This window comes from Giraffa tippelskirchi, chromosome 6 (assembly GCF_054371585.1).
Source record: "Giraffa tippelskirchi isolate mGirTip1 chromosome 6, T2T-mGirTip1v1.2.pri, whole genome shotgun sequence".
NCBI classification, from domain to species: domain Eukaryota; kingdom Metazoa; phylum Chordata; class Mammalia; order Artiodactyla; family Giraffidae; genus Giraffa; species Giraffa tippelskirchi.
The window spans coordinates 83392735-83502623 of record NC_137280.1 but is presented as its reverse complement, the minus strand read 5'-3'; the positions used below and the strand labels follow the sequence as shown (position 1 = coordinate 83502623).

Below are 109889 nucleotides of genomic sequence, written 5' to 3'. Positions count from 1 at the left end.
CAAAAGCCACTCCAAAGGGGCGCTAAGGCGGGGCCTGCCAGGTCCCCCAGAATCGAACTTGCTAGTCTCTGCTGCCCCCGTGTGGCTATGCTCGGGATTGCAACCTGGGTGGCCTTGACAGAGGCAAAACATTGATCCCGCCCACTTTTTTTTTCTTTTTTAAATTCATTAATTTTTGGCTTTGCTGGGTCTTCCTTGCTGCACCAGGTCTTTCTCTAGTTGCTGGGCGCAGGAGTTACTCTTCCTTGTGGTGCACGGGCTTGTCCTGTTGCAGAGCACAGGCTCTAGGCACACGGGCTTCAGTAGTAGCCGCATGTGGACCCTGGGAGAGGGGGGCCTTCAGTAATTACAGCACAGAGGCTTATTAAGTTGTAGCTCCTGGGCTATAGAGTGGTTATGGCCCACGGGCTTTAGTTGTTTGAGACATGCAGAATTTTCCCTCATCAGGGATCCCCAGTATCCCCTGCATTGGCTGGGGGGTTCTTATCCACTGTACCACCAGGGAAGTCCTGGTCCCTCCCACTCTGATCCCCAGACTCTACCTCGTCCAAAACCAGAAGAGTGGAGAGAGGTCAAGATGGTCTGGGTCGCCCTCAGGTGATGACCTGTGTTGCCCCCCACTCCCAGCAGAGGGGACACTGGAAATTTTTAACTCATTGGTTCAGCAACAGGTATTTATCAAACACCTCCTGTATGCCAAGACTTGTTCTAAATGCTAGGGACACAGCACTGAACAAAATCATTGAATTCTCTGCCCTCCTAGAACTCATGCGTTACTGGGGACATGGGCAATCTACGTGCAAAACCGTGATTTGCGGGAAATCCAACACGGCAATGTGCCCCAGATGGTTGGAGGGCCTCTCTGAGGCCAGAAAGACAAGGAGAGGCTGGCTAGGGGAAGGGCTGGGCAGGGTGGGAGGCCTGGAGGACAAACCCTGCTGAGGCTTTGGGGTGGGAAAAGGAGCTGCGTGCATGCAACAGTAGTATGACAGAAGTGACCAGTTTCTAGGGCTTAGCATCAACATCAACTTCTCAGTGCTGTTACTCGGCAGAGAAAAGTGAAGTGAAAATTAAAATCGCTCAGTCGTGTCCAACTCTTTGCAACCCCATGGACTGTACAGTCCGTGGAATTCTCCATTCCAGAGTACTGGAGTTCCCTTCTCCAGGGCATCTTCCCAATCCAGGGATCGAACTCAGGTCTCTGCATTGCAGGCAGATTCTCTACCAGCTAAGCCACCAGGGAAGCCCCTCAAAAGGGAAGAAAAGCCTTTCTAGTGTATCAGCCCCACGCTTGGAAGAGCTCTCTCCTGTGCACCAAACCTGAGTCTTCCGCAGGGTCCTTCCTGTCTAGAGCCCAGCATCCCCAGCATTCCCCCTGTACTGCCTGGGAATCTTGTGGCTTTAGGTTGCTATGGAAACGCCTCCACCACAGGAAAAGAGGGGGAGCTCCAAAGAGAGGAGGTGACGGAGGGGGTGTTGCCAGGGGACCCCAAAGTGGGACCCAGTGCCTCCACTCGCTACTGTGTGTCCCGGGCAAGTTGCTTCCTGGCTCTGAGCTTCAGTTTTACCTGCAGAACTTTCTCTGCAGCTGCTATAGGTTTCTCCCTCCCCCATTCCTCCCTTCCTTGCTCTTGAGATTTCCACAAAACTCCTCCAATTTCCCAGAGTATTCTAGATCCCCAGACCGGGAGCTGAGGGCACTCCAGTGAGTCAGGTGCTGCCTCTGGTCGTCCCATGTATCTCCCTCCATGCTTTTCTGAGCCTCAGCTTTCCCATTCTGTAACATGGGGAGGCAAAAAAAAAAAAGGCTGCTTCTCTCATGAGGCTGCTGGGAGTACTTATAGGATTATCAGAACTGGGTGCACCAATTCCTACTGATTAGCTTGAGTCTGGAAAGTGCAGGGCGGAGAGGCGGGGTCTTGATTTGTGGGTTGCGGAGCCAAGGAAAGTGCTGGAAGCAGGGCAGTATGTGTACTGGCTCAGATTAAGCTTTGTGGAAGATGAACAGCGTGTGGTGGGGGAGGGGCGGTCTGTAGGTTAGACTGAGGCGCCTCCACTCAGTCCTCTCGTGTCCCTCCTCTCGCCTGGAGTTTCTCAAGACATCGAGAGCCTGGGGGCTGAGCGTCAATCGGCTCCAGCTGGCCCGACACCGCCAGGTTTCCAACCCCGGGTGGAGACCCTCCATCCGGGGAGTTCCGCCTCCAGGTGATCGATTTTGGGTATAACCCGAGACTACAAGGGCTTACTGGCTCTCCAAAGAGTTCAGCCTGTCTCAGTGACCCTCCACCCTGTGTCCCTTCACACCTCCCTCCCCCCCCTCCCCCGTGCTCGCTCCTCCCCCCAGGCCCCAGGTCTAGGCTAGAACCAGCAGCGCAGCCTGCCCCGGTGCTCACCAGCTGCTATGGCTTCTTCCCTCCCGATGTTGTTTGGGTTTTAGTTTTTGTGTTGCAGTTAGAAAATCACCCATAATTACAGCTTCTGAGAGGAAACGTCTCATGGCGCAGACCCTGCTCCCAGCTGTGGCCGCCTCCTATGCTCGGCTGGGGAGGGGCTGGAGGGGTCTTGGGTTCTGATCCTGGACCGTCCCTGAATCCCTATCCCATCCCGTTAACGGGCTGCACCCACCTCCTGTGGAAAGGAAAAACCACCAACGGGAAAACCCAAACTAGCCTTCCCAACGACGCAAGCAACATATTCATGAAACCCTGCCGCTGTGTCTGCAGGGAGGGCAGATTCAGAGGGAGGCGAGGGCTGCCAACAGATGACTTAGGCATTATTTTATCATAAGTGACAAGTCCAACCAAGGCTAGTGCAGAACCAGTAATCTGGAAGAGATGGCCAGAGAAGGCGAGGAGGAAAGGGGAGGGAGAGATGGAGGGAAGAGAGAGAGAGGAGAAAGAGAAGTGGGGGTGGGGAGAAGAAGGAATACTGCGGCCAAAGGCCGAAGGCGGAGACCAGAACTGGTCAGGCTAGTAGCCAGAGAAAGCGCGCTGCAGGCGGCAGGAAGGGCTAGTGCAAAGGCCAGGAGGTGGGCCTGTGAAGGAAGGCTCTGCAGAATGCAAGGGCCGGAGGGGACGGATGGTTCCTCCTCCAGGCAAGCCCGCTGCCCTACAAGCGGAGCCGACTCCGAGCTCCTGCGGACAATGACCCCGACCTCGCGGGGCTGGGGCTTGGGGGAGTCGGTGGTTACCATGAGTCAGAGACCCGGCTAAGGGCTGCAGTCCCCGCGAAGCCACACGGGGGCGACTGGGAGCCGGCAAAGGGGCCGCAGGTCTGGGACCCAGCCTTGACCCTTAGCTCTCCTCGCTTACCGTCCTTCCGGCCCCCACTCCTGCTCCTAAATCAATTCCCCGGTGGGCTCTGTCTACCTGGGCCTCTTCCCGAAACAACCTCCCTGCCTCCTCAACGCCATCCCTACCAACCCGGCAGCCCCTTGGAACTTCTTAAAACCCTGACGTAGACCCCACCCCTTGCGACCACACACCTTCCTGTGGCTCTCGAGTCCCTTCAAAACAAAGCCCAACCCGTCCCCGCCGGGAATGGCCCGGCTCCTCTGCTCCTTTCCTGCCTACTCCAGTCACGCCGCCCTCCTCGCTCTGCCTCCAGCACTTTAACCGTGTGCCCACGTCAGGGCCTTTGCACTTGCCGCGACTGCAATCCGAATATTCTTCCTCCAGATCTCTCGGATCCACCCTCCCCCTTGTTTAAAAAAACCAAAAATCCTTTTCGCCTCATGCCCCTCCCTTGCAAGGGTGCGGGAGGTGGGTGGGGGGTTTCTACGGGTTCTGCTTTTGCAAGGCGTGCGACCCGGTTCGTGGTGCGCTCGGCTCAGCTCCCCGGATGCCGCTTGGGACCCAGATCTTGCTCTTCTCGGACTTTTCCGCCAGCGCCGAGGCTGTGTTTTGCAGATCCGTCCCCGTTGCCATGAGAACCGTGCTAGTCTCTCCTGCCCGCCGCGCCTCCCCCCTCCGCAGCTAGCCCGGCCGCGGGCGCCTCCGCCTCCCAGCCAGCCTCCCTCCCTCCCGCCACCTTCTGCCCCAGCCTTCGCCCCGTCCTCTTCACCGGGGTCCCCTCCCTCTGCTCAGCACGTGGCACTCTCTGAAATTATCCTCCTGTTCGCCAGAAGCCTCTGCTCCACAAGCTGTAGCAGTGTGTCCCGATTGGGTCCACACAGTCAGCAAACAGCAGGCGCTCAATAAATGTTTGTGAGGAGGAGGAAGACTCACATCGACTCAAGGAACCGCAGATCAGAGCAGGCCAGAAACCTGCCCAGGGCACACAGAATTCTGGAGAGCCATAGAGCCTTAAGAGATAAATGGGGCCTCCGGGGTGGCGACTGGAGAGTCTGGGGGATCTGGGAGTCACAGATGTCACCAATACACTGTGTGACTTGGGTGAGTCACACCCTCTGTGTGCCTGGCTGCGAGTAGGTGCTGGAGAGCAGTGATGAGAACCGGTATTACAAGGGTGTCCTTGATGCCAACGTCCATCGGTGGCCCCCGGGACATTAGACAGTCGCCAGTTCACCGTCTGACGGAAGCGGGCGGGCCGCGCCCCCATTAGCGCGCAGTACGGGCCCCTCCTCCGCGCCTGCCGGGGGCCCGGAGGCCCGCGGGAGAGGAAGTTGGGGGAGGGGACGACCTGCTGGACAGGAAGTGGGAAGGGCTGGCGTCCCCCACCCCCAACCCCAGCCCGGGGCCCCTCGGGATGGAGGCGGGGCTGGGGCCGGCCTAGCCTTTCCCTTCCTCTTTGCCTGTTTGGAACCCCAGCGGCCCCAGACCTCCCGCCCACCTGAAGGCCTGGGTCGGAGGAAGGCCGTCGGAGGGGAAGGGTACTAAGAGGGAAGCATATTAGGGGGGTCGGCCGGCAGCGGCTGGGGCGCTCCGATCAAGACGCACACGACACAGGAAATCTGAGCGGACAACCACACACAACATAGGTCCCAGGGGGCCAGCAATCCATCCACTCGCGGAGGCACACACACTAGTGTACAAAACCTAACGCGGCATCACTCGGCCCAGCACACGGCCGCCGCGGACACGCAGCCACCGTCGCAGAGCAAGGAACAACTGCCCGGACAGCGACTGGGGCGCCTGCCACCTCCCCATGCCCAAAGACGAACACGTGCACTCAGAGGAACCGCGTGTTTACACACACACTCGCGGCTGTACAAAGCAAAGAAAAAATATCCACGGCAAACATTCACAGAAGCATCTAGACCTACAGTCACAGCTGGACCGCCTCCCCCCACCCAGCCCAAGCAGGTCCGGCTCACACTGCGCACGGGTAACCTGGCACACAGGTCTTCACCCCCCCCACCCCAGGCCCTGCCCTGCGGATGTCGGCCTCCACCTCCTCTGCACACCCCCAGCGGGGAGAAGAGGGGTCCCAGGAGGGAGAATAGGGCGCCTACTGCCTGCACCCTGATTCCTGCAGAGGTGTTATTAAGGTGTAATATTCACAGCTGGCACAGGCTGAGAGGCGGAGCCAGCGAAAGTGACCCAGTCAGTCAAGTCACCCAGCACCTGCAATTGACAACAGGTGTGACTGTGAGGCAGTGCGGGTAGCTTCCAGGAGGTAGCCTGGATACCCCAGGAGCGTCTTGTCCGTGTGGTCTGTGTTGCGTGTATCTGTGTTGTGTGACTGTGTGTTGCACGTGACTGAGTCATCTCTGGCTCGGTGAGACCCCAGGTCCCTGTGTGAAGCCCTCAGGAGGCTGCGACGGTGTGCCCCAGGGTAGCTGCGTGTATTCTTTCCACAGCTGTTGGAAGCTGTGGCATAGCGGTGCCTATGCGTGTCTCCGTGTGGCTCAGTGCCTATGTGAGTGTGGAGTGTGTGTTTCAGTGTTTTGTGACAGCCACTCGGAGCTGTGTATATCTACGTGAATGACAGTGGGTCCCGAAGGTGGGCTATGTGTGTGGCAGTTCCCACCCGTGCTAGGTGTGGGTAGCTCTGCGGGGGTGATACACCCAGTGTGACTGCCTGTAGCTTTATGGGGCTATCAGTAGTTGTTCCAGCAGCCATGCGGACTCACGAGTCCTGTGTCGGCGAGTGTAGCCGCAAATAAGTGTGTGGCTGTGTTCCTGTGTACAGTTTGTGTTTATCTGGACACTGCGTGTGTAGCAGCTATCAGCTGTGTCCTGTTGTTCGTCCCCGAGTGACAGTCCCCACTCGCGCCCTGAGAGTGTGGAGCCCCGCGCCCCTTCCCCCCGCGGCGGCCACTGCGCGTGCGCGCCCGGCCCACGGTCCCGGCGGCGGGACCCACCCGCGCTCCCGCCATCGCCCTTTTAAGAGCGGCGCCCGCGGGCGACGGGGTGGTGGCGGGCGGGGGCGCGCGCGGCAGCAGGAGGGGGCGCGCGCTTCCCGGAACAGCCCGCGCTGAGGGAAGAGAGGAAGAAAATAAAACCCACGGCCGGAGCCAAAGCTGGAGCTGCCGCCGCCGCCGTCTGGAGCTCCCCCGCGCGGACAATGCCCGCGATGCCCGCACGGGGCTCAGGGCGGTGAGGCCCGGGGCGCGGGGTAGCTATGGCGACAGGGAGCGCGGCCCGCGGCGCCGCCTGACAGGTGTGGGGCCCCGGCGGCGGCGGCGGCGGCGGCAGTGCGGAGCAGCATGTACGCCAAGGGGGGCAAGGGCTCGGCCGTGCCCTCCGACAGCCAGGCACGAGAGAAGTGAGTCCGTGGGTCGGGACCGCGGGAGCCGGGGGCGGGGCTCAGCGGCCGCGCCGCTTCCGTGGGCCCCAGTGCCGGCGGGCATCGCGTGGGGCACGTGGGTGCGGGTCCGAGCGAGATTTGTGGGGGCGCGCCAGACCGGAGGGGTTCGAGGAGTTGCGAGCTGGGTGAGAGCGCGGTAGAACCGAGAGGCATGAGAGGTTTAAGGGGTCGCGAGATTTGAGGGGACACGCGAGATCCGAGAGGTCGTGAGAGTAGAAGGGGCGCGGGAGACCCGAGGGGTGCGAGATTTGCGGGGGCGCGCGAGATCCTTCGGGTACTAAAGGGTAGCGAGACCTGCCCGACATCGAGACTTGGGTGTTCGAGGTTGCCACCGGTGTGCGCGCTCGCGATTCGTGCCACTTCCCCCATCCTCTGGGGGGAAGTTTCCCGGGCGGGCGAGACTGGCCACTCTGCTGCCCGCCCCCTACTCCGCTCCTTGGTGAAAGCTTGAGGGACTAGAGAAGGGCCTGAGGGTCGGCGGCCCCACCCCCGCAAGACCACCTGTCCAGCGGGGCCTGGGGCAGCTGGGTGGGGCCGTTGGGGAAGCCGCATGGCTCACAGTCTTGGGGCGCCCACTTGTTTTGGGCATGGCGCTGGGCTTTGGGTAGCAGATGGTTTCAGGCTGGTAGAGGGATAGGTACCTAACTCCCAGGCTCTGCGATGAGGGGCTGGGGGCGCTCAGAGCTTCTTGGAGTGGGGTAGCAGCTGAGCTGCTGCACCTGCCTCCTGGCACTGCCACTTACCTGTGGTGTGACTTTGAGTGAGGGAGTACCGCCTCCTAAGCTCACTGTTTATCCTGAGAAATGCAGGCATAGTAACAGTTCGTTTCTTAGGTTTAGGGAGCATTTGAAAAGTGCTAGGACCTGTGACTATCACAGCAAGGGCACCCAGTGGTGGTTTGTGATATTGTTATAGTGCCAGGGAAAAGGGAAGGCTTGTGATGGCTGATTTGCAGGATCGTAGAAGTCTAGCCACCTAGTGTGGGAAACCAGTTGCTGGAGACGTCAGGAGACGGGGTTCTCAGGGAGAGGTCCCATGATGACTCTTCAAGGAATAGAGCAGGAGTGAGGATTTATTTGAAAGTCTGGGCAGTGAAAAGAAGACTTAAACATGGGCTCTCTCCTGTCCTGCGTTTTCTGCCTGGGCTGACACTGGGACCCTTTCCCTCCCCCACCGGGACCTTCAGCTGTCCCTGTCACCTTCATCCCCTTATTTAAAGATTTATTTACTAATTTTATTTTTTGGCCATGGTGTGTCTTCGTTGCTGCACACCAGCTTTCTCTAGTTGTGGAAAGCAGGGGCTACTCTTCATTGCAGTGTGCGGGCTTTTCATCTCTTACAGCTCGGCAACCGTTTCTCTCTTGGCTGAGGACAAGCGAAGCTCGAGGGCTCAGTAGTTGGGCCTCTTGGGCTCCAGAGTGCTGGCTCAGTAGTTGCGGTGCACCGCTTAGTTGCTCCACAGCATGTGGGATCTTCCCAGGCTAGGGATCAGACCCGTGTCCCTTGCATTGCAAGTGGATTCTTAACCACTGAACCACCAGGGAAGCCCTCATCTCCTTATCTAAAAAGATCTAAAACCAATGACCAAATGCAAGCACTAGCTATTTCTTGGGGGGAGGTGCTCTTGGGGCCTCCTTGTAAGCTGGGGCATTCTTCATTTACAGGAGAGGCTGTGTCTTCCTGCAGGCAGCCTACTCAGACTCTACCTCCCCCTTGCCCACCCTGCCTTCCCTCCCCTGTATTCCCTGGACCCTGCAGTCACCACAGTGTGCTGTGAACCCCCAAGGACAGGGACCCACCATCTGTGCACCCAGCAGACACTAAGTCCATTGTTAGGACAGGCTGGCCCAGACCTCGTTGTGAGGTGGGGAGCCAGAGGGGGCTCAGGACAGGGGCCAAAGAAGGAAGGAGAAGAACGGCAGGAGGAGGCAGGAAGGTGAGATCAGGGAGAAAAGAACAGGCCTGAGCAGTGGAACCCCCTTCACCCCATTTCACAGAGGAGAGAACGAAGGCCCAGAGACGGGGAGTGGCTCAGTTGGAGGCGGCCTGTGAGAGGTGCTCTACCTGCAGCCTCTCCCCAGCCCTGGTGAGAATCCTGCAAGGCTGACTGTCTGCATTTCAGATGGGAGACCGAACCGGGCTCAGAGCTCCCAGTCTGCCTCTCTAGTATATCAGCCCCACACTTCGAAGAGCTCTCCTGTGCCCCTGAACCTGAGTTTTCGACGGGGTCCTTCCTATCTAGAGCCCAGCATCCCTGTCAGTGAAGCGGATGCTACCATCTGCTGTTTTCCTAACTTTTTTTGCAGCAGCAGCAGAACCTTGTCTCCAAGCCAGCACTTCTTCAGGACCCTCCTGTCAAGAAATGGCTGAGTGTAGGATAGCTCTGGCCAAAAATGATGGGGGAGGGGGACTGAGAACTCAGATAACCCCCTCTTCCATCCCTGGCCAAGAACTGAGGCTAGATTCAAAGACTCAGAATCTCCCCTGGGTTGTCCAGTGGGGTTGAAACTCAACTCCAAAGCCTTCCTCCCCAGCTCAAACCTGTTTCTTTATTTTTAAAATTTATTTTTAATTGAAGAATAATTACTTTACAATATTGGTTTGATTTCTGCCATACATCAATATGAAATAGCCATAGGTATACATATGTCCCCTCCTCTTGAACCTCCTTTCCACCTTCTACCTCATCCCACCCCTCTAGGTTGTTACAGAGCCCAGTTTGAGTTCCCTGAGTCATACAGCAAATTTCCATTGGCTGTCTATTCTACGTATGGTACAAACCTGTTTCTTTCCTTCTCTTATCTCCATGGCCATACCCTAAGCTGCCACAATCAGCTCTGTTCCAGATAACTGTGCCTGCCTCCCCCTGGTTTCCTGGCCCTCTCCCCCACCGGCAGACCCCCAGTAAACACCACTCCACAAAGGATCTGGAGCGTACTTTAAAACACAAACCTCTCCAGCCCACATGGCACGCCCCAACCCTGGGTACCAGCCCCAGCTCTTTGGCCTGGCCTCACCCCAGGGTCTTTGCACTTGCTGTGCCCTTAGTAAACGGCTCTTCCTCTAGATCCTCTAGATCTTCCACATAGCTGATCCGTCCCACACCTCACTACCACCCACTTTCCCACTTCACTTTCTTAATCGCACAGCACCGGATCCTCCCACCAGCTTGTGGAGTAACTCACCTACCTCTTAGCTAGGATGTGGGCTGCTTCTGGGCCACCACCTGCCTTGCCGACCACTACACCCCAAGACCCAGCCCAGCACATGTCTGAACAAGCAGACCATTCCCACCGGGAGAGTCGTAGGCCCCAGACCTCAGCCAGGGTACAAGGATGGCTGGAGATGTGCCAGGATCCCCAGGAGTGGGGTGGTCAGACACCGCCTGCTTCCAACCTGGGCAGAAAACAGGTGTCAATTTTAAAAAGTCTTCCTCCTTAAGGGTGCTTGGAAATGGAGCCCAGCTTCACAACTGTGCAGATAGATAAAAGGGGTCCAGAAAGACAGTCCTCTGCCTAGCATCTTCTGGCCAGAAGAATCTCTTCTCCAAAATGACCCCAAGGCTGGGTAGAGAATGGACGCTAATTGTGCACTTGGGGCTCTAGGCACACAGTGGTGACTACAGGGTCCAGAGAATACTGGGGAGGGAAGGCAGGGTGGGTGAGAGGGAGGTGGGGTCTGAGTGGGCTGCCTGCAGGAAGACACAGCCTCTCCTGTAAATGATGAAAACCAACCTACAGGGAGGTCCCCAGAGCACTTCCCACCCAGAACTAACTAGCACTTGCATTTGGTCATTGGTTTCAGGTCTTTTTAAATAAGGAGATGAAGGTGACAGGGACAGTTGAAGGTCCCTATGTCCACTTGGCATCCTTTCCCCCTTCCAGCCCCAGACGCTCTGCTGTCCTAAGTTGCGAGGAAACATCTAAACATTAGCTTCTGGGACACTTTAAGTGCTGCCAAGTGGGTTTAGAATAGTTCCATAAATGACAGTCATGGTCAATGTCACTGGGCATCTTGTGTGTTTTTCCGCCAGAATCAGTTTTGATACAAGCACATCACTTCAGGTAGTTCGTTCATTTTCCCAGCGGTCAAGGGAGTGACCGTGTGTCTGTCCGGTCCCTAGCTAAGCGTCCAGGTGTGGCCCTGGGCACCCTTGTTGGAAGCGAGCTCGTGGGTAAGAGGTTCTTGAGAAAGGCTGAGCGGAGCCAGCAACACAGGGGAGCCTTCTGGGAAGGCAGTATCTGGGGGCGAATGCTGGGTTGGAGTTTATGAGTGGCGGTTGTTCCTTTGGCCGCTGGGTGGGAGGAAGGCCGTAACTTGAAGGCTGGTGAGGAGGGTGGCTCTTGAGAGCTGAAGGTCTGGCCCTGTGGGTGGTAGAGAGGAGGGAGGAAATGTGTGGGTAAGTGAGTCCCTGAGGGGCGTAGGTGGGACCTGGTGATGGATTAGCCAAGGGTGGAGGGGTGACATAAGGCCTTGAGTAGAGGGCTTCTCCCAGCCCCCAGCAGCACACGCCTCCAGGGGCTCTGGGGGAAGGGGGAGCTGAGCAGGGAGCACCTTTTACCTTAATTCTTGGCTTGATAATGAAGGTGGCATTGCTGAGTTTTATTCTGGGAGGCTCCTGTACCCCATTCTATCCCTACTCCCTGTGCAGCTGCAGGGAGGCCCATGGGCCCTTCTCCCCGTAAGCATTCCAGGTCCAGGCACCCCGCATGCTCCAGGTCACTGGGCCTTCTGGAGGGAGGCCCTCCAGTGCACCCCTGCTCCCTCCCATCTCCTGCCCTCTTGCAGCAGGGATCCCCTCGGATGGGGGGCTCCTCATTCTTTAGGTCATTTGCTGACCAGGGCTGGGGAGGACCGGGATTTGGACCCAGAGCCCAGGCCCTTTCCCACAACCCCGCTCAGGGCCTGGACAGGGACCCCTAAGCCAGAAGCGCCCCAGAGGGGAGGGCTCTGGAGGTCCCCAAACCACCTGCCCAGGCTTCAGGCAAACAAAACGGCTCCCAATTCTCTGAGACTTGATCCAGATAAAAATGAAAAGTATTAGCCTGTAAGGTTTTCAGTTTCAGCAAAACTGAAAACCTCTGATTTCTCTATGCTCTTGGGATAAAACCCCAAATCCTTAACATCAGAATAGTAGGTGCTTATCTTCTTCAGCGCTTTCCTGACATCCCCAGGAGGTTCAGGGTCCATTCCTCTGGATGGCTGAGGGCCCAGTGCTAGGAAAGCTCAAGAGTGAGATGAAGTCCCCGCCCGCCCAAAGTGATATTCAGTGGGGGCTGCAGGCAGTAAGCCGAGAGCCCGGTGTCAAATGGAGATAAATAAAATGATGGGGGGCGAGGGGAGACTTGAGCAGGGCTGGGGTTAGAAGTGATAAAGACGTCTCTTACAGGTGACATTGGAGCCATGAGGGTCTCTAGCTGAAGTGCCCCAGGCAGGGAAACAGCCTGTGCAAAGGCCCTGGGGTGGAGAGGTAGTGAGTGGTCAGTGTGTGTATGTTGGGCGGGGGGTGCGTAGCGGAGGGTCTGCGTGCATGCAGAGTGCTGGTGGGGAAGGCAGGGAGCAGCCTTTGTAAGCAGTCCAGGTAAGTGATGGCGGCAGCCTGGACCCAGAGTGTGCTGAGGAAGGCAGGGAGAAGGCTCAGGAGGAGGAGAGAGTGCTTTTTCCTTCAGTTCTTTCCCCTAAATTCGGTAAAATGTAGTGATCTCCGGGGGATAGCTGGGTGGGTCTTCACACCTGCAGGGCACACTTGTGTGTTCAGACCACCCAGGCTGGGGAACAGGAGGGGAAGGGGAGGAAGAAGCTGGGGTGGGGCTGGGCCTTTAAGATACCAAGTGGGCAGTGGACACTGAGTTCTGAGCAAGCCTGTGGGCAGCTGCAGCAGTCAGTCATCCAAGCAGGAGGGGAGGCCACCCAGGGAGAGAGGAGGAGAGCAGGCAGGGGTGGGTTCCCAGACCTGTGTCCTGGGTTACATGCCACCCCTGACAGTGGAGGGTGAGAGGTGATGGAGAAGGACACAGTGGGCTGGCGGCGTAGACCCCTTGGTGGGAGCCAGCATGTTCTTCAGAGGACTCCAGAGCCCTGAGGAGAGTCTCTGCCCTTGATGGGGGTGAGGGGTAGCAGACTACAGCCCCCCTGCTGCACTTCCCTTCTGGGGCAGCCCACCCAGACCCCCTCCCCCGCTCTATCTTGTTCCCTGTCTCTGAGTGTCTCATTCTCCTGCCTTTCCTGCTCCCTGCACTGCCCCCCAAGGTGACGGGGTCTGGCTGGACTTGTCACAGCCTCTGTCTTTGCCTGCAAGGTGAGGAAGTGAGCTGGCTGGAGCTGGTCAGATCTGTTCTGGCCCCATCGGCTTTTTGTGTTCATTCTTGTACTGATGGGCTTGGACCAGCGGGTGCAACCTGGCCGATGCAGACCACTGGTGAAGGCTCAGGAGGCCTCTAGAAAGGGAGGAGGCCCTGGGAGTGAGTTGGATAGATGAGGCCAGAGGCTGAAGGGTGAGGAAAATGACTGGGCCAGAGAAGGGAGGATGCTGAAGACTGCTGGGTGCGATGTTGGAGCCTGGGGTCGCCTGGGCCTTGAGGAGCTACTGAAAGGAGTGTGATGACAAGGCAGGGACCTTGGCTAGTCTTGGGGGAAACCCACACTCAGAACTACGTGAACCCCACAAATCCTACCTCTCAGTGCCCCGCTTCTGTCCTTCCAGTGGCTGTCACAGCTCGGAGTATAATGCGAGCTGTGGACATATACTGCCCTGGGACAGCTGCCCACCCTGACTCCCTAATAGTCCGCCTTGTCCTCCTGTAGCATCCACTGCCTTCCAGCCCATCAGATCGCTTACCTTCTCCTTTGTATTGTTGCTCCTCCATCTCTCCCCACAAGCTGGTAGCCTCTGGGAGGACAGGAGTCTGTGGTGGTCACTACTCAGGGAGGCGCTGCATGAATGTGTGTTGAATGAATGAAGGGATGGATGGATGAAGAAAGGAAGAAAGTCCAGTACAAGAGCAGAAGCTGTGGGGCGGGGGCCAGGACAGAAGGACCTCGCTGAGGTCTGCGCCTGGGTGGTCTGCTGAAGGGGCTGGGATGGGAGGATTGAGCAGCTGGGCTGGGAAGAGCGAGGGAAAACAGGAGCATGAGTCAAAGCAAGGTTATTTTAAGACGGGGCTGTCAGCCAGGGGAGGGCGGCCAGCTGAAAAGGCAGGCATTTGGAAGGACCTCCATCTTTTACCAGAGCAACCTCAGGCCGGCCCTCGAGGAGCCTCCAGTCTTGGACCCAGACTCCCCTCAGCCCATCTGGGGCCTGGTTGGGCAGTAGGAGGACCCTGGGGGTGCCCCGAGGGGCTGGGACGGTAGAGGGTGACTGGGTGACCCCAGCGGGTGGGGAGTTGTCCCTCTGCTGGCTGGTGTGGAAGACAGACTGAGGGGTGGCAGAGGCCGAGGATGGCAAGGCCTGGAAGGCAATATGGATGGTCTGGCTTCCTTGTGTGGCCCATGACTGGTGTTGCTGGTTGGAGCGTGGCCCGTGCTCTTGGCCTGGGCAGTAGCCGAGCTGGTGTGTCCATGGGTGCTGGGCGCCATGGGCATTTGAACAAGGCAGTGTTGTGACAGCTGAGTGGCACTGTTGGCCCTACCTCCCGTCCCCCAGAGTCTCCTAGGGAGCTGGCACGGGTGTGTCATGGCCACCACTGGTGGGTGCAAACTGACCCTAGAGAAGGATGGGGGTCCAGGGAGACCTGGAGGAGTAAGACGTCAGGTCAGAGAGCCCCTTCCTTTTCTCAGCAGGTGAGGCTGGGCACGCACTAGGTGCTGGGCCCTGGCCACGTGGCCCAGGGTGCCTGCTGGGAGGCCCTACCCAGAGCACAGTCTGGGATGGAGCCCAGGAGCCCTTTCTCCAAGCAGAGGACCTCTCTGGGGTCAAGGCTGCTCGGAGGTCTCAGGATTGGTGGGATGGGCCCAGGACTTGGTCCATCGGGGGTGTTGAACAGAACAGAATTTGACCCGGAAGTGGGTCTGGGGACTCCTAGGAGAGCTGTCTAGACGAGGGGCCTGCAGGCTGGGTGTTGATGTGGGAGTTGGTCAGGCTGAGCAACTGGCATGGAGGCCATCTATCTCTTCTGAGGAGTGGAGGAGCTGGGACAGTGGGGGACCAGTGAAGGGGAGGGAGTGAGGCTGGCGGTAGGGGGTACAATGAGGGGCCTTCTCCACCTTCCCACCAGGAAGGCAGGTACTTCGCCTGAGAGCCTCTCCCAGGGACCCTTGGGGCAGGGCATTGAGTCTGGCCCAGGCCTCTGAACTGGCCCCTACTCAACCGCCTGCAGGTTGGCGTTGTACGTGTATGAGTACCTGCTACATGTTGGTGCCCAGAAGTCAGCCCAGACCTTCCTGTCTGAGGTAAGCTCGCCCAGCCAGGCAGGGTCCCCCCCATAGCCAGACCCTTCCTCAGTACCCTGGGATCCTCCCTACCCCATTTTTATCAGGTCTCCTGTGGTAGGATCAGGTCACACCCTGGAAGCTGAGGGCTGGGCTGGGGCTGGGCCTGCAGATGGGCATCCTGGCATCTGTCCATCCATCTGAGGATCTGCCTCCCGCTTCTCCACCGGGCCCCTCATCAAGCTGCCTCCCTCCTGGCTCCCCGGCTCTGACCCACTGGTTTCCTGCCCCAGTGTTCCCTGGGCCCCCAGGCTGGGCTGGTGCTGCCTCTTGGGAGGGGAGGGGGTCAGACAGAGCTGGGCAGTGAGCGCCTCACCTTCTTTCCTCTCCCCTGCAGATCCGATGGGAGAAGAACATTACGCTGGGGGAGCCCCCGGGCTTCCTGCATTCCTGGTGGTGGTGCGTGCGAGGCAGTGCGGGCAGGCCTTGGAGGGGGGAAGGATGGGGGCTCGTGGGGAAACCATCTCCCCCTCTGCCTCCCACAGCGTGTTCTGGGACTTGTACTGTGCAGCGCCCGACCGCAGAGAGGCATGTGAGCACTCGAGCGAAGCCAAGGCTTTCCAGGACTACGTGAGTCCCCGCCCCAGGGGCTGGGACCAGGGCTCGTGGGCGTGGGTGGGGCCTGTGCTCTGGAGGGGCTCCAGTGGGCAAGTGGGCTGGGCTGTGGGGCTTGACCTGAGATTGTGGCTTTTGTAGGGGGTCCTATGCTCCTCCACTGCACCCAGCTTCTGTGGGTCCCCATAAGCCCGAGACCTCCGGAGGCCAGCCCCTCCTTTGCTTCCCCTCATGTCAACCCCATGTGGAACCCGACAGAACCCCAGTTCCTGCCTCCCTGGCCGCCTGCCTCTTTGTGTGTAGGGTGGGGCTGGCCGTCCCCCACAGCTTGCCTCCTCCCCCCTAGCCTTCTGAGGTGGGGGCCCAGGCAGGGGTGCGCCCTGGAGCTGGAGAGGCCTAGCTTGGCAGACCTCCCAGCCTTGCTCGGCGATTGGGGCTGCTCACTTCACCTCTTCGGCCTCGGGTTTCTGTCACGTGGGAGGCCTTGGCCGCCCCCTGCCTTTACCCTCTTCCTCCTGGTCTGTGGGGCTTGCTCACCCAGCCCCGCAGAGACTCCCCCTGTCCTCCCCCCTCCTCCCTGCCCTCCTGCAGCCGGCGCGTTCACATCCTGAGCCATCCGCTAGGCTGTGCCCCTGGGGTGAGGTGCCACTCAGGGCCTGCCCTCCACCCTCCCTCTGGGCAGTAAGCGGGAGTCCCACACCAGGCACCGCCTCCCAACAGAGGGCCTCCCCCTCCAGTACAGAAGGGCCAGGGTGCAGCCCGAAAATGCCGGGGTTCACCGTGTCCCCAAGACACCCTGGGCACGCCGTATGCGCATTTACGGGAGGGGCGGTCGCTGCTGTTCACCCCCATCAGGCTCCACTGATCTTGTTGTGGTCCGGCCAGAACAGGGGTAACAGACGTGTCTGGAGCTGTGTGCGCGTGTGACTCGGCGTGGGTCCGACTGTCTCGCCCTCATGCACCCCATTCCTCCCCGTGCCTCTCCGGGGTCCCTTGGGCTCTGTTCCTCCTCCGGGCTGAGCAGCCCTCCCTGCCCTCTCCGCCGGGGCTTCGTCCCCGCCCCCACGTCTCCGTCTCCGTCTCCTGGGGAGGAGGGTAGAGTGCGCGGTCTCCCAGGAGTGAGCATGCTTCCTGGAGCACGCTGGTTGCCATGGCAGCAGGGCGCGTCAAGGGAGGGGGGTGGCGCCCCGGCCGGCTCCGGGGTGACAGGGTCCCTGTGTCAGCAGACTGAAGCCTGCTGCATGTTCTGCCCCACCTCCGCACTTACTGGAGGTGGGGTGAGGGGCGTCCTGCTGCCTCCCCCTCGCAGTCGGGGCTCCCTCCTCCTTCCCACCTCCCAGGTTCTGAGGGGGCTCAGTCAGCGCCTCTGGGCTGGGGGCCGACCTCGGCGTCTCCAGGAAACGGGAGCGCGCCCAGCCTGTCGTCATGGCAACGCGGGCCCGGTTGGTGCCTCCGGGTGGATGATTGACGTGGGGGGTCCAGCTCAGGTCACCCACTGGGAAGGGTGGGCCCGGCCCGTCCCCCTAGATTAACCCTTCAAGGCCTAGTTAGACTTGGGGAGCCTCATCTTTTCCCCACCCCCACACCTCAAGGTCTGGAAAGCCAGTCACCCGCACCGCCAGCCACCTTCTCCGACCAGGAAATGCTCTGGCGCCGCCTGCCACGGCTCAAAAGGGGGGGCTGCCCTCCCTGTGGGCTGGGGAGGGTGGACAGACCCAGGGCCCAGAACAGTTCCCCTCCGGCCAGGGAGAGACGAGCGTCAAGGGGCCTCAAGAGAAGTGCTTTCCTCAGTGACTGCAGCGTCTTCGCCCTTCCCGGTCCTTTGATGTGTCTCCTCTGCCCTGAAGACTAGGCCTCTTTCTGCCCCTTCCCCCTGCTCTCTGGGCCCCAAAGGCAGACAAGCCTGGGACTTGGAACCATCCAGAGGAAGTGGCCTGTCAGCCTGTCCCTCTGCCAACTCTGGGCCTGCCACCAGCATCTCCACCCTTGGCAGACAGGAGAACTCCCCTCTCAGGCACCGGTCTTGTCCCCTCCTCCCTCTGCAGAGAGACTGGGGGCCTGGAGAGGCACTGTGGAGTGCTGCTCTTCCTTCCTCCTCCTTCCTGGAGGAGGAGGGGAGTGGTCTGTACAGTTGCTCCAAGAAGGAACCCTCTGGGAGGGAGGTTCATCTCGAAGCTGCCTATTGATTTTTGTTGTTGTTGATTTGAGGGGTCTTGGGGGCCCAGCTAAGCTGCCTTGCCAGCCAGAAGGATTCAGGGCTGGTTGGGATGGGCCAGGAGTGGGAGACTGTGCCCCCACCCATCTGAAGATTCAGACCAAAAGAACAAGCCTGTGCTAGAAGGATGAAGCACACACTGGAGTTCTGGGCAGATGGTGTTTTCAGACCCTTGGAATCCTCAGGGTGGAGATTCACTGGGGGCTGGGGTCCCTGGCCTCCTCCCTAGTCTGGGGTCTCAGCAGGTCTGGGCCCTGATCACCTGTGGGTCATGAATGCAGCACAGAGACAGAGCCCTTGCTTAGGGCCACTCAGCATATGGGGTTGCTAAGCCTGGGTGGGAACAAGGACTCTTTCCTCAGTGTTAGCCCCCCTCCCCAATCCTTCCCTGCTTGAGTAGTTAGATGCTTGGGTTCCTTGTTCTGTGGGGCTGGATGTTTGGGGAGAAGAGAAGAAACTGGTTCAGAAAGTGACCTGACTTGGGTCTTGCCATTTCTACCACTCCTACAGAGTGCTGCAGCGGCCCCCAGCCCGGTGATGGGGAGCATGGCCCCCAATGATGCAATGGCATCAGGCCCCATGGCACCCGGTTTCTTCCAGGTACAGCCAGGACTGGGACCCCCTGTCTCCCTGGGTGGACAATGACAGGGTGGGGTATGTACTATGCGGTCCTTGGTAGGGCCAGAGAGGGGCGGAACTGCCTGGGCCCCAGGGCCAAAGAGGGCGGGGTCTCTGCAGTGGGACTGCTTGTGTGTCAGGGTGCCTGGGGCTGCAAATCTTGGCTCTCTGAGCCAAGGGTCCTGCCCATAACCCTACCTTTAGGGTCCACACCCAGCCCCTCCCCTGCCACATCCTGCCGAGGGGGCTAGCTGGCCCGTTCTCCTGCCTCCTCGGTGTCCCCGCCCCTGCCCTGCCAGGCTCAGCAGAGCCACAGGAAACTGTGGAACTTCGGGTGACCTCGCTCCTCCCAACCCGCCTGGTTCTGTCCTCCTAGGGCCCCCCCGGCTCCCAGCCTTCCCCCCACAACCCCACCGCCCCCATGATGGGGCCTCATGTTCAGGTAAGGACCTGTAACGCCCCGCCCCTTCGAGCACGCACACCCCTCCCTGGGGCCCCTGGGCGTGTACCACTGAGCTCCACACACCCAGGCACCGCTGGCTGAGGTGTGCCGGCTGGTCCTGGAGGAAGGCTGGGAGCCCGGCGGCAGCAGGAACCGGGTAGCTTTGAGGGGTGAGCAGGTGGGGGGAGGTGCTGATCCCCGGCCCACCTCTTCCAGCCCTTCATGTCACCGCGGTTCCCAGGGGGCCCCCGGCCCACCCTGCGGATGCCAAATCAGGTGAGAGACGGATGTGGGGACGGGGGGCAGGAGTTGGGCGGGGTGGGGGCACCTCCACTCAGTGCCGCCACTCCCCATCCGCAGCCTCCCGTGGGCCTCCCCGGCTCCCAGCCCCTCCTCCCTGGCACCATGGAGCCCTCCCCGCGAGCTCAGGGTGAGTAGGGAAGCTCCAGCTGCTGTCCCCCCACCAGCCAATCAGGACCCCAGAACCGGGAACCCCCCCATCACAGCGCGTGTCCACGCTGGGAAATGGTCCAGACCTGAGCTCACTCTTCTTCTGCCCCCAGGGCATTCGAGCATGGGCCCCATGCAGAGGGTGACGCCTCCCCGGGGCATGACCAGCGTTGGGCCCCAGGTAAGGGCTGGCCCAGGTGACTAGGGAGCTTCAGGGGCTGCCCTCTCTGAGCCTGCACTCACGGCCCCTTTGCCTTCGCAGAGCTACGGAGGTGGCATGCGGCCCCCACCCAACTCTCTTGCTGGCCCCGGCTTGCCCACCATGAACATGTAAGGCCCTTAGGGAACCCTAGGAGTGAGCCTAGGCGGGCAGCACCCTGCTTCACAGGCTAGGTGTACTGAGGCAGACCCCACACAGCAGTCCCTGGTGCTGTTGACTTTACCGCTGGGTGGGGAAGCTCAGGCTCAAAGACCAGTGAGCCATGGCTGGCTTGGGATTTGAAGGCTGGCCTGGAATCTATGCTTGGTTACCTCCTGGCCAACACCTGCTGCTCTTGAGGGCATGTGGGGCAGAGTGGGTGTGTCAGGGAGTGTGTGGTGGGGGATAGGGTACCACCGGCCTTAGACCCCGGGTCCACCACTGTCTCTTCTAGGGGACCCGGAGTGCGTGGCCCATGGGCCAGCCCCAGTGGCAACTCGGTGAGTATCCCGGAGGGTTGTGGGGTGATTAAAAATGGGTGGCCTGGTGGAGTGGGCCGACTGCTCACAGCTGCCTCTCTCCCCAGATCCCCTACTCCTCCTCCTCCCCCGGCAGCTACTCGGTGAGTGGGGCCTAAGCTGGGACACCTGGGACCTGAGGGCAAGGGTTGTGGGGTGACACCTGGGGGGCCTTTCTCACCGTCTGTGCCTCCCTCTGTGTGCAGGGACCCCCAGGAGGAGGTGGGCCCCCTGGAACCCCCATCATGCCTAGCCCTGGAGGTACGACAGCCTGAATGGGGCATAGGGAGGGGTGTGCTTGGTGGGGGAAGCCCCTCTGACACCCCGCCCCCTCATGTGCTGTCTCAGACTCCACCAACTCTAGCGAGAACATGTACACCATCATGAACCCCATCGGGCCGGGCGCCGGCAGGGCTAATGTAAGTAGGGCTTGGGGGGGTGGTTGGGGGCGGGGAGCCGGTGGCCCGAATCCCAGGCTGTTTCTCTGCCTGCAGTTCCCGCTTGGCCCTGGTCCAGAGGGCCCCATGGCTGCCATGAGCGCGATGGAGCCTCACCACGTAAACGGATCCCTGGGTGAGTGGGCGTCCGGGACACCGACACCCACACACCCGCCCCCGCCCCGCTGCTCCGCGAGCCTCGTGCGCCCCCTGGCGGCCTGTTTCGGCCGGTCCGCCTCTATGTGCTGGGCGGGTATTGAAGGCGCCTTTGCTTCCCTGGGCTTCTGGGTGACCGGCTGAGCTGGGGGAGGGTCCAGCAACTAAACCTTGGGGAGGCCAGACTGCCACCCCTGACGCCCGCCCAGATCTGGACCCTCCACATGGGCTGGGCCGAGGGAGGGGACGCGGCCGTGCGGAGGGGCGGGGTTTGCGGAGGGGTCGGTGGAGCAGACTTGGCGGCGCCGGCGCGTCTGAGCCGCGTGTCCGCCGTCTGTCGGTCCACAGGCTCGGGCGATCTGGACGGGTTGCCGAAGGTGAGGGGGCGGCGCTCCTGTGGGGGGCGGGGCTGCGGGGGCGGCCGGGTGGGAGAAGCAGAGTCCCGGCTGGGCCGCGCGGCCGGGTGTTCGCGCTGACCGCGGCCGCCCCCAGAGCTCCCCCGGCGCCGTGGCCGGCCTGAGCAACACCCCGGGCACCCCGCGGGACGACGGCGAGATGGCGGCCGCCGGGACCTTCCTGCACCCGTTCCCGAGCGAAAGCGTAAGCGACTGCGTCGACTCCCCCCCCGCGGCGGCGTCGGGCCGGAGGGGCCTGGCGGGCAGACCCCGGCGGGGCGGCCGGGGGGCCAGAGCAAGACCGTGACCGCGGCGGGCCAGGTGGGGGGGCGGCCGCGGCATCCTCCCCTTCCTCCTTTCCTTTTCCCCTGGCCCGCCCCATCTCACCATCCCGTCCACATCCCACCCCCAGCCCTGGGACCCGTGGCTCCCCCACGCATCGCCACCTGATCCTTTCCTCTCCCCCTGTCCACACTGCCCTGTCCCCCATTCCCCCCAGGGGGCGGGTCCCAGCCTAGGCCGGAACTGAGCCGGCCCCCGCGCGCCACCCCCTCGTCTTTCCGCAGTACTCCCCCGGGATGACCATGAGCGTGTGATGGGGCCGCAGACCCTTGCCCACTGCCGGCCTCGGCTTCTGCCCAGCTCCCCTGCCCGAGGCCAAGGTCCAGGGGCTCGGGTGGTCCGCAGGGTGAGGGTCTGAGGTCACACCGCGGGCAACTGGACTCCCAGTCAAGACTTGGATGGCTGGGAGGCCCCACACGAAGGACTCATTCATTTATATATATATATATATATATATAAAACAAAGAAGGACCTCAGAGACGTTCTTTCCTGTTTGGGCCCTTCCCGTCATTTCTATTTTGTCCCGGGGGGGCGCTCCTTGGGGGACCTTCCTTTCCCCTGGACAGCAGGGGTCGGCCCCATCAATAAATGTAACTTGATTTTGGTTTTTGGTATCTGTTCTCAAATTTCTTCTTTGGCTTGCAGCAGCCACACCCTACTCATTAGCCCAGGCTTCAAGGGTTGTGGTTAGGCAGAGCCGCCGCTGTGGGAAGGGGGCCGGGTGGGGGTGGTGGAGTGGGGGGATCGGTTCTGGAAAGCTCTGGAGGGTTCGGGCAACAGAGTTGGGAAGGGGAGGTAGGAGTGTACTGATGAAAAATGGAGACGCGGCTGGAGTTGGGCGGTTTTAGGGTTGCAGGCGCCAAGAATACAGATGTGGCTCATAGTGGCACTGGCTTTATTGTCTTCAGGGGGCCTAGAAGGGTCGGGTCCTGTGGAGCAATCGGGGCAGGAGTTATGGGGGAGCTGTATGGCCATGGCCTTAGGTGGTGGTCATCTGGGGTGCCTCAGCCTGTGAGTGCCCATTGGCATCACCAGTACAGCCGTTGGGTGCGGTGGGCACAGATCCTTTCTTGCAAAGCACCGGGGAGGCAGTGGCCAAGGGCCCAACTCTCTTGAGCCCAGGACGTTCCATCTTGTGCTCCAGAAGCATGTGGTTCTGCGGCGGGAGCCCCACGCAGGCCCTGGGGGGATGATCAGGGCTCAGCGGGGCTAGACCGGAGACTGCTGTGCAGTCCCTAGGCCCTGTGCACAGGCCTGCCAGCGGGCATCCGGGCCGTGGATGGGGACCCCCAAGGCTGGGGCACACCTGAGGATATTCTCGATGCAGCTGCGCTGGCGGAAGAGCGCATTGACCACGGGGCTGCCGGGCGGTGCAAGTGGCGCCTTGAAGAGGAAGCCGAGCAGAGACAGCACCGGATGGAAGCTCTGTGGGTCCGGGTCGACATCGGTGCAGAAGCTCACTCGCTGACACAGTTCAGTCAGCAGGGCCAGGTCCAGCATGATGGGCGCGGCCAGGAGTGAGTCCTAGGGGGCCAGCGGGTCAGGAGGTGGGCCGGGCTGCCGGCCGCCCTGCTGCTCCTGCCCCCTCGCGCCCCACACCTCGCACGTGTTGTGCAGCACCAACGTGTTAGTACCACCCAGCATCAGCTCCGATGTGTACTCATCCAGGGCACGCTTGCTGTCGCCCACGTACGGCACGTATTTGATGACCACCTGAGGGGCGGCACGAGGTCACACGGGTTCCTGCCCTCGGCGGGGCGCACTCTCGCCCCGGCCCCCGCCCCCACTCCCGCGCCCCACGCACGCAGTGGTCGGGCTGCTCCCCCGGCGTGTAGAGCACCGGGTTGCTGTGCACCATGTCGTCCACCACGCTGCTCTTGGACACCTCCTTGGAGCGGAACTGTGGTGGCGCCGACAAGTTCTGCCCGTCATTGTTGCCCAGGTGGTTGTAGCTCACGATGGACATGGTCTGGAGGGACAAGGGGACCCGCGGTAGCTGCAGGCCTCGCAGCACACAAGCCCAGCCCTCGGGGGTCCAGGCCTCCCCTTCCTGGGCTGAGCAGTCCCCCAGGCCCACATACCTTGAGGCCAGAGCCGATAAGGAAGTCCACGAGCACAGACTTGACCTTGGTCTGGCCCGACTTGAAGTCGTCTCCACCCACAAAAACGCGGCGCTGCCACGCGAGCTCGAGGGCACCGGGTACCAGCGTGTTCTGTGGGGACCCATTGAGGAAGGCACAGCCCTCCAAGATGCTGGCCACGGCAAAGAGTGTGGAGGGCGACACTTCCAGGCCCAGCTGCGGGCAGAGGGGGCCAATCAGCGCAGAGGAGTCCTTGGGGGCTGGTCCTGATCCCACTCCGCCCCTGGGCACACCTACCTGGATGGTGCGCAGCAGGTTCTCAGCAGTGTCATTGAGGCCCGGAATCACTTCGCAGAAGCGCTCCGTGTTCGCTGTCCACAACACGATGACTTTGTCCAGGCCTGCGCTGGACCGGAAGTCGCGGATGTCCCTACGGATCTGCTCCAGCTGGGGATGGGGAAGGGGAGGGGAGGTTGTACAGGCTCCTCCGACCTGTGGAGGCCTGGGCTACTCAGTTTCCCAAGTGCGCTGGACCCTCGGGATGGGAGCATAGGGACAAAAGAGGGAGAACAGGTGCGGGGGGTAGGGAGGACAAATGGCTGGGACGAACAAGTGGCAGGGGATAAAGGGCACGGGGAGGGGCTGCACCTGCTGCGCGCGCGTGCCCAGGATGACGTTGTCAGCGCGCGCACTCTGGTTAGCTGCGATGAACTCCGGGATGTAGACAGAGGGCCGCGGACGCAGGGTCTCCATGTGCGGCCAGAGTTGCTCCTGCAGTCCCCAATCCAGTACCTGTGCGCGCCGCATCGCCTCCGCCAGGTTCAGCGAAGATATGTCCCAGCCTGGGGGGTACCCTCAAGCTCGGCCCGGCTCCAAGCCTCGGCCCCGCCTCCCGCCCCACCCCCGGCCCAAGGCACCGCCCACCGTCGAACGCGAGGTCGTCGGGCGCCACCATGGGCAGCAGCGAACTGAAGGGCACGAACACTTCCTTGCCCTCGGTGTCCAGGCCCAGGCTAACAGTGCCCGCCTGCGTCAGCGAGCCGTAGTAGTTGGCCTCCTGGGGGGCGGTAGTGGGAGCTGAAAGGTGGGCGTGGCGTGGGGAGGGCCTCGAGCCGGCCAGGGCCCCGCCCGGCACCCTCAAGCTCCGCCCTATTTGGGGGCACCTCCCCTCGGAGCTCCAAGCCTAGGCGGAAGCCGCTCCGCTCGGGAGGTCCCACCCTGAAGCCCTCCCACATCTTAGGCTCCGCCCCCGCAAGACCCCTGAGGAATCCCCGCCCCCAGTGGAAGCCCCGCCCGGAGTCCGCCCGCAGCCAGAAACCCCGCCCCCTGTGGGCCCACTCCTCCGTTGGAGCCCCTCCCCCGCCGCAGGGATTCCAGCGAAGCCCTCTCTCCGACCGAGCCCCACCCGACCCCCCACCTTGCGGCCGGTGCGCGTGGGCCAGGACAAGCGCAGTCGGTTGGCCAGCACGGCAGCGGTCAGCGTGGAGCCGTTGTTGCCGCCCCAGCCGACGAGCATGACCCCGAGCCGGGGCACCTGCCGGGCGGTCCGGAAAGTGAAGCGCGTGGACGTGGGGTGCACCTGGGGGCGGGCAGCGGGGTGAGCCGGGGGCCGCAGGCCTCTCCCCGCTCACTACTACTGGGCCAGGGGTCGCAGACGTTGGGCAGTTCCCGCTCCCTCGCCGCTCCCTGACTCCCCCAGCCCCGTGGCTCGCCGGACGGCCCCTCGCCTACCTTAAGGACGCCACCCTCGCGGCTGACGCTCGTCGTCCGGTACTCGTACTGCGCCTCGATGGTCTCGGGGCTGTAGACCACGTCGGGGCTCTCGACCACGAACTCAGTTGCGGCCTCCATCGCGACAATCTAGGGGCGCGGGGTTGGCAGGAGGTCAGTGGGATCCCAAGAACTGGCCGGGCCAAGCCGACTTCTGTCCCCGGGGAGCCTGCACCCCTCCTGGGGCGACACTCACCGATGCGGAGTTGGCTGGGGCAGCGGCAGACGGCTAGGGCTCGGGGCGCGCGAACTCCAGAGAAAAGAGCCGCGGCTCCACCCCCGCCCCGCCCCTTGCTCCGCCCGCGCTCGGGAGGAGGGGCGCTCGCGGCGCGGGGAGGGCGCGCACCGACCTTGGGCTCGGGTTCGAGGCCTTTCGGTCCCGAGCCTCCGCCGCTGTCTGGTTCTTGGCCGGCCGGGCAAATAACCTGGGCCCCAGGCCCCCGGCCTTAACTCGGCCCGCGTGAGTCACTTAGGACCCCCGGCCGCCTATCCCCACTGTACGAAAGAGGACTTTAAAGCTGTAAAGGAGCGCCAAGCCCCAGCCACGAGGCAGGAGTTTGAGTTAGGCTAGGAAACTCATTATTTGGTGGGTTGGAGGAGGGGGCGTCTCTGGAGAAACTAAGGCAAGGGAAACTGAGGCAGAAGACTAAGCGAGGAATCGGATTTCAAAGCCTGATACTCCAGCCCAGGCTCCCTCCTCTTTCCACTTCTTGAGCCGACTCTCCACTCCCACAGGGCTCGCCCCGGAGAGGGGGTAAGGGGGGGCGCTGTAAATTCCCGGTGACCCCACCTGTAGCAGGAGGGCTATCAAGCCTATCAAGGGCAGGGCTGGGGTGGGGGCGGGGGGGGAGAGACTGTTCCGTGGGGAAGCGAGGGAAGGCGATGGGCAGGGCAGAGGCGGCCAGCTGGGAGGAGCTAGGCCTGCACAGCTCTGAGCCCCTCTAAGCGCCCAGTGATAAAGGAGCGTGGGAACCCGGCAGGCGGGCGGGGGCGGCTCCCCCAGGAACTTTCCAAAACAAGCGGCCTCCTCCGGCTGGAAAGTTTCCACCCCTGGAACTGACCCAAAAGGTGGATAGTTGGGAACGTTTGCAGGAAACATGGTCAGAGCCTGGCCTTGGGGAATGGGGGCTCTAAAACTAGCCCAGACTTTGCCCTCAGGGGCTCCACTTGTGGGGGAGTCAGGAGTGAACTGGGGGGACTTCTCTGGTGGCCCAAGGGTTAAGAATCTGCCTGCCAATGCAGGGGACATGGGTTGGATCTCTGGTCCAGGAAGATTCTACATGCCACAAGGCAACTAAGCCTGTGCACCTCAACTACTGAGGCTGCGCTTCAGAGCCCTTGCTCTGCAAGGAGAAACCACTGCAGTGAGAAGCCCCAGCTCGCCACAACTAGAGAAAGCCTGAGCACCACAATGAAGTCCCAGCACAGCCAAGAACAAGTAAAGAGAAGTGAGGGGGGCACTCCCAACCAGAGGGACCTAAGAGGCAGCGGTGGGCAGGGCAGGCTGCCTGGAAGAGGTGGCTGCTAGACAGTGTCTTGAGATAATGAAGACATCGCTTATCAAAGAACGATATGAAGAGCTGCCTAGACAAAAACCTGGGGGACTGGTTTCAGGGGCAGATGAAAAAGGGCTGGATGCGAGGGGGAGGGAGGCAGTTTGGGGGCCAAGGCAGACCCTCAGGGCTGGGGACAGGGCATTTGGTTTAATAAATATTTGGGTTTTGTCCCACTTTCTGGCTTGGAGATTGAGTTTGATCACTAATTGCCAGGGGCTTCCCTGACAGTCCAGTAGTTAAGACTCTGCACTTCCACCGCAGGGGGCTGGAGTTTGATCCCTGGTCAGGGAACTAAGATCCTGCATGCCCAGCAGTGTGGCCTAAAATTAGAAGAAAAAAAAATTATCAATGGGCAGTGATTTATTCAATCATGAAACCTCTGTAGCTCCTAAACAATGGGGTGCGGGTGAAAACATGGAGCTGCTGGGAGGGTGACACCGGGAGAAGTCATGGCAGCCCTGCACCATTCCCCACTCCCTGCTCTCCTCCATTCAGCTGTTGAAGTGTTTGCTTGAGCGCTGTGAGCCATTCTAGCAAACTTCTGAGGGGATGGGAGGGAACCCCTGATTTACGGCAGGTTGTTCAGAAGTATGGGTGGCCAAGGACTCGAGGCTGCTGTCTGCAGTGGGGACCTGAGCCCCATAACCTGGGAACGGAACTGTCCGACCCCTAGTTGGTATTGGAGAATCTGCAGGAGCTGGAGCCCTCCAGGCTACATGTCACACCACAGGACTGTGTAAAAAGCCCCAGCCCTGGGGAACCCTAGCATTCACAGGGCAGCCTGTGGGAGGTGCTGGCAGGAGGTGTGGGCAGAGCAGGTCCAGGCAGGTTCCTGGAGGGGCTGTGTTGGAGTAGTTCCGGCTACTCCTAGTACTACTGGTAGTAACTGCTACTTCTAGTAGGGACCAGCTGGGGGTGTGACACGGGATGAGTGTGCTGCCTGCGGGTGAGCACTGAGTGACCAGGGACCCCCAATCCCACCAGACCGCAGGCTTCCAAGGGCAAGGGGAGAACTGTCGCGGTCACTGCTGAGTGCCAGCACCCGGACGGAGCCCGCCCGATGTCCGGGAGGGGCTGACGGAACCAGGTGCTGGCAGATGTTGTCCAGCGAGAGGCAGAGACTGGCGGGCACCCCTGAGCCCTGTGGCCATGGTGTGGGTCGTGAAGGTGGGAAGTCCCCTGGAGACCTGGACTCGGGGTGTCTTTGGCTCAGGAAGGATGGTCAGGGAACTGCCTGTGGCCCCAGGGCTGTGGGGGAGGCCGGTGGAAGGCTGCGGGAGGCGGGTGGGCAAGGCGAGCCTGAGGCCAGAGGAGGCTGAAGCAGGCAGGGGTGTGGGGACAGATTTATCCATTAGAACAGCGTGGCCAGGCTGCCTAGGGAACAGGGCACACTCTGCCCCGCAGGGCCTGCCTGACTGCCCCTCCCGCGCCCCTCAGATTCCTGGGCCGCCTCAGAACTCAGGCCAAGGCCAGTGGCCAGCAGGGCCACCAGGGAGGCTAAGGCCCACAGTCCCTGACCCCTGGACCCCTTTAATCCTGGTCTTATTCTTTGTTTTTCCTTCCTAAAATAAACATTCCCCTCCACTGTGTCCTTGGAGGGTAGAAACTGCCCCCTGCCTTCTGCTCCTCACCTGGAACACAGGGCAAGGTTGACTCTCTGGTTGGTGTCCTGAGCCTACGGGTCTCCACTGGGCCTCAAGCTCAGTACCCCTGTCCCCGAGGGGGGGCAAGGGGAACCCCACCCCAACCCCAGTGTGCGGCCTGGGAGGAATAATCAAACAGTGCTGCTACTCAGTCGTTTCCATCAGCCAAAGCTCATTAGCCCAAATAAAGTACTCCCTTTGCTCCACATGGCTCCACTACTGGGGGCTTTGACCCTGGGGCCCCCCTGCCTGGCTCAGCCCACTCTGGCCACTCCACAGGGGCACCACTCTGCTTATGTGCCGGCCGTGGCTCCCCACTGCCTCCGCCTCCCGTCTCTGTCAGTTCTCACCTGTGAGCAGGCTGGCTGGTCTCCTGCTCTGGCATCTGCAGGGCCCTCTGCCTCAGGTCAGCCCTCCTCCACCTGCCAACCTCATTCCTGGGCAGCGGCTGTGGCAGGCTGCCCACAAAGCTTTCTCCATGCTCAGCCCATGCCCGCCCCCCACCACGGTCGCCCCGTGGCCAGGTGGCCTCCTGACCCCCGTCCACCCCAAGACGGAACCAGTCCCCCCTACCCCTGGGGAATGACATATATACTCCCAGCTTGGGCTGACAGATTCAGTTCAGTGAATTTATTGTAGGTTGAAAAAAATCAGCATTCACCTGTTTAGTGTACAAAAAGGACACTAGATCTTTTAAGAAAATATTAGGAAACTGAAGATGCAGACGTCTTTCAATTGTAACATTTTGGCAAAAGTGAAAAGTTCTTGTAAACACCAACTCCATGGCTCAAAATAGTTTTTCTCCACAGTACAATATTAAAAGAAAAAAAAAACAGTATCAATAAGTTAGACCATATTTAATCAGCCAGAACTTTTGTCCATCAACCCCCGCCCCAAGCACAAAACTCCTCTTAGCTTCATAATTCCTTAAAAGGAGAAAATAAACAACAACAAAAAACAACAAGGAGGAGGAGGAAATTCAATTGAGAGTCCCTCGAACTGGACCCCAGGGCAGAGGGCAAGTGGGCCCTCCAGGGTGGGGCCTCCTTGAGTGACCCCGCGCCACCCGAGTCTGCACGTCCAGGCTGAATACATGACGGCTGTCGACAGAACTCAGGGTCCCAGGGTCTGCTCAGCCTGTCCCCCCTCCATCCCAAATGAAAAACAAAACGACAGCTATTGAAACATAAAGGATCAGCTTCCTCAGTGCTCCGGGCACCCCAGGGGTCCCACAGAGATCTTGGGGTGGGGTGGGGACACTGCAGGCATGACTGCTCTTTGGGAAGCCATTAGGAGACACCCCCACAGCTTAGAAAAATAGACATGTCTACACGAGCATTTCCGCTCTCCCTGCCTCACTAGGATCCTGGCAGCAACCCCTGCCCCCGCCCCCCAGTGACCTCTGGGCTGTGGGTTGCAACCAGCCCCACAGCCTTCCCCCATCGTGGCTTCGCTGAACGTGGCTCTGAATTCACGTGAACGCTTGCTTTAGACCCCAGCATGCCCTGGCGGGGCCCCGCACACACACACACACACACACACACACACACAAACACATACATGCCCCCTGACGCTTTCAGGGACATTAGACTAGGCACAGTGACTAAGCAGCAATTGGGGTGTCCTTGGGCCAGCACCCCCAGAGAAGGGGGATCAGGCACCTTTTCTGAGCTCACTCTCCGGGGGCTCCCTCGACCCCCAGCCCCTCCCTGAGTGCAAACTCCGTGGTGGCTCTGCAAAGACGACCCCAGAACCCCAAAGTGGGGCTGAGGGGCGGAGCAAGGTCAAGAACATGGAGACCACTTGGCCTCAGCAGTGCTAAGTGAGGAGCAGCAGAGGAGACTGGAGAAGACAGCTAGATAAAATCCAACGCCGGTGCTGCAGAGCGCGGGCTACAAGCACAGAAGCTCCTGGTGACCCCCGACAGCTGAGGGCCTGGAATAGCAAGGCGGGCCTGGTGGCTCCCAGCAGCTGCTCCTGGGCCAGCTGGAGGTTTCCAAATAGAGCTGCAGGGGTTGATTGCCGAGCCCACCCAACTTAGAGCCAGGGAGAGGCGGTGTGTGAGGGAGACCAGCGCGGGAGAGGGGCCCCCGGCGGCCCCCCCAGTTCTCTCCTCCGAGCTTGCAGAGACAAGGCCAGACTCCCAGAGCATCTGTAATACTGTAGAAAGGACACAGGGCAGCGTCTAGACCCTGGGCGTCCAAAGAGGGGAGGCACAGGTGTAGAAAAAAGATGCTTTTTCTTTCGTACAAAAATAGACTCGAGTCTCGTCAGCAGTAGCCTGTCTTTGTATAAAACTAGAAAAGGCAAGCAGGCAGGCCGGCCTTGGAGTCTTTCTCTGACAAAAAGTTGAAGCCCCCTGTGGGGTGGCTGGCGAGGAGGTGGGCTTCCTGGGGAGCCCGTCCTAGGCAGGGGGACTGCATGGGAGGGGTGGGGGGCTCGAGGGGAGCTGGACGCCCTACCTGGGTCTGTGTGACCTGTGGGTGGCCAGGCCTGCGTGGGCTCCCCTGAGAGCCGGTGTCGCTGGCTCAGATGACTGTACTCTTCCTCACGTTTATTGTGTTAAATCAATCTATTTCTTCTTGTCTTTAGCTCCCCCTTGCCCCCAGCTCCCCCACCATCCAGAAGGGTCAGCCCGGTGAGGTGAGCTGGCCTGGCTGGTCGAGTGGGACCTCCTGCCCTGTGGCCTTGGGCTAAGGCCATGCCTGAAGCTGTCGCTGGTCGTACTCGGCAATGAGCCTCTTGATGTGGGCCAGCTTGCTGTGCAGGTACTCGCAGCGGTGCTTCTCCTGGCTGTAGTTGGTGTTGGTCTACAAGAGAGCGGCTGGGGTGAGCCTCACCCACAGGGCCAGGGCTGAGAGCCCAACGCCAACGCAAGCCGCCCCACCTAGGTGCCCCCGGCCCCTACTCACAGGCCAGAGCCCTCATGCCATGACAGGGACCCCTGAGCTGCCCCCAGGCTCCACCTTGGGAAACAGGGTCATGGTTAGGCTGAGGGGAGGTGGGTCACGAGCCTTCCATGCTGGGCTGGGGCCTGGCTGGCGGGAACCACCCTGGCACACTCAGCCCTAGGGAACAAGAGCTGCTGTGGTGGAGCCACATCCCAGGAGACGGCCAGGGAGCCCGAGGCAGGGACCACTTGAGCCCACGAGACCAGGGTTCCTCCCCAACTCTAGCAGTGAAGGACTCAGACGGGGCGAGGATAGGGTGAGGAACTGTGCTCCCACCCCTGGACCTTTGAGGGAGCTGCAAAGGGCCTGGAGCTGTGCCCACCAACAGTGGGAGAGCATGCAGAGGGTGCAGGGATGCTCAGGGGAGGGGGGCACCTGAGCTCCCAGGATAGACTTAAGCTCCTCAGCTATCAACAGGGGAGGAGCTCCTCTGAGGACCTGAGACCAACTCAGGGAGGCCCACCCGCCCCCCCTCCTCTCCCAGACCACAGCGCCACTCACCTGATCCCACCCCACCCTGACCCCCACAAGGGGATGGAGGCTCACCTTTTTGATTTTTCGATATTCCTGAAGGATCTGCCCACGAGTAGTCTGGATGAAAAACAAAAAAAAAAGTGAACAATGCATTATCTGCAAGATACCCCAATGGAGTGACCCCTTCTCCTTGATAACGGTGACCTGCCAGGTCACTGCATGCTTGGGGACAATCGCTGCAGCTGTGGTGTGATGGCCTGAGGGAGTACTGAGGAGGGGCTGGGTGCAGGCTGGGGGAGGAGCAGGGCCAAGGGGGCGACTCAGGGACACGAAAGAGGCCACACGGCGGGAGGGGCAGGAGGAAGGCAAAGAGCAGGTGGGAAGGCCGCCTTCCCTCGCATCCAGCTGGCCGGTGCCCAGTTCAAGGCCAAGCGCAGAGGCCCTCTGACCACCTGCGGGGGCTGCAAGGAGATGGGAGGATGGGGGTACCCGGGGGGAGCTTGCCTGTCCTAGACCCTCAGAACCCCCACTGTGTCTCCAATCACAAGCCATCTCCTCGGGAAACCAAAATGGCCTCCACCAGGGAGACAGAACCCGGCACCATGATTCATCAGGGCTGGCCTTGTCGTCAGGTAACCAGCTCTGAAAGGGGTCCCAAGGGGGAGGCTGGTGTCCCAAGGCCCCCTGTGGTGAGGTCCCACTCCGGATGGCTGGGGAAACTCAAGTGCCCTAGGTGGGAGAGGGGGTTGGGGCCCCAGGGACCCCCCCACCTGCTGCTCCCTCCCCCGGCGGCTGTGGCAGTGCAGATGGGCTGTGGGCTGTGGCCAGGGCCTGCCCCTCCTGCTGGGGGGGCAGCGCTGCGAGTTCTCCTGTGATGCAGTAGTGGGCTGCAGAGAAGCCCCCAGGTGCTTGGGGGGTGGGGGTGGCGCATGCACCCCAGCCCCTGGTTTCCTGGCTATCTCTACTGCTCGGCAGGCCACCCCCAGCCCCACGGGTCACCTCCCACCTACAGCGCCTCATGGCTGAGGCGGCGGAGCTCCCTGGACAGGCCTGAATCACTCAGAGTGGGAAAGAGAAGCGGGCAGAGCCCCCCGCCCAGAACAGGAGGGGACATGTCTGAGGATGCAGGCACCAGGCAATGCCGAAGGAGGTGCGAGGGCAGGGGTGCTACCTCATACTCCTCAGAGCCCTGGGAGAGCTGCCGGAGCTGGGCATCCAGCTGCGTGAAGCGCCGTGTGATACGCTCAATGCGGGCGTGCAGGTCTCGGTACTCGCTGTACTCAGCATTGAAGTCATTTTTGTAGCTCTGGCGCTGCTCCGAGGAGGAGATGGTGGCATATTTTCTGGGGAGATGGGAGAGAGGGGCCGGAGGGGCTTAGGGGGCTGCAGCAGAGAGCCTAGAAGTGTCCACAACCACGTGGCCAGCCCCACCCAGGAAGCAGCCCTGACTCCGAGCAGACTGGCCGTCAGGAATACACACACAGCCATGGGGTCACGTCAGCGCACGTGTGTGCACACAGACAGGCGTACACACACAGCCATCGGGTCAGTGCTGCCTCTGCTAACCTGCAGGGCCGGGGGGTGGGGAGCAGCAGGCGAGGGAAGTACTCACAGCAAGTAGTCGGGTGTCTCCGAGGTCGACGTGGGGACACTCGAGCTACTGCAGGTCCCGTTTAAACCTACAAAGAGAAAATGTATCTCCTGAGTCCATACCTCGTGTGTCTGTGATGAGATCTACAGAAGGTTGATGCCCTATTGTCTGAAGGCCTCAGAGGGGAGGCCACGCAGAGGGAGCCAGGATGGGCAGAGGAGGAGTGAGTCAGAGTGAGCACCGTCTGGCCACCGTGGGGGGCTGCTTGGAGCTGGAAGTGCCCCCTGCCAGTGGGAGAGGTGGTAAGCCAGCACGGTGTGTGTCCCCAGAGCACAGCCGTGCAGAGATGGCATCGTGGGCGCAGTTTTCAGCAAGCACCCAAAAGGACAGGTTCACTGCAGGGTCAAAGCCGGGGAAGCTTGTCCAGAGCCTTTGCTGACGCCATGTAAAAGGCCACGAAGATGAAAACCGGTGACCCCTGGCCAGTTGAGTCCCGGGGGCATACCATTCTCGGGCCCTGCAGGACAGAGCTGGATGGCCGTCAGGGTTTTTCCCCTCCTCTCCCTGTGGATGGAGTTGCAGGCCCTGCAGGCTCTGGTCCCTGGCCTGACCACCCCACCCATCCTCCCATTCTTCCCACCAGACCCAGGACTGCGAGATCAGAGGGACAGCACTGGGACTGTGACCTGAGACTGTCCTGAGACAGCACCAGAGGCATGCCCAGGCTATAGTCAACTCGAGCTACAGTCTGCTCCTTTTCCCCGGGGACTTCTTCCAGATGACCTTTTTTACCCCAAGGCAGAAGGGATGTTATCACTTTGCGGCATACGCGGAGCGCCTATTTTGGTGCCTCTCTTGGAGGAAAGCAGCCCTCCACTGGATCAGCGGTTTGATGAACCCCCGTGTGGTTTTATACTCTATCCAGTGCGAGGGGAGATTCCCACCAATGGACGGAGCCCACCCACACCCCCATCCAGGTGTTGTCTCTGAAAAGGCTGTGGCCGCCCTGGGATGCAGCCCAATAGGCGCAAACATGCAGATTTAGTCTCCATTCCCACCTCCCACAGCCCAGGCACGTCAGGCGCCCCGGGGTGCTTCACCTTGAGGCTGAGAATTAGATCAACCTGGCAGGACACCACTGGGGTCCAGCCTGTGGCAACCCTCTGTGGGCCCCACTCCAGCCCCGGCACTGGCTGTGCAAAGCTGTCACCCGGCCACCCCTGCACCAGCCCAGCTGCTTCCCGCCCGTGTGCCCCCTCCCAGGGCAGTGGGTGCAGGGACGTGTCTGCAGGCTCGCCCTGCAGGACCCAGGTCTGGGTACCAATGAGAGAGGGTGGCCCAGTTTTCACACAGGGGTCAGCAGGCCTGAGTTCGGCCTGGATGGACTGAAGTACCCCCTGCCCAGCATGTGGCCTGGCGAGGAAGGCGCCCTTGGGCCACAGGCAGGGTACACAGTCTGAGCGAGAGCTGGGGGCAGGCATGAGGGTGGGCTAGGACCCAGGAGTGGGCCTGCAGCACAGGGGGAGGAAGGTGGCAGAGGGGGGCCTTGGCAGGGTGGGGGGCACAGGGGGGCTGAGCTGAGGAATCTGCCTGACTGGAGGAGGCTGCCACACCTGTCAGGGTCAGAGGTGATCACAGGGCAGGGCTGGGACCACAGAGCCAGAAGAGGGAGACAGCAGCATGCAGAAGGGTGGGCTACCTCACAGGACACAGGGTAAGGGAGCTTCTGAACTTGGGTGCCGACCTGGAACCCTCTCCAGCGAGGCATGGGAAATGTTCAGGGAACAATGCTGTCGTTAAAGGTGGGTGGGTAGCTCTAGCCTGCACAAACCCCCACCCAGGAAAGAGCCACAGCAGGAGGCTGTGTGTGGTGGGAGCTTGGGAGGAAAGGTAGGCTTCCCACCCCCCTATTATCATTATCATTTGAGCTGCCCGAGAGGCCAGTTAAGGTGGATCACTTGGTGCCATACCCAACTTCCGATGCCTCACTTGTCCTTTTCCTCCCCCTTGGGGTCCCTACTTCCTGGCTTTCCTGATCCCAAACCTCTTGCTCACCTTGGCCTGGGGCCAAGCTGCCTGTGGCTGACACACACTGGGCAGGGGCCAAAGCCTTCTGAGCCCTGCCTGTGGGGCCTGTCTGGGCAGCATCTTCCTGGCCTTGTCTGCTGCCTGGCCCCATAGTCCTACTTCCTCAGACCCTGCCAGAAGCATATGGAAACTCGCTTCTGCTGTCTGGGACAGAGAGTTCCCTGAGCCCAGCTGCTCAGGTCTGTCTCCCTGGGCGGGACCCAGGTCAGATGGCCTATGCTCAGGGAGCCAGGCTCCCTTTCCCTCTGGGAAGCCTAGCATGCGGCAGGGCCGAGGGGTCCCAGAGGACTGACAGAGCTGGCATGGCCTTTCTGGAGGACAGCTGAGGGACAAACTCAAAAGCCTTAAGGAACAGGGGCTCCACCCCTGATCCAGGAATGCCCCCTGCTGGGGAGCCTCCTGAGGAAATAATCTGAAGGCTGCAACAGGTGAAATGGCCCGCGTGGCTGGCAGGGCTATGCCTCTGTTGCTGTGACATGCTTGCTGATCAGGTTGAATTACGTGAGGGGAGAATCACAACGGAAGCAGTGTTGCTCAGAGAGCGCTCTCAAAAGGGAGTCACGAAGCCATTACGGAAGTGTGACCTGTGCAGGGCTCAGCCTGCATGGAATCTGACCTTCTGACCCCATGAAGTCATCTGCCAGGAACTCGTGACAGCTGATCTACTTATCAGACCCCCACACTCAAACCAAGCGTGATACGGTCGACTTACTGGACCCCTAACCGAAAACAAATATTTTCTGACTTGTCTGACTTGCGTCAGAGTTAAACCATTCTCACCAGAAACCTTTAACAAACTCAAGGCTTTTGCTCTTCATAAACTCAACTCTTGCCCTTCCTGAGAACTCTCTCTCCTGGTCACCTGAACCTATGTCTCCCGAATGGTCATTCTTAAGACCCTAAAGAAACCAATTCCCCGTTTGCAGCCTCCAGAGTTATTCTGGGGTTGACAGTAGCCACAAGGGGTGCTCAGCTCAGATGCCTGGGGTTGTAACTGGGAGTAGGGAGGCTCTGGGGGTGAGGACTCCGCCCCTATGAGCCTCCCCAGTGCCCCAGGCCCTCAAGTTTCCCTGGTCAGCACACAGTCACAGCAGCCTCACATCCCTCATCCCGCTGATGGTCTCTCGACTGCCAGCTTCCCTACAGGCTGCAAGTGCGAGACCTTGTTCTGGCTCTTACCGCCTGTTGTTCACTAGACAGTCTCCCACCTCCTCCTGGACCCACCTCTCAGACCCTCTCTCTGCAGGCTCAAACGTTTGCTCAGCAGGTCACAGCAGGTCCACAGTGATCCAGGGACCCCCCGTCCACCCAGTCCTGTCCCCCCAGGGCCATCCCTAAGCCCCAGACCCCTGTGTGTGCTCTCTGTGTCTGGGCTCTCCCTGCAGCCAGAACCGCGCCCTGGAATTGTTCCTCTCCCTGTGAAATATCCCCTCCTGTGAGCCGCAGCTCCATCAGGCTCCGTGTCCCTGGTCCCCAGGGCTGGCCTGGCACACACATGACTGTAGGTGGCTTCGAGAACAACACCTCCAGGGCAGTCACGCGAGCCAGTGCGAGGACACAGAGGGCCTTAATGAGCGGGGTGGGCTGAAGTGGGGACTCAGGAGGCGGCCCTCTCGGCATCCTGTGAGTGAGGGTGCGTGGGCACAGGGCCAGTGCTCAGGCTCCCAGTGACCCCTCTTCTGCAGAGCCCTCTGCCCCTCGACCTCTTGGCACCTACCCGGGGCGACTGGTGGGGCAACTGGAGGGGCTGCAAGGGGGCCTGGCATCTGGTTGAGTGGCCGGTCCCGGGGCCTGTCCTCAACTGCCCTCTCCTTGTCTTTGTGCTTCTTGGATTTCTTCTTGGATTTGCCGTGCAAGGAGCCGCTGTGGGGCCTGCTGGGCTGGGCACAGTCCGTCAGCAGGGGCATGCTGAGGCGCTCAGTAGGGGCTGGGGCGGCCATTTCCCCATGCTCACAGTCCCGGCCGCTGTGGCCCAGGTCGTTGCTGACATCGGCCAAGGGGTCGTGGGCCCGTGGCGGCTCCAGTCGCAAGGGCAGGTGTGTGTCCGTACCAGCCAGCGGGCCTGGGGTGGGCAGCAGGGCCTCACGGCCGTGGGTCGTGCTCAACTTCCCATTGACTGTGGGCTGAGATCTCTGGGTGAAGTGCGATATCCTGGGTTTCTTGTTGGCCAGAGGGTCAATGAAATCGGGAGGCTGCGGCCGCTTCTGTGAAGGAAAGGAGATAATTTCAGAAGTGAGCCTGTGACTGGAGTCACTGGGTCCCCTAGGGAGAGGCTGGGCGGCAACAGGCCAAATTTGAGCTGACCAATATCCCCCACCACAGGCCCTGAGGAAACCAGTGCCCACTGGCAGGGGCCACTCCGACCACAAGGGGGCGCGCAAACACCACACCAGGCCCGTGAAGCCCGGAGCTCATGGGGCCTGCCTGCCCAGGGACCTGGCTGGGCCACAGGCCACCAGAGCAGAGAAAGGGCAGCTGGGTCATTAGTGGTCCTGCTTCAGCCCTTAAGAGCCACCCCTGGGAACTGGTCTAAAACATTACTGTGCTTGGCATCTCCCCTTGATGATAGTAAGAGCAATGGAGCCCAGTTTGAGTGACATAGGGCAGGCCCCACAGGCCAGGACCATCCTCCCCAGGGCCCTTGGATCCCCATGGCACTCGTCACATGGTGTAGGCTTCATCCCCATCTCACAAAGGAGAAGACTGAGGTCCGGAAAGCAAGGCCAGAGCAGAGGAATGGAGCCAGATCAGACCAGACGGCCTGGGCCCAGGGTGCGGCAGTATGTACAAGAATGAAATGAGGCCCTGTCTACCACGCCCCAGACACGGGGTGCGCTGGAAGGCTTCAGGACCTAGGCCGGATGCCTCTAGGGAGAGGAAGAGCGAGGAGGAGAGCGGCCGGCCAAGCAGGGGACGGAGACATGGGCTCACTGGTCAGAGCACTCGGGGGGAGGAGACAGCTTTCACCAAACAGCTCCAACAACGGTGAGGGATCCCACTGCTGAAGATCAAGCCCCCGACAGCGGGGCCCTCCCTGCATGCCCCTCCCAGCCACTAAGACGGCAGTGGCCACTGTCTGCAGGTCCCGCTGGGGGACACAAGTGATTTTTACCACAGCCCTGGGAGTCAGAGGCCTCCACTATACAGAGGAAGCACAAGGCTCAGAGTGGCCAGCGGCCCGCGCGCCCTCAGCCACACTACTCCGACAGGTAACCCAAAGAACCAGATCCAGGTTCCAGGCCTGGGACCCAGCCCCCAGTCAGCTGCTTACTCATTCAAGAAAACTCGCCAGCCCCGCCAGCCCCGAGTCAGAGGCCCAACAGGCTCCCCAACAAGCAAGGTCAGGCCCACTGCCTCTGCTGAAACCCGCCCACCCTCCCCCTAACCCACTCCTACCTGAGGGGGCGGGTTTCCTACCTGAGGGGGCGAGGCTGAGCTCCCGTGCTCGCCTGGAGGACTGTTGGCAGCGAGATCCCCAGGGAGGCCACCTGTGCTCTGCGGCTGGCACAGTTTCCTGCAGAGGAGAAGCAAGGCAGGTTGGAGGGTCCTGAAGCAGTGCCCTGTGAGGCGCACCCAGGCCCGCCCACCTCTGCACTGACACCACGCTGTCCCACTTGCACCCAGGGTGCCGGGGAGGGCCCGACTCCCAGCTGAAGCAGGGCAGGGCTGGGTGCGGCGGGCACGCCTGGCGGGCAGGCAGCAGTCTGAGCGCCCTGCCCTGGGTCCACCCACAGCTGCCCTGTGGCCACGGCCTCAGCCTCGCTGCCGGGAGGCCGGCCACACTGGCTACTCTGTGCCCAGACACTCATCTCGACTTCCATGACCATGGAGACCAAGGACCCCCTGTGCAAAACTGACTGGACACTCAGGGTCCAGGCTGTGTCCCCATGGGAGCTACAGACATGGGGTGTTGGCCCTTTTTTAAAAAACATTTCATTTGGTCCTTACTTTTATAAAGAACTGTCATCCCAATAACAATGCTCACTGCAGAAACAGAATGCAAAAGAGGATTGAGATGCCCTGCTCTGAGCTGGGAGGACCCGCCCCCCCACCCCACCCCCGGCTCAGATTCAGCTCCCATCTTTCTGGGAGCCCGGCCCCAGGACCTCCAGGGATGGCAGGGGCAGCCACCAGACCACTGGAATCTGAGCTCAACAGCGCAGCCAGGGACGAGAGAAGAAACGCCCTGACGCTTGACAGAAAGATGGAGGCCCTGATAGTCACCCCGGCTGGGTAGGGTTGGCCTCTTGAACTCCTAGAGGCTGAGAGTCTCAGGAGAGCCCAGGCACCCAGCTGGCCCCCCCACGACCTGCAGGAAGCTGAGCTGAGGTTCAGGGCTATGTCTGCTGCTCCAACCAGTGACCAGCCGAGCAACTCCCTGGCCCTCAGCTGCACTCCAGACTCCGGTGGCTGCCCTCTCCACAGTGGCCTGAAACGCAAGGAGAGCTGAAAGGAAGGTCCTGGGAGTGGGTGGGGCAAGTCTACTGTCCAGCCCTGTGGAAGCAACCAGAACTTTCAGTCAAAGACAGAGAATCAGGTGTTCACGTCCATTCTCTCTCAAGTCCCCACTAAAAAGGCATAAAAGAGAAAGGGAAAAAAGACAGAAATGCTACTTAGCACGGAAAGCAGAAGCACGAGTGGCGACCGTCCTGGAGGAGCCAAGAAAACAGAGCCCTGGGCTGCAGAGCCCAGAGTGGGCGCCTCGGAGACCCTGGCGGAGGCGCCTGCCAGGCTGTTCCCAGCAGCCCTGCTCTGGGGCCTGGCCTGCTGGGGGCAGCTGCAAAGGGAGCCCCCAGCATGTTCAGGGGTGAAGGAACCCAGGCCTTCCCCAGGAGGCTGCTCTGGCCACACAGGACGGACAGAAACATGGTCTCCAGAGGAGAGGAAACAGAGGGGCCTGTGGAGGGACCCAGAGATGCCTCAGGGCTACCAGGGAGGCTGAACTGCCAACAGGAAAGTTCTGTAGAGGCAGCACCCCGGTTTCCAGGCAACAAACGCCAGGCCCTGAAGCAGACAAGATTATGCATTTGAAAGGAAAGAGAGCAACCAAGCCCATGTGCCGCAACTACTGAGGCCGCAGGCCACAATGACTGAAGCCTGAGCCCCAGAGCCCGAGTTCCACAACAGGACAGGCCGCCGCAATCAATGAGAAGCCTGAGCGCCGCAACTAGAGAGGAGCCCCTGCGCGCCGCAACCAGAGAAAAGCCCGCACAGCACAGCAACGAAGACCCAGCGCAGCCACAAACACGTTAATTTTAAAAGAGAAAGGAAAGAGAGACTCTAAAAGGATGAAAATGTTAAATCCACCAGAAACACAGCGGCCTTAATAGCCTCAGAAAGACAAAGATCTGAAATACACATCTCTCCAAAGAAAATATACAAACAGCCAATAACCGCATGAAGAGATGCTCAACATCATTCATTGCTCATCCAGGGAAACTCAAATCGACACCACTATAAAATACCACTTCACACCGGCTAGAATTTAAAAAATAAAAAGAAAGAAAATATAACAAGTGTTGGTGAGGCTGTGGAAAAACCGGAATTGGGCACTGCTGGTGGGAATGTAAAATGGGGCAACCACTGAGAAAAAGAGTTTGGCAGTTCTTCAGAAAGTTAAACACAGGATTACCATATGGCCCAGCAATTATACTCCTCAGGACAGACTTGAGAGAACTGAAAATCTGTGTCAGTTATATTTGTGTCCTCATACACAAATGTTCACTTCATCACTGTACACAATCACGAAAAGGTGGAAACAGTTCACATGTCCACTGACAGAAAAATGAATAAGCAAAAACTCACACACAATAGACTACAGAAAAGAACCAAGAACCTGGCCATAGAAAAGAACGAAGCTCTGCTACAGGCTACCATGCGGAGAAACCTTGAAAACATAATCCTGAGCGAAAGAAGCCAGAAACAAAAGGCCACAAAGCACATAATCCCGTTTGTAAGAAGCGTCCAGAACAGGCAAACACAGCAAGACAGGAAGCAGATTAGTGCTTGCCAGGGGCTGGGGGGGGTGGGGTGGGGAGTGACTGCTAATGCAGGTTGTTGGTTTTTCGGGGTGGGGGAGGGGGGTAAATGGTTTGGAACTAGATGGAGGTGGTGGTTGCACCTTGGGAACTAGAAATGATGGCAAAAAGAGAAACAGATGGGAGAAGCTAAAGAAATCTCCCCAAAGTAGAAGAAATAAAAATAAACAACCAGGAGGACAATGGTCAATGGTGTAGGAGCATGGCCCCCAAGGGCAGACTTAGAGGAAGCCTGCTGGAGGACACTGAGGCCTCTCACAACCGCACAGAGAATGCAAGAGGATGAGGCAAGCGTTCAGACTGCCAGGGACACTGGTGCCCTGGCCCCAGGGCACCCTCTAGACTATCCTGTGACCACGGGGACACACACAGGCCAGGGAGGGAACTGACGAGGCTTCCTTGGCCAGACCTTCAATGTGGAGGGAAAGCGCCTTCCAATCTAGAAGACTAGACCTGGCCAACTGCCAACTAGTGTGCTGGCCACCCAGGTGTGGAGCTGTAGCAGACGGTCCCAAAGCCTTCTCCTCGGAGAGACACTCCAAGAGCTGGGTCCCTTCAGCATCAGGGCAGAATCACAGACCTGGAAACAGGAGGACCTGCGAGGGAGGGAGGCAGCTCCCTGTGGAAGCCCTGGTCCCTTGAAAGCAATGAAAGGCCATAAGACTACCAGAGGGAGCTTGTGGCTGGAAGTGAAGGACACAGAAGGCTGAGCACTTGGCCAAGCAGGTTACCAACTACAGGGAAAGTGCACCTACCGCCTGTGAGACGGCTCGGGCTGTCTAGGCTGTGCCCTGGGGGAGGGGAGGCCAGGACAGGGCAGGTCGGGAGACTGATTTCAAGGCCACGGGCGGTCCAGGCCTCATCCTGCACTGCGACATCCAGACTCTGCCTGGGACAGGCCAGGCCTGAGCAGCTACACATGGGGACTGAAAGCATGGAGGAAGCATCCAAATAAACAGCTGAGGGCTTCCCTGGTGGTCCAGTGGTTAAGAATCCACCTGCTAATGCAGCAGACACAGGTTTGCTCCCTGGTCCGGGAAGATTTCACATGCTGAGAAGCAACTAGGTCCATGTGCCACAACCACTGGGCCCGTGCTCCAGAGCCCGAGTGCTGCCACTAGTGAAGCGTGCTCCCCCTTGAGTTGGTGCTCCGCAACAAGAGCAGCCTCCGCAACGAGAAGCCCAAGTGCCTGTCTGTGCAGAGCAAAGCCGTGGGGGCCCAGGCAGACCCCAGAAGCACAAGCGTGCTCAACTCAGGTACAAGTTTAGAAAAAGCTGTAGGATAAGGAGGGCTGCAGCCCCTGGGGTGACACTAGCCCCCACACCCAGCCTGCAACAACAGAAACACCCTAAGACCTCATTTCTCCTTGCCATGAGACCCATGGCATGAAGAGCAGTTGTAAGGAGGGCTTTCTTCAGGGAGGGAGCAACCTAAACACGAAAAAAAAAAGCTGTGCAGAGCAGCGCTGGGTTGCGGGTATCAGTGATACTAACCCTGACCTCTGCCCACCAATCAGGTCAAGCTCCCAAGAGCAGCAGATGCTGTCAGCTTCTGGAGAGGCATCGGGCCAGGCCACCCTCCCAGCTGGCCCACGCAGCCCGAGAGAAGAGTGCCAAGACGGCCCAGGGCAAACATGAGGGAGGAGAGGAGAGCTTGGCGTGGCCCTGAGTTCTGGGAGTCAAGAGCCTGAGAAACCTCCCACCTGATACCCCTCAATATTCAGCCCAGTTTCCTAGGGCCCACACCCACCCATGGGCAGACTGCCCATAGGCTGCTTGCTCCCGGCCATTCCCCTCCCGGAGAGCTCTGGGAGGCCAAGGCCTTGGGGCCTGAGATCAGCGGACAGTGAGAGGCTCTGAAGGAAGGAAGGGTGGGAGCAGCCTCAAGGCGCCCCACCCCCATGTGCCCCTTGCCACCTCAAAGCACTCAGGTGGGTGTAACTTACTATTTCAACACTACTACCATGCGTGCATGCATGCTCTATCGCTTCAGTCATGTCCAACTCTTTGCAACCCCATGCCCTATAGCCTGCCACTAGAGTCCACTTGATTCTCCAGGCAAGGATACTGGACTGGGTTGCCATGCCCTCCTCCAGGGGATCTTCCCAACCCAGGAATTGAACCTGCGTCTCCTGCATTGCAAGCAGATTCTTTACCGCTGATGCAAACACCTGCAGGAGGTGACAGTGTCTGAGATGTGCTTGGCTGGGGCAGCAGAGGACTCCCAGAGAGGCGAGGGGAGCGTCTTCTGCCAAAACCATCCCTTCTCAGCCTCCCTGAGCACCTGAAGACTTCTAAAGAGCCCGAAGAGTGACCCCGGAAGAGCAGGTGAGCACCTTGCAGGGCCAGGGAGGAACTCATGGTTCACCTAGAGTGGCCCCAACTTGGCTCTGATTTCCAGATGCAGTTACTGCTTTAAACAACTTAAAAAAAAAAAAAAAACCCTTCATAAATTGCTCCAAGTCCCTGAGAAACCACTTAAGGACTAATTAGCATCTCAGGCTGCTCTGAAGGGCGCTTCACAGCCGGGGCTCCCAGGCATCAATTGAGAAGGAAATCATTAACTGCTTGCCTTAGATAGGGGCCGACTTAACCACTTCTCCCCAGAGCCACCTTGGCTACTCCTGACTTCGGGTCCCCATTAACCTGAGAGGGGATGCATTTAATTAATGCTGCTTAATAGTGTCTGTGGGGAGGTTTGTTTTGCTTTGTTCCTCTCTGCTTCCAGTCCTTGAGACTTTTTAAGAAAGAGGCAGCCTGCAGCAGTAACCTGTGGGGACGTGCAGATTTCAGAAGGAGCTTGATAGGAGGGGAAGGAGGGGCAGCAGGAATGGCTGCTTTGGGGCCTTCTGTCCTGAAGTTCTGACGTTCAACACAGAGACTCATGCCCTCCACCCGACTCAGCAAGGCTCGCCTTTTCCCTACAGGAGGCTACGGTGGGCTACCCACGCAGTCTCTACAGACCCCTCCATCCTGCCTGCGGGCCCTGTGGGCTTTGGAGCCACAGGAGGCCGCCCCAGCCTCCTGGAGATGAGATGTGCCCCAGGCCCAGGGGATGGGGACTCATTCATGGATGGGGCGGCAGTGTTACCGGATGAGCATCCGCTTCAGCAACTGCTGGTCTCCCTCCGAGTAGCCGGGCCAGTCCTTCTGCACATCCTTGTACACACAGTCCTTCAGTGTGCAAGTGCCATCCTTGGCATTCACATTGGCCACCTGCAAGGTAGAGCCAGGGTCACCTTATGTATAGCCCGAGAGAGAGATGATCTTGAAAGCATTTTGGGGGGTGGTGCAGGGAGAGGTGGAGACAGACATTAAAGGGGAAAGAGGACAGCACACTCTGTCCCAAGCCAACTCTTGGCCCCCTAACTCCTCTGCAGGCCAGGACAGTGGCCCTTGGGGTGCAGAAGGGTCAGAGCAGCAGGCCCAGATGCTGCTGGAGGCCAGGCTGGCTCCACAAGGGGTAGCTGCCATCTACACTCCCAAGACTCCATCAGCAGCCCATCCCCCTGCTATGCATTGAACCATTTTTGTCTTCCACAAATCCATGTTAAATCTTACCCCCTGCTAACCTAAGGCGATGGTATTAGGAGGTGAGGCCTTTGGGAGGTGATGAGGTCATGAGGGTGGAGCCCCCATGAGGGAGTGTCTTTTGGGGGGGGCTGTGCTGGGTCTTTGTTGCTGTGAGTTTTCTCCAGATGTGGCAAGTTGGGAGCTACTCTCTAGCTGCAGCAGGCGAGCTTCTCATGTGGTGGCTTCTGTTGCAGAGCACAGGCTCTAGGGCTCTCAGGCTTCAGCAGTCGCGGTGCATGGGCTCAGCAGTCATGGCTTCCAGGTGCCAGAGCGCAGGCTCAACAGTAGTGGCACATGGGCTTAGCTCCTCTGCAGCATGTGGGATCTTCCTGGATCAGGGATTGAACCCGCATCTTCTGGACTAGCAGGCAGAGTCTTTATCACTGAGCCACCAGAGAAGCCCAAGTGTCTTTATAAAAGAGAATCCAGAGTTTCCTCACTCCTCTCCCCTGGATGACCATGAGAAGGCAGAATGCAGGCCCTCACCAGACACCCAATCTCCCGGTGCCCTGATCATGGACCTCCCAGTCTCCAAAGCTGTGCGACGGGTCTGTGATGTCTAACCCACCCAGTCCATGGTGTTCTATGACAGCAGCCTATGGACTAAGATACACACTCTCAAACTCACAGCTCCTGTGGCAGAGTTAGCCGAGCTGGGGGATCTGGGGGAGGAGTGCCTTCAGGGCCCAAGCTAAGCCCACCTTTCCTGCAACCAGCCAGCCCTGCTGCTTCTGGTTAACACAAGCTGAGTTTGTCTTCAAGACTCTGCAAAAATGGATTTAGAACATATGCCTTAACGCACTTGATGGAATTCAGGCCCCTGACCCGAAGAGGGCACTTTCCTGAGTGTCTCGTCAGGCGCCACGGTCTCCAGAACACGCGTGCGGAGCTGTGTGGTTGGCACAGCAGCTGCTGTTTTTCACTACAACTGAGACTATGAATTTATTCTCCACGTCACGGTGGTTTCCACAAAGAGCATTTTTTAATGGTTGAGTAATATTCCACCAAGAGGCTGCGCTGTGATTCACTCACTCCTCTCTCCTTTGTTGGACACGGACTCCATTTCCAGAGTCTCTAGAGCATAAACAGATGTCACTTGTGCAGGTTTTTCCATGATGGTGACGGTTTTCTTCGGCCAGCTTCCCAGAAGTGGGATTAGTGGGTCAAAGGCTCTGAACATTTTTATGGCTTCTGATTCGCTTTGCTAAAACGCGCTCCAGAAGAGCCACCCACCCATCCACGCTCCCACCAGGAAGGTAGAATGCCTCAAATCTTCTCTTTGGATGTTTTCACAAAAGTAAAAGAGGAGGTGTCTTTGCACAGAGCTGCTTCGTCAGTGCTGCTCATCAGAGTCCCTGGTCACTGGGGGTGGGCGGGGCTGGGGGGGGGGCTGGGAAATAAGCATCCTCAGTGAGGTGCAGCCCCCTATACCTTCTTATCCTCATGCTGGTGGGGTCCCAGTGCCCCCTCCCACAATTGCTGGGGAGAATAAGTCCGGTAGCAAACACAGAAGCTCAAGGCAGATGGGACAGGAAATCAGAGAATGGGAGACATCAGAGCAGGCACCCAGGATGCTCTAGCGCAAGACACCGCCTGGGCCGCCTCGGGGAGCTGCCAAACCCAAGTTGACTGGGTAAGCTGGCACCTAGCATGATGCCTCTCTGGTCCCAGGAAAGGACCAGGAGCGATGAGAACACCCTGGCGGTTAAAAACGCAGCAGGTGCCCCAGGCAGACCCAGGTCAGCACCAGCAGCCCCCTCTCTCCAGAGCACTAAGCCTGCTGCCCCTGTCGCGTCTAAGGGTCACTCAGTGGGTAAATCTCAGGTGCAATCAAATGCTGGGTCAGCCAAGGTTCACATCCTGCATGTGCTGCTTTTTTACTCTGGGACCGAACAGAACAAGACTGGAGGGCAGGAGCAAGGGCATTTTCCAGAACGCTACCCCAGGGGCTAAGGACCTGGCTGGACGGTGATTCGGGCTCCAGGCATTGGCCGGGGCAGGCATGGCTGTCACCCCTGCCCTCAGTCTCGGCTCACGGCTGACAACCCTACCCAGCTCCCTGAGCCCTGCCTCGGTCACCCTATGCTGCAGGAGGCAGCAGCCCAGGGTGGCCCCCAGCCCAGGGAAAGGGCCTTCCGTGTGCTTCCCCCAATTTCCCAAGGGTGAGGCAACACGTCTGACTTTCCAAGGAAATGAGCACCCTGGGAAACGTCCTTCCTGGTTCCAGAGCTTTCTGGATGCTCTAGCAAGCCCCAAAGAAAACTTCTGGACTACAGAGTACTGTATCTGTCTTCTCTAGGCCCCGAGCCGACTCCTGAGCTTGCCGGGAGAAACAGTGCCACTCAGTCCTTGCCAGCACAACCTCCACGTGGGGGGCGGCGGCTCAGGAGGCCAAGTTTGCACAAAGGCACCCAGTGGGTACACAGAAGAGCCCCTGACGGGAACGAAGGCTCCGGGGAGCATCTCAGCCCTCAGGACACAGGGGGCTTCTCCACGGGAAGGGGAGAGGAGGCACCTGCCCTGTGGGCGGGCCCAGCCCCAGATCAGCACTTGTGCTCAGAGTGCAGGGGCTGGTCACCGAGGCCCCTCTTCGCTTGTCACCCCTGCCCTGTGCCCTGGACTCGCTGGGGGGCAGTGATGACACAGGGATGCCAGTCCGCGCACGGGAGGACGCGAGCCATGCCGACATCCTCCTGCCAAACGTGCTGTGTGCTCACGGCAGCCTCGGACTGCACCCAGGGAGGGGGAAGGGGCAGCAGGACACCCGTGGGAGAACTCGGTCAATCGGAAATTCTCAGAAATTCTCGGAAATTCCTCAGACACAGCTCCGGATGGTCATGGCGCCAACCTTCTACCACAGGAGGCAGCACCCACCAGCCCAGAGTGTCTGAGGCAGGGCCACAGCTCCTCCCAGAACCCTGGCATGACTGCCACTGGCTGTGCCACCCTCGCAGCAGCGGTGCTCTGAGGTGGCCTGTTGCCACTTCATGGTGAGGCGGCATCCACGTGGCCCAGCTAAGGCGGTGAATCCGGAGCGAGCCACTCACCCTCTCAGTAGTCTGTGAGCTGTCTCCTCCAGGGCACTGGTCCAGGAAGGCTCTGGGACCACTGCTGTCGCTCCAAAGCCCTGGCTGTTTAACAGCAGGCTCTGTCTGCTTGCCCCACGATCCTGCCTGATTAGCTCTTGACCCCAAAGAAAGGTGCTGCAGTCACGCCCTAGCCACAGACAGAAGCCTGAGGGTCCAGACATGAAGCCCGTCGCCTAGAGCCACAACTGATAAGCCACAAGGAGACCCACCTGATATGAAGCCTGAGTTTTTGCTAACTTGTGCTTGCGGATTCCCCAGGCTTCATTCAATTCCAAAAACCTTGTGCATCTGAAGTCTTGGATCCCCCATGCTACGTTCACTGCCTGCGAGCCTGAGGTTGTGAGGAGACGAGCCCTGGACAGTGAACAGTGCCCCATGCCCCGCCCCAGGCAGCACGCACCTGCTGGAGGAGGCCGTCCAGGGCGTCCTTGTCCGCCTGCGCCAGGCCATCCTTCTGCAGCCGCAGCAGCAGCTCGGCCTTCCGGTAGGGCCTCAGCGCCAGCAGGTGCAGCACGCGGTCCCGAAAGGGCCTCTGAGACACCCCACTGCCCCCGCTAACGCTGCCAGCACTGGACTTCTTGATGGCGCTGGCCGGGTTGATAGGGGTTGCCCGCTTCCGGGAGGGCACAGCATCCACTGCCCCTGGGGCCGGTTTCCGAAACTGAACCTTCTTGCCTACAGTAAGAGTGAGGTGTCAGGGACGGGAAGGGGTGAGGGGAGGTCGTGTGTCCCACTGCCTGGAGCTGACGCCACGTTCCTGAGTGAGCACACGGACACCCATGGATGGCCCACGGCCAACAGCCCCAAGCTCTCACCAAGCCCAAGAGGAAGCCTCATCCAGCCCCACTTGCCCAGTAAGAGTGCCACCTGCTGGCCACAAGCAGATCAACGGGCACTTGCGGGGTCCCCAGTCTCAGAAGTGGGCTTAGAGCCTTATTAACTAACTTCATCAAAACCCCTGGCCCATATGGGGAAGGGGGCTGATGTTTAAAAGGGAGTCTCAGAACTGCCAGAAGGAGCACCCCCAGAGCCTGCAGTTCACAGCTCTATGCTGGTCCCCTAGGTCCTGCCATTCTCTTTTATGACAAAGAAGAAAATAAAAGTGTCAGGGTCACTTGGGCAGACCTGGCTGTGCTTGGAGCCCCAGGGGCCACAGGCCTATCTCCCACACTCCTGGCGCAAACAGAGAAGTGCGAGGGGATCCTCCATGGAGCCCCCAGGAGTGCTCTCGAGGGAGGGGGCTTCCACCCAAAGTCACTAACTCCACCTTGAATGAAGCCCCTGCCACCGCAGGAAGGAGGACCTCTGAGTGAAGTCAGTGCAGGTCTTAAATCCTTGGGCCACAAACCTCTCCACGACAACTGTTTTTTGCACGAATCCCTCAACTCTGACTTGTCAAATGAACACAAGAAGGAGTGCTTTTAGAACCTGCAGGGCCAGACTTCATCCCCAGAGAACCCTGATGACATGGGGTGAGGGAGAGGACTGACACAGCCAGGACTGCTCGTCTGTGGCTTCTGAGGCCAGAGAACACAAACTAATGCAAAAGCCTTCACTGTATCCTAAGTGGAATAGTAAGATACATTCTGGCTGAAAGACCCACCCAAAACTTATTCAAATGTGTACAAATGTCCATATTCGCATCTTAAGGCAGGAGCAGGCAGCTGCAGCCCTTTGGGATTCTGGCCAGCACCTCCTGGGCAGCTGACAGCCCAGGGCCCAGGCTCCCTGGCCACACACTGCCATGTCCACCAAGGCCCCAGGCTGACAGGCAGGACCAGCACCATCTGGGGTTTCATTCAGGGCCAACCCCACTGCTAAGCAAGGGAGACTGCGTGCTCTTTGGAGCAATGTGAAAGACTTTTTTTTAAAGAAGAAAAAACTTCAAAAGCCATCAAGGTCCTCCTTTGCTTTGTGCCTCTCTCAGGCCTTTCTTGCCTGACAATGAATTCACCAGACTCTCTTAACTCCATCTACATTCAGAGATGGGAAGACTGAGGCAGCATGATGGAGCTTTCTAAATAAACAGTACAAACAGTACTTCTCTTCGCACTTGGTGACACGTGGTCAGTGTCTCAATTTCACTGAAATTGTTTCCAAGCAGATGCTGAGTGGGTGGAGGGTCCTAGGCAACAGGGATCAACGCATTTCCTTCCAGGTCTCCACCCCATCCATGGTCCCTTGCTGGCCCCAACACAGCAGCAGGCTGCCCGCCGCAGAGTGCATCTTGCCATCTGCATTGTGCCCTGGCCAGGGCAGCCATAGGAAGGAGACACCTGGGCCGGTGAGGGCAGGGGTGGCCACTGAAGGACAGGCTGAAGCTCTGGCTTCATGCACGGTAAGAGTCAGAAGTACCTGAGGCTAGAGCCTGGGGAAGGGGCCCTGGGATTCAGAATTCCTGGAACTCTCAGGCCCTTTAGTCCATCCTGGATTCAGAACGCAGTGGACACCACCCAAGAAGGACCTTCTGTCCTGACCCAACACTGACCCAGCTTCCCTGGCCTCTGTCAGTCCATCACTCCTGTTCCTGCTCCTGATGGGCCCTGAGACTCCCCAGCTCTCCTGACAGCTGCCCAGCAGGCACAAGACCCCCACAGGTGAAGCCCCGGACCCCGATCCTCACCCAGGTAACGGCCTCCGGCCTTGATGACGATGGCACCTCGACTCCGCGTCTCCTCCTCAGCCTGCGCCAGGCTCTGCCGTGCCTTCTGGTAGGAGTCGTCGGTGGCGCACACTGTGATTTTGTCCTGGATGCTGCCCAGGCAGTCCAGGTGGACATCCCCATGGCTGCAAGACAAGAGGCCAGAAGGTGAGATGAGCTCCTGGGATGACCGGGAGGTGGCCTCAGGGCCTACACAGACCCCTGCCCCTGACACTTCAGGCTAGGAAATGGGGTCTGGTGCTGACTTGGGCAACAGGGTTTCTCCAAGGCACATCTTGACCTGAAAGAGAACCCAGGTTCCCAGGCAAGAGGGGGCACGCCAGGACCCACACCTGCACCCTGGACACACTTTAAGAAGCCAGGACAGCGCATCTGAGAAGGAGAGCTGGGGCTGGAGGTGGTGGGTAAACATCCGCATGGCAGGCCAGGGCGGGGGACGCCACGGCGGGGGTCGCCACGGCAGGGGTCAAGGGAAGCAGGCTTGGCCATCGTGAGAGCTAGGGCAGTCTGGGCAGGGCTCACCTGGAGACGTACTGCTGGATGCAGTCGAAGCTCCCCTGGGGGCTGTCACGGCCGATATTGGAGAGGTAGAAGGAGAATGTCCGTGCCTCCGTGGGGCAGTCAGGTTGGGGGATGCAGATGTGCTGCATGGAGAGGGGGGGTGTCACTGGGGGCCCACAGGCAGGGCCAGCACGCGATCCTGGCCCATCCCTGGCAATGTGTGAGTACATCCCCTTGAAACACACCTTTGTCTCCCTGTCAGTGACAGACCAGCCTATTACCATGGCCGGGCTGCTGGTGGGTCCTGGGTCCCCACACAGCAGCGCGGGGGGGGGGGGGGGGGGTGGTTTCCCGTGTGGGCAGCAATGGCACTGTGGGCTAAGGAGCACGAGCTCTCAGGGCACCAGAGGCAGGGGCCCACTCCAATCTGGGCCACGACTCAGTGCCCCCACCAACCTGGGCAGACCGGGCTTGAGACAACCCATAAAGCTAAAATGGGGCAAGACAGGTGGGCATCAGCAGTGGGCTGGGCATGCTTGGCCGAGATACTCTGGTGCACACTTCCCCTTCTCCCACGTGGCAAGGACCTCTCCACCTCCCCTAGGCCAGACCCACCCTCCACCTGGGTGTCTGGGAAGAAGGCAGGCCCACAGGCACGGGGCCCGAGGGCCTCACAGATGGGCAGCACTTGCCCCAGTCGACCATGACATGGGATGTGTGCACCATGGTTTACCTAACTGTGATTGCAGACAAGCACCGCTGTAGCCTAAAGCCTAACTAGGTAAAGCCACAGCTGCCAGAGAGGAAAGACAGACGGCCTGGCCGGCAGGCAGACAGATGCCACTAGTCCTGGCTGAGGTGCAGGGCTCAGTGCAAGGCAGGAAACCCAGAGGCTGCTTCATTCCAGGCCGACCCTCTGGTCCCCTGCCCATCCTGGGTGACAGCCAGCAGCTGCTGAGAAACACAGACAGGAAAACCTCACGCTCCAGCTGCCAGCCCCTGGGCAGGCCTGGGAAGGGCCTCCAGAGCCCTGTCACTAGAGGAGACCAGCCTTAAAGTCTTCCCTGGGCTGGAGCACCAGGGCTTGTCACAGTTAGGGAGACACACCAGGAGTCACAAATGGTCAACAAGAAGGGGCAGCACTAGGGTGAAAGAGGCAGCAGGCTGTCCCTGGGCTGTCGTGCCGCCTCAGCAAGCCGAGCTGAGGACGTCTCCGCGGAGGTGATGTGAGGACACCAACATGCCCCGTCAGCGCTGGCCAGCACGCGACACTGGGCTGAAGGCCTCCTGCCCCATGCCCGGCTGTTACACGCGAACGCAGCCAGCTCGGCCTGTCTGAGTCGACTCTGTGTGATCAAGGACATGAAGCTCTGGCTGCAGCGAGAGAAGCAGCTCCCCCGCCCCAGTCCTCGGTGGGGTGTGGAGACCCTCGAGGGAAGCTGGGAGAGCATGCAGCCCAGGATTGGCTCCAAATGCTGCAGAACCCCCGCCATGCACAGCCAGTCTCTGCTCCAAGGAGAGGCTCCCTCCTCACACAGGGAGAGCCAAGGCATCACAGAGCGGCTTCCAGGCCCAGCCGCTCAGGACAGGAAGAGTCTGGCCTGGGGGAGAGTGGCAGTCTGCGGCAGCTGTCCAGGGACTGCAGATGACCTTGGGCTGATGACCATGCCGTCCCCCAGCTCCCCGCCCCAGGAAGAGTGCTGCCCAGGAGAAGGGCCGCCCTGCTGGCCCCGCCTCGCCCAGCTGGTGTCTGTCCAGCACTCTCTCCTGGCCCTCCAGCATCTTCCTGTGGATGCAGCAGCTGGTGGAGGGCCCAGTCAGGACATGCAGCCAGTGGCAGGTGAGACCAGCAGGGCAACAATGCCAGGTCAGCCCTGGCCAGCCACACAGACCCTAATCTCAACACACACACGTTTCTTTAAGGGTCAAAAAGGGGACGAAGCAGCTCACACTGGCAAGTGTGTTTATTTAAAGAAAATAAACCTGGACTGCATGCTATCACTCACCTTCGGCAGGAAAACACCTATGTGTATACACACACACACACAAACACGCACACTGGAGTTCACATGCAGCATCGCACTGTCCAGCACTGGCAGCCACCCTGCACTGTCCGCACACACTCCAGTGCAGATGTGACTTTTGTTCTCCATTACGGAAGTAACTGGACACCCAGCGCCCAGACGCTTGTGAGGGTCACTGCGCGAGAGGCCCCCACAAGTACCACAGGCAGGTACACACTGACACAGTTACCCAGAATGTGGTGGGAAGACTGCACCATGATGTCAACAAAATCAAAAGTGCTTCTGACGGAGCCTGAGCCCTGACACACGTGGCCCCTCCCCGCGCCGGACCCTGAGACTCTCCCTCACCACGTGCTGGCTCTGGTGGAGACCCAGCCTCCCCTGGCGACGTCTTCCCATCTCCATCTGCTCAGAGGGCAGCGGCTGCCGTGACTGCCTGCCACAGCCCTCGTCGGGGAGAGGAAAGCAGAGGGGTACAGCCTGAGCCCCAACACCACCGTGCTCCTCTCTGGGCAGGGGCGTGGGGAACCATTCCCTGTGACCCTTTAGCCCAGTGAGGACCTTTTCCATACAGGTATGTATCGTCCCTTTCAAAATCCTCGAATGGGGGGCACAGCCCAGAGCCCAGAGGAGGGTCTGTGCAGCCACTGGGGCAGCAAGACAGCGGGAGGGGAAGGCCTGCTTGGAGCCTGACTCAGCAGTCCTGAAGCCCCAGCTCTCTGGCACCAAGAGCACACGGAATCCTCTGGTTAACAGGCTGTTATGACGCTGGTTAATGGCTACCAGTCACTGGGAACCAGTGAGGGAAATCAGCCTATTGGGCACAAATGGCCCAGGATGCTTGGCTTTCTCTGTGATGGCAGAGAGCTCGACACGTGTTCTGAAACTCGGCCTCCGCATCGCAGTCTTCTGGACCAAGTCTTGGCTCCCCTAGGGGCCATCGCGGGGCCCTCAGCTGGCCTGAGCAGGGTAGGTTTAGTGCATCTGATGTCAGCCCCAACTTCTGGTATGAGGAGGCAGAGGGAGGTGCCACAGACTTGTGGATGTGCCTGAGTGCGAAGATGCACAGGCAGACCTGGACCTGCAAACAGCCTTGTCCCATCCCAGATGACCCGAGGGGCTGACATCCAATCCTGAGGCCCGAGAAGGGGTGCTGGTTCCGCTGTGGGTAGATCAAGTCCCTGCTGGAGCCCTTAAGTCAAGCCCCTTTGAAATTCATCCCAAGTCAGGCTGGCAGCCCTAACCCCATACACGTGGGGCCTGATCTGTCTGCAGTGCAAGAGGGGGCTTCAGAGAGACAAAGGAAGCCCTGAGCAGGGTGTGGGCATGAAGCAACAGTGGGGGAAGCACTTGGTATCCTTGCCAGGAGAGAGCAAGACGAAACAGGGGCACACAGGAACCAAACACTGCCTAGCCAGACTCTGGCCAGAGGGTTTTCAGGGAACACTTGCTTTATTATTTTTATTTTCAGGGAACCCTCAGCATAAAATATATTTTGGATCAAGAGTTACTACCGCACGGCTGCACGGTCAGGAAGATCCTCTGGAGGAGGAAATGGCAACCCACTCCATGATTCTTGCCCAGGAAATCCCCCTGACAGAAAAGCTGCCAGGCTACAGCCCTGGGGGTCCCACAGCGTCAGACACAAGTGACCACATGCCCTGAATGGCTGAAGAGGACTTCCAAGAGCAGAGCAGCCTCTTCTGCCCACTGGAAGGCCCTCGCTTCCTCAACCCCAAACCCCAGGTGCCTTCTGAGCACCTACTCCTTTCTGAGACAGCTGTCCCCTCACACTGTGGACACGGAAGAGGGAGCGCACACTGCCCCCCGTCCACCACTTCCCAGGCTTTCCAAGTCGTTCCCGCCACGGAGCAACCAGCAGCCCTGGGCTCAATCTCGGCCCCGGCCCTAAGGACTCCCATAGAGTCGGCTCCTGGACTGCAGACAGACACTGGTCAAGGCCTCTGACAAGGGCCTTCAAACCTCGTTCTAGAAACTGCCTTTGGGTTCCCGCTGCAGCACATAGAAATGCCTTACCCAGCCCTGGACACCAATCCCACCTCCCTTTCTCTCTTCATTAGCTGAAGAGTTCTGGGGTGGGGCCAGCCAGTGAGGGGCTTTTCTCTTCCCCTTGGGAGGCTGATGCTTCACCAGCTGTCAGGAATTGAGAGCTCAGAAGTGAGCCCTGATGGCAGAGGGGCCCAGGTCAGCCACCCCAGTGTCTGTGAGAGAGCAGAGAACACACACACACGGACACGGCAGATGGAACAAAGGGGAGCGTTTTGCTTCAGCGATGATGCCCCAATGCTGGACGTGCTACAGGCTGCCATATGGTCACCCCCAGGAACCAGCCAACTCCAGGGCCTGGCCACACCCCACCATGGCCAGACCTCGTGGCACTCCCTGCACTGGTGGGAAGCAGCCGGGCCGGACCTGGGGGACACCGAGACCCTGTGCCAGCTGGGCTGCATTCACATCAGGGGGGACAAGCACCCGGAACCGAGGGCGTGTGTTCCGGGCTGCAGGGAGACTCTGGCTCTCCTTGGGCCAGGGTTTATTTTGTTGGCTGCGCGGGGTCTCACAGGCCCAGCTGCGGCACCTGGGGTCTCTGATATGCGCTGCAGCAGGTGGGATCTTCACTTGCGACATGCAAACTCTCAGCTGAGGCATGTGGGATATAGTTCCCTGACCAGGGATGGAACCCAGGGCCCCTGTACTGGGAGTGCAGAGTCTCAGCCACTGGGCCACCAGGAGGTCCCCCTCCTAAGGCCATGTGAACCTGCATCCAGCCCTTAGGTGCACGGCCCCTCTCCTGGGCAGGGAGGCCAGCAGACAGAGGGAGATGACCTGGCCAAGGTGCAAATAGGGTCTCAATCTTTAGTCCGCCAAGCTTCAGGGGCCTCTTAGAAGCAGGCCCTGTCAGCCTACCCGGGGTCCAGAACATGGGAGTCAGCACAGGCACCAGGAGTGCTGAACGAGCTGGGCCAACTCTACCTGCCCGCCTCCTGCTCTGTTTCCAACCTCGAGGCTGAAGGATACAACCAGGAGAATTGGGAGCAGAGAGTAAGGGCCTTGCCTCCTCCTACCACTGCTCCGAGTGACCATGCAGTTGCGCCTTACCACAGCAACATCTGCTGTGCACCTGGCCCCAAGCCAGGCCTCTCACACCTGGCAGGGAGGAATGGTCATGTTCTATCAATACCTAGGAGAAGGACAAGGTCCAGAGGTCTCGAGGGGCAGACCTAGCACCTGGTCCTTCACAGCAAACTGGGAAAGAACAGCAACCGCTTGCCACACGGCCTCCCCCAGTCCTCACACGGTCCCACACAGGGAAGAGTCTCTTAGTGGAGACTCACGGCCTGGCTTACTCCTGGCTGCAGCACACAGCCTCCACACCCTCAGAACCTTCTAGGAAGTCCATTATACATGAGGATGCCCAGAAGGAAAAAAATGTGGGCAAAGCATAATTCTCAACTCAGAGGCAGCGACCCTTATCTTGAATGGATGTGGCTCTTAAGTTCGGCACAGGGATTTGGGCGACACAGTGTAAAGCCCAGGAGACCCTCACAGCGCTTCTATGAGCATCCAAGTGGCGTCTTGCTGACTAGAAAGCATTGCTCGTGGATAAAAGAACAGCAATCTGTACCCTGGCTTCCTCATCTTCCCACAGCTGCTGAGGGCACAATGTGACCACGGGCCACAAGAGGGCGCCACCGGGCAAATCTGGCAGCAAGCCGAGGCCAGCCCTGCCCCCTGGGGAAACATCTCACGGGAAGATAAAGTAGAGGTAGGTGGCCAGGGCCAAAGAAGGTATGGAAGCCCCAGAGAAGGCATGGGGCAGGGGGTGTGCCCTGGGGCCTTTAAGGGCATCTCACGGACCTTGACTGGTCTTGGTGGGATGGTGCCCCCTGGCCGGGCCACAGCCCCTAGTGACTCCATGAAAGGTAACCTGGGTGTGCTGTGCAGCTACTCCAGATGTGGTGAATCCATGACCAGGTCTGGGCAGGCCTCATACAATTAGTGGAAGGCCTTAAGAAGGAAACTGAGGCTTCCCTGATGAGGAAGAAGCTCGCCCAGGAAATGCAGGGCCAGCTCCTGCTTGCCCCACGGAATTCAGACTCATCAGCCCTGCAACCCCGTGAGTCAATATCTTGCAATATATCTCTTAGTATCACTGAATCTGCACCTGCAGACATGTATCTCCTCAAGGCTCCATCTCTCTGGAGCACCCTGCCTGGGGCGAAACCTACAGATCTCCCTGATTCTGTAAGAAGCCAGCAGGCTGTCAGGTGGAAACTGACTTAGACACGTGTGGCAACTCTTCAGATTTTAAAGAAAAGAAAAAAAAGACTTGCAATAAAGACTGGGAAAAAACTAAAGTGTTCCAAAGCATCTTTAGTGGGTGGATGATATGGGGGTCCTAGGACCTAGGTGGCAAGGATTATGGACAACTCGCCCTTTCTCCTATTCCTCAATTTTTCATAAGATGGTCATTTATTATCAAATATCTTTCACAAAAAAACTGGAGTATTGAGTTTCTATACTTCCCGGTACTAAAAAGTTAAATACTTGTGGTCCTAGGTCCACCAACAGAGAGAAGTGCCCCGCCCTTGGGGGCAGGCACACGTCCAGGTTCACTTGGGCTCTGGGGGCATAGTTTCCAATCAGCACAAAGATCAAGTCAGAACAGGAGTTTGGCAACGACAGGAAGTGGGAAACTCAGGAACTGCTGGACAGAAGAGCTGCCTTCAGCCCACAGATGGCCTGCTGCTGTGGCCCCAGCCATGGGGCCAGCCTGTAGACGACCAGAGGCTGACCTTGGCTCAGCAGAGGGCCCTGCCTGGCACAGAGGGGGATGGGGCCAAAACACTGCTCCCAGCGGGCTGCTGTGCCCAGCAAGCCACAATTCTAAATAAGTATGATTAAGACCAAAAAAAGACTCACCCCTTGACTTCCCTGAAATCGGATCGAAGGTCTCAGTGAAACAGAATCCTGCAAAAAAGCAAAACAGGAAAATGTCAATGAAGCTATCTGGAACATGTTTATGTATGGCTGAGTCCCTTCACTGTCCACCTGAAATTACCACAACATTGTTAATTGGCTAAATAAAAAGTTTAAAGTCTGAAAAGAAAAAAAGATATCTGGAAATCCAAAGACTCACTTCCCAGTCGTACAAGGAGCAGGATAAAGACAGTGTTTTCAGGAGGGGTGAAAAGAATAAACTACACATGTTGAAAATTACAGGAAAAGTCGCCAGAGCAGGGATTTGAAGGATCGGTAAGAGCTCCTCAGATGGCCCAGGGCCAGGGTTGAAGGTACATGAGAGGCAATGTGCAGCCCTTCACCATCCTCCCACAAACCAGCATGAGCCCAGGCCATCCTGCCTCAGAGACAACCCATGCGGAGCAGAACTGCGCAAGATGAGCACCACCAGCCAGGAGGCAGGCTGATGAGGCGATGCCCCGCACCTGAACGGCCTGACAGGACACAGCCCAGCGCCTGCCCAGCTCCTGCCCAGCTCCCACATCACAGCTTCAGAGCAGCTCGTCCCTGTACTTGGGGCGGCGGAATTTCCAAATGTCACAGGAAAAAAATACACCAAAAAACTACTAATTTAAGCTTTAGCTATTCGGAGATCAGCCTTCTGGTGGAATTTTAGAAAGAACATGGATCCAGATGGAGGGTCACACTTCTCTTTCTCATTTATCCCGGGCCCTTGGCACCCATTTTCTGTGTAGCAGACCTCACCCCACAGGGTGGTGCTGGTTCGTCACGACGACCCTCTCCCCTCCATCCTCAAACCCACAGGACCCACATCAGCCTCTGGGCCTGTGGTTTTCCTCAGCTTTCCTCCACATGGCAGCCCAGATCTTGGGCTCGCCCATCTCCAACAGAGCCCACCTCTCAGGGCTCCGCCCCAGCACCCCCTAGCTCCCCCACCCGGAGCCCAGGTCCAGTCTGCTCTGCACCCAGAATGTCAGACCGGCCGCAGGCCCTGGGTGGGTGGAGTAGCTGCACACACGCGGGGAGAAGCAACCCATGGGCGGGCTGGCCTCTAAGTGCCTGTGACCCTGTCAGATCGCCGGGCAGGGCTGTCCACATGTGAGGGAGACAGCTCTCAGCCAACTTGGACCACGGGGGCCACACACTCACCCCGCTCGGCTTACAGGGGCCTGCCCTTCAGCCAAGAGTCTCCAAGGACTTCACTCACACACCTGGAGCAGACCTGAGCGGTCACAGCAAGCTCCGGCACTCACCTTCATGGAATCAGACACGCCAAAAGCCAGCCACATTTTTTTTTTAATTTGAGAAAGACTGAAAACATTCTTTTTAATTTTTTTTTAAATCTGAGAAAGAATGTTAAGGATTTATTTTATTTTTTGGACCTTAGTCCCTGGCCCATGCCCCCTACAGTGAGGATCAAACCCATGCACTGTGCACCGGAAGATGGAGTCTTAACCACTGGACCACTGGGGAAGTCCCCACCCCACACTTTGAAAGCACATCACGCCTCACTGCCAGGTGGGCAGATACAGGATGTCCTCCAGCCCCTGCAGGTGCAAGGGCTACTGCGTTGCTGAGACAGGGGCCAGGCTCCCTTCACGGCAGGCTTGAGACCAGATGACTTGCCCCCTAAACCATGATCAGACTGCTGCCTGGAATGCAGTTCACAGAATTAGAGGAGCAGCACCAGGGGGCCCCGTCTAGCTGGGCCCTTGGAGATGCAACATTTAAGCAGCCTTTGCTTGAAACCAGGTTAAAGACAGAGGCCCGAAAGAAGATCTGCAGGTGGCCAGCAAGCTCGGGAGAAGCCATTTCTCAGCAGCGCGGCACAGACCACACAGGTGCCTACTGGGATGGCTGAAAGAAGAAAGGTGACACCTCGGAACCCGCATCCCTCGCCGGGGGGGGGGGGGGGGGGCATACGAGGCCCTGGAGAAAAGCCCAGCAGCTGTTTAATATCAATATCAATTAGTTTGGCTGTGTCAGGTCCTAGCTGCAGCACACAGGATCTTCGCTGTAGTGCACAGACTCTCTAGCTGTGGTACATGGGCTCAGAATTTGTGACACACAGGCTTAGTTGTTCCACAGCATGTGGAATCTTAGTTCCCTGACCAGGGATTGAATCCACATCCCCTGCATAGTAAGGCAGATTCTTAACCACTGAGCCACCAGGGAAGTCCCCTGGCGGTTTCTTAAAAGGGTAAACACGGTTATCATGCAACCCACCAATTCCAATTCCTAGGGATATACCTAAGAGAAATGAAAACATAGGAATGCACAAAAACATACATAAATGTGCACAGCAGAAATACTCTTTACTTCCCTGGTGGCTCAGCAGTAAAGAATCCACCAGCCAATGCAGGAGACACAGGTTCGATCCCTGGGTCGGGAAGGTCCCCTGGAGAAGAAAATGGCAACCCACTCCAGTATTCTTGCCTGGGAAACCCCATGGACAGAAAAGCCTGGCGGGCTACAGTCCATGAAGTGGCAGAGTCGGACAGGACTTAGTGACTAAACAACAACATTCAAAAAATAGACAACAACCCAAATGTCCATCCATTGGTAGAGAAACAAAATACTACCTAGAAATAAAAAGAAATGAACTCCCCAATTGACATGACATGGACAAACCTTAAAGCCACCAGCTAAATGAGAGAAGCCCAATATACAACACCATACAATGACTCCACCTATATAAATTTCAGAAAAGGCCAAACTGATGAGAGAGCAGAACTGTGAGTGCCTGGAAGTGGGGAGTGGCTGCAGATGGGCTAGAGGGAACTGCTCGGGTGGAATATTAACTCTGACTCTACACCTAAAATGGGCATAAGGTCTATGGGTTGTAAATGACCCCTAGAGCACTCCGAAGACTCATGTGGGCTTTGAGGAATGTCCCCTGAACATACAGAGAATGACTGAATAGGCAGGGGGGAGACTCTTGTCTGTTAACTAGTTTCAGTCAATAGTGATGTAAAGTGAATGGAAGGGAGACAGCAGGACATGTAAGAGGGCAGCAAAGACAGCACCAAAGCACAGCTGTGTGCCCACCACTCTTAAAGAGCTCTCTACTGCCATCACCTGACCCTGAAAGCCAAGAAGGCAGGGTGCTCTTGTTGGGGAACAGCAGGTGTAAACTTGGAGCAGAGACATGGGGTGCCACAGAAGCAAAGGGCTTGCAGCACTCGGTTCTCACGCCCTCAGCCCAGAGCCCTCCATGCAGAACTCAGCGCGGGGCTCACGGCAGCACGCCCAGTCATTCACCAAGCACACTGCAAATAAGCTTTTATACTGTAGGGAAGTTGGCCAAAGCTAAAAGCTCAAGCTCAAAGGACCGCGATGCCAAGAGGGCTGGTGTCCAGTGTGTGTCCCCATGTCGCCTGACTTTCATCACAGAACCAGGCTCTGGGCCACACGGGTTCTCGTAGTGTCTCCCCCCACCAGCAGGAGGACCAGGCCAGGTCATTCCTGTCAACAACAGAGCCACTCACTCATACCATCATGCATACACAAACACACCCACGAGTGACCCCCCACACACACACACCACCTGTCTATAGCCATTAGCAAAAAAGACACCACGCGGAAGCCTAAATTACACCAGCCCCTGAACCAGGCAGAGGACAGGAGCCCCATTTGGAAGATTTTAGAACAAGAGGAGGAGTCGATAACACTTGGTCAATGACTGACCAAGTGTATTCTTTTCTTTTTCCTCCCTTTTTTTTTGGCCGTGCCCCAAGGCTTGTGGGATCCTAGCTCCCTGACCGAAGATGGAAGCGTGACGTTTTCACTTCACGACCACTCGACCACCAGGGAATTCCCCTGAGGTATGCGCTTGTCTGTCTGTTCGCTGACTGACTGATCGGCTGCAGCTGGAGGCCTGCAGGATCTCAGTTCTCCCATCGGGGGCTGCAGCTGGGCCCTCAGCAGGGGAAGCGTGGCGTTCAAACCACTGGTCCACCAGGGCATTCCCTCTCCTGAGGTGCCTTCTGATGGCCCTCAGCCCTTGCCGCTCAACAGCAGTCAAAAAGACATCTGCTGGCACCAGAGGGTCCACCCTCAGCCATCTGGGTTAACGCCGCTGGCTGTGGCTGTCGCCGATGGGTTCTCCTCAGTCTTGGGGGCGATAGCCTTGACCTTCTGTGTAGACCTTTCCACCTGGGGTGCCTGTAAGTAAGCTGCCTGCTCACCACTGTGCTCCCCCAACCAGGTTTCCAGGAGGAAGCGCTGGTGCTGGCCGGGGCGCCTCTCCAAGGGCTGTAGGAGTCTCTGCTTTTGGAGTGTCCTTCGCACCACCTGTCACAGACTCTCAAGCTTGGAGGCCCAAGGACATTTTAATGAAGCACAACAAAATTAAAATTGTTACAAGAAAAGAGAATTTTCTGAAGAGTTCTAAAATGTACTAAAATTACTTGTGTGTCTTCAACATCGACCAAAGTGGCCTTTGGCACATACTGTTTTGTTGTGAAGATGGGGATCTGTTTTAGATCAAAGTAAGGTTTCTCCTTTCTTTTCTTAATATTTATTTATTGGTTGCACCAGGTCTTCGCTGCAGCACTCAGGATTTTCAATCTTTGCTGTGGCATGTGACACATCATGTTCCCTGACCAGGGATTGAACCCAGGTCCCCTGCACTGGGAGCACAGTCTTAGCCGCTGGACCACCAGGGAAGTTCCAGGCTTTTATTTTTTCAAACGAAAGTTTACAGATATTTACTGTGAAGAAAATACACTTAATCTGAATGATTCAAAGTGCATCCAGCCCTATTACCTCCAAGAACCTGCTGGGAGGAAGCTGGTTGCGTGGTAACTTGCCAGCTTTCTCCCTTCCCTCTGAGTCACGTTCAAAGTGGGGCAGGCAGGCTAAGGGGAACCCCAAGTCCCATGGGCCCCTCTGCCATATGGGTCGGTCACACTGTCAGGGGGGCTCCCAGCCCCCAGGAACGTCCCCCGCTGTTACACCAGGCAGGGCAGGACCACGTGGGTTTCTTCCTGCTCCAACCAACAAGCTGCCGTAGAGGCTGATGGGGACTCTCACTGGGGAGGTTGCTGAGTGTCCACTGGGTATACTCAGGACACAAACTCCACCCATCACAGGCCTGGGCCTGACGCCAGTGGTTGGCCAGTGGGAGCAGGAGTGGCTGCAGGTCTGCTTGTACTGGGCGCAGGTCTGATGCTGGCTGTTCCCGAAGGCTCTGGAAACACCTGGGTAGAGCAGCCTCAAGACCCCAGGCCAACAACTTCCAAACTCCTACAGGCAGGACACACTGAAAGCCAAAGACCTAGGATCCCTGAGAAACAGGCCCCCTGCACTTCCCTTGACTTAAGCCTCCATGGCTGGTGAAGGCTCAGGCCCCCAGAACCATCCTGAGTGAGGGGAACCACGGAACCAGGGCACATGGCTCCCGGGAGCACGTCCTGCGGGCCCCAGGCTGAGAGCTGCATTTTAGGCTTGTTATTGCCTAACTCTATCACAAACCTCAAGTATCAGAAAAAGTCAAAGGACTTGCCCAAACCCACACAGGGCCAGGAGCCAACTTCACCTGCCACCTCCAAGGTTTTCTGCAGGGATGGTACACACACTCGCAGCCTCCTTTTCTCAGAGGAGGACTTGGAAGCAGACCCTAGGAGGACACAGCTGCAGTCACCTCCAACCTTTTATCTGGAGATTTCTGTGTTTAGGTCAGTGACGCACTCCAAGGGGCAGGCCTTCCACTCCAGCGAGGCCATGATGGGCCACCCAAGCCCAGGAGATATTCACTGGATGGATGGAAGAGCAAACAGACAGACAGCAGTTCTGCTGAATCGTCTCGGCTTCTTCCCAAGTAGGCACCCATGTCAGGGCCAGACAAGCCATCTACTGTTGACAACTAGGGTGCTGGACAGAACACACAACCATGCTCTCAAAGTGAACATGGGCAGCACAGGCCAGAAATGCCTGCAAGAAGGGAAAGGGCCAAGGAAGCCTTTTGAGGCTGCTGGGCTCACTGCCTAGAGAAGCCTCTGGACCGTGGGCTGGAAATCTGACGGAACCGGAGGTGCGGGCAGAGGCCCATAAAGGAGAGATGATGCAGAGACTTCTCCTGGCACCAGCACGGGGCCTTGAGCTGCTGCAGAGGAAGGCTTCAGGACTCTCCCTGAGATGGGGCCCCAAGCCTGGGGGGCAGGAGATGCCATCCACAGCCAGCCCAGAGGAGTCTTCTCTGCAGCCCGTTCAGCAGTGGAGCTAAATGAGCCCTCATTTAAGGGTTTCTCTCATTCCTCTTGCTAAGGAATTTCAAAAGCAAGCTTCCCCAAGATCAGCTGATCCACTGCTAACCAAACTGCCTGTCAGCAGCCAGAACTGTCAGGCTCTAAGAAAAGACGGCAAAATCCAGCACACGATCCCATGGACTCTACAACACTCAGTACCCCAAACCAAAAGCCTTCAGACGTGGGAAGCTGTAGAAAAATGTGACCCTTAACCCAAGAGAACATCAGTCAATGGAAACAGACCCAGAAAGGACAGAGAAGATGGCATTATCAGACAAGGGTTTCACTTTAGAGCAACTATTCTAAATTTAAAACGCTCGCGAGCTTAAAAGGAAACTTGAACTGATGCAAAGAAGAATCCGAAGTATGAGGAGAGTCACACAGAACTTCCTGAGCTGAGACATGCAGTATCCTGAAGTACTGAGTGGGATTAGACACTGTAGAAGAAAAGGTTAGTGAATCTGATGACAAGGCAACAGAAATGTATCCAAAATGAATCACACAGGAAAAAATCTATTAAGAAAAGGAACAAAGCCTTGGTGAACTGCTGGACAGTACTAAGAAATCCATTATGCATGTAACTGGAATCCCAAGGGCACGGTATCCAAAGAAATAATGGCCTCAAACCTCCAAATGTGACAAACCCATAGATGTAAAAAACTCCAGCAGGAAAAGAACCACATGACAACACATCTTGCAAATTAGTGCAGCAGTTGACTGAGGTACCCCAATCGGAGAAGCTAAGATAAAATTCACGAGGTCAGATGTCAGAAACAAGCTCAGAGACCACAGAAGACATCTGCAAACTATGGAGGAAAGAAGACCGCCAGCCTGACACCCCATATACAGTGGGAAGAGAAGGTAACGTCAAGATTTGTTCAGACAAAGGGGGAAAGAATCTGCTTGCAGCACTTCTGCATTATGAGGAGGATTCTGGAAGCTCTCTAGGAAGAATGGAGAGTGACAGCAGATGGGCAGGCAGATCTGCACAGAGGATGAAGAAGGCTGGGTTATGGTGAATATGTATGAACATGAAAGACTTCTTTCTCATAATGCTCCTGTGAAAGACACGGCAGGTTTGGGTGTAAACGACAATACCGACGTGCGGATCGGCACGGGCAGCGCTGAACAGGTGGCAACCAGGCGCAAGGATGGGGGGGGGATGGCAGCAGACTGTCCCAGGGTCCTGACTCTGTCTGACCCAGGGCAGGAGGTTAACTGGAGGGCGTGGTCTCCATGTACCAGAGCTGACCCTGATCTTCCTGCACCTCGGCTCTGGGGGTGCAGAGCAGACGGACCCGAATATTTGCCTGCTGTACACGCTGAATGAGACACTTCCGGCCTGACTGGATCATTTTCCTGTTCCTGCGCTCAAGGGGTACTGCCCAAGCCTTGAGGCTAAGGGCACAGTGCACATGGTGTAAGGGGACACAGCTGAGACACTGAGCTGGACCACAAGCAGCAAGGGTGGCAAAGACTGCGGCCACAGGTGAGAAGGCATGGTGTAGAGCACAGCTGCGATGTGAGGGGGACAGGGTGCCCCTGGGCTCATGCCCCCGAGAAGGTAAATGTCTCATCAGGCTCTTCTGAGGACGCAGGCAGAGCCTGCCTCAGTGATGTATTTATAGCAGCATCGGGGTCACCTTCCAGACCCAGCCAGCCTGGCCTGGCCCCCCGGAGCCAGGACCCCCAGGGGCACACAGGCTCACCAGGCAAACATGGCCCTTTCCTTCCTGGCTGCAGGGGCTGACAGCGCACAGGGTCAGTGACACACTGCCTGTTCGCGTGCCCCGCCACCCTGTCACCTCCCCTACAGGTCTGTGGACCAGGACTGCTCACTTCCCTGTCTCCTTGGGGGCAGCTTTCGGGTCAGCCCCAGACTGTGATCAGCAAGCGGGCAAGTAATGTAATTCCTGTGACACCCCCGCCCAGGCTCAACACTGCCCATCTCCACGCCTCTCACTCTCGGTACTTGCATGGGCTATGCCTCAGGCTGGCAGCATTACACGCGACATACGGAGTCTCCTCAGACCCTCTGAGGGCTCACACCACTCACCGCAGGCTCACAGGTCACACACCCCTCCGGGGCCAAGCTGTCCAATGTGGCACCACCTGAGCAGCAGGTGCCGACCCCCACACTGGCCCTGTCAGCACCCCAAGTGGCAGGACACCATTTCCCATTAGCAGTGCAGGGGGGATGAAACCAGGAGCTTCTCGGGGCCAGTGGCACTCCGAGTGCCAAGGTGTGGCTGAGAGCCAGGGCTAAGTTGGGAGGCCTGGCAGGGGTGAGCAGTGGGAAGGCCTCCACCAGCAGGGCAGGGGGTGTCTACACCCTGAGGTCACTCGGCACTCAGGCCACGACCTGGATGAAGAAACCCATGTAATAAAGATGTTGATGGATGTAAAAAAATACGGGTGGGCAGAGGACAGTGCCAGGCGGGGAACAGGTGGGCCCGGGGCGGGGGGGGTGCGGGCAGGGAGGCATCAACACTGGCCTTAGACTCCTCTTGCCTAAGATGGGGCAAGGAGAGGGTGAAGAGGAACTTTATGGCCGAAATCCCCTCCTCTCCCCATGAAGAATGCTTCGAGGGTGAAGCAACAGGAAGTGGCTTACGAAATCCACCTCCAGGTCTAGTGCCCAGTTTGCAGGAAGTGCCATGGGTAAGGCATCCAGTTACACTTGCGGGTCTCACTGGGTGCTTCTGCCCCAGGGACACTGGCCATGTCCAGAGACATGTTTGGATGTCACCACTTGGTTGTGGGGCGTTGCTCCTAGCATCTGACAGAAGACCCTGCCCAAAAGACTAGAGTGCACAGGGCGGCCCTGCCACAGAGTTACCGAGCCCCAGATGCCAGTGGAGCCAAGGCCGAGAAGCCCCGAGCTAGCCAGGTGGAAAGCAACGAGGACAGCGACTGGCAGAGCGGAACGTGGGAAATTCCATGGGACCAATGAACTAGTTTCTTCAACAGATGAGTGCCTCCAGGGAAAGAAGAACAGAGTGCTCTAAATCACCACAGACTTGACGTGACTGTCCCCAGCGGCTCTGTGTGGACACGACTTGAACTAGTCCCAGAAAGGGTGCTCTCAGGGGCGATATCTAAAACACTCATGTCTGTATCTCTCGATAGTCAACATAGTGACCGAAAAAAGCCACAGGTGAAATGAAAAGACACCTGGGATTGTTCTAAAGATCTTCTATCAAAACCAAAGAAACCCAAAATGGGGAGACGAGGAGGGCACCGGGCCAAGCTGAGAGCAGACAGGTCAAAGCTCAGAGGATGAGACTGAATCTCAGCCAGGGGGCAGTTGTTCCTCTCAGCTCTGTCCCATCAACCCAAGAACACCCCCAGGCAAGAGGTTTACCGTAAGAAGGGCATACGTACAAGACCCGCCCCCACTCCCTCACCGGTACACAGAGCAGACCGGGGCAGGGTCACGTTTGTGAGCACAGACCAGCGTGTCCTCAGGGAGAAAGGGGGCGAGGCGGAAGGACCGTTGCAGTCAGGGCAGATCTCGACCCAGCGACAGGATGCTCAGCGCTGACTGAGCGTGGGGAGCGGGACCCAACACCGCCCTCCCGGTCCTCCACTGCCCACTGGGGGGTGGCAATCGTGCCCAGGCTGCACCGTCCCTGTGGCCTGAGGCCCTCGTAACTCAGAGGTGACTGCACAAAGTGAGGAAGGTGAAGGCTTCTGCCTCTCCTTGAAGAGTTTGTCTTTCCAATTCTATGAAGCACAGAAGAAGTCCATGGGCTGATTCTTCGGAGCTGGGATACCCCTTCCCCTGAGCAGTGTGTGGCCAGCAAAGGGGGAGGTTAAGTCTTGAGACAAGGCCTGGCTGCTAACCTCCTGGCAACTGCCCACCACCCCACACACCCATTTCCAGTAAAGCAGAGAAGATTGGGAAACGCCTCAGGAATCCTTCCTGCGGCTTCCTGGCAGGTTCCAGGGGGATGGCAAGGCCGTGCAGAGTTTAGACTGTGGCGTCAGGGACCAAGAGGGGGGCCTTTCTGTGAACCACAGGCAGGAAGAAAGGCTGGGGGTGCAGCCCCAGCTCAGTGCAGTGGGCGAGGCCAGCCCAGGGCCAGGCTGGGAAACCTGAGTGGACACACTGAGATTCTACCCTTCCTGGCTGAGGGCAGAGATCAAGGGCGTGGCAGGCCAGCACCAGGGCTCACAGCAGCTCCTCCCTTTAGCTGGGAGGGCACGACATTCATCATTAAGTGAAGGGACACCTAAGGCAAGAAAAAAGGGATTCTGGCCGGGAGCCAGGTGTAAATCAGGACCCATGTTGGGCGCCAGCAAACAAATATTTGTGTCAAAATATGTGTCACCAAAGTACACAGAAAGCTTAGGGAAAAAAATTTTAAGATTAAGGATTAGAAAAACAGAAGTAAATCACCTATAACTGGCCCTGACACCCCGCCGTCCATTTCTGTTTTGCTCTTCTTGGGTCAGGAAAAACACAGCCAGCACTGGACGGTCCACCTTCCTTTCTGCAGGAATTTCCACGGGCCCACCTGGACTCTAACTCTCCCCTCACCCCCAGCAACCTCCCATCTGTGTCCTGGCCCTACGGGTGCATCTTTTCTACATGGTCACATAAATGGGATCATACTGTATCAGCTTTTCTGTGGCTATGGAACAAGTCACAGCAAACGTGGTGGTTTAAACCAACAGAAACGCGTTTATCCCCTGGGTCTTGGAGGCTGAAGTCAGGGTGCCACGGGCAGGGCTGCACTCCCGCTGAGCGCCCCAGAGGGAGCCTTCCCTGACTCCTCCGACTCGGACAGCCCCAGGCATCCGTGGCTTCTGGACACACCACTCCAATCTCTGTCTCTGAGGGTCACATCACCTTTTCTTCTGACTGCTTTAAATCTCTCTCTGCTCTCAAAAGATCACATGTAGGGCCCAAGAATCCTGGATAATCCCATCTCTGAACGCTTAACTTAAAAATTTTTTCCTGGCTTTTTTTGTTGTTTAAACATAGTTTTACATATATCATATATTTTTTAACTTTGAAGACAGGAGGAGAAGGGGACGACAGAGGATGAGATGGTTAGATGGCATCAGTTAGATGGCATGAGTTTGGGTGGATTCCGGGAGTTGGTGATGGACAGGGAGGCCTGGCGTGCTGCGGTTCACGGGGTCGAAAAGAGTCGGATACGACTGAGCAACTGAACTTAACTGAAAGCTCTTTATAGAAAGAATTTGACCAAACTCTACGAGATAGTGGAGAACAGAGGAGCCTGGCAGGCTGCAGTCTGTGGGGTCCCAAAGAGTCGGACACAACGACTGAACAACACAACAAATTGAATGAGAGTCTTTAAATTCAACAGTGCTTTACAATTTTCAAAAGTTTCATATACATGATTTCATATAATCCCATAACAACCCTTTTTGTAAAATCCCCTATTCCTAACTGCCCCTCCTCCTTCTCTCTCCTTACTGGTAACCACTAGTGTGCTCTCTTTAACTGTGAATCAGCTAAAGAATCCTTAACATTTTCTCATCTGCAAAGTCCTTTTTTTCATGTAAGACCAAATTCACAGGTTCCAGGGGTTAAGACTTGGACATCTACTGGGGGTCCTTATGCAGCTCACTTTACGCTAAAGCCTTTGACTGTGTGGATCACAACAAACTGCGGAAAATTCTTCAAGAGATGGGAATACCACACAACCTTACCTGCCTCCTGAGAAATCAGTATGCAGGTCAAGGAGGAACAGTTAGAAACAAACATGGAACAATGGACTGGTTCCAAATTGGGAAAGGAGTACGTCAATGCTGTATATTTCACCCTGATTATTTAACTTAAATGCAGAGTACATCATGCTGGATGAAGCATAAGCTGGAATCAAGATTGAGAGGAGAAATATCAGTAACCTCAGATATGCAAATGACATCACCCTTATGGCAGAAAAGAGAAGAGGAACTAAAGAGCCTCTTCATGAAGATGAAAGAGGGTGGAAAAGCTGGCTTAAAACTCAATATTCAAAAAACGAAGATCATGGCATCCGGTCCCATCACTTCAGGGCAAATAGATGGGGAAACAATGGAAACAGTGACAGACTTTATTTTCTTGGGCTCCAAAATCACTGCTGATGGTGAATGCAGCCATGAAATTAAAAGACGCTTGCTCCTTAGAAGAAAAGCTATGACAAACCTAGATGGTGTTTTAAAAAAGCAGAGACATTACTTTGCCAACAAAGGTCTGTCTGGTCAGAGGCATGGTTTTTCCAGTAGTCATGTATGGATGTGAGAGCTGGACTATGAAGAAAGCTGAGTGCCGAAGAATTGATGCTTTTGAACTGTGGTGTTGGAGAAGACTCTTGAGAGTCCCTTGGACTGCAAGGAGATCAAACCAGTCAATCCTAAAGGAAATCAACCCTGAATATTCATTGGAAGGACTGATACTGAAGCTCCAATTCTTTGGCCACCTGATGCGAAGAATTGACTCCTTGAAAAGACCCTGATGCTGGGAAAGATTGAAGGCAGGAAGAGAAGGCAACAACAAAGGATGAGAGGATCAGATGGCATCACTGACACAACGGACATGAGTTTGAGCAAACTCTGAGAGATGGTGAAGGACAGGGAAGCCTGGCATGCTGCAGTCCATGGGGTGGCAAAGAGTTGGACATGACTGAGAGACTGAACAACAATACACGCAGTCGACCACAGAATACTTAGCATAAGGCGTTGGAGATTTACCCATGCTGTTATCATTGGAACTTTTTACTGCTTAGTATTAACCCACCATATTATACTACAGTCTGTTCACCCATTTGTAGACTAACGGACACTGGGGTCATTTCCGCCTTGGGGAACTAATGAATCAACTACTATAAACATTCACATGCAGGTTTCTGTGCAGACAGGAGTTTTCATTTCACCTGATGAACAGCCAGAAGCATAGGCTGGATCTTAATGGCAAGTGTGTGTTTAACTTCATGAGACTGCCAGATGGCCTTCTGGGTGGTTGTTCATTTTGCATCCCACCCGCAAGGAAGGCTAGTTCCACTTGCTCCCCATCCATGTCAGGATTTAATGTTGTCAGGTTTTCTACCTGAGCCATTCTTCTAGCTGTGAAGTGGTATCCCGTGGTTTCAACTTGCATTTCCCTAATGACTAATGACGTGAAGAACGTTCTCATGGACAAATCTGCCATTCCCACATCTTTATGGAGAAGCTATACAATCTCCAACGCATTTTTAAAAAACTGGGTCAACTTTTCACTACTGCATTTTGAGAGTTCTTCATATATTCTAGATACTAGAGCTTTAGCAGATGACTTTTACAAAGATTTTTCTCCCGGTCTGCGGCTTTTCCTTTTGTTCTCTCAGCAATGCCCTTCAAAGAGCAATTATAAACTCTGATAAAGGGGCACTTGACAAGTTTTTTGCTCCATGGCTCACACACCAATAAATGCAACAAGTCTAGGCCTAGGCCATGTGGAACCAAGACCCCGCCTCTGCCAGGTTTCCTGTGTCCCCTGTGTGTCAGCCCAAACAACTGCCCCAGGTGCCCAAAGCAGTGACCCTATAGATGGCTAAGTCGCACCATAGGGGCTGTTGAGACACCGGGAGGGCAAAAGGAACCACAGGGCAGCAGCACCTGACAAGTGCTCTACTTGGATATGGGTGCGTGGGAGGCATCTGAAGCCTGACTGGAGGTGGGATGCATGGACTCGCTGGGCACAGGCTCTTCATGGAAATCACAGCCAAAATGAACACGATGACTTGTGGTATCAAGAACAGCCAACCTCCATCAGGAAACTCATTCTCATCTTCAACTACTCACAGATATCAGGGTTCTTGTTATGCCTGAGGAAAACGAAGTACAGAGCGGGGACTGGGCTGTTGGAGGTCCCAGGGCAGGGCTGGGGTCCCCACTTCACCAGGAGAGCTGATCCCAATCTCAAAGGAAGACCAGTCATGGGCCCTGACACAGTTCATTAGATCGTATCCCAATTCTACAATTTATCCCAACTCTTTGTGAAGCACACATGATGTAACAGGATGAAACAAACATTTGCTAAACAATGAATTCTTCACATTAAAGTGTTTCTAGGGCTTTCTGGTGGCCCAGTGGTTAAGAACCCACTTGCAACACAAGGTATATGGGTTCAATCCCTGGTTCCGGGAATATCCCACACGCCATGGGGAACGAAGCCCGTGATCCCCTACTACGAAGCCCATGTGCAGCAACTCCTGCAGCTCTCTCACTCAGAGCCTGCACTTCACGACAGGAGAAGCCCGTGTGCCACAGCCAGAGCAGCCCCCATTCGCTGCACCTGGAGAAAAGCAATGAAGACCCAGTGCAGCCAGTAACAAATAAACAGAAATAAACATGTATTTTTAAGTGGTTCTATTCCACTGAGCCCTGTTCCATCCACGGCTGCTGGCAGCACATCCCAGGCCTGGCTCCAGGGAAGTGTGGCTGCTATGAGCCACCAACCCCTGCCACCACTCTGAGCTCTGCAACCCATGCCTGCCCCAGGCCCTCTTTTCAACACCTTTGCCTCATTACTATTTCATCTTTCCCATCTGCCTTTCCTCAAATAGAAAAATCAAGACGCCGCCCATGTCAGTACCTGCTGCACACCCCCAGCACATGCAGCCCGCAGCACTGGGCACGGGCTGTGGAGGGGCCAGGTCCACATGCTGGACGCGGTCCCTGGTCCCCATGGTAGTGCAGATGGCCAAACCGCGGGTCTCATCTCCTCTGCTACCCTGGCCCTGTGTGGACGGAGCAAGCTGCGCATGGAGCAGCACCAAGTCTTGGGGCTTGCAGCCCGGGCCCTTGTTCTGCCCCAGGGACCTGAGGCCCCTCCCTCCCAGCAGAGGCCCACCTCAGAGTGGGTCCTTGGACTCATCCCACTCTCTTTCTGGGAGCCCCCAATGAGGCTAATGGGAGCACTGGGGAAATGGACAAGTAGGCAGGAAAGTACACAGAAGGCTCTGCACCAATGTGCTTCTGATGTGCCTCGCCAGGAGCCTAAGTGCTGAGTGGGCTTTTCTTCTTTAAAAACTGTACTTGTTTTTTTAAAATTTTTGGCTATGAGGGGTCTTCCTTGCTGCAAGCAGGCTTTCTCTAGCTGCAGTGAGTGGGGGCTTCTCTGGCTGTGGAGCACAGGCTCTGGGCAGGTGGGCTTCAATAGCTGTGGCACATGGGTTCTAGGCGGGTGGGCTTCAATAGTCGTGGTGTACAGGCTTAGTGGTGTTCAGTCTGTGGAGTCTTCCCACACCAGGGATCGAACCCGTGTCCCCTGCATTGGCAGGAGGATTCTCAACCAGGGGACCACCAAGCAAGTCCTGTTTTTCCTTTTTAATTGCTCACTAAAACTCATCAACAGGCCCTGAGCTTGGTATCAAACTTCATTCTGCCCAAACCTGTCTTTCGCCCACAGTCTAGGGGCAGCATGACAGAAGAAACACAGACACATCCCCGCCCAGACAGCAGTGACTAGGATGGAATCTTCCAGCAGAGGAAGCTGAGGGCCTGACCTAGATGGCCCAGGCCCTCTGGGGGCGCAGCCCAGGATGTGGGCTGCCCGGATGCTCTGCATCTCAGCACAGGGCTCAGCTCAAGTTTCTCCCTTCTCATCTTCTGCAAAGAGCCACAGATCCATCCCAGGAGATGTGGGCACAAGTCACAGAAAAACAAAAACTGTGGCTGAGAACTCAGGCTTCTCTTCCCTTTAGTATGAGCTCCTCTCACCTCACCCCACGGCCTCCAGCTGGTGCCTATAGCAGGGTCACTCTCTTGCATCCACTTTTAACATACACACACACACAGAGTGACTCAGGAGCTACTTGGTCCGGGAACTGCATTCCCAGCCTAGCTCACTCAGCAACAGCCCCACGAGGTTCCCTTGGACATGCTCCAAGTTTACGCACCTCTGCACCCCACCAGCCTCTGACCAGCCCCAGGCATCAGCTCCAGGCCACGTTCAACGTGCTCCGCCACCTCCACGTTACTGTAGTGCTGTACTGCGCTTCGTTGTCTCTTTTGTGACCCCATGGACTATAGCCTGCCAGGCTCCTCTGTTCAGGTTCATGGAATTTTCCAGGCAAGAATACTGGAGTGCCTTGCCATTTCCTTCTCCAGGAGATCTTTCAGACTCAGGGTTTGAACCAGTGTCTCTTTCGTCTCCTGCACTGGCAGGCAGGTTCTTCCACTGCCCTACCTGGGAAGCCACCGCTCCGTTGGAATAAATCTTAACTGCTCAGGAACAGAGAAGGCCCCACCATGCAGACCCTGCCTTGAACACCCCACCGCTCACCAGCTGGGGACCCCAGAAAGGGGGACTGCCTCTGAGCAGAGCCAACTCTGGACCAGCTGGGCTGTGAAGGCTGCCTCCCCCACAAGGTCAGGTCAGAGACGTGGCCTTGGACCACAGGCTGAGACACCCCTCCTGGGGGCTCCAGAAACATCCCGGAGGCATGGAGAAATGGCTGGACAAGTCAGCCTCCCCAGAGAGCTGGGTAACCTCTCACTTTCAAGTAGTTCTGATATTTTGAGCCAGAAGATGCCAAAAGTCTCAAAGAGCCATCAAAATCTGGGAGAAGGGACTTCCCTGGTGGTTCAGTGGCTAACACTCCGAGCTCCCAATGCAGGGGAGCCCCAGATTCGGTCCCTGGTCAGGGAACTAGATCCCACGTGTGGCCATAAGAGTTTGCATGTAGCAACTAAGACCCAGCACAACCATCTATTTATATACACCCACAAACATTTAATGTGGGAGAAAAGATGGTCAAGGGCTCAGGACCCTCCCACAGGTCCCTTGGTCACTGGTGCGCTTCCATGGCACAGAAAGCGGGCACTGATTGGGCGCAGGGCTCAGCCTGGCCAGTTTTCAAATGCATGGGGCAGGGGAGAGCAGAACAAACGTGACCAACAGGTGGAAGGCAGCAGTGTCTCAGAAAGATGGCCCGGCTGAGTTCAGTCCATGCTCTTTCTCCTCCTGGAGGAGCACGAGGGTGCCGTGCACAGAGCTGGGCTGGGGAGCACCCTCCAATTTGGGACAGTGCTTGGAGCAGCCAGGTGGCAGGCTCAGACATGGGTCCCCAGTTACTAGCTACCTGTCCCAACATAGTCCTCACCCTCACAGGGTCTGACATGGAGGAGGCTACCTGAAATTGGCACACTGTTAAACTTTGCTTTGACAAACAGCTTCTGAACTGGCTGAGGCTGGCTGTGCTGGACCATAGGGAGGCCCAGGAACCAAACACTGCCCGGAGTTCTGCACCCCCAGAGCGTCTCCACAGTGAGGAACCGAGCGGCTGTCAGAGGCTCAGGCTTCATCCCTACCAGAGCCAAGAATGAATTGTTTCCTTCCAATCCTTGCTTGGACTCCAACAGACCCAGGCGTCAGTCTCTCGGAACAACAGGATCCTCTATCAGCCAGCCAGACAGAACAGACCTTCCTGGAACAACTCTGGACACTGACGAGCTGCTGGAGCCCAAGGAGGGTGGGGCCCGGCTGCCTACCCAGCTGTCATCCCAGCCACTGGCTCAGACCCACCCCTCAAGGGGCTCTCTGCTGCCCCCACCAGGTGGGAAGGATGGCACTCTCAGGGCACTTAGGGGCCAACTGGAAAGAGTCTGCGTGGTGGGTGGCTTTGACCACCCTCCGCCTGCCCTGGAGTTCTGAGAAACGCGCCTGCGGGTCCCTGCTCACCTGGCAGGCTGCCCCTCCATGCACATCAGCTGCCACCTGGCTCTCATCAGGAAAGGGTCAGCCCTGTTCTTGGGTAAGTTGTACCTTGCTGTCCACCAAGGTCCACCAACTGACTGCTCCCCAGAAACATAACTGCCCCTCAGAGTACACTGCTCAGTGAGAAATGCCACCAAACAGCTGGTCCTGCAGAGCTGATGGGGCAGCGACGCTGGTCTCTTCTGGGCTGGGAGCAGTGTGTGTTCTGCCAGGGCCTTGGTGTCCCAGTGGCCCTCAGGGGCCTGACTGTGGGGATCTCTTGTGGACAAGGTCACATGTTTCCCTGACCGGCTCGGAGTGAATGAGGAAACTGGGGCTCAGGAAAGCCAGCAGCTTTGCTCAAGGCCACCAGCTCAGGAAGCGGCAGAGCCCACACTCGAACACAGGACTGCCCCGCCCCCCAAATCAGGAGGTAGCAGGCCCCCTACTACTTTGGGACAGAACTTCTCCCCAGTTCGCCTTTCCTTCAGCATTAATGGAGTGGTCATACTGCCTTGGACACTCCTGTCCCCTCCTCAACTGGCTGACCAGAGTCCTTGCCAGAGGTGGGCACTCACTCCTGTTCCGGCATGTCTGTTTTCATTCCCAGCCTCCTCTGCCCCCAAAGCACAAATGAGCCAGAAGTCTGAAACCATCAGCCACCTTTTTACAGAACATCTTGTCACCTGCCGAAAAACAAGTGACTAATCTTGGCTCAGAGTGACAAGATCAAGCATTGTGTATCTGCCTAGAGCTGAGGTGTCCCAGAAACCAGGAGGGAGCTAGAGTGCTGCTGAGAGAACCGCGGATCCCGTAAGAACAGAGAGCAAATGGAAATGAGGAGTCCTTCCCGGATGCTTACAAGCATCCATCGAATCACACCCCACAGCCCCGGGGGCCCATGGTGACCCCCTTTACAACACTCAAACCCAGCACTGTGAGACCACTCCCCCGATCAAGCCACTGTCCAAGGCATTCCTCCCTGGATCCACCCAGCTGCCTCCTCCACTGAGGCTTCCTCAGAAAGGCTCCGGGGGGGGGCATGCTCACTCAGACCCCTGTCACCAGGGGAGGACTTGACCGACATGCTGGGCTGGTCTCTCCCACGGGAAGCTGAGTCCCAGGAAGAGGATGTCCTACCACTGCTGGCCTCCAGGGCGTGCACCAGGTCACCTGATTTGGGGCTCAGCCACCTGCCGAGCAGAGACGAGCCGGCCCTGACCACATGGCGTGGCAGGAGAGATGCTGCTTCCAGGAGCAGGGAATAAATGCCCCTGCCTAGCTATCTCTCCTAGACGTGATGCGGAAATAATCTCAAACTCGCAGAAAAGCTGCAACAGCACGGAAGAATACCCAAGTACCTTTAAACCCACAAACTCTCTGCCCCTATGCATGCACCCCAAAGCATATAGATTTGGGTGCATCTACTTGCTTTCTCAAACCAGTTCAGAGTGAGCTGCATACACCAGTATGCTTCACACTAAACACGTGGTGCGTTTCTGAGGAGTAAACACGCGACAGTGCCAGCTGCACTATGTTCATTATCGACAGGATACTCTGCACCACTGTCCCCCTTCCATGGTGCCACCTGGCCCAGTGGTGTCCTCCCACCATGTCCGCAAGCCATGCAGCATGGCCAAAAAGGAAACACACACACACACACACACACACACACACACACACACACACACACACACACACACACATCTCTTCTCACTCCTTCACTCCTGTTGGTTTGTTTCTCTGGAGAACCTCGACAGACTCAGGGACTGCCTTTTGCAACGGTCTCAAAGGCACTGTAGTCCTTAATTATCCTGATACTCGGGGGTTCCCAGGTGGCTCAGACAATAAAGAATCTGCCTGTGATGCAGTAGATGCCGGTTCAATCCCTGGATCAGGAAAATCCATGGAGAAGGGAATGGCAACCCACTCAAGTATTCTTGCCTGGAGAATCCCATGGACAGAGGAGCCTGGCGGACTACAATCCACGAGGTCACAAAGAGTCAGACACAACTGAGCAACTAAGCACACATCCTGATACTCAGATTGTCTCGGGCTGGTCCTGGACCCTTGGTGCTGGCTGCTGACCCATTCCCACCCTCTTCTGAGCCCTCTCTAACATCTGAGGACCACAAGGGATCTGACCAGAGCCGTGGGGTCAACCACCTCTCAAAAGAGCCCCACTTCTGAGACTGAAGCTGGGAAGCTTCCTCATTCATCACAGCAGATTACAAATGTCCACGCCGGGAAAAGCTGCTGAGGGCCCTGCATCAGAGGACATGCACAGAACAGGGCTCCCATTTGGGCTGTCCTTAAATTTGGGTGGGAAGAAAAAAACATCTATTTTCCTAGCATTTCCTTCAGCAGTTATGAACAGTATCAACTCTGATATGCTTTATCAAATGAAAGACAGTATGTTGCTGTTTTCCAACGCCACTTTTGCTCACCACCATTTCAAAATTACAGCAATAAAATCCTCTGCTTGATCTCATTATTTAACATGATGACATAATAAACCTGTACTAGGTCATAATTCCTTGTTTTTAAAGTTTTTTTAATTCTTTATTTTTGGCTGCACTGAGTCTTCCTTGCTACACACAGGCTTCTCACTGTGATGGCTTCTCTTGTTGGAGAGAACAGGTTCTAGGGCATGCAGGCTCAGTAGCTGTGGCAAACGGGCTTAGCTGCTGTGGCATGTGGAATCTTCCTGGATCAGGGATCAAACACGTGTCCCCTGTACTGGCAGGCGGATTCCTAATCACCGGACTACTAGGGAAGTCCCTATTACTATTTTTTAAAAATATTTTCTAAACATTCAACTAATTTATTTATTTGGCTGTGCTAGGTCTTAAGTTTCACCATGTGGAATGTATTTCCCTGACTAGGGATCAAACTCAGGCCCCCTGCGCTGGGAGCACACAATCTTAGCTACTGGACCACTAGGGAGGTTCCTCCACCTCTCTAAAACACTATTTACTCCTGGCCTCAGAAAGCTGAGGAGGGGGTGAGGACTCACCAGACAAACCACACAAAGCGCTAACTCAGCCATGGAATGTCAGCACCCCAACCCCACACCAGTGCTGCTGGGGGACTAACTTTCCCACTGCTTCCTGATGCCCACGGGGGTGAGGTGGGGGTGTCTCCATGCAGTAGGAAACACATGGCTGAGTTCTGGAGCATCTGGTTCCAGTTATTTAACATCTCACTAGTACTTCATGAACACAGGTGCGCGAAGGTGCCCCAAGAGGTCACACAACAGAGAGGACATTTAGAAATGAACATCCCTCTCCCAGGGGCCTGTCTGGAGCACACCCACTGAGCAGGCCCCTCTCTACATCCTCGCTCAGGGTGCTCTTCTGCAGGGTCAGGCTGCCTCTCCCAACCCTGTATACTGTGCTCCAAGGAGCAGCTGTCCCTCCTGCCCCATCTCCCCAGACATCCAGGCAGGAAGAGCCCGTGTGCTGTTCTCCGTCAGCCGGGCTGAGATGATGCCAGGAAAGGCCAGAATAAGTCCGTGCTCCCCCGACACCCAGCGATTCCTAAGACTCCCCTCCATCCTCTAAATGAAAAGCAGGGCTCTAAACACCTCACAGAGCATGCTGGACCACACTGTTGCTCCTGATCCGGTACGGTTTCCTTGTTTTTTCCTCCCCTTATTTTTATTTATTTGGCTGTGTCGGGTCTTAGTTGTGGCTCTCTGGCTTATTGTCACATGGCATGCAGGATCTTAGTTCCCCAACCATGGATTAATCCCACGTCCCCTGCACTGGCAGACAGATTCTAAACCACTGGATCACCAAGGAAGTGCAGTGTGGTTTCTAAAGCCAACATGGACAAGCAGAGGTGAGTGCAGGCTGCCTTCATCTTGAGCACCAAGAACAGACCAGGAGGGTAACTGAGAAGGGGCCGATGGGGGGGGGGGGTTGCGTACCAAATACAAACCATTTCTGTAAGCCCAGAGATTTCCATGAGAAATTAAAAAGCAAAGAAGCATGAGACTGTAATCTGCAGCTCAGAGGCCAGGGTGATGAGAAGGGGGTCAGTGGCACCAGAACTGCCCACCAGGCCATGCTGGGAAGCTCCACCCAGCATCTTCTGGAAAACTCTGCACTGTGGCTCTGCAGCGCTTGCCCAGTTCGAGCTGCAGACTGGTAAGCAGTGTAACGACGCTTTTGCCCCGTGAGGCTGCTGACCAGAACAGAGCGAGCTGGGCTCACTGAACGCAAGGCATGGGGCTTCATCTTGGGCAAAAGCAGAGACCATTAAATGGGAGCGAAATGCCCCACTCAAGAGGATGAAATGACAAGAATATGTCATATTTTCCCATCTCTAACCTACCCAGGTGATCCAACAAGCAGGACAGCCACGGCTGGCGAGTCCTGAAGACAAAGGGAAGGGGCCCACCACCACCTGGTCCCTGGGAAACATCGCTCTTTACCCTGCAGCCTGGGGAAGCTGTGCTGGGTCCCTGTCCACTTTTCCCAGCGCTTCGTCTGCTCTGGTCCCAGCACCTAAGTGCCCTCCAGAGGGGACAGTCCCAAAGACCCTCAGAAGGTGATCTGTCCTACAGGGCAGGGCGAAGCCTCTCTCCCCAGCCGGGGAGTCAGAGACAAAATCATTACCAGAAATCTAACCCAGGGCAAGAGGATCCTCAAAGACCCCCCTGAAATCCCCCCAGGTCTTCTACCTTCTAGCCTTGTCCCTCCTCTCTGCTGCCTGGCACTAAAGACCACAGAAGAAAATTTCCAACTCCCTGTCTCTGCCCAGTTCATCCCCCTCCTGCCACCACACACCCACTGTCAGCATTCTGGTGCCGGATCAGGTAACTGCATCTTCCAGCATCATCTGCACCTTCACAGCTGGATCAGCTCTGCGCATGCCAGACTGGAACCCTCTCCCTCCTCCACTTCCTGAGCCGGGAGCACCTGGACACCAGTCACTTCTAGGCAGGTGCGATCTCAGAACCAACTCGCCTAGGATTTAATATGAATAGCTAGAGAAAGCAGCTGAAGCTCTAGAGCAAGGTGGAAGGACACAGGCAGGAGGCGGGGACCCAGCAGCCAGTGAGAGACGCTGCCCTGTCCACTGAGGATCCCTTGGCACAGTTTCAGAGCTGGACGATAGAGTGACACTGCGAGAGGCTGTTCTGACGAGGTGAGAGGTGGTGGTGAGCCAAGACCAGGAGGACGGGAGGCGCGCAGACCTTAATGGAGGCCAGGCCAGGGAAAGGGGGCAGGGAGAGAAGGGCCTGAGCACCCAGAGGGGCAGTGCTTGGACCCTTGTGCACATCCACCATGCTCTGGGCAGCTGGGGCTCGGAGCAGGAGTGGATCAGCAGCAGCAGGGGACTCCAGGTGGGGCAGGCTGGGCTCTGCATGTCCCCATTAGCTCCCCACTGCAGCAGAGGGAGGGAGGCGGGGGCCCTAAACAGAGAGACCAGCCTTAAGGATTCTGAGCCAGGCAGAGCAGAGGGACAGGGGAGTGAAGAGGGGGCCACAGCCCGAGGCTGGGCTGACAGAAGCCAGGTCCCCTGCACAGCCACTTGGAGAGAGTCTGCACTAGCGGAGGGGATGGGTGGACTGGCCCCAAGCACCTCAGCCTGGGCTGTGAGGAAGATTCCACATGGGCCAGTGACCTTCTGACCTGAGCCTGGGCCAGTGGTGCTTGGGAGGCGGGCCAAGGAGCGCAGTCCCCTGCACATTACAGAAGGGGTCTCTCCTGCCCTGATGGTGGGGGTTTGCACACCCCAACAGATGACATCCAGGGCTGGGACAGGTGTGGAGATGTGGCCAAGGGCATCCTCTCCTCAAGGTGACAGTGATGAGTGGAGGATGCCCCTACACTTGGCCCTTCATTTGACGCTCCACCCAATCCCTTCCTACCTCCAGGGCAGGGGCGACTGCTCCCTCCTCACCCAGGGAGAAACTGAGGCTCGGGCCATGCCTTAGCCCCATGACGGGGGAGGGAGGACTCAACCCAGACTGGCCGGGTTCGCCCGCAGGGGACTTGCAGCATCACCAAGCCAAACATCAGCTCGTGACAGCCTCGAGCTGTAGAAGCCACACCTGAGTGCATGGTGCGCCGGAGGGAGGAGAGGCCCACGTGCGCCCAGGGCGGAGCAGACCCCACCTCGCCCGGATGCCTCCTCTGCCCACAGGAGGACCTCGAGCGTGGACACTGGCTGAGATTCCAAATGAAGCAGGAGACTCCCGCTGCATTCTGCGATCTTGGAGACCTTGGAGCCAGAGCCACTGCCAGACTTGGGAAGCAGCAGGGCCTCCGGAGGGGTGACCCAGGCAGGGAGTGACCCTCCATACCTCGCTCAGCTGCTCGCTGGGCCAGACCTGAGAGACCCAGCCCCACGCCACACTTGTGGGTGACAGAGCCCATCTTCCTGGGCTTGAACATAAATAAAACCAGATCAGGTGTGAGAAATAACTTTTTTTCAAGTTACTAGAAGGTTAGTCTGTCTAAGAGACACAGTGAGGCCAGCCTCAGTGACGGGAGGAGTGCAGTGGGCTCTCGTTGTGGCCAGAACACCAAGCCTTCTGAGTGAGCAAACATCATGAAACACCTTGAAGGAAAGCTCAAGCCGCCCGCCTTCCTACTCACCAAGCCCAGGTCGACAAAAACCATTTTATCTCAGGCCTGAAATTAGACTTGGGCGCAGCTTACCATCTGCGCCATCACAGAAGCAGAATCTGGCGAGACTCCCAGGCCAGCTGCCTCGGCGGAAGCGGACCAGAAGGTCTATTTAGGAAAGGAAGACGGAACCATCCTGCTGGAGCTGACAGTTGTGTGCGGCGGCAGTGACTGCACAGCACAATCCAAACCCTTTCTGAACTTCTAAGCTAGGAACCCAGAATCGAGCAGGGTAAGAAGTCAGGTTAACTTGGGGGCCCTCGGCTGGTCTGGCCTCACATCACCAACACGCTGCTCCGGGGTCCAGGCTAAGGAGAACATGAAACTCACAGCCTGATGGCAGGCAGGACAAGGCAAAAGGTGCTAACCCCCACCTCACCCGAGGCCCAGGGTCCCCTCCTCCACACCACTCCAAGCCATTCAAACCCAAGTCAGAGCTGGGGTGGAGGAGGGGCTGGGTGCTGCCTGAAAGCTGAGGCAGCATCTGGAGGGACCCTAATAGGAGATCAGAGCAGTCTACTGGCCCAGCTTCCACACCAATCAACCGGTCCCCGCAGAGCTGGAACCAAAGGCTCCAGAACAAGAATGATACACTGGGGCTCTCAACAGCTGCTGTGAATCAAAAACAAAACTTCAGTCTCGGGGCCCAGACCGAAGATCAGAAAACCCGCTTCCACTTCAAGATCTGCCATTTAGAAGCTGTGTGACCTAAGTAAGACACTTAACCTCTCTGACTTGGTCACACGGCGCTGGCAATAACTCAGCAGCTGCTTGAAAGTGCGTACAGAACAACAGCACAAACTGGCTCTGCCACACGTGAGCTCCAGCTCCTCCTCTCAGTTTTTGAATGCTGTTAAATAAACCACTGCAACACTCTTTAAAACAACAACAACCTGGACATCAGGAAGAAGGCAAGCAGAAGAGGCCTCCAAGAATGTTCAGGGTGAGGGAGCCCATCCTCTAACCAGCCGTGTGGCCTTGGGAGACAGACTTCATGCCTGAGCTAGTCAGTTTTCTCAACTGCAAAATGGGGATGACCTTGTTCATGCCTTTCAAGGCAGCAAGGGCACTGCAGGGGTAGCCTGGGTCATATGATCTCACTGAGTCTGCTCTCCCATCAGGGAAATGACTGGCCGCAGGGGAAGAGGGCTGGGAGAAAGGGCACTTAAGGGCCCTAGGCACACTGGGAGGCCCCACCAGGGACAGCTGACAAGACAGACTCAGACAAAGAGAGCACCCTGCCCCCAAACCAAAAGAATCATCAGAGCCACAGAACCTTTCCCAAAACTGTATTGATGACCTCAAATAATACTCAACAAAGTGATGACGAGTCAATAAGTGCTCATTCAGGGAGTTCCTTGGTGGTCCAGGGGATTCCCTGGTGGCTCAGAGGGTAAAGCATCTGCCTGCAATGCAGGAGACCCAGGTTCGATCCCTGGGTCAAGAAGATCCCCTGGAGAAGAAAATGGCAACCCACTCCGGTACTCTTGCCTGGAAAATCCCATGGACGGAGAAGCCTGGTGGGCTACTGTCCATGTGATCGCAAAGAGTCGGACATGACTGAGCGACTTCACTCTTGCTCTCTCTCTTGCTGGTCCAGTGATTAAGAATTCCAATACACGCAGGTGGAGCAGGGGCCGGGGGTGGTGGTGTGCCCGGCAGAGGTTCAATCCCTGGTCAGGACACTGAGATCCCACATGTCACGGCCAAAAAATTTAAAGAAAGAAAGAAAAACAAGTGCTCATGTAAGTAACACATGACCACTAGCCACACTGCTGTCTCCTGTCTCCACATCTATCATGCACATGGTGGGCAATTCCACAAGGACCACAGTGCATGTTCAGCATTTGACTGAATCCCCTCGGAAGGTGCTCATCAAGCACTCACCACGCAGACATGTGACATGGATTCCTTTAACAGCCCCCTCATCAACCCTCTGGTCATGACACTTGAAATCCTGCAGGCCAAATCCAGCACTCTCCAAGCAAGACCTGTCAGCGGATTCCTCCTCAAGGAATCAACTCTGACAAAGGTAGAAATAAGAATCACCCTTGCAGGACCAAATGGTGGGGAAACTGTGGCTTCCTGCAGGGAAGCAGTGATGTGCCGGGGCTGACGGATAGTGGCTCCTCATGCCAGTCAAGGCTGGCACGGCACCAGGGCCTGGACTGCTCAGGGAGCCCTCACCATGCCCCCGGGACAGGCAGCACACCTCCCTCGGCCTGGCACAGTCCCCCTAGCTGACCACTGCTGCCTCCTGAGGTTGGCACGTGCTCGAACACTCTACATACATGGACTAACTTTGGGAACCAGTGGGAGTCATACAGAATGTAGTATTTTCCAATCCACAATCATGTTTTTTCCACTAATATGTCACGGAGGTAAATGGAAGCAAATCCAAGACCCTGAAAACTAGCCTAACAACACAGTTTAAGTGCTTCAGTCATCAGCCAGCTGGGTCCACGGTCACACTTAAGAAAGTGACAAATGGCCAGCTGGTTTCCAACTTCACACATCTGACTCGCCAGAGAAAAACCTATGAGTAAGCATTGCTCACAGGGATAGCCAGGCCAAAACTCAAAGCAGGTGAGGTGATCTCGTTCCGTCAAGAATGTGATGGGTCACTCCTGGGAGAAGGAATGGCCACGCTGCAGTGCCATCCTGGTGAGCAGACAGCACTCAGGCAGCATCCTGTGAGAGAGGTGCCGAGGCCAGTCTGCACTGGAGTGAGCCCCGTTAAAAGACACACACCCCCCACCAAGAAAAGGTGATGAATACGGTACAGAGAGAAGAAGACAGTGCAAGTGGCTAAAACACAGGAGAAGTCACCAAGAAAACAAAAATGAGAGATTTTTTTTTTGCGCAGCACTGCTATAAAATTAGGAAGAATAAGACAACCTGGTGTGCAAAAGGACGTGGGAAACATCCTGGGACACACTCAGAGGTGGTGTGAAAAGTCAGTTGTTGCTGGACTTCCTTGTGACGCAGTGGATAAGAATCTGCCTGCCAATGCAGGGGACACGGGTTCCATCCCTGGTCCAGGAAGATTCCACATGCCTCGCAGCAACTAAGCCCATGTACCACAACTTCTGAGCCCGAGCTCTAAAGCTGGAGAGCCACAACTACTGAGCCTGCATGATGCAACCACTGAAGCCCGCGTGCCCTCAATGAAGAGCAGCCCCTGCTCGCCCCAACTAGAGAAAGCCCACGCAAAACAGTGAAGACTAGGCACAGCCAAACACAAATAATTAATATAAAATAAATTAATTAAAAAAAATTTTAAAGGCAAGTCAGCTGTTGTTGGCAGAAGGCGATGGCACCCCACTCCAGTGTTCTTGCCTGGAAAACCCCATGGACGGAGGAGCCTGGTAGGCTGCAGTCGATGGGGTCTCGGAGAGTCGGACACGATTGAGAGACTTCACTTTCACTTTTCACTTTCATGCATTGGAGAAGGAAATGGCAACCCACTCCAGTGTTCTTGCCTGCAGAATCCCGGGGACGGGAGAGCCTGGTGGACTGCCGTCTATGGGGTCGCACAGAGTAGGACACGACTGAACCGACTTAGCAGCAGCAGCAGCAGCAGCAGCTGTTGTTGGGGGAGGGGAGGGGTGGTGGGGAACAAGGTACAACCCACAGGCTGGCGGAGCCCCCTTTGGCCCTCCCTCGAGTCTGTGTCAGGCTGGCCAAACGTCTTGGGCACATGCCAGTTGCTCAGCTGGAGTCCTGGGGTGGGACCCGAGGGGCCTTGGCATTCAGCAGGGTGTGCTCTGGGGCAGTGAGGTACTGCCCACTGGTCTATCTGACACACCTAGCTGATGTCGAAGAGCTGGCTGCACCGTTTAAGAGCAAAACAAAGCTGGAAACCACTGATCCATGAAGGGAAAGGGAAGTCGCTCAGTCGTGTCCGACTCTTTGCGACCCCGTGGACTGTAGCCTACCAGGCTCCTCCGTCCATGGGATTCTCCAGGCAAGAATACTGGAGTGGTTTGCCATTTCCTTCTCCAGGGGATCTTCCCGACCCAGGGATCGAACCCAGGTCTCCCGCATTGGAGGCAGACGCTTTAACCTCTGAGCCACCAGGGAAGTCCGATCCATGAAGGGAAGGCCCAATCAAATTCACAGGCTCACGGCAAAGGCCTGGTGGGCGCCAAGCCTGCTCATACACTCTGTCCCTGGGAAGCATCCTGGGCTCCAAGAGGGTACTTCCCGGTGGGCAAGGAGGAGGAGAGTCAGCAAGGGCACTGACACCAGAGAGACTGTTTTTTTGGCACGTGGCACAGGCTTGTGGGATTTTAATTCCTTGATCAGGGATCAAACTCACACCCCCAGCAGTGAGTGCTCAGAGTCCTAATCGTGGAACCACCAGGGAATTCCCCAGGAGATTTTCAAAGAGAGGCCTTGGGCAGCCGAGGAAAGAACGCTGGGGCCTCAGCAATGGGACCCCAGGGGCCCTGTGAATCACACACGGCGGCCTGCAAGCATCCCCGCAGCCATAAGCGGCACCACCGCCTGCTGGGCCGACACAAGGGGTTTGTTAGCAGGTGGCAGACACTCTACATTAGGCCACCAAATGTCCCAGAGCTCTGTAGGAGAGCAAGGACCCCATCACTGTGGCTGGATATCCCGTTAAGGATCCACACACCCAGTCCAATGGCCAGTGACGAATGGAGGCTCCAGGAGAGCAGCAGATCTGGAAAAGAGACAAGGCGACCCTGGGGTGACGGGCCCTGAGAACACAAGGCAGGCCCCGTGTCTGTGAGTGCCGAGAGGCTTCCGGGAGCCGTGACCACAGCGCTATCTATGCTGACAGAGCGCTTTCCATGAGTCGTGCTGTGACAGGAGGGAGTCAGAAGGGAACAGAGGGCATCCCAGGTGTAGGGGCAAGGGGCACAGACCCCTGGGGAGGGGTGCAGGCTTGCACCTACTGCTCCAGGTGGAGGCCCTCGTAAGCAGTGAGCCTCGCACCATGGCATGCTGGTGGCAACAGTGCTGCAGGCTGCTGGGCAGCTGGAACCAGAGTGAGCTCGTCTCAGTCAACCCTGCGAACGGGGACCCCCCCACACACCACGGAAAACCCTGCCATCGGCCAAATCAGGAGCAAACCTGTAGAGTCTCATCAAGGACATGTCAGGACCCAAAACAGCGGCTTTTGGGGTTTCCCAAAACCCTATCCCGTGAAGGAAGACAAACAGCAGTGACACTAACTGCCACACCCCACATCTCCAGGACAGAGAAGCAGAAATGCGGGGCATGCGGCACAGTCAAGCTCCACGAGGAAACTCCACGACCTTCCTCTTCTGCTTTTGAGCCAACGGAGGGAAGAGGTTCTGGGCCCATAAATGCAGAACCCAAAAGCCCCTGTAGGGGAAAGGACTCAGCAGCCTGGCGAGGTTTGCGACACCCAGGAAGGAGCCTGGTCACTGGGAACGATACAGGGCTCCAAGCAGACACCCCACGGCTGCCATCTGAGGTGCCTCTACCACAGGCAGGCTGAAGGGCCTGGAGCACTCTGGCAGTGGGAGGATACTGCCTGGGACTCCATGAGGCCAGAATCTCACCAACAGCCACGAGCTCCTGGGCAGAGCTGGCCCCAACCCCCAGGGCACGGGCCACCCAACAGGACTCCCCGGCTCCCACCAGGGTGGCCCAGCACCTGCTTTATAAAGTGACGCTTTAAAGCTGGTTTGAGGGACTTCCCTGGCCGTCCAATGCAGCTAAGTGCTGCAATTAAAGATCCTACATGCCTCAACAAAAAACGAAGATCCTGCGGGGCTGCAACCAAGACCAGCGCAAGCAAATAAATGAATACATAAAAATAAATACTGGGCTTCCCTGGTGGCTCAGAATCTGATCCCAGATCCGGGAAGATCCCACATGCTGCAGAGCAACTAAGCCTGTGAGCCACAATTATTGAGCCTGTGTTCTGGAGACCAGAAGCCTCAACTACTGAAGCCCAAGTGCCCTAGAGCCCAAGCTCTGTAACAAGAGACTACCGTAATGAGAGGCCCCACTGCAGTTAGAGAGCAGCCCTCGCTCATCAAAACTACAGAAAAACTTGCACAGTAACGAAGACCCAGCACACACAAAAACAAAAATATAAAAATAAAAAAATAGAGACTTCCCTGGTGGTCCAGTAACTAAGACTCTGCTCCCAATGCAGGGGGCCCAGGTCTTGGTCAAGGAACAAGACCTCGCACGCCACAACTAACAGATCCCGCACGCCACCACGAACAAATAATTTTTTAAAAAATAAATAAATATTTAAAATAAGTAATAATAAAGCTGATTTTACTTGGTAAAAGGGAAGCCAGCTGAAAAAGAAAACGTGTTAAGCTCAGCATCACAGGCCGGGCCCAGGCCCGCCAACGGGGCAAGTGCTGCAAGCAGTGGTCTCAGAGCTCTCCAGGCACCGCACCCCAGCCCCGCACTGCTACCCCAGGCAACCCCAGTGGGAACTCTGCCTCCACCTCCCCACCTTGGGGGGCGAGCTGGGATAAAGCCAGTGAGGAGGAGGGGGCGGGGCTTTTATTTCTGGAAAAGGAATCTGGCAGAGCTGGAGGACAGGGAAGGGAGGGGAGGGGAAGGGAGGGAATCAGACGTGGCAACTGAGGAGAGCCCCCCACCTGGAAGACTCCCGGCCTCCAGGGAAGGGCTCTCCCTGCGGAGGGAGCGGAGCTGACAGCATCCTGGATCCGGGGCAGGATGCTGGCACCTGGAACGACAGAACAGACTGTGCCCAGCGAGCCGGCCATGGGACCACACAGGACCCGCGCCCCTCCTCGACCAGGCCCCATGGCGAGTGCACAGAACACGGTTCACCCTGCTGCTCCAGCGTGTCAGTGCGGTCCCAGACGTCACGACAGGAGCACATACAGCTCAGAGGACACGCTGAGTGCTGGGGGCATGTGGAGAAGCAGGCCTCTGAACACAGACTGCAAGGGCAGGAGGGAGAAGCCCAGGAAGACCTAGAGGAATCACAGACTTAGCTGCCTGGGGGAAAAATCAGGGGAAAAGATAGGGGGTTTGGGATGGACATGCACACACCGCTGTATCTAAAATGGATAACCAACAAGGTCCTACTGTGTGAGCACAGGGAACTCTGCTCAATGTTATGTGGCAGCCTGGATGGGAGGGGAGTTAGGGGGAGAATGGATACATGTATATGTTTGGCTGAGTTCTTTGCTGTCCACCTGAAACTATGGCAACATTGTTAATCAGACCCAGAGGAAAAGGGTTTGAGGCACACGCACACAGGCCATCTCCTGAAGCCTCTGTCTTGCAGTGGTGTGTGCTGGCCACCCTCCCCAACACTCTGGCCTCACCCTGATCTTGGCTCTCCTGGAAGAGGACGGGCTTCCCATCAGCACAGCCTCCTGGAGTGGAGGCTCTTCCTCACCACCTGCTCTGGCCCCAGGAACTCCAGTTTTCCAACAGGTCCCAGCAAACACTCCTTCTCCAGCAAGCCCTCCTGACCTGCGGTGGGATCTGAGCCCACAGGACTATCGCTCTTCACTCAGAACCCACGCTGCCTGGCACTGGGCCAGGCACTCCCAAACTGGGGATGCCACTCCTGGGGCCTGGCTGAAGCCCGCCCAAGGTGAAGAACAGGTGCCCTGGGCCAGATGCCTGGGGCTGACCAGGACCCCCCATGTCCATATGCCACGGGTTTATTCCTTGCAGTCAGAGTCTCCCCTGGGTCTCGGAGTCTGGGGAGGGCTTGTCAGGTGGCTGTCGTGTGCCGAGGACACATACACACACTGCTTCATCTCGGGCCCTGGAACATGGGTGCTCAGCCACTGTGCAGACTAGCCGGGGCAGTGCTGGCGGCCACGGAGAAGCAGGAGGCCAGCCACCCTGCTGAGGGATCTGCCCGCACGGGCTGGCTGATGCCACTCTTGTTCTGTTTTTTCAACGCAGGCTCGTGACTCTCTGAGTTACCAAAGGTTCAGAGCTCATCCTGAGTGACAATGATGACACGGGGATCGCTGTTCTAAATTTCCCCTAAATTTTCCGCAGACTTCAGGATTCCTCCTGGACGCCTACATGAAACTGCGGTGCACATCTGATTTCTGTCACATTCATCTATGACTGGGCCGGAAAGGGAAGCAACTTGAGGCTCCAGAACCCACAATCCTAGCATCCGGTTTTCAGAGGAGCAGCAACACTCTTCCCTCCAGAATTGGCCAGCTTGCCAGGCCTACAACCAGCTCAGTACCCCTGACAGGTTATGGGCTAATAGGTAACAACAAAAAATACGAGGCCCAATTTTAAACAGTTCCCCCGGCTACATCCTGCCTAAGGCCTTGATTCACAAAGCCCTGTGCGTTGAGCTAAGTCCCCACTCCCCACCCCTAATGCTCCAAGTGCTGTCATGGGAAATGCTACTTACACTGCCTGCTCTGCAAAGCCCTGTACAGCCACCACCAAGTCCTGCCACCCACCGGTCCAGTCGACAGGCTCCAGGGTCCCACAAAGACCCTGTAACCTTGAGCAGCAGAGGAGTCAGCTGGTCTGAGGTCTACAATGCTGGCACCCAGGAGACTCGGCCTGGAGCTCCAACAGAGAAGCAAATGCCTCCCTTTCAGAGACACCTCAGGCCTTGACTTCTTCTGCAGATAGCAAGGGATGTGGCCTGGAAGGAAGGGACAGACCCCCACAACACGACCTCCATCTCACAGGGGGCTGAGCTGAGGTCCAGAGCTCAGTCAGCCCCCTCTTGCCAGTCGGGCTCGGGCGCTGCAGCCTACAGTCGGGCTCCTACCCTGGCCCTCACTGACCAGGGACAGAGCTCAGACGCCCAGAACCTCTGCACCTAGGCCTGCGAGGTGCCCACCAGAACGTATGGCCAGAGGCCACCAACCCAGGTCGGCAGGCTGGCTCAAAAGCAGCCCAGCTCAGCCAGTGTGAGGCATCCTGCTGCCTGCCCCAGCCCGGGGCTGTGTGCCCTCCAGGAACCTGCTTCAACACTTCTGAGTTAGCCCACCCCCCTGAGCTATGTAATTACAGAGACACTCACCCTGGGTGCTCGTTCTTGAATGGCTGAGCCCTGGGAACAACAGCACCAGGAGCTCCAAGAAGGAGGTATGGAGGCAAACACCAAGTCCACTCAGACCAGCCGCTCTCCTGGGCTGAGCTGGGCCCTGCAGATCACATACTTGGCAATTCCTGTCACACAGTGTCCGGGCCTCTGAATTCTCACATGAGAGACCAAAACCAGGAGGAGTAGAAGCAGGTGGCAGGAGCTGTGTGAAGGTCCCAGAATGAGGTACAATGAGAGGCCTGGCTCTGGAGCACAGACTCTGCAGGATCACCTTCAACCCCTGGGGGAAAAGGGGTCCAGAGCCTTGTGCCTTTGCATCCCTGCCTCAGCCCACCTTCTGCAGACAACCCGTGAGCCTCACCCTGTGCACTTCCGCACACACTGGGAGACTCCACTCTTGGCCCCACTCTCATGGCCCAGCTCACCTGGCGGAGGGGCAGGAGGTCAGTTATTAACCTCACCCACTCAATGACAAGAAGGAGACCACCCCACAGAGACATCAGATGGCAGGGCTAAGACCAGGGAGGGTCAGGGGCCACATACCATTAATCCTACACTCGAACCCAAACACCACCTCAGAATCCTTCTTAACACAGCTCCACTTCCTGTCAGGAGAAGCTGGCCCAGATCACCAGATCTCTACATACACAGCCCTGGACTGGCAGGACCCTGTGCACACGAAAAGGAGCGAGTATGGGCCTGGTGCCCTCCCCTGGGCAGGCTGGAGACAAGGTGGACACAGGCCGCCAAGGTTGGCTGTCCTCGTCCCGCTTGCCAGATCTACTGTGAGCTGAGCATATTTTGCTGGAACGAGCAGACATCTGTGAGCGTCCAATACCAAAAATAGAACAACCAGGGGAGGAAGGAACACATCCTTCTAGCTGGGGCCTGCCCCCGCCTCAGACATCTCTCCGCCGTCTCTCCACCCTGGGGTGTTCCTCGTATCATCCCCCCTTGGACCGCCCCCTCCCCTCAAACTCCCCCCACACCATCCTTGCACGTCCTGCAGCAGCTCAACGGTCCCATCCAATTCTGAAAAGGAAGAAGTGACACTATCAGATAATAGCAAAATCATGCCTTTTCTGTGAACAGAACCCAGAAACCACAGCCCCTTGGCAGAGGCCTGCCCAAGAAGGCCTTCTCCGGGATCTAGTTCAGAATCACCTACAGATGGCGCCCATAAGAATCTAACTACAGGTGGCACTGGCCCAGAACTGAGAGAGCTCCAAAGGTTCACCAAAACCACAAGCCCGGCCCCGCCTGTGAGCGCTCTCTCCTGGAAAGCAGGAGACGCTGCTGCCCGCCGTCTCTACATCGGAAACCCATCTGAAACCGCCGTTAACCTGACTGTTGCTCAGGCCGTGCAACACACGTTCGAAAACACTGTGTGAGCAACTGACCCCTTCCTGGACACCAGCCCCGCCGCACACCCATGCAGCTGAGGCAGAGGGTAGGGGGGCTTCTGCCAAAGCCTGACTCGAATCAGAGGCAGACCCCTGCCCTCCCAGCTCTCCCAGGGACTCGCACACAGCTGTTCCCACCCAGGCTGCGCAACTATGTTTTCCCAAGTTCACCAGAAGGTCACAAACGAAAAGGCCAGGCCTGCTGGAAGCTGTGCCAAGCCTGACACTGTGCCTGAGGAAAGCTGCTACCCGGAAAGCCAGCGCCTCCCACGAGGGGCAGAAAGCAAGCAGAGTCTGTGTGAAACGGGGAGTGCAGGCAGGCCCGAGTGGACCCCCTTGGGTTTGAGGCTCGCCACCACCCTCTAGACATTCTCATTCATGAAATGAAGGAGCTGGACCAAAAGAATCCTCTGAAGCGTGGGCCCACCCCTGAGACATGACACCAAGCTGTCTGCCAGGGCTCACGGGGCTGCACACAATAGCACAGGGGCTGAGGGCCTGAGTTTTGCCCCAGGACAGCGCAGTCTACTAACATACCCATCCTAACACGCCAGATCATCACTGCAGGCCTCCTCCGCAAAGGGCCACAGAGTCAAGGTCTCAGGCTCTGGTGGCCACAGTCCCTGATGGCAAAACTCTGCCACTGTCACAGTGTGACAGCAGCTATAGACAAGGCCACTGCACCCCAATAAAGCTTTCTTTACAAACCCTCCTTTTAGACTCTAAGGTTGGCACAGAAAAAAGGAACACGCCGTAACAGTGTACATCATCAGCATCCTTATCTGACTCTGTTCACCTAAGATGGTGACAGACTGCCGGCACCTTGGTTTTGCAACACTGGGCACAACAGACCCCAGCTTCTTCAAGGGCAGAAAGTGGCCCCAGGAGTTCTACCACCAATCCCACAGGTAAAAGGAGCAGCCGAAGGGGGATGTGGCACAGGCTCACTGTCAGGACCCCGAGAACGTGGCAGGGAAGCACCAGTCAACACGGGCAAGATCAAGCTGAGCTTGTCCCACTCTGGCCCCTGTGAGTCAGGCTGCCACCATTTGATTCAGTGGGTGTTCCCCTTGGTGGAAGTGTGGCACTAGGACCCTTAAATCACTTCCTCCAGATGTGGGGGGAACCACAAAGTCCACAGCAGGAAGCTGCATTTCCCCAAAAAGTCACTGTTAAAAAAAAAGGGAGGGGGAACTTCTCTGGTGGTGCAGTAGATGGGAGTCCGTCTGTCAATGCAGGGGACATGGGTTCAATCCCTGGTCCAGGGATTCTGCAACTACCGAAGCCCACTCACCCAGAGCCTGTGCTCTGCAACAAGAAGCCACTATAATAAGAAGCTCGAGTACCACAAGGAAGAGTAGCCCCCATTCACCGCAACTAGAGAAAGCTGACACTCAGCAACAAAGACCAGCACAACCAAATAAGTTAAGTAAAATATAAATAAGTTAATTTTTAAAAAGGTTGGGGGAGAGTATTTCCCTGATGATCCAGTGGCTAAGACTGTGTTCCCAATGCAGGGAGCCTAGGTTCAATCTCTGGTCAGGCAACCAGACTGCCACATGCTGCAACTCAAGATCCCAGAGGCCTCAATGAAGAAGAAAGATCCCACATGCCACAACTAAGGCCTGGTGCAGCCAAATAAATTTTTTTTTTAAGGGAGGAATTTCCTGGCAGTCCAGTGGTTAGGTAAAGAAGGAAATGGAGGTCCACTCCAATACCCTTGCCTGGGAAATCTCATGGACAGAGAAGCCTGGCAGGCCACAGTCCCTGGGGTAGCCCAGAGTTGGACACAATTTAGCAACTAAACCATCACCCACCACGACCAGCAGTTAGGACCTGGTCACTGCCAGGGCTCGGCTTCAATCCCTGGTTGGGGAGCTAAGATCCTGCAAGCCTCTCGGCGTAGCAATCGGTCAATCAACTTAAAAAAGGGAAAAAGAAAAAGAAACCGGGTCAAGGAATTAAGATCCTACAAGCTGCATGGCACAGTCATAAATAAGTAAGTAAATCGTTCCTTTTTTAAAGGGAAAAGGAAAAAGGAACCTCCCAGCCTACTTACCCTCCTCAGGGCAGTGGGACAGGGCAAGGTGCCTCTGGGCCCCAGCGGCACCCTGACCAGGAAGGAGACATGACAGGGCCCTTGGGTCCCCTCAGATCAGCCTCCCTGGACCGAGGGAACCAAAGGTGTGTGGCCAAGGTGCACACATACATATACACACGCACACACATACACATACATCGTGCAAGAGGAAGGGCGGCAGAAGCAGGACCAGCCAGGGGGCCCAACTTCCCCGCAGGAGCCCCGCCGCCCAGAGGTAAGCGGGCGGCATTTGCCCACAGGGTCCAGGAAAGCACCCTGTTCCTCCCCCGCCCCTCCCCATGCACCTTCATCCAGGCCCCGCGGTCAGGTCAAGCACACGAGTGGGGACAAAAGCACCAGAGATCTTGAAGGCTGAGGCTCAGCCCTGTACCTGCCCAGTGCCCTACAAAGGGCAGTTCCAGGCCCTTGGGGTCTCCAGGCCGCTTCCCATCTGCAAGAAAGCCCATTTTCCAAAACATTCCCGCTGTGATTCAACATGGGCCACAAACTGCTAAACTCACAAAAGCTGAACCGATTCTGCCCCATCCAGGTTCAGGACCAGGGAAGGGTCGGGCAGCCTCAGGTGCCTGTAGGGAGGAGCCCAGCCCCACCTGTTACATGAGCTCAGGACCTCCATTTGGGTTTAGGGGAGTGGGGAGCACAGAAGCCTTGCCTCTGAGAGGGTGGCCGAGAGCTGAGCTGCCTGGGCTGACTCATGTCACACACACACTCCCACCCTCCCCTGGCCCTCACCCCCTCTGCTTGCCCCCTCCCGACAGGTTTTCTAGACCACCTAAGTTGAAAGTGTTGAAAACTTGAAAGTATTAGTCGCTCAGTTCTGTCTGACTCTTGGCAACTCCACGGACTGTGACCCACCAGGCTCCTCTGTCCATGGGATTCTCCAGGCAAGGATATTGGAGTGGATTGCCATGTCCTCCTCCAGGGGGTCTTCCTGTTCCAGGGATCGAACCCAGGTCTCCTGTATTGCAGGCAGATTTTTTTTTTTACTGCCTGAGCCACCAGGGAAGATTACCCAAGGTACTTACTAACTCTTCCAACTTAAGTGATCCAGGTCCTGACTGGGCCCAGGCTCTCGCACCGTCACTGCCATCTCTACTCATCACTGTTCTCCTCCCCTTGTCACTGTCATCACCACTTGACCACAGCTTCTCATTCAGGGCGGGGCCATACCTACTCTCCCTGCCCTTCCTGTCATCTGCTCCCAGGTGACCCTGCTCAAGATCATCCCTCAGGCAGGCCTTGAAGTCATGTATGTATTAAGTCACTTCAGTTGTGTCCAATTCTTTGTGACCCTGTGGACTGTAGCCCGCCAGGCTCTCCTGTCCATGGAATTCTCCAGGCAAGAATACTGGAGCGGGTTGCCATTTCCTCCTCCAGGGAATCCTCCCGACCCAGAAATCAAACCCACGTCTCTTAAGTCTCCTGCATTCGCAGAGGGGTTCTTTACCACTAGCACTGCCTGGGAAGCCCTTGAAGGCAGCCCAAGCCTACCTCAAGTGTGGGTGCCAGCACGCCCCCACTCTGCTGGGGCCAGGTCCTCTGTCACCTTCAACTAGGGAACTCCTAAGCCTATCAATGGTTCAGCAAGTGCCACAGGCCCTTCAGACTGTAGCTCTCGTAGAGAGCCAGAAGTATCTTAGTGCATTTTAAAGGCTCCAAGACTGCCTCTCACTCGTCAGAATGGTTACTACCAACAAAAGAGAAAATAACAAGTGTTGGTGAGGATATCTACTCACCAGGCTCCTCTGTCCATGGGGATTCTCCAGGCAAGAACACTGGAATGGACTGCCATTTTCTTCTCCAGGGGATCTTCCCAACCCAGGGATCAAAGCAGCACTTCTTAAGACTCCTGCACTGGCAGATGGGTTCTTTACCACTAGCACCACCTGGGAAGCCTATCAAACTTGTAGAGACAGACAATAGAACTACAGCTCCTAGAGACAGAAAACAGAATTGTGGTTGCCAGGGGCTGAGGGAGGAAAAAATGGGAAGATGAACAAGCTCTGGAGATGGATGATGGTGATGGCTGCAAAGTAATGTGAATGTATTTCATGGCACTGAACTGAGTACTGGAAAATGGTTAAGACGGCAAACATATGCTATGTGAATTTTATAATTAAAGACAAAAAATAACATGATAAAAAGAACGTTAAGGCTATGAGAGGTCCCAGGTTTAAGACTGGGGTTGACTGGTCTTAGCACTGGCAAGGCCTCCCTGACCACAACCTGCCCCCAGTCCTGCCTGTCACAGGAGGAAGCTCCCAGGGGAAAATGCTCATACAGAGTGAAATCAGCCATGGGGTTGAACCTTCCACAGGGAGCCCAGGAAGGGGTGGCAGCCATCTACACCCACACAAAGAAGAGCAGCCCCAGCAACTCACTCAGGGCTTCCCTAGATGATGAAATTAACCCCAGCTTCCGGCTCAGGCACCCCTTACCCCCACCTCCTCCGGCTGCCCCCCAACTCCCAGCCTCCCTCCTTTAGCTGCTCTCTCGGATCTCACGCAGACATTCCTGGCCCTCCCTGCGGGGTTTCACCTGCCCTGCAACCCCAGGGCACCTCCTGCCCATCGCCATGTGTTTCTCCCTCCCTCCTCGTCACCATGCCCTCCGCTGGCCTCCCCCACAGGGATGTGGATGCTGCAAGGCAAAGCCAACTCAGTCAGTCTAATCAACAGGACATAGTGGCCACAGGCACACATCCAGGTGGGCAGAGAGGTAGGCCAGGGACTCCTCAGGCCCTTCATGCCCATGTCCTGCCACTCCTGCCCAGAAAGAAGCCAAAGGGTCCAGGAAAGGGCAGGAATGGACCCTCACTACTCGGCTTTTACACACCTTTGCCAGGGCCACAAGCAGCCAAGCTGCTGATGGAGAGGAGAGAACTTCCCCCCAACTCCGCGACATACCTGGGCAACAGCATTTTCGAGTGGAGGGAGGTTTGACCCCTCGAGGCTGCCCTTGTGTGATTCCCCAAAGGCCACACGCTTGGGCACAACCTGAAGGCAAAGACAGAGCCACCACACCCTCGGCTCTGGGCCTGACTCCTCACGCTCTGCCATCAGCAGCCACCAGCCCAGAGGGCTCAGCAGTCAGCCTGCGGCCCAGCCAGACGTGTCTCCAGAAACCTGGTCATGCCCTCCTGTTCCCCTCAAGTCCATGTGGGCTCTGCTCGCCACCTGCTCCACCATCACTGTCCACCTAGACCACAGAAGGGGCCCAGCTCCCTCCGACACAGTGCAGCGGACTCCCAGGCACAGGAACATAGCTCAAAAAGACTGAGGAAATTCACTTAATCTAGCCATTCTTCATTTTACAAAGAAATCTTTGACAGTATAGACAAAGAAGACAGTATTTTAAATTCTGAAGGCCTTCCCTTTTTCAAGTCATTTGTAGGATGCGCATACACACACAGGGGGAGGCAGCATCCATATGCCTCACCTGCCTGACCCGGGAGGCCATCCTGCAGGGGTGGCTCCAACCAGGGAAACTGAGGCTTGGGAAGAAGCCTGTAGCCCAGGGCCCCCAGGCTGTCAGCAGGAGCTGGCTGGAGCCAGGCCACCTGATCCCAACGCGTAACATCCTTTGACAGAGACACCTCCTTGTGAGGACATCCTCCCGGCATGTCTAAGATGGACACAGAGCAGCCAGGCAAACCACAAGGAGCTGACACCCTCCCGACAGGCGTAGGTTGTAGAAACCAGAGGTACTGGGAGAGCACATACTCGGGATAGGTGTCCCCATGCCACGGCTCAATTTCCCTGGCTGAAGGTCTACCAGGAGAACCCTAACGATGGACCAACACTGAGCATTAACCTCAGCCCTCAATCTCGAAAGCAGAGCAGGCCAAGACAGGCTGAACTACTCCAGGACTGCCTGTTTAGGAGTGTGCCTAGGAACCTTGGGAAGTGATAAGCGGGCCTTGGGCCCCTGACCCAATGTTCTCTGTGCGTGGAAAGCATAGCCCACTTGCTTGTCTGCCCGTGAAGCTAACTAGGGGTGACACTGACCCCCAAATGCTGTCTCAGGTCCAGGGCCCAGCCTTGACTCTCCCGGCATCCAGAACATCCACTGTCCAGGAACTGATCAAGGCCAGCACAATCGGGGAAACCTGCCATCCAACTGCCCCCGAGCAACAGACACAATCCAAGAACCAGGAAAAGAAAGGCTGCTGCTTCCACTGCGGCCACAGCCATTCAAAACCACCTCTAAGTTGCACTCGTTAGGACTCTAGCAAGAAGCTCATGACATCCACACCCTGAGACAAAGGCAGCAACCCAGAAAGACACAGGCCCTGCAGCAGCCATCGCCACGGCCACACACACAAGTCTCCCACCTCGCCCCCTCGCTGTTCACCCACCGCAGACCCACAGCAGCTCTCTGATGGGCCGTAGCCGCCTTTCCTCCCCCGCCAACAGTCACTCCAGCGGGCGACCACCAGCGTCTCTACAAGCACTGCATAATCTGACTCTCACAAACCCAGCTAAAGCATCACAATAAGCCAGGCGCACAAAGGCATTTCTGCTCTGTGCCCAGAATCAGGAAAGGTTAGAAATGTCCACCTTCCCCAACCAGGTACAGCTGGCAGCCCCAATACTTCCACTTCTGTCCCCCTGCCTGTCCCCACTGGACCCCAGGCTCAGGCATCCAAGTTTCTACCCCCAGTCTCCCCTGCTCCATGCCTGACCGAGCTGACAGTCCAACACCACAAAACAGACCATGTCCCTTCTGGGCCTCGATTTTGCCAGACAAGAGATCAGTTGCTCAGCACCTGCAAACTTCAGCTCCGCTCCTCGCTGCAATTCTGCATCTCTGCACAGCCTTCACTCAGCACAGGACAGAGGACAAGGTCCCAGGTGCCTGGGAATCCCCAGGTCAGTGTGATGCTGGAGGACTACAGACCTGTTCAGAGTCTGCACTGCAGGAGAAAACACAGCCACTAAAAAGCAAAGCTCAGCACTGTGATTTAAAGGAAAAAAAAAAAAATCTTATACAGTTTTGGGGAAGAATTGAGACCTAAGATTATATAAGGGGCTTCTCTGGTGGTTGAGTGGTTAACTACTGAGCAGTGATTTTGGAGTCCAAGAAATTAAAATCTGTCACTGCTTCCACTTCTTCCCTTCTATCTACCATAAAATGATGGGACCAGATGCCATGATCTTAGATTTTGGGGGGTTTTTTAGTTTAGTTTTTTGAATGTTCCATTTTAAGCCAGTTTTTTCCATTCTCCTCTTTCACCCTCATCAAGAGGCTCTTTAGTTCCTCTTCACTATTGAGCCTGCAAGCCGCAACTAAAGAGCAGCCCATGCCCAGCAACAAAGACCTAGCACAGCTAAAAGTAAATATTTTTTATCAATAAAACTTTAAATTAAAAAAGAGACTATATGAGACCACCAATGTGATAACTCAGTGCCTAGATGCAAGAAAGAGGAAGGCACCAAGGTGCCAGCAACAGTCTATGGGAACAGGGAATCACTAGTATTCATCACTGAGCTATACTGCTCTTATGGTAAAAAGAAAGAAATTCTGACACACGTCACTTTTAAACAGGAGTTCAGTGACCCCACAGGCTTCCCTGATAGCTCAGTTGGTAAAGAATCTGCCTGCAATGCGGGAGACCTGGGTTCGATCCCTGGATTGGGAAGATCCTATGAAGAAGGGAAAGGCTACCCACTCCAGTATTCTGGCCTAGAGAATTCCATGGACTGTATAGTCCACGAGGTTGCCAAGAGTCGGACATGACTGAGCGACTTTCACTTCACTTTAGTGACCCCACAATCTTCACAAACACGTGAGGCCCCCTCCTCTCTGGAGGGGTCGTGGCGAGTCACCAACACACCCCTCTGACCTGGTGACTCAGCCAGGAGCCACATCTCAGTGTGGCCAGGGAGGGCTCAGCTAGGAGGATATAATTAGCATCAGACACCAGTGCAGCCACTTAGTGTGGGGACAGGGGGTCTCCTCCTGGATGCTTTACTTGGACACCCGCTTCTTTATTAAAAAGCAAAGTGACAGAACTATACATCGTGGCTGTCTGTGCCACTTACTGCACAACCGGTCAGAGGCTGTCTCTGGAGGGACTGTTCTAGAATACATCCCTTTGGCTCTGGGTGACTGCAGAGTGACCATGTATTGCAAAAGATGAGATCTCAGACAACTCCGGGTCACGCAAGCCACCGAGAAGAGAGAAGACCAAAAAGAAAGTCACACAGGCAGAGCAAGGGAGCGAGGCCCTACAAATGAAGAGCCCAGGGGTGGCAAACCCAAAGGCGCAGGATGGACTGACAGCCGGGCACGTCGAGCAGGGCTGCTGCCATAAAGAAGCAGCTCTCTCAAAACAGGGTCTGCTCTGGGACCAGGAGAAGCTGTCTTGTTTTTCAAGGATTTCCCAGAGATGTCACAATCCGGGTATGATGTCAAAACTACTTCAAGGGTGATGAACTCTGGCCTTGCCGATGAGTCAACAGTGGATGGGTTTCCGAGAGCCGATGACTGTTTACGCACAATCACCATGGCGAACGGCTGCCGGAAACCTAATCAAGGGTCACAGCGGCTGATGGGGGGCTTGGCCCCTCACACACAGCCTCACAGGCTATCCACAGAAATGACCAGCACTCACTCCACAACCCAGGTTGCTCGCCTGCCCTCAGTACCTGTGAGACATGAGCCTTCTGGGAGGGACTCCCCACCCTTCAGAGGGGGCAAAGCTCAGGGCCACACACTGCATCACTGCATTCCAGCCAGGTGCCTGATTCTTGGCCCCATCTAAGGTGCGAGACTCCTTCTGGCGACTCGGCCTCCCAGAGTCTTTACCTGTGTCCTCACCTGAGCAATGGGAACCGCTCCCCACCTGGGGCTGACAGCCAGGAGACAAGATGAAGTCCCGTGTACAGCTCAGGCCTGCGCTAGCACGTGGGGCATGATCCACAGGCACTGGTTATCACCTGCAGGTTTTCTCAAGGGAGAGGGGACACAGGACAGTCAAAGCTGGCAACTTCAGGAACCTGCATGGCCACTCACATCACCAACACTCCCAGGAGCCTAGAATGCTGGCATTTCATAAGGACTTGAGACCACAGTGGGACTCCCTTTCATAGCTAGGTCCCAGCGGCTCAAATTCCCTCCTAACTTGAGAGGCAGCCTGCGCCAGCGAGGACAATCCAAGTGACCTCAGCAAGCAACACTGCCCCTCAGAGCCTCAACTGCCCACAATGAACAGTGGGAACAAGAAGCTAGTCTACCAGCCAAGACTGTCAAGAAGATGATATGTGCCTGGACAAAGGGCTTACAGGGACCTGGCTGGAAGCCAGGAGGGGCAGCAAATTTAGTTAGTCGCTATTCCTAAAGACAGCCCATCTGAAAGACAGACATGGCTGGCAAGAAGCCACCTAGTTAGGGCCAAGTGGGATGACCCCCCACCCAGGAAGGGGAGACGAACCCACCTCCTGGGGCCTCACCATGGGGGAGGGGAGCAGAGGCTAAATTAAAGCTCCTCCTGCCACTGGTGTCCAAGCTGAGACCCATGCAGCTAGCCCCTTAGCAGCAGGCGAGCAGCCCCCAGTGTGAATCCAAAACAGTCTCATGGTATTTGCTGCAGAGCCCCTCTTCCTACACCCACCCCAGGACAGAGCCCTGTAGCCGCCTCCACCCCTTTACCTAGCCCGCAGCCCCCACCCTCAGCAAACACCCTCCCCAGCCCTTCATGTTTCAAGGCCTGTACACGTGCCATGCCTGGAACCTCTACCCCTTCCCCCTGGGGACCCCTCGCCCGGCAGACCTCAGCTCTGGCATGCCCTAAGCGTCCCTCTCTTAATTAGCACCCTTTCACGTCACCCCATTTTATTTCCTTCCTGACACTGACCGCTGACAAGCTCTTCAGGCTGATTTCGGTGCCACCCTGTCCATTATCTGTCTCCTGCCTCCAGCATGCCAGCTAAAGAGACTGGGGACACATTTTGGTCACTGGTAAACATCTAGCCCCTGAGCGGTGTCCCTGTACAGACCAGGCACTCAAATCAGACTCAGGAAGATAGCTTCCCATAGTCTCTGCTCAAATTTCCAGGTGGGAACTGGCCCTGGGTCCCCACACCAAGTGCTGAGAACCTGGGAGAGATCAGGGTTGCACACATGCCAAAAGAATCCTGACAGCCCCAAGAGGAGGAGCCAGAGTTCAGAGAGGGCAGGGCCCAAGATCCTCGGAGCCTGGCAAGAAGGACTGGGTGCTGGGAGGGCTCAGGTACTAGGACCCTAACAGTCCTCAGAGAGGGTTGGGCACTGAGACACCCCCAACCCTGAGGGCAGGATTAGGAGCTAAGAGGGCTCAGGTACTGGGACACTCGTAATCCTAAAGAGAAGAAGGATCCAGAGCAGCCAATGGGATCCTCAGAGCTCTGAGGAGGAGGAGCTGGACTGGGAGGGGTCAGGCACAGAACCAAGGCCTCATGCAGGTACACCTGAGATTCAGAGATTCAAACCCAGACAGGCTCCAGTTCACAGGTTTCTTGGGCCCTTCCCTGAGCCCTCAATTTTCCCTAAATAACATCTTCCTCTCCATTAAGAAACTTATAATCCAGGAGAGGAGAGGGTCACTCAGCAACAGACCCATCAAATCTGACGATGAAATATCCATGTGATCGAGGAAGGTGCCCCAGCAAAGGTCACTTCCTCAGAGTCAATATCAGGGACACTTCTCTGAACAGACCCATGATGCGATCTTGGAGCGATGGGCTGTGTTTACACGTCCTTTCTCTTCTCTCCCGGAAATAACCCATCACAGCAAAAAGGGAGATCCATGGGAGTGCCTTGAGACACACTCGAGACTGCACGACACCCAAGTCTGGACAGTGGCAGCCACATGTAACTTCACCTTTACCTTCCACCACGTTCCAGGCTGGTCACTGGGTCTATACAAAGGCAGCTCGGACTCCAGACCCCTCGGGAGACAGAAGGTGTCAGGGACTCCTACTTGGGCTAGTCCAACAGCTAGGATTACAGGCTCCTGGGAGCCACAGAGAAAGTTTTGAAGGAAGCTCCTCTTCAGCCCCCTGCCACATCTGAGTTTGTAAAACCTCTTTGCCATTACAGTTCACCCTTGAACAACACCGGGGTTAGAGGCACCAAGCCCCTAGCAGTCAAAAATCCTGAATAAACTTTATAGTCAGCCATCCATATCCTGAGTTCCACATCTGCAGAGTCAACCAACCGTGGGTCCCCTAGTACTATGGTACGTGTTTGGTGAAAAAAACCCATGTATAAGTGGGTACTTCAAACCTGTGCTGTCCAAGGGGCAACTAAACAGCATAAAGTAAAAGTGAAAACCCTCCCTCTCCACAAGTTGCCACTGGCAAACCATATAGCCGCAGTGCTAGAGAATAGAAAACTCTAAACTGTGACAGTCATACAAATGAGGATGCAACAAAACACAGATCATGCTAACAGCCAATACACTTCCCTAGTCACACAGGTTCATCAGGTCACCTTCCCCATGCCTACCACCCAAGAACACCGAGTGTCCAAGCTGCCCTGGTCTTACCTCACTCCGCTGCACTGCCTGTCTGATAGGATAAATACGAAATTGCCAAGAAACTTAAATCACCTGTCAGCCTCTGAGAAAAATGAAACTTTGAGTCACCCCCAAAACTCAGCCCAACCAGTCAGGTTAACACGCCTGGCTTAAAGGAGAAGCTCTGCAAAGGAGCCCCTTCTGGCTGATCAACACTGATGTACACAGCTGGGCTCTGCGTGGGACGAACTTGAGTCTGGAGTTATACCTTCACCCTCACAGGAGGAAGATCCAGCTTAAGGGATGTAACCAACACCCTAAATTAAAAATAGCAGCGTGACAGCATGAGGTGGACGCACAGGCGGGCCTTCCGGATGACTGGAGCCAGGGAGGGCAGCATGGCAGGGAAGGCGGGGCTCCCAAACCACCGTGCCCAGGTGCCAAGTTCACCTTATTTACACGATGCAGGAGCTTTCCCCCAGCTGTTTCGAGGAAAGCCCGCCTTCCTGCAGAAGGAGTCAGAATTGCCCAGGGGGAAAAAAGACTGGGCTGGGATTCCTCAAGGAAGGGAGGCTGCAGCTGGCCACCAGGCCCCCTCCTCCTCACCTGCAGTGGCACCCCAGCCTCACCTGGGGGAATCCCTTTAGGACAGGTGGGCACTCGCTCTTCCAAGATAGACGAATTCCCAGTTCAATGAAGGGGAAACCGAGACATGAGGGCAGGAAGGAAACTGCCCCCCAAAGTGGGAAGAAGGGCGGGAAGGGTGGGCACTGGGAACAAAACAGGGAAAGAAATTCCGGGCTTAGCTAATGGTGCCGAACAAGTCCAGGGCAGGAAGAAAGCCACATTCCTTCCTAGTTAGTCTCTCTCCTAACCCGCCCGAGGCCCCCCCATCCCCAGTACACACATACACACACACACACACACACAGAGGGCAGTGCCTCCCCGAACCTGACACCAGACCCAACCCCCTAACCACTGGCTATGAAGCCCTTACTTTCCAGGCAAAGAGGAAAGGACCCCCCCAACCATTTCCCCTCAGGACCAGACCATTGGGCACCTGCAATTTCTGTCCCAACACAGGAGGAGGGCGCCATGACACAAACAGAAATGGGAAGAAGCCGTTTCAGACCACGGCCCCAGATGTGCTCCCAAGTCAGGCCTAGAGAGATGGTGCACAGAAGCCCATCCCCAACACCCCCCTCCCCCAGGGGGCCAGGTGGCAGAACTGAAACGCCTCGAACTTCCCCAGAAGGGCCCAAACCGGCCCTTGAGAAGTTTGAGAGTCAGCAGCCAGGTGCCGTGGCCAGAGTGCCTCCCCAGGTGCCCACCACAGGCTCCCAGCCTAGGAAAGGCTCCATGCCAGCAACTCCCCCTCAAAAAGACTCCCTCTTCCTAAAGGTGTCCAGCGATTCAGGGCCACCTGGGGAGCTGGGGAAACGCTGTCAGGTTCTGCCCAAACTTCCCTTCCCAAGAAATAAGAGTGAACCCAACTCCAGGAGCCTCACTGGAAAGCGTCAAAGACGGCCCCCAAGTGCAGACATAACCTCCTCACACAAACTGAACAGGACCCCACAGGCGCCCCGACAGCGGTGACCCACTGACCCACCCTGCCAGTGACCTAGACGGAAAAGCTGTTCCCGGGAGCGCAATCAGCCATCCCTACCAGTCTCCCTGCGAAGCAGTCAGACAGAGAAGTCCTAATCCCCCACCTCCCGTGCTCGGACAGCGCTGCCTCCACCCCCTCCCCTGGTCAGGTGAGAAAACTAGTTCCTGCCCAGGTGCCGGGTGAGTCCGGAAAGGCCCCGGACGCCTCCAGGTGCCGACAAAGACGCCCCCCGGATCAGGCGCGTGAGTTCTGGCCCTTCGGCCGCCCTCGGCCGCCCGCCAGGGTCGCCTCCACGAGTCGAGGTTCCGCGCTCTCCTAGTGGGACATGCGCCCACCCCGCGCCCCGCTGGCCCAGAAACCCACGAGCAACATCTCAGACGCCGGACCCCGCACCCCCAAGCCAGGACGCCGCGGAGAGGGGCGCGCGAGGCCGACCTGCGCCCCGACGCCCGCGCCGAGTCCGCCGCTCACCTGGCTGGCGCGGTAGCTCTCGAAGGCCCTCAGGGCACTGTCGGTGAGCTTCACATGGAACACGGACACCTTGCTGCCGTCGCTCACCCGCCCGCACGACAGCCCGTAGCTCCGATCCTCCTTCAGCGCCGCCATCTTGCGACCATCGCTCCCCCGCCCCCCGCTTCCCGGCTCCTGGGCCAGCAGCGCGCCGGCCACGCCCCACCCCGCCGCCCGCTGACGCACTGCATTATTCATGAGATGCGGCTGGCCACGCCCCCAAGGTCTGGGCTCTCGCCGCATTGCCCGCCAACGTGCTGTATTATTCAAGAGACGCGGCTGGCCACGCCCCCCAGGGACAGGGCCAGCACCGCCTTGCCCGCCTACGTGCTGCATTATTCATGAGACGCTGCTGGCCACGCAGTGCTACGGGCCGAAGGCGGCCCACAGTCACCGCCCCTATTATCTGCATATTCATAAGGATGGATGGCCCCCACCTCTCAAGGCCCCAGAGGTATCCACTTCCGTGCCCGGACTCCGCCCCGACACGCGCACTACTTCAGCCCCCGCCTCAATGTGTATTATTCATAACCCTGACTCAGCCAGGCGCGTCGAAGCCCCGCCCCACCAGCCGCTGACGTGATGTATTATTTATGAGGTCTCTCCAAGTCTTCCGTCTTTGGCTTCTGTGGAGAGCCCCAGCTAGGGCGTGGAGGGGACCGGGCGACGCAAAACACGTGGGGGCGCGGAAGCAGAGGCTGGCTGGGCGTGTCTATGCAAACCGAGCGCGAATTGGACGCTGGGTTTCGCTGGTGGGTATTCCCTAAGGTGGACCCGGGGCTGTTGGGGGATCGTGGGGGTTAGTCAACTTTGCTCTTCTGTAAGAGTAGACTTTTTATAGAATAAAATCCTACATCCCCAAAGGACCCTGAGAGATGGTGATTATCCAGCTCTCCCATTAAAAAAATGTCACATATCATAAAATTAACCCATTTAAATTGTACAATTTTTTTATTGCCAAATTCAGACTTAAATTGAAGAAAGTAGGGAAATCCACTAGACCATTCAGGTGTGACCTAAATCAAATCCTTATGATTATACAGTGTAAGTGAGAAATAGATTTAAGGGACTAGATCTGATAGATGGAGTGCCTGATGAACTATGAGTGGCATTGTGCAGGAGACAGGGATCAAGACCATCCCCAAGAAAAAGAAATGCAAAAAAGCAAAATGGCTGTCTGAGGAGGCCTTACAAATAGCTGTGAAAAGAAGAGAAACAAAAAGCAAAGGAGAAAAGGAAAGATATACCCATTTGAATGCAGAGTTCCAAAGAATAGCAAGGAGAGATAAGAAAGCCTTCCTTAGTAATCAGTGCAAAGAGATAGAGGAAAACAATAGAATGGGAAAGACTAGAGATCTCTTTAAGAAAATTAGAGATACCAAGGAACATTTCATGCAAAGATGGGCTCAATGAAGGACATAAATGGTATGGACCTAATAGAAGCACAAGATATTAAGAAGAGGTGGCAAGAATACACAGAAGAACTGTACAAAAAAGATCTTCACGACCCAGATAATCAACGATGGTGTGATCACTTAGCTAGAGCCAGACATTCTGGAATGTGAAGTCAAGTGGGCCTTAGGAAGCATCACTATGAACAAGCTAGTGAAGGTGATGGAATTCCAGTTGAGCTATTTCAAATCCTAAAAGATGATGATGTGAAAGTGCTACACTCAATATGCCAGCAAATTTGGAATACTCAGCAGTGGCCACAGGACTAGAAAAGGTCGTTTTTCATTCCAATCCCAAAGAAAGGCAATGCCAAAGAATGCTCAAACTACTGCACAATTGCACTCATCTCACACACTAGTAAAGTAATGCTCAAAATTCTCCAAGCCAAGCTTCAACAATATGTGAGCCATGAACTTCCAGATGTTCAAGCTGGCTTTAGAAAAGGCAAAGGAACCAGAGATCAAATTGCCAACATCCATTGGATCATCGAAAAAGCAAGAGAGTTCCAGAAAAACATCTATTTCTGTTTTATTGACTATGTCAAAGATTTTGACTATGTGGATCACAATAAACTGTGGAAAATTCTGAAAGAGATGGGAATACCAGACCGCCTGACCTGCCTCTTGAGAAATCTGTATGCAGGTCAGGAAGCAACAGTTAGAACTAGACATGGAACAACAGACTGATTCCAAATTGGGAAAGGAGTATGTCAAGGCTGTATATTGTCACCCTGCTTATTTAACTTATATGCAGAGTACGTCATGAGAAACACTAGGCTGGATGAAGCACAAGCTGGAATCAAGATTTCCAGGAGAAATATCAATAACCTCAGATACGCAGATGACACCACCCTTTTAGCAGAAAGTGAAGAAAAACTAAAGAGCCTCTTGATGAAAGTGAAAGAGGAGAATGAAAAAGTTGGCTTAAAGCTCAACATTCAGAAAACTAAGATCATGGCATCTGGTCCCATCACTTCATGGCAAATAGATGGGGAAACAGTGACAGACTTTATATTTTTGGGCTCCAAAATCACTGCAGATGGTGATTGCAGCCATGAAATTAAAAGATGCTTGCTCCTTGGAAGGAAAGCTATGACCAACCTAGACAGCATATTAAAAAGCAGAGACATGACTTTGCCAACACAGGTCCGTCTAGTCAAGGCTATGGTTTTTCCAGTGGTC

At 56.9% G+C, this 109889-nt stretch overlaps 3 protein-coding genes and 3 long non-coding RNA genes across 28 annotated transcripts; 1 reads left to right on the top strand and 5 right to left on the bottom strand.

Moving 5' to 3' along the window:
• Positions 1-6324: 6324 nt before the first annotated feature.
• Positions 6325-22077, top strand: SSBP4 (single stranded DNA binding protein 4). Of its 21 annotated transcripts, XM_081496299.1 has the most exons (18): positions 6325-6669; positions 15027-15099; positions 15476-15537; positions 15624-15708; positions 18419-18508; positions 18903-18968; positions 19185-19244; positions 19329-19398; positions 19532-19599; positions 19681-19748; positions 20072-20117; positions 20204-20239; positions 20342-20396; positions 20484-20554; positions 20630-20708; positions 21077-21105; positions 21221-21328; positions 21690-22077. In XM_081496299.1, exons 1-18 carry the CDS (start codon positions 6611-6613, stop codon positions 21717-21719), a joined length of 1155 nt encoding a protein of 384 aa, XP_081352425.1. In that variant the 5' UTR covers positions 6325-6610; the 3' UTR covers positions 21720-22077. The 21 variants fall into 21 exon arrangements, with proteins under 21 accessions (XP_081352425.1, XP_081352431.1, XP_081352427.1 ...); XM_081496305.1 differs by lacking the exon at positions 18903-18968 and having other exon boundaries at positions 15027-15060; XM_081496301.1 differs by lacking the exon at positions 18903-18968.
• Positions 9256-13834, bottom strand: LOC145508818 (uncharacterized). Its single transcript, XR_014055611.1, has 2 exons — positions 13550-13834; positions 9256-11075 (listed from the first exon to the last, which is right to left on the bottom strand). It is a non-coding gene; the product is annotated as an uncharacterized LOC145508818 (long non-coding RNA).
• Positions 22078-22343: 266 nt separating the features above from the next.
• ISYNA1 (inositol-3-phosphate synthase 1) lies at positions 22344-25624 on the bottom strand. Of its 2 annotated transcripts, XM_081496294.1 has the most exons (11): positions 25513-25624; positions 25278-25406; positions 24964-25125; positions 24471-24603; positions 24195-24388; positions 23844-23993; positions 23547-23762; positions 23270-23434; positions 23065-23178; positions 22772-22989; positions 22344-22646 (listed from the first exon to the last, which is right to left on the bottom strand). In XM_081496294.1, exons 2-11 carry the CDS (start codon positions 25395-25397, stop codon positions 22445-22447), a joined length of 1674 nt encoding a protein of 557 aa, XP_081352420.1. In that variant the 5' UTR covers positions 25398-25406; positions 25513-25624; the 3' UTR covers positions 22344-22444. The 2 variants fall into 2 exon arrangements, with proteins under 2 accessions (XP_081352420.1, XP_081352421.1); XM_081496295.1 differs by lacking the exon at positions 24964-25125.
• Positions 25625-29130: 3506 nt separating this feature from the next.
• Positions 29131-107392, bottom strand: ELL (elongation factor for RNA polymerase II). Of its 2 annotated transcripts, XM_081496293.1 has the most exons (14): positions 107218-107392; positions 97375-97572; positions 96494-96596; positions 58451-58498; positions 51504-51625; positions 50943-51106; positions 48720-48994; positions 44749-44873; positions 39037-39133; positions 37337-37823; positions 33553-33619; positions 33112-33283; positions 32013-32057; positions 29131-31325 (listed from the first exon to the last, which is right to left on the bottom strand). In XM_081496293.1, the coding sequence occupies exons 2-14, from the start codon at positions 97428-97430 to the stop codon at positions 31209-31211; spliced, it is 1878 nt and encodes a 625-aa protein (XP_081352419.1). In that variant the 5' UTR covers positions 97431-97572; positions 107218-107392; the 3' UTR covers positions 29131-31208. The 2 variants fall into 2 exon arrangements, with proteins under 2 accessions (XP_081352419.1, XP_081352417.1); XM_081496291.1 differs by lacking the exons at positions 96494-96596; positions 97375-97572.
• LOC145508821 (uncharacterized) lies at positions 59874-75650 on the bottom strand. Its single transcript, XR_014055613.1, has 2 exons — positions 63986-75650; positions 59874-61706 (listed from the first exon to the last, which is right to left on the bottom strand). It is a non-coding gene; the product is annotated as an uncharacterized LOC145508821 (long non-coding RNA).
• On the bottom strand, positions 87354-93661 carry LOC145508819 (uncharacterized). Its single transcript, XR_014055612.1, has 4 exons — positions 92678-93661; positions 92111-92336; positions 89718-90059; positions 87354-87784 (listed from the first exon to the last, which is right to left on the bottom strand). It is a non-coding gene; the product is annotated as an uncharacterized LOC145508819 (long non-coding RNA).
• Positions 107393-109889: the final 2497 nt, after the last annotated feature.

Excerpts from the sequence above, each read along its gene's own strand:
- ELL (XM_081496293.1), bottom strand. The coding sequence starts at position 97,430 with ATGGCAGTCCATTCCAGTGTTCTTGCCTGGAGAATCCCCATGGACAGA. Across the intron at positions 48,995-50,942 it reads GGCCGGAGGCCGTTACCTGG|GCAAGAAGGTTCAGTTTCGG; the intron begins GTGAGGATCGGG and ends CTCTTACTGTAG. Across the intron at positions 44,874-48,719 it reads TGGACGGCCTCCTCCAGCAG|GTGGCCAATGTGAATGCCAA; the intron begins GTGCGTGCTGCC and ends TCTACCTTGCAG.
- ISYNA1 (XM_081496294.1), bottom strand. The coding sequence starts at position 25,397 with ATGGAGGCCGCAACTGAGTTCGTGGTCGAGAGCCCCGACGTGGTCTAC. Across the intron at positions 23,763-23,843 it reads ACCTGCTGCGCACCATCCAG|CTGGGCCTGGAAGTGTCGCC; the intron begins GTAGGTGTGCCC and ends CTCTGCCCGCAG. Across the intron at positions 22,647-22,771 it reads TGCATCGAGAATATCCTCAG|GGCCTGCGTGGGGCTCCCGC; the intron begins GTGTGCCCCAGC and ends TCATCCCCCCAG.
- SSBP4 (XM_081496296.1), top strand. The coding sequence starts at position 6,611 with ATGTACGCCAAGGGGGGCAAGGGCTCGGCCGTGCCCTCCGACAGCCAG. Across the intron at positions 15,538-15,623 it reads TTCCTGCATTCCTGGTGGTG|CGTGTTCTGGGACTTGTACT; the intron begins GTGCGTGCGAGG and ends TGCCTCCCACAG. Across the intron at positions 18,969-19,184 it reads TGATGGGGCCTCATGTTCAG|CCCTTCATGTCACCGCGGTT; the intron begins GTAAGGACCTGT and ends CACCTCTTCCAG.